The sequence below is a fragment of the Amblyomma maculatum genome, chromosome 1, assembly GCF_055883805.1.
Source record: "Amblyomma maculatum isolate TAMU_Amacu chromosome 1, ASM5588380v1, whole genome shotgun sequence".
Lineage (NCBI taxonomy): Eukaryota > Metazoa > Arthropoda > Arachnida > Ixodida > Ixodidae > Amblyomma > Amblyomma maculatum.
The window spans coordinates 440,775,742-440,903,416 of NC_139344.1; the positions used below are offsets into that span (position 1 = coordinate 440,775,742).

At 46.5% G+C, this 127,675-nt stretch overlaps 2 protein-coding genes across 4 annotated transcripts; both read left to right on the plus strand.

Annotated features, from left to right (window-relative positions):
• The first annotated feature begins 26,407 nt into the window (after positions 1 to 26,407).
• Positions 26,408 to 31,071, plus strand: LOC146209562 (galactosylgalactosylxylosylprotein 3-beta-glucuronosyltransferase S-like). The gene is made up of 5 exons (XM_084580484.1): positions 26,408 to 26,414; positions 26,633 to 26,868; positions 28,237 to 28,440; positions 29,020 to 29,313; positions 30,893 to 31,071. Exons 1-5 carry the CDS (start codon positions 26,408 to 26,410, stop codon positions 31,013 to 31,015), a joined length of 864 nt encoding a protein of 287 aa, XP_084436610.1. The 3' UTR covers positions 31,016 to 31,071.
• A 4,996-nt stretch (positions 31,072 to 36,067) lies between these two features.
• LOC146209563 (galactosylgalactosylxylosylprotein 3-beta-glucuronosyltransferase S-like) lies at positions 36,068 to 119,239 on the plus strand. 3 transcript variants are annotated; one of them, XM_084601542.1, is made up of 7 exons: positions 36,068 to 36,829; positions 81,342 to 81,431; positions 84,536 to 84,729; positions 90,927 to 91,150; positions 93,297 to 93,500; positions 99,066 to 99,359; positions 119,095 to 119,239. In XM_084601542.1, the coding sequence occupies exons 3-7, from the start codon at positions 84,603 to 84,605 to the stop codon at positions 119,215 to 119,217; spliced, it is 972 nt and encodes a 323-aa protein (XP_084457668.1). In that variant the 5' UTR covers positions 36,068 to 36,829; positions 81,342 to 81,431; positions 84,536 to 84,602; the 3' UTR covers positions 119,218 to 119,239. The 3 variants fall into 3 exon arrangements, with proteins under 3 accessions (XP_084457668.1, XP_084457676.1, XP_084457685.1); XM_084601550.1 differs by lacking the exon at positions 84,536 to 84,729 and having other exon boundaries at positions 36,070 to 36,845; XM_084601559.1 differs by lacking the exon at positions 84,536 to 84,729 and having other exon boundaries at positions 36,070 to 36,829.
• The last annotated feature ends 8,436 nt before the right edge of the window (positions 119,240 to 127,675 follow it).

Genomic DNA, 127,675 nt, shown 5'->3' on the forward strand with positions numbered 1-127,675 from the left:
TGATTTATAGGACGGGAAAGGCGCGGTAACTGTCTCACTTGTTTTCTGTGGACACCTCAACCGCGCCGTAAGGGAAGGGAGGAAGGTGGGAGAGAAAGTTGAAAAAGAGAAAGAGTAGCCCTAGTGGAGGGCGACGGAGTAATTTCTACTTTCTGGGGATCTTTAACGTGTGGTGACATCGCACAGCACACGCACGCCTCTTCATTTCGCCTCCATCGAAACGCAGCCGCCGAGGTCGGGTTCGAACCCGGGTACTCCGGCACAGTAGTCGGGCGTCTTGACACCAAGCAAGTGGGCGTGTTTCTACAAGAATTCATTTTCTATACTACAGGAATACACGTTCTCTCATCCTCGACATATCAAACAAAAAACTAAAGAGTAAAAAAAAGTTGAAGGAGAGAAGAAAAGGAGCGCAAAGCGAGCCGATTCTGCACTGAAAAAGTAACCTTTGTACAACGAGAACAAAATGAAGCTGCATACACTTAATCACACAGTAAAATATACCATGAAAAAGAATGAAAAACAACATTGAAGAATACTGAACAAAATAGTATGAATAAGAACTAAACAAAAGCATTCAAGCTTGTTGTTCAAAATACATTTGTAGTGCCTGCTAAAAAATATCAGCTGCGAAAATTTTCGAGGGGAGATCATTGCACTTAATTGCACGAGGAACGAATTTGTTAAACAAGTCAGTTCGAGCACGAAAGGGAGCAAGTTGTGAGCAAGACACTGTCGATATGCGTGTGGCAGGTAAGGTTGAACGTATGTTCCTTTATTAAATTTAAGCGGCTTGCCCTATATGGTGAAATAGTGAAAGTATGGTGAAAGCGACTAAAATAAATTTTAGTCGCATTGTAGGCCTTCGCAATTCTAAGCCATGTGCAAGGGATGCATAGCCCTTAACATCCAAAAACTGAGCACGGTTTGAAAGTTACACTCTTATCCAATTGATGATAAATGTCATAAATTTTTAGCTTAGCTTAGAGAGGTACAAAATTCTCTGCATGTCATACAATCCACCGACCAATTTGCGCTAAACAATTCGCGCTAATTTATAGCATCCTTAAACGGGTTAACAGGGTGTCGGCATGTAGAAGACGGCAGATGAAATGCCTGGCGTTCTGCCGCACTGTGAAATCTCTGACTGGGTGCCCAATCTAAGAAAAACAGCATTACAAACCGCCTGTAATATTATAAACACGTTTCCGCGGGAAACAAAGTTATTGTTACCGGGGTGGGCTGAATATTTTAAAAATAGGCAGTGAATGCATGAAAGCCAGGCAGAGTGAGAGTAAGGCTTGTCCCTGTACCAGTCATCGCGCTTCCACCGCATACTTCCTCATGCGAGACGCCGCAGCGTAATTGGCGTAAAGGTGGGGACACATGTAAGAAAGAATTAGAGGGTCTCTTAGTTGTTTCTTATAAGAGGAGAACGAAGAAAGCCTACCCTTCCTCTCCTACCATTTGCCTCTCATTGTTTGCCTTTTATCTGCTTTCGTTGCAGGGCTAAATATAATTATAATTGGTTTACAGGAAAGGAAAAGCGTAGCATCTGTCACACTTTCTCTGACAAGTGTGCATTTGGACGGTACACCATCACTCCCGTTCAACACCTTCTTGACTTTTACAAGGCCTGCTTACATCCTCCTCTCCCCAGCCGTCTACGCCACGCTAGTTGTCCTTTTCTCCCCACATCGTTGGCGTTTGGACGGTACACGCTCGCTGCTGTCGCGTGGCGTTCCTTGGCCCGTTCAAGCGTGGGATTGGAGATGGCAGGAACGCTAAACAAAATGAGACTTCTGATTGGTCGCTTTGATTTTGGTGGCTGATGATGTCACTTCTTTGTCGACCAATCAGGAGCGCCGCTCGCCCGGACAGCTTTTTTCGACGACAGTATGAGCCAATAAAGGCTCATACGAAGAGTCGGACACGACTGAATGACAACTGAACTGAACTGAAGGAGCAGCATATGGGGAGGTAATATTGAAGCGATGATAAAACACGTACACAGTTCTACGCCACGACTACCGCTCTGGCTCCGATAAGGAAGTTCGAGGCACACTTCTTAACTCTGCCTTGGGAATGGCGTATGCATGTCATGCACTCATTGTTTTCATTCCTCTTGCGCGAAAACGCATATACTTCTCGTTTCGATAAAATGCCGCCATAGTCTCCACTGTAGACGATACGCTGGTTCAAAAAGCATCTCCTGCTGATGCCTCCAAGTAACAGTTGCTAATTGTTGTTAATATTGTATGCGTGGTTATGACGATGTTATGAGCATGGATGGCAGGGCTGTAGTCGGTGGCCACCCGTGAAGGCCATCTGGCCAATAAAGGACGAGATGACGCGCCGGGCCGAGAACCCAAAAATGAACTGCACGAGCACGGCGGACGGACAGACCAACCGACTGGACAGTATACAATCGGCTGGACGCAGCAGCGAGGCGGCATTCCAACAAACTTTACCGCCGGCAGTGGGCATCGCTCTGCAGGAACATGGAGGAGGACTGTAGCTCGCGGTGGCTCTTTACCATCCTGCGACGCATCACAACGCCACAAGCGAACCCGCAGCCGCTGGCCGCTCTCGCCATCTCTAGCGGCCTTAGCTACGAGGAGCTAGCTGAGCGGTTTGCGGACCGCTTTGCGCCTCAAAGCCCCGCGAACGCAGGCAGCCAAACTTCACCTGTGAGTCCCGGAGACAGAGCCAGCGCTCCTACCCCTGGTGACTCTTGTGATGCCCTCTTCACAGTGACGGAGCTCAACAATGCGCTACAGCGCTGCCACCGTCGCTCGGCGCCAGGGCCGGATGGGGTGACCTACCAGATGCTGCGCAACCTGGACGTAGATCAACGGCTGGTTCTCCTGCAGCAGATCAACCTAGTGTGGGAACGCGGGACCCTCCCGGAGGACTGGCGCACGGCAGTCGTCTGCCCCATCCTCAAGCCAGGACGCCCACCAACCCAGCTCGCGGGATACCGTCCAGTGGCGCTAACATCTGCGGCTGGTAAGCACATGGAACACATGGCTTTACATCGCCTTAACGAGCAGGCTGCGGCGGCGGATTTGTTTGATGAGCGGCAGACGGGCTTTCGCGGAATGCGGTGCACTGCGGATTCCATCTCCGATGTTGTCAGCGCGCTCGAGCACGCGAAGGCAGTGAGGCAGGTTGCGTTGCTTCCACTGCTGGACGTGTCGGGCGCGTTTGATAACGTCTGCCGCTCTCCCATTCTCGCGACGCTTGAGAGGGAGGGCTGGCGTGAGCGGACGCTTGCTACAATACGTTCGGAGCTTTTTCCAGGCGCGCTTCATGCGCGTTCGCGTGGGGGGTGCTCTCTCGGCGCCTCGCCCGGTCGGGCTAGGCGTGCCGCAGGGCTCTGTCCTGTCACCTTTTCTGTTCAATGTGGCGATGTCGGTGGTGCCGGGCTGCCTGCCTGCAGGCTGCCGGCATCATATGTACATCTCCATATACGCAGATGACATTGCTCTTTGGTGCCTGGGACCGCCGGGCGAGACAGCACGGGTGCACGCGTGCCTGCAGGCAGCTCTGACGGCGGTGAGCGACTGTTTGCGCGGCTAGGTCTCTCGCTCAGCGCGGACAAATCCGTCGCAATGGCCTGTGTTCCGAGCTCGCGCAAACGACCACCGCCGCTCACACTGGACGGGACCCTCTTGCCGTGGCGACGTTCGGTGCGGTACCTGGGGTTGGACATAGACCAACGCCTTTCCTTCCGACCCGCGGCGATCAAGGCCTGCCTGCAGATGAAGAGAACCACCGCCACCGTACACAGGCTCACTGCTCGAGGCCAGGGCATCTCCCAGCAAGCAGCGTTACGACTGTACAACTCCGCGGCTCTGGGGGCAATACTCTACGCGCTACCGCTCGTCACACTGCGCAAACCATGCTGGAAGAAGCTAGAGGTCGAGCATCGCAAGGCGCTCCGCATTTGCCTCGGCCTTCCTCAGAACTCTCAATGCGCAGCTACTTTGGCCGAAGCAGGTTCGTGGCCTTTACAACTTCAGGCCACGCGGCGGGCGCTCCGACACATCGATCGCCTACAGCGCGCAAAGGACGGCGGCCCGCTATTACATCGGTTGCGACATCATCGCCACTCGCGCATGAGAGCGGCGCTGCTCGAGTACGAGCCGCTCACCAATGCAACGCCCCCCCTACGACCTCTTCTCGCCCTGGCCCGCTGCTACGGAGGTTCAGCGATAGATTGTCGGAATCGCGGGGAAACGCACCACACCGCACTGTGCAGTGCAGCAGCTGACCAGAGCCGTCATCTACGAGGAACTCCAACACCACCTCCTCGTTTACACCGACGGCTCCGTGGCCAGAGACAGTTGCTCGCTAGCAGCGGCGGCTACCATCCCCGCCCTACAACTGCACAGACAGCTGCACCTGTCATACCTGGGTTCTTCCACCACGGCGGAGCTGCTGGGCCTACGCCTAGGCCTGGATCTACTGCTTGAACTGACTCCGCCGCCACCCAGGTGTGCCGTGCTATGTGACTCCCGCGCTGCCCTCAGCCGCCTTCGAACCACCGGCCGGGGAACTCCGCTGCTGTGTCAGATTCGCGCACGTCTCAAGCGCTTGGCGGAGCGTGGCTGCGCTATACGGGCACAGTAGATCCCCGGGCACTGCGGCATAGAGGGCAACGAACGTGCCGACGAGCTCGCGACCGCAGCACATGAACTCCCTCCTAGCGACGAGGAACTCGCTTTGGAAGATGTGCGTGCGGTAATCGACGATCACCTCCGGACGCAGCACCCCGACCCACGCATCGCAAGAGGTGAGCGCATTCACAGTGTCAGCGGCCGCTCGCTGACTCGGCTGCAACGCGCAATGATCCTCCGTGCACGCATTGGATGTGTGTGGCCTGGGGAACGACGGATGCGCCACGGACTTGCCACTAGTGACGTGTGTGACCGCTGTGGCGCGGTAGAAACTCTCGAACATCTTCTACTGCGCTGCACCGCGCTAGCCGAACCACGACGTGAGTTGCTGGCGGCTTACAGAGCGCAGGGGGTAATCCCGGAAAGCGTAGCTGTGCTCCTGTGGCCGCCGGGCTGTGCGCGCGTCCGCGAGCGAGCTCACGGGAGCTTGTGTGAGTACATCGAACAGGCGGGCTTGATTACCCGCCTATTTCACCTCGCCAGATAGTGCGCGCTGGGACTGAACGCTCCACGTGTGCTATTTCCCACAATAACGGCCGATCGCCCACGACAGCCGTCAGTGTTTTGTACAATTGGCTAGTGCGCGCGTTGGACGGAGAGCTATTGCGGAGGCCCGCCCGATGGGCCGAGTGCTCAGTAATTTAAGACATTTGCGGGTGGGCCTCAAGCAAACTACTGTATACTGTACCATAGTGTATATATTTCTTTTATTTTTACCTACCCTTTTCTTTTTCCCTATCACTCACCTCTTTGATTTCCTCTACCTTCTCCTTGCTATCCCTTTATTTCTGCCGCCCCAGTTCAGGTGCTTCAGATATAAGATAGCAGATACCGGGGCTGGCAAACATCTTTTCTTTCCTTTTGTACATACAATAAATAACCACTACAACAACAACATTTATATCCACGCGCACCACTTGCTTGGCAGCCATGCGTGGCCAGCACAACACAAAACAATCAACGCCGCGTAGGGGCGCTGCACACAAGACAACATTGTGACAGTATGCTCATTTAGTTTTTCGTACAACGTGTACCTTAAGAAGCCCAGAGGCTTCTTAAGGTACACGTTGCTTCTTAAGGCGCACAGGTATCTTCCTTTATGGATCCTTTTTCGTTTCATTCAGTTTCACTGGAACCGTAGTAATGTTAGTCTCACGTGGCTGGTTCGAATAAGGAACCAAACATCATCGTATTTGCTCTCCTTGTATCGGCGAGCCTGCAAAATCAAGTATGAAGTTTACGTCGACACCGCACTCCGTCCTCTACATCATTGCCACTGGTGAGGCAGACAGACCTACCATTCCCTGTGTGACTTAACATTTAATATTATTTCTCCTTTGGGAGGGGTGGCCCTATTTGCAGTCGCCAGTGTTCATAAATTGTAGAAATGCACTCCGCATATATTTGTATTCGATTCTAGCAGCTCCTTGCTTGCTCTTTACTCGAATTCTTTTGGTTGTCTTCTAAAAGCTGAAGAGTACAATTGATTACTCCGCTTTACTCTGTTTAATGGTATGTGAGTTTGACTGATGACGAATAAATAAAAACTGAACGAATGTGTTGCCAAAACGGACAGCGCACAGATAGATAGATAAAGTGCACCTGTACAGTCTATATGTCTGCGTGCTGTCTGTTTTGGCACTACATTCCTTCAACGGAATATACACCAACTATCCCTCCAGCAGTTTATATTAATTTTCCTGCAGGGGTCTTTGTCATCTCTGCAAATAATTTCGCACAGATAGACTGAGTTTCTGTTCAATTTATTTGCTTCTATATATGTGCTGTTAACTAGGCGGTATGAGATCGTCATGCAAACGCTAAGCTGTTGCAATAAGTAAATGTTCTTCAATGGTCATGCAGGATCGCTGAGAAACTTTCATTATTTAGATAGTTTATGGGCTTTGTACACTGGCCTCAAATTGAACTTGCTGTTCTACCCAGGAATCATTTCAGCCGAACGAAGTTCAACCAAAAAGCATTTATAAAGACAGAATTTCCATCACACTGCTTTTCACTCTTGTTGATGGGTATGGGCTTGGACATTTGGATTGTGCAGTGTTTGGTGTCAGGTTGGGAACAGCGTTTCTTTATCCGAGTGAATTATGTATACATAGTCTGCGTGTGCAGCCCTTTTTGAACCCAACTGTTTGTTATTGAAGTACAATGTAGAAGAAAAGTTTTTTGAAAGGGCAGAGGTAGCACGTCGGGCTAACGACCTAATGAGCTCAAGCGTTTTCGTTTTTAGTCAATAGTTTCATCAGAGGTACTGTGGGATGGTAGTGGTATGATGTTCCGACCGTGTAGAGCAACGAAAAGAATTATGTAGTGACACCATACCTCTACGGCTCTGTGGTCATTGTGTAGCTATAATTACTGGCGTACTTATGTAGTTGTGACTTAGATATCATCGACCAATCCTGACTCAGTGTTACAAGATCACGATTTCTCCGAACGTACGCTTCGACGCTCTCGAGTTGAAAGGGAGGTAATGTCGTGGAGCAGGTGGCTGCGCAGCATGAGCTATCCAGCTGTTTGGTTTGGTTTGGTTTGTGGGGTTTAACGTCCCAAAGCTACTCAGGCTATGAGAGACGCCGTAGTGGAGGACGTCGGAAATTTCGACCGCCTGGGGTTCTTTAAGGTGCACTGATATCGAACAGCACGCGGGCGCCTTGCTTTTCGCCTCCAGCTGTGGCTCCCCTAGTGTTAAAGAGAGCGAAGCTGTCGCATCTTTAGGTGTGTATCCCCGAGTGCTACGGAGAGCGAAGCTCTTGCATGCCTCCGCGCTTAAGAGAGTGAAAGTGGTCGTCGCCGAAAATACACTCCAGCCGTGCGTGAGGCAGTGAGGAAAGTAAAGAAGCTGAAAAACGTTGTGTTTATGGCATGTATTTAGCACAGCATGGCGCGCTTGCTGTCTCCTGTCTGATATGCAAGCAAAAAAGGAAAAAAAAATACACAGGCGGAGAAAATCAGATTTTGTTAGATAGTTATGCGTTAAAAGTTAGTTTATGGATTTGAACACCCGAAAGCAACAAGGGAAGCTTAGCACCGTCTGTTTTATTTTTTTTCGTCAGCTTTCGAAATTGCTAAAGGCTGCGTGTTTCCTGAAATCTTTAATGTTTGTGGTCGATACCACTTGCGCGTTAAGACAACAGAAGTTGCCATCGTGCAAAAGGATCTTCGTAATAATAGACGCGCTTATGAAGTTGCCTACAGTTTCCAAGGCTGCCCTGTACCCGAGTTAGCAGCCATGAAACTGCCATTAACGCGTTAGCATATCTAGTTATGCCGGTGTTCACCTGCAACCGACATGCTGGTTCTATGGAGATATGGAGACTATTTATACATTCTTTTTGTTTGCGGCATTCGCACGTGTGAACTCCCAGGGTGATGTTTCCACAAATAAAACAGCCTTCGTGATAAGAAAACATGATGAAATACGCAGCTGAATAGAAGACCCCATTGCACAAAAAATACATATAAACACTCACACGTTGACAAGGACGATGCTACATTGACAAAAAATATTGTTGCTACCCAAATAACATATTACACATCCACACAGGGGATTAGCCAAGAATTGGGTTGCAGAGAATGTTTATAATCTCTACTTACATGTCTAAAAAAGAAAATGATTGGAGCGGTAGAGAAAAAGAAACGAAAAGAATAAATACAGGAAATAAAAAAAGAAAGTCATAACGAACACGGGAGACTGACATTGAGATTAGTAGAGCAAGTGATGTTAGAAATATTTGGCAAGAGAAACGATTTGATTCCAGTAAAAAATTCTTGATTGCAGCAAAAAAAAAGCAAAATACCTGTCACTGTGACCAAGGATAGTGACACCAGATGATAATAATATCAGTCTACTTGAGCTGAGGTCAAGCTCTTGCAATGAGTTTTCCATCAACCGTTTTCTCAGCGCAGTGAAGCGGTGGCACAATAATAAAACACGGATCTAATGATTCCTGTTAATCGTACAATTCGCAGGCTGGAGAAAGTGTTAAACCAGACTTGTGAAGATAGACATTTAGAGGTGGAATTAGGCTGCGCAGTCTTAGAGAAATCTCAAGCTGCCGTGAATGGCATAATGTCCTATCCCAAGAATATTTGAGGGGATATAGGTCATCATCACATCTTAAAAGATGTCCAGTTTGCATGTTTAATAAAATGATTCTCCGAAACCTCTCTGTGGTGATTTATGCTATCGCCGGAAGGATAGGTAACACAGAGCCATTGAGGGCCACTTTTGCCAAGCCATCCGCAAATTTATTTAAAGTCACATTGCAGTGACCAGGTTTCTATACCATGTGTACAGGTCTCTAATGTCGAGGAGTCACGTAGAGGAAGATTTTTACGATTGCGGTATCCACTGACGAAGAGAGGGACGCGCACAAGGATATGGAGCCGGTAATGACAGCCACTGCAGAAAAATAAGTCTAGCTCTCGTAGAGCAAGTACCACCAACAGAAACTCCACTTGAAAAATCGGGGTGAAGTCAGGAAGACGCACAGAAAAAGACCAGTCTAGATACGGACAGTACATACCCACACTTTTTTTTTACACTGAGATGCGTTAGTTGCTATTGTTAAACGAGTAGGAGGGCTTCCTAAATTGCCATCTATAAAGGATAATAAATAAAGAATAATAAATGATAAATGATGATAAATATTATAAGATGGGGGTTTATTAGGGGTAATGGGACGCGCTCTAGAAGCCAGTCAGGAACAGTACACGTACGAGCAAGTCCAGAGCACATAGCGATGCCACTGGCGACAGCGTACGGAAGTATCTTCGCACGCGCATCTTCCTCTTTACAAGGGTTCCCGGTGAGAAAAGGAGCCAAGAAGTCTGCTGCTTCATTCTGGAAAATACCGCAGTGGCCGCAGACCCTGAAGAAGCGTATTTCACCCATCCCGGTATGAAATACTTTAGTGAGCGGCTCAAAAGAGCATCCCATGCTGACTCCAGTAAAAATAAAACAGGAAGAGGTCGAGTCTGATAGAAAAATTATTTTGGCTGATTGCAGGGAATGTTTCATAGTGCGAGCCCAATTGCCATAAACTTCGCTAAAACACCGGTGTGTAATCCGCGACACGCACCAAAAAACTCCAGGAAAGAGACTGAAAAAATTCCAATCGCTGCTTTCTGCGCAGTCACAGATGCATCTGTGGCGATTACAATGTGATCAGGGAGCTTTTCAAGGTGATCAGATAGGAGACAAGATATTAGACTAAGGTGTGTGCTTCACATTAAATGAAAATATAGAATCAAAATTGATATCCACAATGGACGTTAATCAACCAGAAAGAGTTATAGAACCGTGGTCCACATCGATTTTTGCTCTGCGTGAAAACAACCTGGGGCATGCAGAACCTTGGCCACTGATGAATGATAAAGAGGGCCGGGTTTGACACAAAAATAGGTATAGCCACACCTGGAGTAGCTCCAAATGACCGCAAGAATGTTCTGACAGTTAGAAGGCGGAAACAGGAGTTAAGGTCCGGAATGCGGGCCTCCCAGTGCAGAACAGTGGTAGAGACTGACTGGGGAAGCCTTAGGCAGAGGCGCAGCGCACATCGCTCTAAAAGCAACAAAGAATGCAGCTTATATTTTGGACAACCAGAAAAACGAATGCAGCCAAATTACAGAATCGGCCTCAAATAGGCCTTGTACTGAAGTAGAAGAGTATCTCGACGCATCGCAAGCTTCCTGTTACTTATCCGTATGAGCCTACTAAGCGCACGCTCACCTTTCCGAACATTAGACTTGAGGTAAGGCCTCCAATTCATACTAGCATCATACGTAATGCCTAGTTTAACGAAATATATAAGAGAGTTTTGGTTTAAAAAACTAGCACACTTTTCTTTTGGACACATTTAAAACCAACTTAATTTTGTCCAACCAGACCTCAAGTGTATTAGGTAAGCCCTTAGTGAACGATAAAGGGCATGAATATCTTTTGCAGAGGCGAAGAATGCTATGTCATCTGCATATAAATATACAGTGACATCAAGATGAACTGGAATATCGCACATCAATATATTAAAACGATGTGGCAAAAGCACAGAGCCCTGGGGCACCCCTCTTGTCTGTGCATTTGTTTCGAAGATTAATGAGCCATCATTGCAAAAAATTCTTGTCCTTTCAAACATTTACTGATCCACGCATAAATGTAGAACGGGGGACGTAATAATGATAACTTGTTTAGCAGAATGGAATGTTCAATGCTGTTATAGGCATTGGCAATATCGAGCATCACTAACGTTGATACCTTTGCTGTACATAGCAAGGCGAATTCTGCTTTCTAAATCTACATGTGCAGACCATACTGAGCATCCATGGCGGAAGCCAATCTGGGCAGAATGCAAATCATTGTCCTCTGAAATATGCTTTGAGAGGCGGCGATGCACAATTATTTCTATTAATTTTACCAGATTTGAAGTCATAACAATCGGCCGAATGTTTTCAACATGAAATCCTTTCCCAGGGTCTTTTAACAGTAATATAATTTTCGCCACTTTCCGCACGTGCGGCAGCCATGTAGATTCTAAAGGTTCGTTGACCATATCCAGGAGATCCTGAGTGAACTCGTTTGCAAAGTTTTTGAGCATACCGACCGTAACCCCGTCCCAAACTGGAGCCGAGGATGGCATGGAAAAAAGCACAGATAGAAGTTCTGACCTTTCAACTTCAACAAAGTCTGAGTAGGGAATGGGAGCATGCAAAGTAACTCTGCACTGCTCCTGGAAACGTAATGCTAGCCCTTGCACAATTTGTTCCAACTCAGTTTTGCCTACACTACTGAACTAAATAACTGAGAAACGTGTGAGTTTGTATTTTGCTCCATGAAACGATACAAAGCATTCCTGTGCTTTGGGTTTGTCAAATACGTATTTAACTTTTGGCTGTGCTCATCCTTTGTCTGCGCTACGGCTGTTTTAAATCACACCGAACAAAATTCCTAGTTTATCCAATTTACTGGGCTCTGGTTATAAAAAAGGCTTCTCCATACTGATTTTCCAAGGCGGAAGGCTGTCACACGCATCGTTACACCAAGGGGATGGCGACTTATTGCTTACTGCAGATCGCAAAGGGAACTACTGGGAATTTACAGTAGCGTTCAGAATGGTGGAAAATACCTACTGTGCTCCGTCGGTCCTACATGAACTAAGGTTAGATGTGAGGGAGGAGCGTAGCGATGCTGCATAAGTGGCGTTGTTTATCTCGTGTTGGGCTCATCATGATTGCAAATGTTATTGGAAAGTGGTCACTAGATATAACACAGTCTACTGTTGACCACCTCCCTATACCTATCCCTCCTGCTGCCAGGGATAAATCGATGACAGATCGCGAATTTTGGCGCATGATGGTTGTAGCCACCGAATTGTAGCAGCGCACGCCATTAACCGACGTTCACATCCTTAACAACTGTGCACATGAGTGAGAGTACTTACCCAAAGAGTATGGCGCGAGTTGAAATCTCCTGCAATGACGACCCTATTAGAATTTGCCAGTAATCTGTCAAAACAGTCCGTGCTACGTACGCCTATGAGGCAGCAGACGTTAGCGACTGTGACATGGACACTGCGGCATAATTATATCTACAGCCAAGAGCTCACAGCCGAGACTCATAATTGTTTTGCTCATTTTTGCCCGGTGACATAATTTTGAAGATATCAAAGTCAATAAGCCACCGCCAATACAGTTTACTCGATCGGCGCGGAAAACACGAAATTTGTTTAGGTACATGACTTTACGGGGGAGAGCCAAGTTTCTTACAACAGCACTATGTCTGGCTTATGTGTTGAAAGGAAGAGATGTAAATCTGGAAGTGAAGATACAATAGAGCGACAATCCCACTGAAGAACTTTTACACATTCTATAATTTCTTTCCTAAAATGGAGGCCGCAACAGTCTGTTTTAGAAAATCGGATTGCGGTAAAACTTTGAAAGGCCGTTTTTTATTTTGGTCTGGGGAATGGAGGACTTAGAGGGCGAGGTAGAAACATGGCGCTTCTGAGTAGGGCATGTCATTTCAATATCATTAGAGCAAAACATTTGCGAGAACTGCTTACAGGGACACTGTCGATAGGCTGCACTTGAGCCGGCACTAGAGATGAAGAAGCTGCCTTTAAACTTTCAGCACAGGTTTGAAGTGAAATAGACACTGAAGTCAACATAGGCTGAGGTGGGCAAGATGACTGGCTAGCAACAATACCAGACAAAACTTCAGTAAAGCGGCTAAACATACGGTCAACCACAACAGAAAGGGCTTTTTCAACCGTTGTCACAATTGCGGTAGACAACGCGGCCTCAAAGTCAGGAGTAGAAGAGCGCACAAAGTTGGCATGGATGTGCCTTTTACGATCAAGGAGAGCATAAGCATCTGCTCGAGAGCAGCAATTCTGTAGAATTAATTCTAGTAATGCTTGCTCCTGAGAAAGTTTCTCACAACTGGCGTCGTCAGCGGAGTGCTCGTTACTATATAGGCAAGAACTGAGCTTTGCAGCGGTGCAGCTATCAGAAAAGTGGCCTTCCCCACAAACCCTGCATCTTGTCGCAGACTTTGCACGCTCTTTCACTGTGTCCATATCGACAATAGTTGGTACATTGAAGGGAGAGAGGACGTAGCAGGTCAATGCGATAAACAATTGGCCAAATTTTCAACTCAGGTGGACATATGAGACCGGCAAAGGTGTTATAACAGACTCTGTAGCAGCACAAACCCTGGCCACGGCGCGAGAGCAGCGATACACAGAACGAACACCAGCTCCTGCGTCCTGAAATTCCTCCAAAATTTTTTGAGCAGTAGATGCAGGATTCACTCCCCGCACAATACCTTTAGTACATGTCAGCTGTTCTGGAATGAAGGCTTTGACAGGAATCGAGGTAAAAGTACTGCAGCGTAGCAGATCTGACAGACAATAAATGTTTGCAGATTTGCAAACAATACCTCATCTCCCGAAAGGTCGCACCTCAAAGATATTAAGATAGTGGTCCGTCAGACTCTTGAGAAGCTGCTGGATAGGTTCTGGATTTTTTATTTTCCGCGTTCCATCGCCTATCGGTGCGAGTGTGACAGGAATCACATTTACACCGTTTTTAGCAAATAAATCCAGAGGCAAGCTTTCAATCGGCAGGCTGGCGAACCAATATGCCGAGCCCCCTCCCGAGGAGGTGAAAGACATGCCTGTGCACAACTTTACATTACCAAATCTTGTAAAGCTAGTCTGAAACCTTACCAAAAACCCACCGAAATTGGAAAGGCCTCACTACAAAGAAATAGCAGGCACGGAACACCTTGACTGAGCCACAGGGTAGGATTTCTTCTCCAAGTCAGCACTGCGAAAAACACCGTTGTTTTTGTTGTTGTTGTGCCCTTACCAAACCTGCTTTTTTGCACAGAAAGAGATTGGTGAGCTTCATTTCACGCAGTCAATGAAAGGACAAAATTTATATAAGTGAAAGGTCGCCTTCACGCTTGACGCCTTCATGGATATATATTAAAAAAAAAACTGTTCCTGCGCCGAAGGATTCGAGTAAAATTTACCTTGGAAAAAGCATACGTAGCAAAACTAAGATTTTCTGTGCAGAAGGCAATTTTCGTTAAATGTTCGTTTGCAAGGTTATATATATTCTGCGTTCGAATGTTTTGATTTTTTTTTTAAATACCCAGTTTCGCGAAAGTAAGTTTTGCTCAGACGTTTCGACGGTCGAAGGAGCATTTTTGTTTTTAAATATTCTTTTTGCAGATGAATTTTACTCATTATTTACTCGTAAATCTTAGTTTACATTTTTACATTTTTATGATGCCGTTTTCACTGGCGACAGCGTACGAAAGCTTTTTCTTCACTTCGCACGTACATCTTTCTCTGTGCAATATTTTGCATTATTCAGGAAAATGTCCCCAAAGACCACTTCAACAGAAGACCCTCCGTTTTTCATGGGTACAGTGCTCAAGAAGGGTAACATTTAAAGGGCCTAACAAATTTTGAACTCGAATTACCAGCGGAGTGTTAAATGTAGGTCAATGGACACCGAAAAAGGAGGTCAGTTGGCAACACAAAACAGACATAGAACGATGAAAAGCACATTCATATATAATTATGTATGTCTGAACAATTAGATATAGTAACCTACTTACAAACGTGGAATTCGGGCTTCAAGGTAAAGCACGTTGTTGGCCACGAATTTGGGAAGCCCAAGACACAAACGGAGCACTTCCCGCTCCAAGAGAACAAGCAGGCGAATTTTATGAATTGGCGAACCAGAAAAGAACAGTGACCCAAACACGAAAATTGAACGGAAGTACATTGCATAAACCATCAAAAGTGCATCTCTTCGCATTCCAGACCTGGGACGACACAGGACACGAAGAATGAGAAGGAACTACCGCAGACGATTGAGAAACGTGGGGCTATCATTTTCCAAAATAGTGTCTGGGTGTCAGTGGATGCATTCCTGGAGTTGCTAGGAACCTATCTCAAGTCAACCTGTGCTGCCCATGAACGATTATTGTGTATTGAAAAGAGTGGAGTTTGTTAGGGTTCATGAGTCGCACCTGCCATATGTGATGTGTACCTTGCGGCTTGTGATAAAAGGATTCAAGAATTAACTGACAAGCGTTTTGTAAGAAGCGTGCGTTACATCGATGACGTTTTGGTGCTGTGTGAAGGAAATGAAGCAGAAAAATGCAGAGACATAACTGGGTGCTTTTCAAAAAAGTCGCCTTGATCTCAGGTTCACCTGGCAACTCTCAAAAGCTGGTGCCGTACGACTCCGAAATTCGAGCATCGAATTCCTAGCTAAACATCTACGTTGAAGATATCAGCCTCGAGCTAAGAAGCAATTCTTACTGTATGCAAATAAACATTCAAAGACAGTGAAAAGAGGCATAGCGAAGGCGGCTTTGATGTCTGCTCTTACAAAATAATGCCATCACCGTATGAGGCAGAGTTTCTTACGCCAAAGTGAGAGGATTCTGGAAGCAGGATGTTCGATAGAGTTTCTATGCAGCATAGCAGAAAGTCTGATGTTGCAAAACAAGCATAAAAGTTTAGGTAATGGACAAGTTACGCATAGGAAAAAAATATTTGGTACCCTATGTTCATGGTTTTACCCAACACTTGATGAAGATTGGTGAAAAATACGGCATTCAAAATAACCCAAACCCGTATCCACGTTGCACGTTCGGTATTGGAGACTGTATCAGATCAGGCTGACTAACTATCTCTAATTCAAATTGACCTTGCGAAAACGTTTGATACGCCCATCACGACTTCGTTTCACGATTTTGCATTATACGTAAATATTGGTGACACCTTGCTCGAAGGCATAAGGCTATGTTATAAGGAGTCCTAGACATAGCTAATATCATCCAAGAGGTAACCGAACCTACTGAAATCATCTGTTCGCCGAAAGTCTCCACAATCCTCTTTGTTGCTTGTCATTTATCTTGAAAACCTTTGTCTCAGCATCACCAACAGTGCTGCTGCTATTCGAGATTTCTCCCTAGCTCAACGTGAAATTGAGAGTTTGCCCATGCTGATGACGTCATCCCCTTTTCTTCTCACAAAGAGTGTACTCGGAGGTTTGAATTTGACTAAATTGTATTGCGGGATACCAGGTGCGGCTCTAAATTTAGAAAAATCCAAAAGATTTTCCATGGGTCAATGGGGTACGAGGTAAAGTCTTTTTGGGGGCATAAGCTCGAATTGTGGCCCCCTACACCACCTTGGGGTTCTTCTGTGCAGATTGGAAACAGTGTATCACATTGGTAATAAGAAATATTGGATATCAGTCGAAAATTCAGGCTTGAATGGTCGGGAACTTCCGGTGTTTGCTCGTGCGCAAGTCTGCAAAATATTATTGCTAGCAAAGCTCTGCTTAAAGAGGGTTCTACACTGTGCGAAAAATAAGGTGCAGGTAATACACATATTACCGACCGTCATATGATGCTTTTAGTGGGAACCCATATATCGTGACAATCTGTTCTTTTCTATTGGGTCTGGAGAAACAGGCCTTGTTCACTTGTTCGTGCATCAACTACTTTCTAGTTTTTTCTTTCTTTTTCAAATTGGCAAGTCACCCCTTTTAGTATCAGTGCGTATTAGGCGTCTTAGTGCTCTCTTGTTTTATCTATTCGCACCGACTAGATATGAGCGTGAAAGGACTCTATGGGGATTTCTTTCACATCTTTAATTCGTTCACTGCGCGCTTTTCTTTGGATACCTGTATAGTCTATCCGGAAGGCAGATAGCTGAGGTCTTTACCTAGTCTTTATATTTCATACCTTTGTATCAGCAACCTTACCAACTGTTCCTTGGGATTAGTGTCTTAAATATGTTAAAAACATGTGCATTCAGTGTGCTGAAAAAAAAAAAAACATTTTTTTTTTAAAATTACGAGTATCATCGCTCCCTGCTAAGGCAACGCTCCCTGTTTATGTCTTCATGCCAAGCAGATGTTTGTGCCATGGCCAGTGAATTCCAGCCTGTGTAACTCGACGTAGAGCACTGACAATTGTTTATTGAGTGTTGCGATGATATATTTTTTGGGGGCACATTGAAGTGGGAGCTTAAGAAGGACATTGAAATCATACCTTATATTATACGCATTTCGCTTAGTCGTGAAAACTGTGAAGTGCCTTGTGATTTGTTTATGTTGAGTGGTCTATCTAGTTTGTGAAAGAGAAGTATGATGGGACGTTATACCAAGTCTGCCCGATCATAGTGAGCTCTTGTGCAGGGATTATATGCTGCCTTGGATGAATCTTCTAGATGACTACCGGATTTTTAGGATAGTGTGTGCCTCTGGGAATTAGACATTTGTGAGGGTGGGAAATTTATGGGTTATAGCGGGCTTGCAATATGTTGTCAAGTGATTTGTGGCATAAGCTGTTTGAGTTTTTCTTCCTCGGAAGTTTTCCTATGCAGTAAAGATAAAAGCTGCGGTGATAGCACAGTGCCTTCGTGCATTGCCAGGGATGGTGGTATGTTTGTTCTGGTGAGGGCTTTAAACCCAGCTGTGGTAATGTTATTTTTCAAAATTTGCTTTTCGTTTTGCCTATATCAGAGGTTACGCCCAGTCGGAAAAGCTACAGAAGATTTCTTGTTGTCACAGCAGAATTTCTATGCAGTTTTTTGTTTTTGACAGTTAACCTGTTGTGACAGCAGAAATGTATGTAATAACGGCAGACGTTTCTTTAAATGCAACAGAAAAGTACTACAGAAGTACGGACTACAGAAAGGCGCGACTGAAGTGACTACAGAACTACAAGAAAGTACCATACAAGCACTGAAAATTATGACGTATACGACAGCTACAGATTATTATGTCTTAGTTAGACACAGATCTGTAGTTTTCTTTTTGAGTGGGCGTGGTACGTATCAGTTCAGTCGTTGAGTCGTGTCAGACTTTTCATGACCCTAAACACCATACCACGCCAAGCTGTCCGGTCTCCCACTACCTTTCTACTATCACACAGATTCAGCTGCAGTGCCTCGGCGATGCCATCTAACCATTGTGTTCGCTATGTACGTCTAGTTATTCGTTATGTGCATCGTGCAATGCTATATATGGTGGTCACATATATCAATGCGCAAGTAGCGCTAAACTTGCAAATTATTGCACCAGAGCTATAGAACCTTCTAAAATAAGAATGCGCCACTAGGCAGAAAATTTCATCACGGCCTTATTTACAGACACTGAAGTAAGAAAGCGGATGCAAAAAAAGCATAATGCGATGAAAAATACTGTTCTAATACTGCGAAATATTTGTCTAAGGGTTTTTCACGCAAAAAGCGTCTCATTGTGCAGTTTCATACCGTATCTGCATAGGCGCGAGCAGACGAGGTGCAGACGACGCTAAGCAGAGGAAGACGCTTAACACATTCTCGCCATTGACTGAAGACTGCTTCTATACTTCTAGGTAGTTATGGGGTGGAGTATAGTTAGCTTAACAAAACTGCTTTGACAAGCATACACATTTACGTAGAGAGTGCGCTCACGAGGCTTTAAATTTGTCCTTTTTTCGTTCAAGCGGGACAGGATCATACCCATGCAGTAAACCGTTCCTCCCGATGATCGAAATAATTCCCAATGTCCTCGGCATAGGAAGTATACACGACATATGGTACGCATGAAGTCTACAATGAGAACGCCTCCGAAAAAAAAAAAGAAAAGTCCGACGACCACTATGAACGTCGGATAAATAATTTAGAAATCACTATAAGCTATACGAATAGACGGTGGCAGCTATAAGAAACATTGCTGAGAGATACAGATGTCATTTTGTTTAGCATGTCAGCTGGAATCCTTAGTTGAACAATTTTTTTGTGAATCGCTCACTGGAAAGCTTTATTATAGTAGGCGCTTGCATGCAGCTTATGTAACATTGTCTTGTTAGAGCTGTTAAGGCCGCTTATTATCACTCGTGCAACGCGAAAAATGGATCTTATGCTTTCTGACCTCATTGCGCAAATTTGTGGGCAGCACTCAGACTACCCACAACTTTCTCCTCGCATTTTGCGCCGCAGACATCCCAAGGTGGCTGTTCCAGTATCCTGTTCGATTGATCATCGGCGCATGCGTGGTGACTGCTGTGATCATCGCATTGTTACATTACAGTAAGTGCATGCTTGTACCCAGATTCCTGTGATAAGCTATAAGAGCTAGAGATTACTGGACGAAAGTGCAGTATCATATTCGACGCGAGAGTTTGCAAAAGTTCTGCTATTGATTGAAACATGAACTAAGAGTCCAGATAGCACCAAAACTACACTAATATCCACAGAAAATTAATCCTTTCTTTTTTGCTCGAAAGCTTCGCATAGCAAAAATAGCTAACTATAGCTTTGCGCCCTATTGAATTCAGGAAGGTTGTTCTTATGCTTGGAGAAGACTCATGCTTAATCCATGAGATGTTGCTAAGCAAAAAAAAAAAAAAAGCTCATGGGATGAATTCGATGAAAGTCAGCAATTTCTAAAGTTTTGGCACTTGCTGGCTTTCTCATTTGTCTCATTTTCTGGTTTCAGCCTGTCTGTGCTGCACAGCGCAAAGCGACGGAGGCTTTCGTTCTAGTGCCTTAGTAGCGTCGAACACTGGCAAGACACTTTGTTTTATGTGCGATGTTCCTTTATTAAAAATTATAATCACGCATGTTTCGACGATTACACCGATGACGATGTCGTTTTGGTATCCCAGACCAAATGTTTACTTTCTCCCCGTTGAACAGATTACCTCCAGCGTTTTTGGCCTTCTTCTGCGTCAGCATTGTCACGATCGACGCAATGAAATCGTTTACTGCGAAATTTCAGGAAATCTTGTAAACATTAGTTCCTAACCATATCTTTTGACTCTGATCCTTATTGCCTAGCCGTCACTCGTAAGTTGTGTGCAAGTTGCTTTTTGTTGCTAGCATCTATTCAATACTGTGTAAAAAGATTACTTTCCGTCCTCTCTTATGTGCAGCATTTAAAAGTGTCAGCCATTTTACATGATTACACATTCACCGCAGGGCTTGAGAATAAAATAAAATAAGGACTACTGAACAGTTTTCCCTTTCAATTATTTTCAGAAAAATGGTCTGCGATAAGTACTCCAAAACGATCCCTGGGGTATACAATTGAAGCGTGGGATGTCTGTACTAAATACTAAGAATTGGCGTGTTGTCAAGGTAAAAATAATGGCGCGTCGTTTCACTTACTTGGCTTGAGCTTAGTTTGTTGTTTTAATTTTGGGTTTTGTGGATACAGGCAAAATGCTGAATATGCAAGGGAACGTACGCGAGTGTTATTGTAGTAAAAATCAAGAAGGAAAACAGACTTGGGAAGGTAATGAAATGGGAAGGTGACACGGTATAGACGATTTTAGTTTCGATGCCTGGGCGCAGCCATCTTAGCTTGATGGTGGCGCCCCGTATGAGCCAAACTGGGAAAGTCCGCTCCGGCTCCTCCTGACGCTATCTTGGGCTGTGCTGTGCGTGTTGATGCTGCGGTGCGGCAGTGTAAAAATGCTGTTTCGCGGTGCTCGTGAAAGCTGTCTGACACCTTGGTGCTATTTTGTTCCTTGTTTGAGCCCGCCAGCAAACCGTATACCACCCGTTTGGCATGGCAGCAGCTGTTAGAAACAGCGCTAGCGGCAGGGGCGACTGCGAAGGACTGCGCTTTGCTTCCGCCGTGAGGATGTATCTGTTGTACCTTTTACGATACATGTATTTTTAATCATATTTTATAATCGCAATGGTAACTGTACACAAACACACGGCAAATGAACCGTACGGGCAGCTACCGAACGCCGAATACAGATACTACGAAAGATGCTTTCCATACATCGTCGCATTGATTTAACGTGAAGTGCGACCCATTTCAATATACGATCCAGCTGCCCTGCTTCAACAATGTATACTTTCAAGTTAAACCACGGTTAAAGAACAGCATATAAAAGAAGAAGTTTCTAAACTACCATTCGTTGATGTTTTTATGCAGCCTTGGCGTTCGTCCTGCGGCGCAACAACATCGTATATCCCCGTCCCGTACGGCGTAGCATCGTTTGCACGACGTATTGTTGAGCAAAATGTTGAAAAACGTGCGCTCTCAGCTGCATCAAGAACGAAGACGACAAATTCGCAGCACATACAGGATGGATGGATGGAATATAGGAGCGTCCCCTTTGAAACGGGGTGGTAGCAGTAGCTATCATGCTCATTTTTCTCCCTATATCTTAATTATTGATTTAGAATGGTTAACTAAACCATCATTCTATTTATTAATTTTTTTTTCCTACAATACTAACATTATGTCACTTCTCTGCTCTTAAGCCACCAATCTTCCAGTCGTTTTTTGCTAGTTTCCACCGCCGGTTTATTCACCCGGCCACTGGTATCTCTAAACCCCAGAGATTCAGGAACAGTGACTGCGCCTCACATTTGAGCCTCATACATATAGTGTGGGTACCAGGACACAGCAATGTGACAGCCAATGAGGTTGCAGACAGACTAGCCAAAGATTCTTTGAACGGCCCTGTATTGCCTATCCTCCCGGCAACAGCGTACATAACAGCAGCACGATTTCGGCGGCGTGCCTTATTAAGCACGCAGTCTCGATCTATTTTATCCTCGGATGACTACCTGCACCTCAGGTATTCCTGGAATAGGAAATCATGTCAATCAAGGCAGACTGAGGTCTCTCTAACCAGGCTACGCTGTCGTATTCCGCCCCTAAATTTCTATATGCACAGGTCCGGTTTGGCGCTTTCTCCTGCCTGCACATTTTGCGGGGGAACCGGAAACAATAGATCATTTCTTGATATTTTGCCGCCGCTTTACCATGATGAGAAAACGGTATTTAGAGAAGCCATTACAACAGCTGGGTCTTAATTTGAGCAGCCAAATTTTATTATCGTTCGGTGCCACCATGCTTGGGTACAGCCACAGGTATGTTTTCAACGCCATTCAAAACTTCTTTTTTTTTGTCGATATTTATTGCCTCAGGGCATCAGTAGGTTATGAGATGAAGGATGAATAAATGATGAAATGAATGGAAAAAGGTTGGCTGATTTTATGAAGTCCAGAAGTGAGCGATGATGCGGTCCCTGCGTCCAAGTGACGTATGAGGCAGGATTGGTTGCTGAAAGGCCAGCTATTCTCAGGTGCCGGATTCGTGTTGGCTTGAGTGCTGGGCAGTCCCACAGCAAGTGGTGGATGTCGGCCTCGACATCTTCGTTGTTACAGGTCGGGCATCCTGGGCGAGGGTATAAGTGTTGGAAGTATGACCACGTCCTAGTTACAGCTGGTGTAAGGGCAACACCGAACCGGATCCTCCTAAGCGCAACCTCCTCTGCACGGGTGAGACCGCGGGGAAGGGATATCGCACACGGAGGGATAAGTGCACGTGTGCGGCGCCGGAGGTGCTCCTTTCTTGACAAAAGGAGGGTAGCGTCGTTGACTTCGAGAAGCCGTGGGATTGATGCGTCTTGGTTCACGAGGCGGGTTGCAAAATCAGCTTGACTTTGGGAAGGCAGCAGATCCCGTGGGACCCACTCAATGCGTATTGATTGTGGGATGCGCGCTGCAAGCTGGTGGATGTCCTGGCAAATTTTAGGGCAGCGGCTGACACGTCGGAGCAGACGTACTGCTTGAAGTGCGTCAGTGCGCATGACAATGTGGGCTGTAGGGAGCATGGTTATAGAAGTCACGGAGCAGAGTGCCTCCTGAACTGCCACAAGCTCAGCGCAGAAAGATGTAAGTGGTTCCGAAAGCTGAAACGTAGTTGTCTGATTCAGGCTAGGTCTCCGTGGACAGTGGATTGCCGTTTTGGCTTCACAGCCTTGCAGGCTTCCATCTACGTAAACTACTATGGAATCTTGAGGCAGGTTAGTATCTTGCTCTTCAAATCTCTGGCGTAGCAACGATGCAGAGTTGGCAGACGTCGGTCTGCGAATGTCAGTTGGCTTGTTGTCTCCTAACTGTATAAATTTCCAGGGAGGGAGAACTGGCGCAGGTGGCTGAAGAATATTGTGTGACGTTGCATACGGCCTCAGTGCTTGCGTGGATTGTGACAAAGTGGTCTTGAGTCTGCGAGCATCTCGGCGCTGCTGCACCAGTTCATCGATGGTGTTGAGCTGCGCATTCTCCTGTAACGCTACGACCGGTGCGATTCGTGGAAGGCATGTTATGGTCCTCATAGCTTCTCCATTTACGGTTTCAAGGCGATCCCATTGTGCCCTTGTAAGATGCTGGAACTGGGCCTGATAAACAATACGGGGCTGCAGAACCGCCCTCACTAACTGGCGTGCAACAGACGAGCCAGCGCCTCCCGTTTTAGGGGCAATTCTTCTTATTAAACTTATAGTTTGAAGTGCTTGCATTTTTGCCTGAGAGAGCCAAGCAGTCGCTGATCCTGATTGGTGAATTGTTAAGCCCAGAATTTTCAGGCTCGAACTTTCTTGTATTGGGGTGCCTGATAGAGAGAGACGAATTGGATTTGAGGCAAGTTTACGGCGTCCCCAGCGGTTGGCGACTGACGTGTATGAAGTTTTACACACAGAAAGTTGAAGGCCAATGGAGGATGCGTAATCACAGGTTACGTCTATGCCGACTGAAGGGCGGCCTTAATAGAAACAAAACGTCTACCTGGCTAATATGCTTTGAAGTTTTAATCTGTACATATAAATCTTACTATTCTCCTACTGCGTGCATTAGTATTTACTCTTTTATATTTTGGTTTATCATGTTTACATTTCCTTTTCTATTCCCTAGCATTTATTTTTTTTCCGTTGTAGTTATACATCTCCAAACCTAATATCTCTGCACCCTAACTCTTTTCCAAACCCCTGTGTGGGTATGTGCCATCACATTAGAGGAGAACAACAACAACAACGACTGCGCCTGCATCAACTTCCGGATGGATACCATTACATTCGAGTATAATATGGTCAATTGTTTCACTGGTGTTACCACATATAGCACATTGTTAAATTTCTTTTTGTAGCTGCGTGCTCTAAAGCACAATGATTTAGCTTCAAAAAGTAGGGCACTGCCTCTTGAGTTATCAAAGAAAACTTCCTTCCTGATCTGCATTTTCCACTTTCTCCATGGATTTTATCCAATTTTTACTTTCTGTGTTTTTCACCTGTTGCTTAATGCTCTTTATTTCACCGTCCTTGTGACTAGCATACTTACTAGTTAGTTTCCTTACGAAAGCGCTTACGAAAACGGCACCGTTCACTGGCGAGGAGGACTACGGTACTCTCGCCGAGCGATACTCCCTAGTCGTCGCTAGGCCTAAATTGCTTCGCATCGAAGGCACATCCGACGGCACTTTGTAATGGCTCAGCGCTAGAGTAAATGGTCACTCATGGAACTGCCTTGCTGCCGATCCCATTGTATCCGTAAAAGAAAGATGTAAATTTCGATGACGCCTTAGCAGCGGAGCCAGCGTGCAGACGATGAGCCGCGTGCCGCACCAGCGGCAATGTGTTGCGTAACTTGTTTGTATTGCAGTTATCAATAACACAGTATGGGTCACAAATCCCTAAGAAAGAGCTTTTGTTTTTTGCTTTCGGCTTGTTGTTGAAGTAAAGAACAGATTTTAGCACGCTCTTCTTGCGCTGGCGGAAGAGATCCACCGTATCGTTGGCGCGGAGGGCTTGCGGGAGGCACGGCCTGCCCGGCGTTCATGTTTACTACGGCGGAGGAAGTGAAATGGGCATCATGTTTGTGAGTCCGTCATTGGTACTAAGTCTATCTGGCTTACACAAAACGTTCATAGGCGGTTTAAATCAGGATAGACTGGAAAACGGTGAAGCAAAAACATATCACAGCCGCACTCGGACTGTCGATGCATGCTTCCCGCATACGCTCTCGGCAATCATATTGCGATTGCCTTGATTGTGCAGTTCACGATCACGCATTGCTTGTCCCGATGAGATTACCACTATAAGGGGCGCTAGTAACGGTATTTAAGTCTCTCAAACGACAATATACCAAGGTGCAAGGCCGCTCTGCTGTGTATGAAGCGTGCGAATGCACAGCCCACTCGGTACTGGCAACAAAGGGCCGGCGCAAGGAATCCGGTTAGAGAGTACTTTCTTCCTCTCCTGCTTGATCTCGCTAAAACGATCAATAACCTGTGGTTTATAAGAATTCAACATAGGATTTTAACTTAAGACAAGCATAGCCGGTGGTAACAGAACGTTACGTTAGCGGATGAGTAGGAAGTTTGCAGTATCAGATGGATGCGACAGCCACAGGACTGGGTTGCTGTAAAGGATATGAGTGGCATTTGCTTTGCGGTGGGCATAATCTGGCTGGTGAAGATAAGTTTTGCAGTTATAAAATAAATGCTTCTACAAGTCCATCATGGGCCAAAACGGATTAAAGTATCTGTTTATTGCGTTTATCCGCTGCTGTGACGCAGTGGTTAGGCGAAAAGCAAGGAGCCCGTGTACATTGTGATGTAAGTGTACAAGAACCCCAGGTAGTCTAACTATCCGGAGCCCTTCACTGCGGCGTCTCTGATTGACGGAGTAGCTTTGGGCGGCTGCGTTTCAATGAAGGCGAAACGAAGAGGCGTTCGTGTGCTGTGTGATGCCAGCGCACGTAAATATTCCCAGGTGGTCGAAAGTGCTCCGTAGCCCTCCACTACGGCTCCTCTTTCTTTTTTTTCCACTCCACTCCCACCTTCCTCCCTTCCCTTACGGCGCAGCTCACGTGTCCACAGAAACAAGTGTGACAGATACTGTGCCTTTCCCCTCTTGTGAAGCGATTATTATTATTATTATTATTATTATTATTATTATTATTATTATTATTATTATTATTATTATTATTATTATTATTATTATTATTATTATTATTATTATTATTATTATTATTAATCTTTACTGCGTTAACCTGCTTGGAACCGAAAATGAAAACAATGATATAGAATAAAAGGGGGGATTATTCTTGCCATAGTTGTTCACGCCTCTTTTAGAAACTCACGTGTCAGCATGATATCGTTGCTAAGCTCTGAATTGTTTCACAGTGGCACCATAATAGAAACGACTGACAATAAATTATTCACCAGACGATTTGGAATTTATATTTTTTTTGGGCTAGTAAACCAAACTCCGTTTGTTTTCGATTCTTTCATGCCTCGCAAAATAACCAGAAAAGCGTTTTTCCATAGACGGCTCAGGGTAAGACGGAGTGCTTTTACCTTACCTAAATAAGTTCCAAATGCGAGGTCAGTGCCCTAATACGACAGCCGCGCTAACGGTCTTAGTGTGTGAATAATTCAGCCGAGGAAACACTGTGTCCCTAGCGAGCGAAGATTGCGCAACCGTTTCTACTGTGTTTAACAATGATAACGTAAATACGTATGCCGGAAAAGTGTGCTATTTAACTTAGAAGAGCTGTAATTTCCAGGATCTCCTGCAAGTCTCCAGTCTTTATTGGACGTAGGACAGTCCCATGACATCCGCGCCAGTGGAGCTGTGAGGACAGGAGGCCCAACGCTGTACGTGGTGACGCCCACCTATCGCAGGTCCACTCAGGCCGCCGATCTGGTGAGGGTGTCACAGGCTCTCTTGTTGGCCCAGGTGCGCATCTTCTGGATCATCGTCGAAAACGCCGATAAGCCTTCGAAACTGGTGCGACTCTTCTCAGCGCAGATACGAGGGACACGGCTAAGCGTCAGAGTAAATGTAATATTTCAGGGAATTTACCGTCCGAAAAAAAAAAAAAAAAACTCCTCCTGTTGCTCCAGCCTCCTGCGGGATGAATAAGGCGTGACAGTGAAACGCATTTGAATTCTTATAAAGATACCGTTTACCAGCCACGCGCCCTTCCTCACCTTGCAAGCTCTGAGTGGCGTTAAGCGGACCAAAAGATTCCGAAAAACAAATGGCAGAGTGGGGAAATTCAGTGCTGCGACATTAGTGGCTCTGAAGGTGGAAGTATACTCCTGGTACTTCTACGCGCTTTCAGAGTTTGTTTTCGGTGTTCTAATCGAGATATACAGAAAAAAAAATTGGTGGGTCACTAGCCCTTTCTCTTCCTCTTTTTTTTTTACTTTTTTTATGAGAGGAAAAATACAGGGGTGAAAAGAAGAGCCATTTAAGTTCCACCTTTCTGGGCACGAGGCGACAGCGATGATAGGTCCTTTTGTGGCTTTTTTCGCGGATCCTTGTTCATGTAAACACGCGCTTTGCTAAGCGTATATTACTTATCATTAAAGCTCCGCAGCTCTCATTACGGACATACTAATTGTCACACTGCCGTAATGCACAAGGTTATATGAGAGAGCACGCAACGATGATATATAAAAGCTCCGCTTTAATCAAGCCATACGTGCGCCTGCGTGCCATTGGAGCAGCGTGTCCAACTCGGTGTACAAGAGTCGTGGAAGACAGCATTTCGATCATACCCTCCAATCTCAAATACCTAATTTGCGACGCGTACAGTACGGCGACATCATCTGGTCTCGTAACGTCGCACAACGCGATGCCAAGTGACATCGCATTTGTCTGGTCACTGCAAATGATAGAATCGCACGCCACTGGCAGATGACGTGCGATGGCATGTCCTCTGCCAGTGACCAGCGCCATGCCGGCGATTTCTCGCTCATAACACTGACAATAGCAATGACGACGACGCTGATTAATGAGAATGAGGCCTTTTGATATATAGCATCAAAGTAGAATGCCTAGAAACCGATATTTAAGCTGACATGCTTGCTTTTATATTTTAATATCTTTGAATATTCGTCCAAAATATTGTGAATTGTACGAACACAAGTTCTATTGAGGAAACAACGTCTTCCACCGTTGAAGTCCTAGTAACTTATTATTCCTCATGACTAAGGAAATAAGACTGCTGCATAAAGGGCACTAATCGCTGCTTCGCTTATCATGTTCTAGTGGCATTTATATCATACATTTCACTGACCCAGTACGCTAGTCCTTAGCAAGCCAGGAATGCGCACGTGCGGTGGGTCATGGATGTTCGCCCTGGCTGACGACCTGCAGTAATCATGCCACTGAATAGTCGACGAATGCTGCTCGCAGGTGCATGACACACTGCACCGTTCTGCCTTGCCTGGCGTCCAACTCGTGGCGAGAACTCCAGTCGAGTATCGGAATCCCGAGAAAGGCAGAGGAGTGCGTCAGCGGCTGAAGGCACTAGCCTGGCTGCGTGCCAACGCCACACTGCCCGGGGTGCTGTACTTCGCTGACGACGATAATGCGTATGACCACAGGATATTCTCCCAGGTGAGCCTATCATTCCAGTAAAGTCATTTTCTGTTCGTTTTATTCTTCTTGTGTCCCGGCTCAACCATGCTGTATAGAGGGGGCCTTCCTAGAATATCTGAGGCTATGACCGGCAGCCGCGATTATACAATAACTTGGAGAGCTAAATAATGCCTACTTGAGTTTTCTGAGTAATTTTGAGCAATGTATACAAGATGGAAAATTTTGAGAATCATGTTTCCAATGCGCAAAAACACGGTCAAAATACTTAGGCCATACGGCCAGTGACATTCCAGGACAATACAGGATTATTAGTTGACAATTTTATCCAGCGCTTTAAAGCTTGATCTTTCATCCGCTGTCGCAAAAAACTCACGATCGTGCTTTATTACAAGAGCGTTCCTAGCTGCACCTGTTATTTCGCCTATGCATTATTTATCGGTAGAAACTTAATTCATGATGTAACAGGAGGAAATCACCTACTTCGAGCTGCCTACGCTTAGTGACACTTTGTGTTTCGTTTTGAGAGCTAGAAAGAGTTCACCCTTCTGAGTGTTCGGGTGCTGTAACGCACTCACTGACCCTACATATATGATGCAGATGATGCAGGTTTGCCGTGTGGGCGTATTTCCGGTGGGACTGATCAAAGGCTTTGGCCTCAGTGCACCCGTAGTGTCATCCCAGGGCCGAGTGGTTGGCTTCCATGACGTTTATCAGCCGGCCCATCGCCGCTTTCCCATGGACATGGCCGGATTCGCCGTTAACCTACGGCTTGTGCTGTCGGCCCAGGACCCCCAAATGCCCCATAAGGCGGGCATGCTGGAGACAGAATTTCTCAGCAGCCTTGGCGTCGAGCTGGATGACCTCGAACCACTCGCCGAAAACTGCACTGAGGTAATAAGATCCTTGCGCTCCACACTGATTTTACTAAATGGTCGATGCCCTCGCCTGCACGCAGCGACATCATTATATTCCCGAGTCCAATGTTGATGCCTACCTGTCTGCAAAGAAAGCGTGATACGCATGCTGAGCATTACTATTCTGAGCTTTCGCGCGACCACAGCTGTAAACTTCATAACTTGGAAGCAGCAATAAGACATTGCAAGAAAGCAAACAAACAAACAAACAAACAAACGACGGCGCTAATTTGAAGTGTTCAACACTTGAAACGATAATATTGACTAAATGCAGATGGCTCTTCTGCGATGACTTGTGGAAGGGATACTGTTTTGAGTATCTTTCGTGTATCTTCCTCGCATTCATCAAAGGTTTTGCGCTACTTTCATCTACCATATGCAGAACCAACTAGCCCGGCAACACGAATTTTGAGGACTATTGAATTCTTCGGCCAAAAGCTTGTGGCGCTCCTGATGTCCTCATTCGATTTGTCCTGAAATCGAAGAATTTCAACAGAGGCCAGTCGAAGCTACAACAAGAACGAAGACAGCGGAAAGTGCAAAATTACAGATGCGCCCATGCGCACTGTCGTGTTGCAGCACACTTTGACGCAATTGCTTTGCCACAGGCGCTTCGCCCCTGCAGCATTTTCTGCCCGGAAGTAGTTGGTGACTGATACTCAATTACCAAAATATTTATTGAATTATCCGAAATGTTACTGTTTGAAAAATTGCTGTGGCTTAGCTTCTATTATATTATACCTAGTGTGTCGCGAACGCTTGTACGCACGGTTGCACGCAGTAAAGCTCTTAATATCGCAGTTTATCTTCTGTTTGTCGCCCATTTAGCTAAGACATATACAAAGATTACGCCGCATTTCAGAATCCGTCGACGTGGCTTCCCATAGTAGCCGTTGATGTTGGCCGCAGTATACGCGCGCACTTTCCAATTCAAGACAAACACCTCATCCTGTTTTTATAAATGGCCGTCTAATGACGTCATCTATAGCTACTGCATATGCGTGACGCGCGCAGTCAGCCTCTGAAGTCGGCGGCGGCGAAACTCTGAGGTCGCGCGCACGTCGAATCTGTACCTACTACGCATGCGCAGCGAGGCTTTAGAATCGTCGGCGGCTGATCGGCGCACTGTTTGTTCGGAGCAGTCAGGCTGCGGAGAAGGCGGCGGCAGCGGCAGGGCTGCAACTCTGACGTCACGTACGGCGTGCCCGTGGCTCAGCGCATCGAGGCTGCGGTGTAACTTTGGCGTCACGCTTCGGTGCACTTATGCTTGGCGCATGCGCAGCAGCGGCTCCGGCTCCGCACGGTGACCTTGGCTTTACATGGCACAGTGAAGCTTTCGCATCAAGAAGTAATCAGTTATTTACAAATTAACTCAAAAATGGAGTTACGAGTAATGAATTACGCACAACTCTGTCTTTTATGTGCAATTGGTGTAGTGCACAGCTCGGCCCCGCGAATGAATTTCAGTCCGAAACTTCCTCAATGCTTAAGCTGAGAAGAAGTGACTAGCGGATGTCCAATAAGGATAACCTTTATTTTTTCCTTTTTCTTCGCAGGTTCTCGTGTGGCACACGAAGACGGTCAGAGGCACGTTTCCTAAAAAAATATTGATTCGCGACGAGAAAAACTTGCTGAACACAAATATTCCACTGTTGTACAACAATATTTTAGGCGAATAAAAAAATTGTACAAGATTAAACGTCTTGCAAGTAAACAACTACTGAGTCGATTGACATGACTGATAGCCGTTGTGTGCAGATAAATATTGCGCCAGTAATAAAAAGTAGTAATAAAAAAGAACACTTTTTTTGCTATATAAAGAAGCGCTGATAGTTGCTTTGTTTTCAATAAGAGTGTTAGAAGCTGGCATTTTTAAATTCAAGCCAACTTCATTTTGTCGTCATTGACCTTTTAAAGCTGGTATTCATTCGTGTTTCTACTACCAACAAACTATGTTCAATGCAAAACAGGAAATTTTTCAAAGATCAGTGACTAAGTAACTCCATCCAGTAAGGAAAAAAGAAAATACAGGATGTCTTTAAGGAACTCCCACAACTCAAACCCTTGTTGCAAGCGATGGCTTCGAGCGACAAGGTCTATGAAATCAGTTCAGCAAAGCCGAGCTCTGTCGAGATTTTGATAATATTCGAGCGGTAGCAATGTGCACTCTCTGACTTTGACCGATCGAGAAGGTGTTCTTTTCAGAGTGTATTATCGCTTAGGTATTACGTTCTGCCCTGGATGCATACCGTACGTACACTGTAAACACCCGCCCTCCCAGTCGCCAAGAAATGCTACAAACTAACCATAGAGTTTCAGGCAGTGACGGCGATATTTGTGTAGAGGAAGATGGCGTCTTTATATTTGAAGATGTCGAAGCAACCATCTTGATTTCAGCGCTATATGTATATATATATATATATATATATATATATATATATATATATATATATATATATATATATATATATATCATGGGCAGCGGCATCACTTTATAAATATGTAATATGTAAATGTCAAATCAGCCAGAATTCAAACCCGTATATCTGACGCTTGATATTTCGAACCATATTGTGAAATAAGGCAATTTCAAAACAGGGCTGAACATCGATGTGGACAACTTTGTGTTTCTTTATACAACCTTGTATCCTTAGGTTTGAAATGAAAACATTTATTCACTGATTTTACGTAAATTTATGTCGATTAGCGGTTCATATTAGGTACGTAATATCCGCTTTGGCCTAAAATTCATCCGCACCAACCTCAGCAACGTATATTTGATGGTATTTTATTTATTTAAAATCTGTAAATGTTGGAGTTTGAGTTGAAGTTGGCGTTATTTTCTCTCTTTCAAAAAAGAAAGGGGAAGCCAAGGCGAAAGGCGACAAGCCTAACTGGGCCTTGACTCCCAAATACAGACAATAGCACAAACCTTGTGTGTATATAACACATAAAATAAGCATAATGCAACATTTCGATACAATATATTAAAGGTATCAACAGATCCAGTATTCATTTGTATATTCAAGTCAACAGACCATGCACTCAAAAACATACATTGCATAGCAGGAATTATTTACACAAAAGAAAGCCGCATATGAGACAAACCACATCGACTACGATCTATGAAACTATACAGGATATTCATTTGAACCCTTTGGTTTGGTTTGGTTTGTGGGGTTTAACGTCCCATTGAGACTCAGGCTATGAGAGACGCCGTAGTGGAGGACTCCGGAAATTTCGACTACCTGGGGTTCTTTAACGTGCTCTGACATCGCACAGCACACGTTAACCAGCAGATCAACAATATTGTTGACCCACTATAGGCAGCCACAAAACGCCTCTCCCTAAAATTTAGAACGTGTTCATCTAAATTTAGCCTTTTTATGTAGTAGTCTCCGAAATAAAGTTGTATCAGTCGTTAATAGATGGCTCGTAATGACCGTGTTCAACCTATAAGTGCCGTCGTTGTCTTCTACGCGCGCGCGACACGTTGGCAGAGTTCTGGCCTCAGCAGCAGCCGATATTAGAAGTTAAGGATGGCGGCAATTTTATTTCTTTGTATAGGTGTCTCTAAATGTGGCCCATAATAGTATAACCTATTTCGCAACAGAAGCGTCTGTGCAGGACATAATACGTAGTCTACAAAATTGTTGAGCTGCCAGAATAAGGTAAAAATTTACCGTCAATGATGTGCAGTCGGCTGTGCAGTCGGCTGTGCAGTCGGCTGTTTGTTTTAGAGCGCAGCTCTTCGCCGTCCGTTCCTGGGTTTCGCGTCGGCGTCGGCGTCGGCCTCGTAACCATCTCCGCCCCCCTCCCCCTCTTCCTGCGAGTCTCCGGTTGTCAAAGCGCCGGCTCGAACTTAATTCCTTTCTTCGCTCCTCCTCCAATGCAACCCCTGTGCGGTGGCAATCAGAGAGCCAGATCGGTGGCGGCGGATCTGTATATGTGCACCGCCCGAGCCGAAATTGCCGCTGCCGTTCGCCACTGCGAAATTATCTGCCAGTTCTTTCTGAGCCATGAGCGAGACGAAAAAATTCTGTGATAGCGCATACATGTGTTGCTCGATTTCTTTGCCTCAATCTATCGAAAAGGTGAAACAGCTTATTTGCTGCGCTCAAATTTCGCATTAGGAAGTAACGTAATCGTCGGTAATTTTTTTTTTTATATTCACAATTGGTTTGAACGTGATACAGGACGCGTAAAGGTACACAGAAAACTGTTTAGAACTAGCTCTGTGTTACCGTTTGTATGTGAGCTGCTCAAAGTCACTTTTTTTTTTTTGTAGGGATAGGTTATGGCGGGAATATGAGTACTCGCGTTCATATAAAGGTGAAATGAGCACCGCGGAACGTTAGCTTTTCATCACCTCATGCTTTTGTTTTCTTTTGCCGACAAGTAACGTACTTATCTTCTTGTAGCCATGGAAACAACGCTGTTTTATGGAAGTCGCCGTCAACACAGCAGGCTAGATGGCGCTGTGCTCTCTGCCATAAAGGTGTGCCAGGCTTCAAGTGCACCAAATGTGACTTCTTTTTGTTCCTGAAAAGCGGCAACCAACTGTTTTCTTCAATTCCACCTCAAGCAGGACATGTCTGACGCATGTCAGTTTGTCACCTTTGTACTCCCTATCTTGGCAGATGAACAAAATTGTTGACGTTCTGTATTTTTTGAAATACTTGTTGAAACGCATTCCCACTTTTTTGGATGTACATTTTGACTAATAGAAACGGATACAAACCAAGGAAAAAAATTATAGCATCGCTCTATCTGATCTTGCCAGTTAAAGGGTTAATATTGTTTACATTCTTTTTTAATATCTTAGGCGCTAATGAATATTCCACTATTTGCGTTTTTTTGTTGATAAGACATGACACCTGAAAAGTTAATTTCTGTTTTCCATAGTTGGCCCGAGTAATAGGTACAAGTTTTCTTCGTGTTCTCAGATAGTATATTGCCGCAAGTCTATTAGGTAGAATAGCATGCATCCTACTATGGCGAATTCGCTGTAGGAGACGAAAATAGTAAATCTGATGAGTGGGTAAAATGGCATATTTTTGAAACACGGGGTCTGTGTGCAAATCTCGCGGTATATCGTAATAGCCTTCAGTAGCTCTAAAGGCTTCTTTATGGAGACCAAGACACTTAATAATATTTGTAGAAGTAGTGGTTCCCGATATGAGAATACAGGGTGTCAGTTTGAAATAAAAAAGGGCGAAATAAATTTAAACCTTTTGCCAAACGGGTGCCAAATTACTAATTTTGTAAAGGCATCCTACCATTCTGCTTGAATATTTTACTAAATTTATAATGTGCGTATTCCATCAAAGGTTTTCATTGAATCAAACGCCTATAAACTTGTGATTCGTAACTTACTTTATAACACTGCTGTTATATTTATTTACTATACTACATTGAAGAATGATGTTGATTGGCCTATATATGTAAGTAGTTTTATTAAGATTCAAACTGAGTGTTTTTGTCATCAACCCAATTCCTAAGTTGTTTAAGTAATCATTGGCCGTAATTTCTAGTTCAGACAGGGACAGTCAGTAAAAACATTTTGGTATCATCAGCGTACATGATCAAATCAGGTGAGTTAGGAATACTTGTGATATCATTTATATACACTATGAATAACAGGGGTCCCAGATTTGATCATTGGGGAACACACTGCCGTGTAACCATGTTAGTAGAGAATATGGATGAAGGAAACAACTTAGGAGGGGCCCTTGCCATTCCCAATGCATCGGAGAAAGTGAGGCCAAAGTGAGGTTAAAATTTAGGGTTAGCCAAGTCGGGCCATTAGTAACGGCGACGCTGTTGCTATGAAAACTCGGGCCACTAGCAACAGTATTGCTAAGGGCCCTAGGAACGTGAGCGTCGGGGAGAAAGAAAATGCGGTGGGTAAAGCAGAAGGACAGACGTTGCAGCGTCCGGTCGCGGCGCGGCCGAGCCGGCTTCAAAAAAAAAAATAATAACGTCAGGGCCTCTCCAAAGTTCTTTCCTTCCTCCATGGTAGAGCAGTACTTATCAACTCATACAAACTTCGAAATACCTACCGTGTAAAATGGTCATCACGCATGTTGCTGATTTTGTTTTCTCCCCAGAAAGTCGGTACTGAAATGGAGTTTTGGGCACACTGGTACCGAGGGAAGCTCCAAAGCGCAGCTGCCAGTGAGGTGTCTCATAGCGAAGTGCCAGATAAAAATAAAAAATAACTACTGAAATACAACGTTAAAATAACGTCACAGTCCATGAAAAACAGCCCCGAATAGTATTCGACCAAGTGAAGATACGTTTACGCAGTGCCAGAAATTCTAACATGACGCGCATCACTAATATCCCTTGAAAATATTTTTTTTTTGTAGTGGATGGCGGCGCCTCAGATTACAGAGAGGTGGCAAAAGTTGCCCCTATAGTTTCAAATCTCAGTCAACTACACTGAATACAGAAGCACTGAGGATGTCAATTAAATAATACTTTGTTGGTGGCACTGCCATTGAATTGTCCCGGAGGAGCGTCATGTCCCGAATCCATGCACTCCGATTTTCTATTTCGACGCCTCCGCCCCTCCTCATCAGCACGATAGAGAGGACAGAGATCGCTTGACGCTGCGGACAATACTGGAGCGGAAACATGGTTATCGCAACAACGGAAAGCAGACAGGAACTCGACGCCAATTACGACCGGCACAGTTGCCCACCGCTGCGTGTCACTGCTGCGTACGCAGAGATACAAAAAACGAGCAGACACGGGTGCATATGAACGCCTTCAACGTGTTCTGGCTTTGCTGCGTGTCGCGTCTGTTACGCCTGGAAGTCGAGATGTCAATGGACATGGTTTTTCTCCTCAAGGAAAGATTGCAGGTTTTTGCCAGCTCAGTTCATTGTTTTCTACGCTGTTCTGCGTCCAGCTAAGAGCTACCGATCGCGCTACAGATGCATGCCCAGAATGCCCTTGACTGTCGCGGAGACGGCAGAATAGTTGGGCGTACATTTCAGGAAGTGCGGACTCGTCATTTGCTGTCTTCTCGCGATTTCCAGTGGTTTATCGCTGATCTGCCTGAAAACAGTTTTGGCTTTGAACTCTTGACGGAGTGAGCATACAACGCTGTAGTGCTGCCGCTGCACAGTTACTGCACAGAGAGTGCAATCTCTTCCTAAATTGAATCTTCAGTACGTGGGGCCCTTCGCGGCGTGCGAACCATGGGGTCCATAGCAGTGCACGGAGTGAAGCCAATGTTTTCGTGTATTTGCTGACCTGCTAACACAAAGAAGGGATAATAGTTAACTCCAGTGCTTTAGACAGAGTGGTTACCGTGCACGAAAACACCAGCGTGCGGTGTGGATACGTGCAGTGAATTGTGAAGTGTCAATCTGTGGAGGCACCTGCAGAAGAAGGGAAGGAAGAAGAGCGACACAGTAAACAACAGGCGAGAAAAAGAAGACCTTGGCGGACCGCTACGCATCTTCGAGGCGACTGCAGGGACGGTAAGAATGGTTAATTGTAAGTTGGAAGCTTTGAAACTCCCGATTTCTGTTCCATAAAGCGAGTTGACGCTTTTTGGTAAAGTTGGCTTACCCCCGAACATATGACGTTCGAGACTGCAATACGCAATATTCTATATTCTTACTCTGCGAGAACTTGAGTGACGAGCAGAGGTGACTAAAATAAATGTTTCCGCCACGGTGGCGTAGTGGTTAGGGCAATCGACTAAGATGCTGGAGAGATCGGTTCACTACCGGTCACGGCAGCCTCGTTTCAGTGGAAGCGAGACGCAAGGCGTCCGCGTACTGTGCGATGTCAGTACATCTTGAAGAGGCTCTGGTGGCCGTAATTTCCAGAACATTCCACTACGGCGTTCCTATACCTCAAACGCGCTATGGCACGTTACATTCTGCAAATAACGCGAAACACATATGGTTGTGAAATAACTGAAACTCGTGATTACTATGTCCAGTAGTGGATGCTCTTACCTGTGAATTGTGGACACGCGTGTCAGAGGACGCCTTTACTCAGCTTGAAACAGGGGCTCAAGAACACACTTAATAAAGCGCAAAACCATCTTCGCACTTCTGCGAACGCCTGCCTGGCCACATAAGCCTTGTGCACAAGCGACCACGTGTGGACGCATATTCACGCGCTTTCCTTGTACGCCTCTAGCCTGATGAGTGAATAATCGTGGTCATCCGGCTTAGTTACAGGGAAAAAAGGCAAATGTGCTGATGAGCCCCGCAATAATGCCAGAATGGAGGCAACCGCCATGGAGCTCGCCATATCCTCCTGTTTAGAAAATGATCCATGTAGGTTAATCCCGGTGTAAGTGAGCTAGGGCGTGCCGGTGGGCAGCTTCATTCCCTCCCGTGTGTTCAGTGTGTCCCGGAAACTATATTATTGATGCCTGATTAGGAGGGTGTTTTGCTAATATTGTCAGGCATGATTGATGGATTAGCCCATTGGTAACATTCCTGCACGAATTTTGCTGCCACGCTGCGGCGCAGGCTACAGGGCTGCCGGAATAGGCAGCTCCACCCACAACTCCGAGAATTCCCATGCACTCAATAAAGTTCTCAATCAATCAAGCAATCAATCAATCGATTGATCAATCAATCAATCAATCAATCAATCAATCAATCAATCAATCAATCAATGTAGGTTACAATCCGTGCCGTCTTCTGCATTCTAGCTTTTTCACGTGACCCTAAAAAATGATTTCTCGAAGTTTCGAGCACCAGACTTCATCAGATTACCTCCGCATGTGTCTTTCTCAAACGAGAGCAGCGGTATAGCGACACGTTTACTGAAGTCTGGCACTAATTATGCTGCTTCACGTCTATCGTACGTTAAAGCTCCTTAAAAGGGCTAGTACAACTTTAGTGTTGTTTATTGTAATGTTGAACTGGGAACTGCAGAAATGACGAGTGGAGCAAACATCCCTCACAAAAAGAGCGTTTTGTTGTTCTTTATTAAGTTATTCATTCAGTTTTCAGTATAATATCATTCAGTTACTGGGTAAAAGAGGAAATTTATAGAGTAATATAACAAGGCCAGATAATTGTAATCATCATCATCGGCGTCAAAAGTATCAATACACTAATTGCGGGGCGAATGTCGCTCATATCTGCAAATAATCCGGCCCCGTACCAGCTGCATTCACATAATCCCAGATAACGTCCCAATCTGATCCATTCACCTGACCATCGGCTTTTACTGCCATAGAGTTGTAGTTGTATTCCCTTGGAACCCATCTTGAAACAAGCGACCATCGGTAATCTTGCGTTTGCATTGCATGTCTTGACCATGCCCATTTCGGCGTCTTGCTTTAGAATAGTTTGTCGTTAAATCGTCTTTTCTGGCCCAATCTACGCCCTTCCTGTCTTTAACGCTACAGCTATCGTTTTGCGGTTCCAAACCTCCTCGAGGTGTCCCAGAAAGAAATTTAACTTTTTTTTCTTAGTCTTCCAATTTCGGTGCCTTAGGCAGTACCGGTATGAAACAGCTCCTAAATGCTTTCTGTCGTAGCCGAGTGTTATTGCACACACGTTAGCAAACAGCCCACAACCATTTATTCTGGCGCAGTCGGCCGGTGAGAAAGGAACGATACATAGCGTACACAGACAGTCGTTCTCCCAAAGTCTCACTGAGCCGTTTACCCCACCGCGCGCAAATCTCCCAACACGACCACTGGCCACCTGGTGCCGCCCTGGTCGGTGGCCGATAGTCCACGATACTTTCCACTTTAGGGACATTGGCAAAGTGTCTTTCATGTTCGGAGAGGACCTGCAAATGTGCTCCATGCTAGTATTATTTTTCCAAACCAGTTTTTTCCCTTCCGTGACCCGCATATGCAAAGTAGACGTTTTCTCTTAGCACTTCCAGCACCTCAATGCCTATTGCGATCTGCCATTTCCTTCTTAGGTTGGTGAGGGTTCCTTTAGCATTCTGCATAGTCATGTATAGGCTAACTTTTCTTTGATTTTATTGGTTGTTATTCACACTTTGTAATTCGTTTGCTGAGATAAGAAATAGAACTGGCCTCAGCGAATTGAAGATTACTGGGGTATTCTCCAAAAACATTACCCCTGTTCCCAATCCAGGTATTTATATACTTACTGTAAGCAACCCGTAAATATATTTCCTTTTAAGCCATTATAGATATTTTTTAATGCGCCCACAGATGGGCTGTCTATGCACCTGGTGGTATATACCATAGGTGAATGGCTTGAAAACTTAACACACGAAAATGAAAATAACGCGTTAGGTAGTGTGTCACAGGGAACGACGGAACCTTTACCGTTTTGGCTAAGCTGAGCTAACATTTCATTCACCATGTTCTGGTATGTCGAAGCGTGGTATTTGCTGAAAAAAAATAGCAAAAATCATTCACGTACCAGAAAACATTTAAAATCTTGTGCCATCTAAGGCTGCTGTCAGTGACTATTCAATGAACAAAAAAATATTGGTTAGCAAAAGAGTTGCACGTAAAGATATGCATGGTACCACGGCACTGCAGATAATGACTTTAGGGAAAGGAAAAGTAGGGCTAAGGCAAAACTCCAAAAGAGTCATAAAACCATTTAGAGACATGCCTGAAGAGTTTTGGGACGACACATTTCTGCGTTCTTCTACACATGGCCTTACCGATGCGAATAAATTCGCGTATGGCATGCTGTCTTCGACATCGATAAGAAAAGGCGAATCCAAATGACCAGTAATGCTCCAGATACTCTGTGACAGCTTTTGTGACACAATAAATGTGCAACGGCTCCTGTTTATTATTCCATTTTCATGATTTCACGACTGTTGCTTTGGTTTGTGGGGTTCAACGTCCCAAAGCGACTCAGGCTATGAGAGATGCCGTAGCAGAGGACTCCAGAAATTTCGACCACAGGGGTTCTTTAACGTGCACTGACATCGCGCAGTACACGGGTACTGTGAACTAAAATATTCTACTTCCCTGTAACACGGGTGCCCAGCTTTTCGGCTCAATCGAAAAGTGTTCGCCGAGACCGGGATTTTATGATTGCTATGCAGTTTTTCCTTAGCACTTTGCCTTCATTTGATTTCACAAAGATCATTACCAACAGCGCTGTGGCATATGCATTGGTTTATGCGCAGCACATTGTACTAACCAACATTTTTTTAAGACATATTGACCAGCAATTGAGGGCTGCCCTATAGGTGGCAGCAAGGTATTAAACGTTTTTGAGGTATGGGGGTGATTTTTTTAGTACCCTTCAGTAAAGACCACGCTCTGACGCATGGTGAAATGGTAAATTATTACTTTTTACTCGTGAAATGCCTTTTGGGGACTTCCTGAAAGTTTTGGACATTCATATTATCGTCACAAGGAGTCACGCTTCTATTGCGTCTCTCAAACATCCACTTGCATTATAAATGAAACTGCCGAACAGCGTCTTTGCTAGTACGAGGGAAAATATCTGGGAGGAGGAATATGGGGGGGGGGGGGGGGGGAGAGAGCATCAAGTGATAACATTAACGGCTACCGTCCGCGGCACCCATTGTATATCATCCCTCGAATACATGTAGGGGCCGTCACAAAGTTAGGTGGCTGGAAGAGGTTAGGAAGTTTTCGGAGATAAAATAGAAGCCGCTGGTACAGGAGCGGGCCAATGGAAGGATACGGGAGAGGTATTTGTCCTGCAGTGGGTATAGTCAGGCCAGGGAATGGCGTGCACTGCACGACAGGCCTAACTACAACTGTATAATTTATGTTTTTAATATTTCACAAATATTCTTTAGCATGCAGTTGCAAGGTGCCAAATATGTGAAAGGCAATCCCAGATGCTTGTAAAGCGCCGATGAATAAAGCTGTACGGACAAGCCTGCGTGGCTTAAACGTAGCATGCCCGACTGTCGTAACGCAAGGATCCTGTAAGGTTCAGTTACCCTCACGCTACCTATTGAATTCACCTCCAGCTCCTACCAAATCGGCCTTGTCAAGTGGTCGCGTGAAGTCCGAAGTCTGTGGTTAATTCAATGCACAGTGAGCTCAGTTCAAGGAAAATGTTTTTGTGGTCGAATTGCCGCAATGCTTGTCGTGCTGCTTACCCATGGAAATCTTCGAGGTTTAGAGTGTTTTTTTAATGTGTTTTCTATTTTCCGATGCGCGTGTTCCTACGAATATAGTGCTCTGGCAAGTACTCTGTTCTGGCATTAATAGCAGAAATCGTCCAAGTTCTCCATCTGACCAATTTTAGCGCTGCCAGGAACTGCGAGAAAAATCAAGTCGCTAAACGTAGTGCTTGGTGGTGCAGTCGTAGGGCGCTGAAATACTGTATCCAAAAATGTGGCATCAGATCCTAGCCGCGGTGGTCGCTTTTTGATGTAGGCGAAAAGCAATGCGTCCATGTGCTGTGCGATGTTAGTGCACGTTAAAGATCACCAGGTGGTCGATATTTCTGGAGCTCTCCACTACCGCGTCCCTCGTAGCCTGAGTCGCTTTGGAACTTTAAGCCCAACAAACGACAAACCACTAGCCTTAGTGCAAACGACAACCATAGTAGCACGCCCTTCGTTTGTATCTTTAAGGCGTTCCTGTCATCTGCAATCCCACACTTGAACCCGCGCCTAGCAACATCACGCGAAAGAAGCGTTGTTGTGCCATCCAAACTTGAACTTGCCGGAGTGGCAGATACTGCACCTGTCCTATCTTGTGAATCAATTATATGTAGCACCGCAGCAAATGCCGATAACAGGCAAACGATGAGAGACAAATGATAGGAGGGGAAGGACAGGCTTTTGCCATTCTCCCCTTAAGAGACATCTAAGAGACCCTCTAATGTTTTTGGCTGGTTAACTCCAGAACAGCGATATAACGCCTGTTTCTACGCACCATTTTCAAAAAGTTTCATGAAATAGGGCTTTGGCAAAGCCAATATCGGACCCCGCTTCGGCGGCTCAATGGCTGGTGCGCTGGAGGGCTGAGCCAAGGATGCGGGATAAAACTCCAGCTTTGGCGGCCGATTTTCCACGCTGCCGAATAGGAAACTGCCTGTTTATAATGTTCGATATCTGTGCAGTGGTCGAAAATTTCCAAACTTTCATGTACGGCATCACTCGTAGCCTGAGTCGCTTTGAGACGCCAAAACACTTTATACCGGTTCTTTGATTTTGGAGGTTAAAAATTTTGATAGGAAGGGAACTTGCTTCTTATTTGTTTTTGTCTTGGGGCTGTATCGGGAGAAAAGGTAGACACCTTGCAAAAGCAGAATACTTAAATTAGTTTCTTATTTACCTCTTGTAATTGTAGTTTTGGGAGCGTGCGCTATTTCTATTATTAGAGCTCGTTGCATAAATATTATAGCCGAGAAAGTAATCCAATAAATATTTGTAGTTTGGTATACGAGGCGCACAAACTTCAGCCTAATAGGCGACTTAGCAGTCTAGCTCAATGACAAAGCGCGTCTTTTATGCATTGTTCTTGTTCGTCGCGACGAGGGAAGACTGCAAGCGAAATGACTGCGTCCATCGGGTAACGACGCGGCGGCAATCCTCGAGGCCGCGTGTGAAGCGAACTGATGATGAGCTCACCGCGTGACTATTTGGACCTCAAGCAGCGCGGGTCTCGAGAGGAGCGACCGCTTTTGGGGAGCTAACTCTACTACTCTGGGTGCAAACACGAGGACCACTTCGGTATCCCCAGATGACCTTCAAACTCAGCCAAGGTCAAACTTAGACAGCCTGCTAGTGAGAAGTCTCGCTTATTTTTGTGAGCTGGGGTGAATACTGGTATGTGAGCACCGCATTGCTTTACACACGGTCATATTTAAGCATAATAAATCAGTAAACTGTGATTAAACATTTAACTTTACATTAGATAATCAAGCCATATTCCATCGGTTAGCTCATGTCGAGTTTAATTTCATTCGAGTAACTGAAAATCTTGTTTAATTATCGCTAATTATTGATTTGTGAATAAAAATTTACTTTATAGAATTTAAATATATACTACAGTATCAAGTTATAGGCCGGTACAGCCAAGCAGAGCAAGGACGAATGAGAGCTCAGTAGAACCTATCCATTAGGGGTATAGAGTAATAGCGGAGCACGCGTGCCAAGAGTCATTACCGCACCCCTCATCTATTCATCGCAGGCCTTCGCGTGTGCGCATTGTTGTCCCGCTATTACCCTGTTCCCCTAAGCGGTTGGGTCCCCCTGTTATAAAACGCTCTATTGATGGCTACAGATCTCAGTGCTCTGAACCTGGCTTCACATAGGCGAAGCAGCGCCGTGTGGCGTTACTAGACATGAAAAAAAAAAAAAAGATCGTCATAGGAGCGCAGCACATGGTGACAGGTGTTGACGCGCTGAAGCATGAAGACCCTGGAGGGGGGACGGAGAACTGGTTTCGTGGACTACACGCATCGCATGGGGTTGCTAGTGTAGGAGAGATGAGGTTGTCAGCGCGATCGCACAATCCCTCTTCCAGACCAATCATCTGCAGATGGTTTTGTGTGAGCGGTGGACAGTGATCCGCTTAAAAGCAAAGCTCGAAGGATTAGGCCTCGCAAATGCTTCGTCTCCGAAGAGGCATAGCCAGGGTGTAGACGACGAGCACAACACCGGAAGAATGGAGCCAGATGTGCGAGGAGTTCTTTTCGCTCTTGACGCGTGTGAGGAGTATCCTTAAATATTTGGATTATGCTGTGATTTGTGTCAAGTTAGTGGCAGCGCAGTCTTCGCAGATTGCTGGGTATACTGTCTGCGCATGCAGCCCTAACTGAACAAAGCGGTGTGTTAGAAAAATACCATGCATAAGTGAAAATATTTCTCAGAACTCAGCGGCTAGCATGTCGGGTTAAGGACCACAGAAGCAGGGGTTCCGGTCCATGCTCAGCCGTTTTTGTTTTCAGCGGAATCGTTTCATCGGAGGCAATACATGGCAATGGTGGTTGACAACCCGACTGTGGAAAGCAATGAGGAAATGTGTAGTTATGTTAGCACTGCCGTAATGTCCGGTATAACTCCTGTACTTAAGTAGCAGTTACACAGACATCATCGACTAGTTATGAGCTATTGTTACAACGCGTGCGACTTCTTTGTTCGTCCGCCTTAATGATGAAGTGTTAAAAAGGAGATGAAACTCCTTGCGGACGAAGGTGTAGCTGAGAGGAGCAGGTCGCTGCGTAATACGCGCTCGTGCTGTAGACAGGGAAGCTCTCGCCAGCCATCGCGCTCAAGAGGGTGAAAGGTGTCGCCGAGCATAAACGCAAGCAACGTGGAAAGAAAAGAAGTTGAGAAACTTTGCCTATCTTACGGCACGTGTTCAACACAGCATGGCGCGCTTGCTATGGCTGTTGTAGCTTACCCAAGGAAAATCGTAAAAACAGCACAGCGCGTTGAAAAAAGGATTTGGAAAAGATTTGTGTGTTAACTTAGTCTACGGAGGTTAACGCCCCAAAGGTATACAGGCGAAACTTAGCATTGCCTGCTTTTTCTTTTTCGTTTTATTGCTTGTAGAGACTGCTTAAGTCGGCGTGTTTTCTGAAATCTTCTATTTTCCGTCGAAGGACTCGCGCGTTTTTATTTTATAATGTTTGCATGTTTTGATAGAAGTCGCCATTCTGTAAACTAACTTTAATATAATGAACGAGTTATTGAAATTGCTCGAGTTTTGCAAACTGCCGTTAACGCGTTAGCATATGTCTGGTTATACCACTGATAACTTTCCAGCCCTATTGAGGTCCTTTGAAGATATGAATACTTTTTATGCGTTCGTTCTCTTGGTGTTATGTGCAATTTTAGGGTGGTATTTTTAAAAGGAAAACTGCCTTCGCAGCAGTAAAATATTTTAATTCAAGTTTGACAGACATCTTAATCCTCTCTTAGGCTAGCCTGCATCAGTTAAGTTTGAGGACGTCGTTTCTTCTTCATTTAAAAAGGTTGTGACGAAAGACTCACTTCGTGACAAGGTGCGCTCACTGCCTTGCTTCACGAGGCAGTCCATAAGATGACGCTTGGTCATGGCTATTTGCAAGGAAGCAGCAGTGCAGCTTTTGAAATTACGCATGATTCCCCAGCTCTGATGGCTGAGGCATTCAGGCTTTTAAGATTATAAACTTCCGAGTAGCCTTTTTGTGGCTGATTAACTGCACAGCTTAACGAAGTCGTCAGATCACTTACACGGTCACTCCGTTGGCAATTACCGTATATACTCGAATCCATACCGGCCTGACTCTAAGCCGACACCCGAAGTCCTGGAAAAAGAAAGCTTCTCCTCGAATTCATGCCGACCGAAAAAAAATCAAGCTGAAAACAAAAGTTAAAATACAAAAGGGAAACATTTATTTTGTGAGAACCCTCGCCTGCTCACTTATCACCGTTGTCACTGGTCTCCTCGTCCTTGTAAATTCCTTATAAAGTGCAGTACGTTCTGTTCGATCAAGTTGATTCGAAAAGCTTGATTTTCCTAATCAGTGTGCGACGCAGCACTCTAGCATGTCTTCCCAGGCTGCAGTAATCTGGCTGACAATACTAGCGATGCGGGCTTGATGCTGACAGTTGCGTTTAGTTTCCGTGTTTCAGAGAGTCAGTCTAAAACACCTAACAGAAAATTCTTACCAGGCTTGTTAATGCAGGCGAAAGAGGCTGTACCCTAGTAGCACACTTTGTTGCCTCAATGTGGCCGCAATGTTTGCTTTCAACATTGCCTTAACGTGGCTAGTGTCCTCTTTTTGCCACGTTGCTGCAACATACATAAGACAACATTGAAGCAACATTGCACCAATGTTACAACAATCTTTAGTCAATGTTTAAGCCACTTCTGAAGACGATATTAATGCAACATGGCTGCAACATTTTCTTAATATTGGTACAACTTTTTATTTGCACACATGCAACATTCCCATGACAACGTTAGTGCAATATTGCTGCAAAGCTATTATAATGTTTCAGAAACTTTCAGGCAACATTCCGCCGCATTGTTGGCCACTAGCTATCGATGCTTGCTGTTCAATAAATTTTTTGTGAAAGGCTAAACCATGTGCAGTGGTATCGTCGTACCACAATGGTTATGGTAGCTTAAGGTTGCAAGAATGAGCAACTGAACAGTACTCGTTGCCACACGGCAGTGCGGTGCAGAGGAGTACGAATACCTAAAAGGCTGCACTTGACAACACAGCTTTTCCCCAGTTTTCAAGCCGCTTGCTCTGAATGAGACCTTAAATGTAATATTCATCAGCTCTGTACCAGTGCTCATTTAGACGCTATAAGCTGCTGTGACCTGAAAATGGCACTGAAAGTGGTTATTCTGGCAATTAGAATGATTTATATATATGCATTTGCATTACAAATAACCATCATTTGTTTTTTAGCGCTATTTTATTTGTCAAGAATTTATTCAATTAGCCTAACAGGAAGCTTGATTCCAGTATACTCATTAGCTTGACATACAGAAGCTAGTTTCACAAATGTAAGACATTTACTTCAAGACAATCGTTTTATGCAGAAACTTTCAACAATCATACATAGCACACAGCCGATTTGGCTACTCAAGAACAGGAAGCACAAATAATGTCAACAGTTACTAAGCACATCAGCATAGCTTTAAAATGTGCATGTCCCTCAACTTGAGTTTTACAAACATGACACTTTAGTAAATTATTAATTGCAGAAACTTGAAACAAAATATAAAACAGCAGTACTGCCTATTCAGAAAAAGGAAGCAGATATATAACATACTGAACATTTACACAGGCACACTGGCATAGATTGAAAAATGTGCCACATGGGCCTACATTTCACAGACAAGATTTATTTTATTTAATTACTTTACTCAGTAACTTGCAACAAAGCTACAAAACAACACACAGGCCATTCGGGAACAAGAACCAGAGATAATGTTTTGAACAGTTACTGAGCACAATAGCATAGCATGAAAATGCACCCACCACCCCTCCAACTTGCATTTACAAATATAAAACACTTCAGTAAACTATTTACGCAAACACTATAGCACAGTGTAGCACTATTTTGTGCAGAAACTTGACACAAATACATATACAAAGTAGGAGTACAACCTAGTTCAGTATTCAGAAACAAGCAGACATATTATGAACAGTAGAGACATTACGACTAGTTTAATCCTTCCTTCTTTGGACATGCGCCATTGCACTGGAAAACTACAAACAAGTATTGTCAGCATTTTACTGAACAATTTAGCATGTCTAAAAATGCTTGTGCCCTGGTAGCCTCCAGCTGGTCACGATGAGGGTCTCTTCCAAATCATGATGTTGTCACAAGTGAAGCTGCATCCCTAAAAAAAAAAAAAATCGAATTGCTAAGTTAAGCATCTTGGTGGGCACATCTCAAAATTTACAAAATTTACAAAAATTACAAAATTTCTACGCTGCTCTATGAACACTGACATGGACAGCTGTCACGACCATTATCAGGACTGACATCTGCAGAACAGTTTTCTAGTTTGTCGTTAACAGCCTCTGCTATTCTTCGTCGTTGCCGGATCGACACTTCACTTAGCGAACACTTTACTCTCTTCATGATCTGCTGTCACAACCATTATCAAGACTGACATCTGCCGAACAGTTTTCTAGTCGTCGTTAACCACCTCTGCTATTCTTCGGCGTCGTTGCCGGATCGACACTTCGCTTAGCGAACACTTCACTCTCTTCATGATACAATGAATGTAGCACTTTACCAAACTATCACGAAGGGCATGGGTAACACATGCATATATGCACTACTGGCTTTGTGCCAGGCAACACGTGTCACAGCTCAACAACGTAGGTTAGAAATCACTCACCACTGATGTTATCTTCTGTGCAGGCCTCCGTCATTTCAGCTGAATTCTTATGAAGCCGCAATGCAACACAGCAGCAAGAACACGGCGGCCACAAGAAAACTACGCTAAAATAAGGGAAACACACGTGAGCCATTGAGGAAGGAAAATGCTCCATGCACGTGAAGAATTTGCCGCGATCGCCGCTTACACGCGGTTTGGCAGGAATGGCTCTCGGCGCGGCCGCGATTTCGACTTGATTTGGATTCGCAACGATCTCCATGACCATTAGGCTGCGGGGCATTAGTGAAAACAGAGCTGAATTTCTTCAGCAGTTATAATTTTAGTCCGCATGTTTAATTGAAAGATAATGCAATCTCAGCAGTCTAAATATATTGCATATAAATATATATATATATATTTCTATCTCAGTGTAACAAAGTTCAGCACACTTCTACTGTTCATCGCATGCACATGACATGCAAGATTACACTCAATATAAAAAATAAATAAACATTGTCATGCGGGGAAGTGACAAGGTCAATGGAGTGACCTAATACCGGCTTTTCTGTTTGGGCTGCAGAAATAGTCTGAAAGAACGACAGTTAGCCAATAAAATAAATGTTATAGCAATGTCATCGTATGTGGTTCAACATTTATACATCATTTGACAATATTGCTGCAATGTGGAAAGACCACTTTAGAGCAACATTGCCAGCATGTTACTTGTTAACATTGCAGCAACGTTATCGAATGTTGAAAGTTTTCTCATTATGTTGGATAAATGTAGTCCAATGTTATCGCAACATTGTACAACATTGACAATGTTGCTGCAATGTTACAGAAACATATTGTGCTACTAGGGTAGTTGGCCTTTTGTTGTGTTGCGACTGCAGAAAGAAGGAAAAGGAAATGCACGGGCCTGCTACTGGCTCTGTAGCTGAGCCACCTCCACTACCTCGTGCGAACAAAAAGAAAAATAGAGAAGAAATAAATAGAAGAGGGAGAGACAAACGCGCGTCTCCGCAGCGGTCGTCCACCACTGAGGCAGTGGCGGGTTCAATGATGGCCTACAACAGATACAAATACGGTGGTGGGCTAGTCCTCGCCGCAGTAGAGTGGCGGGTACTTAACAGTCCTAGCCCCGTAGGGTCAGGAGCAGCCAACCCTCCGTCGCCTCCTTTTGTAGTTGGCCTGTCTATAAATGTGAAGTCCGTTAAAGGAAACATGCAAATTTTTGAAAATAACTTGTTTTTTTTTCTTCAAAACAAAAAGAAGTAAAATATGACATCAAAACTTCTTTAGTGCAATTTCAAGCTTTTATGAACGCTTTATTTCAGTTTCAGTTTGTTTGTTGCCTTAAAATGCTATTTCGGATGTCACGACGAACGAGGATAAATCAACTGTCATCAACCTTTTTCAGGTCTTTCATGCAGCTTAATGCCCTAAAGCGGCTCAGCTATGAGTGACGCCGCAGTGTAAATGACTGCGGCGTCACTCAAAATGTAATGTAAATGAAAGTGAGTGAGTGAGTGAGTGAGTGAACTTTATTAATTGCTCGGAGATCTTTTTCTTCGCCTCTTCAACCGAGGCTGACGAGCGGTTGGCGCCCCCAGTCCAGGGCACCACTGGCTTTCGCCAGTTTGCGAGCTCTTGTGACCAGGTAGAGCTGAGCCTCCGGGTCAGAGCTGGCCAGCAAAGCCTCCCACTGTCTTTCATTTGGGTTTTCAATTTTTTGCAGTTGATGTGAGCTGCATTCCCATGTTATGTGGTACAGGGTAGGGGTCTTCCCGCACCACGGGCACTCGTCTCTGAATGTCGTGGGATGCATCATGTGTTATATGTGTAAATTAATGAAGGTGCCCGTCTGTAGCCGCCTCAGATCTATGGCCTCCTCGTTGCTGAGCTTTTTATGTGGCTCCGGATATACTTTCCGCAAGCCTCTGTAGTGTTGTAGTATTGTGGTGTAGTCAGGGTCAAGCGGAATCAGGTCCTCTGTCCCGAGACTGTTGGGCGCACGGTAGGTTGCATGTCCTTGTGCTACCCTGTCTGCGTACAAATTCCCCGTGATCCCTACATGCCCCGGAATCCACACTAGTGTTTGAGTGTATTGTTTTGTTGGCTCGCTTGTGGAAGAAAGGATTTAGTGCGCTACCTTAGATAATTTACCTCGTTGAAAATTTCTGCATGCGGATTGAGAGTCTGACAGTATCGTCAGACTTTCTCCCGTTTCTCTTCCTTGCCTAATGCCAGTGCGATAGCCACTTCCTCTGCCTCCGTGACTGTACAGTTTTGGATCGAGGCGCTAACTACCTCCCGGCCTTCGCAGTCTGTGACCGTGGCTATCGCCCTCTTTGCGTTGATTTCGTATAAGGCTGCGTCGGTGAACCTTGACGTGTCTTGTTGGCCGAATGTTTTTTCATAATACTCTGCCCTTGCCTGCCTTCTTCCCGGGTGTAGGCGGGGGTCCATGTTTCTTGGTATGGGCCGAACTTGGTACCAATTTCTGACTTCCCGCGATACCTCTCTTGTCTTGTTATAAGCCTGTAGGTGTGTGCTATATCCCAGTCTTTCCAACACCCGTCTTCCCGTCCTCGTTCGTAGAAGTCTGTTTAGCTGTGACTTGATTTGGGCTTCTGCTAATTCTTGTATTGTATTGTGCAGACCCAGAGCTGCTAGTTTGTGGTTCGGTGTGTTCTTGGGGAGCTTGAGTGCGGTCTTGATAGCCATTTTGATGATGGCGTCCGCTCTGTCTTCCTCTCCTTTGGTCATATTGAAGTAGGGTAGAGCATACGCTACTCTGCTAATAACGAGGCTCCGGACAAGTTTGAGTGTGTCGGGCTCCTTCATCCCCATCTTTTTGCTGGTCACCCGTGCTATCATTCGGGCGACCTGCTGGGTCGAGGTCTTGAGCAGATTAAGTGTGTGTTGACACCTTTGATTCAATTGGAGCGACATCCCCAGGATCCTCACGGTTGTCTTTTCGGGTACTGTCTCCCCTTGCAGCCGGATCTCGAGCTTGTGGCCTTGATCTGTGGGAGCAGAGCGGTTGCCCTTCCCTCGCCAGAATCTGATCAGTTCTGATTTTCTTGATGAGCACTCCAAGCCCCTTTGCTTTAGATATTCTTCGATGACAGATGCTGCTTCTTGCAATTTCGCTTCCTTCTCCCCGAGTGATCCTGTGGTCGTCCAGATGGTGACGTCATCAGCATACATAGCGTGCTGTATGCCCTCCACCTTCTCGAGGCGCCTGGCCAGGCCAATCATTGCCACGTTGAACAGCGTGGGCGAAATGACTGCTCCTTGAGGTGTCCCTTTGTTGGGCGGGGAGAAGGTCTCTGTTTCTATATTACCAATCTTGATTTCGGCCGTCCGGTTACTCAGAAAGCCCCTAACGTACTCGTAGACTCTGGTTCCACAATTCGTGTCTGCCAGACCATCTAAGATCGCCTTGTGACTAACATTATCAAATGCACCTTTAATGTCCACTGCCAAAACTACGTGTTCTGCCGAGTGTGGGATACCTGTCAAGACCTCTTCTTTGATCTGCAGGAGAACGTCCTGGGCTGATAGCTTTTCTCTGAAGCCAAACATGGTGTCCGGCATCTGAGCGCTATCCTCTAAGTAATTTTTCAGTCTATTATTGACAACCCTCTCGAAAATCTTTCCCAGGCACGAAGTTAAAGAAATGGGCCGCAAATTCTCTATTGCCAATTTTTTCCCGGGTTTCTGGATCATGATGACCACCGAGTGTTTCCACTGCGCTGGCACCGTTCCTGCTTCCCAATGCTTGTTCATGAACTGCGCCAGTGCCTTGATATTGATGTTGCTCATGTTCCGAATTATGCCATTAGTGATCTTGTCGTCACCAGCCGCTGTGTTTCGAGTGGCACTTGCTATTGCCGTCCGGACTTCTTCCTCCGTGATCGGCTCGTCCAATTTCGGATTTGGGTCTCCTTTGTAATCTTCTGCGTATGGATATGGATCCTCTAGGTCTACTCCGTAGCATTTGTCGTGGACGGCCTTGATCACATCTTCCTTCGTGCCTGGGAATGTGTGTAGCAACCGCTCCAGCGACTTCTGCCCCTCTCGCTTGGTTTTGGTGGGGTCCATGATGGCTTTTAGAATTCGCCATGTCTTGGAAGTGCTGAGTGTCCCCTGCAGAGAGTCGCAGAATTTGCCCCAGTTGGCTCTCGTCAGTTGTTCAGCGTACTCCGCCGCCTTCTTTGTGATCTCCACGATTTTCATCCTAAGCTTTCGATTGTGCCTCTGTTTCTTCCATCTTCTTAACAGTCCCCTCCTCGCTTCCCGCAGGTGGAGTAGATGGGCGTCTATTTCTGGTGTCTCATTTGTGCGTGTCAGTTCTTGCGTAAATCTCTCCTTGTTTTTCCGCAGCGCCCCGCACCAGCTATCAAGATCCTCAATCTCGCCTTGGTCCTCCTCCTACGCTTCTCTGAACTTGTGCCAGTTGGTAATCCTGGCTGCGCCAACCTGACGCCTGAATTTGTAGGTGTGGACGGTCGTGCTCACTATATAGTGATCACTGCCCAAATCGTTAAGCGTGTTTATCCACTCAACATCGCCACAGTTCTTGACCATCGTAAGGTCCGGGGTAGTGTCCTTGCTCACACTGTTGCCCGTTCTCGTGGGCACTCCCGGGTCCGTTACCAGTGTTAATTCATGTCTGTCTATTAGCTCTCTAATAAGACAGCCTCTCTTGTCCTGTCGCGTGTATCCCCAGGCCAGGTCTTTTGCATTAAAGTCGCCTAATATAATTAGCTGATTTCCTCTTACCAAGTTTAATGTTTCTCCGAGAAGCCTGTCGAAGTCGATCTTTCGTTGGGAGGGGGGGCTGTATACATTTAGGATAAAAGTGCCCTGTTTTTTGTCACTCTTTTGGACCACCTCCACAAGGATATGGGGTGTTTCAATCCCTTTAAATTGGTCATGCCGAATTGTTGTAATGGTCTTCTCCACCATTGTCGCCACCTTCCAGCTCTCGTCATCGGCAGCAAAGACCTCGTACCCGCTAATTGAAGGGGAACTGCCAACCTCCTGTAGGGCTATCACAGCCGGTGGTTCCGCTTGTGAGGCCAGCAGCTGTGACAGCATCCCTTTCTTGCGTCTGATGCTTCTACAATTCCACTGCCAAATCTCTAGGCGGTCTTGCTTCGCCTTCTGGTGTCTAGTCATGATCGGTCTCAGATTGAAAGCTGGTCAGTCCGGGCCTGTGATATGGCTTCTCAGCCCTTTCTCTTACTGTGGTGGCTGTTGTTTGCTTCCTAATCAGTTTGGTCATCTCGATTTGCATCGCCTGAAACTTTTGCTCTATATAGCCTGTGACTTGTTCCATGGCTTTCTTTGTGATTTGCTCAATGATGTGTGGGAGCAGCTGTGCTAGCTTTTCCTCTACTATTCTTCCTACGTTTTCAGCAGTCAAAGGGGGTGTCTGATTTACCGATGGTGTGGATTTTTCGAACTTGTTTTGTGTAATGTTCATTTGGTTCTGCATCTGATCTAATCGTTGCTTAATCATTGCGTTCTCCTTTCTTATTCCTTTTAGCTCAGCTAGAATTTCTGTTCTTTCCTCATCTAGCTGTTTTTGGGAGGGCAATGCTGGCCAGCTCACCTGATCAAGGTCTTTTTTCTTCTCTTCTTTCTTCTTCTCCCAGGCGCCTGGCTTGCTTTTCTTCGCTGGCTTCTTGGGTTCCGCGTTGGCCTCCGACCTGGACTGGGACCTGGACCGCTCACGCGATGTTTCCTCCTCCCCGTCCGAACTGAACCACCTCTGATGCTTCTTCATGATGCCACTCGTTTCTGGGCGGCTCTGACGTGACTTTGGATGTCCCTTTGTCTTCTTTGTGATCTCCTTGAGCTTGCTTCGGCAGCCGGTGGCTCCAGTCTCATGTGCTCCTCCACAGAGAGCGCATTGGGGTTCGCACTCGTGACTTTCCTCCGGATCTTGCTTGTTGCATCTTCTGCATGCCCTGATAGACGGGTTCGGGCATACGTCTGTTCGGTGTCCTGGCTTTCGGCAGGTGTAGCAAAATTGCTTCGTTGGCTTGTACGGATCACACGGGATCTCTCTCCTCCATACTAGTACACCCACTTCGGCACGATTGGCCCCTCAAAGACAATGAGGGCCGACTTGGACTTGCCCATTGCTCTGGCCGCGATAATTTTCACGCCCTGGGTCCTGACGAACAGGCTCTCCATTAATTCCTTCTCCGTTGCCCCGGGGTTGATGCCGTGGGCCACCCCTTTGAGGTACTCTTCCGGTGTAGTCATAAAAGCGTTGACCGGATGGTCTTTTCTCTCGAAATTCAAGCTTCGGATGCTCATCATGCGCTCCGCCATCTGTATGTCTGGGGTGCTGGTGACGATGATGTTTGATCCCGGTCGGAGGCGGACCAAGAAGTCTTTCAGACGAAAATTCTGTGGATCTCCGCAGGCTTGCGCTATAGCCTTGGCTGCTTGGGGTGTTGTCAAGTCCTTCACCACCAGACCCTGATGGGGTCTGAAGATCACCTTAGTGTCATTCATCGGCAGTGGCTTCGCGCGCCTGAGTCGCCACTCCGCCTCTCCGCCTTTAAAACGGTTCGAATTTCGCGCTCCCTCCTCCGCGCCGGGCCGGCGTCCTCTCGGAACAGGCGCGTCAGCTACGTCATGACGTTGGCTGGAATCTTGCACGGTGGCGCTGCCTCCGCGGCCTCCCCGGCTGCTCTCCGCGCCGCTCGCCATCTTGGATTCATGTACCGCCTCAGCGGCCATCTTGGCTGGTGGCGCCGTCGTCGCCGTCTCGCCCACTTGAGTGTTTGCTGTCGTATTCTCGGTAATCTTGGCCTGACGCTCCCGTTGTTTCGCTTTTTTCTGCCATAGTCTCGAAACTACGGTTGTCCACTCGCCTTGAAAGGTGTTGTCCGTGGTATTCGTATAGGTGGTCTCGATGGTGTTGGCAGCCGGCGTTCCGCCTGTTTCCCCGTCGGGTGGAGGCAGGTTCGGGCACGGTGTGGTGTCCATCGATAGATCTTGGCCTTGGGTGCCGTCCATTCTCGAGCGAAATGTTGGCCCGGGTGGACCTCCTTTGTCTAGATCCTCGCCCCCGCGGTGGCTGCCGCCAGCCGCAGGGCGCTCTCGGTCCCACTCGCTCCTCCGCTGCCGCGCTAAGCCTAACGCCGGCGTAGTCGATGGAAGTGCCGCAATAATCGAAAAATCGGTGGTCCGCTCACCAAAAAGTTGGTACTGTCAGACTCCTGTCATCTTCCGATCTTCGATTGATAATTTGAAGGTGGTCCGATGGAAGTCGGCACCGCAATAGGCTCTTTTGTCGGGAGCCGAAGTGGACGCGTCCGCCCTGTCCGGCGTCAGTGCTTCCTCCTGTAAATGACTAAACAGCTTCCTTTGTACGAGTATGCCCGGTACATGGGCGCCTTCTATCTTCTTCCACAGAAACCCAGCTACTGCTGCTATGTTCGAACCCGGCTGCCCCGACTCAGTATTTGAGCGCACTAGACCCTGAGTGATCGCGACAGAGTTATCGCCGTCTGCTTACGTCCCTGCTACGAGGATATGGCTGAATGAATACGGATCACACGAATATTCTAGTCTGAACACGTCTTTTAATTTGACCACAGGAGCTGAACTGACCACCGCGCTAAGCACACAGAATAAAACCACAAAAACGTATTATGCCCATGCTAGCTGCTCCCCCCGAATGTAGTTCTACTTAACGGGCCAGATTGGTCGTTGTAAATGTGCCCTTCGGAAAGACAATAGAGTAAATATATGCCAGATGAAATTGAGCTGGCATGTAATGAAATTTGAATAAAACCAGGCAAAAGATTCACCTTATACGGCTGCGTAGTCTTGCCACTTGTTCCCTGACAGACAAAACAGAGGAGCTTGCTAATAGTGCATGCGAGTCAGCATGGTATATATTTTCCTCAATACTGAGATAAATCCACTCACGGTTTAACGTGTGGAAGCATTTTCTATGTTTCAAATGGATATTGGTGTGAAAACTTGAACAGTATGCGAGACTTGTAACGTTGAGCATAGCCTTCCTAATGCGACGTGTCTCACAAGAAATTGTTTTTCGCGTAGGTTATTTTGGCTGAAAATCAAAGAAAAGGTAGCAGCGGATAACGTGATAACTTCCTTCGCAGAACAATAGATAATGCTACATAAATCATACCTTGACGGGAACAACGTAGCTAGCCATTGTTCCAGGCGATCTAAAATTTTGCACTAACATTTCATTCCTAAACAAAAAAAAAAATAGATGCTCGCTTTGCAGTCTTTAGAAACCGTTTGACTTAAGCGAACGGAAGACAATGCATATTAGGATAAGTGCCTGGACAGCTCTTGATTGATTTCATTGAAGTAGGGCTCACCGTAGCTTTAAAACGCTCATTATAATTAGCCGCGACACCTGGTATAAATCGTCACATCTTGACCAGCCTAAGAGTTTCGTATTTCGTGTAGCAAAAAAAAAAGAACTTGGTTTAGAAATTAATGCGTCATGCCTCGCACAAAAATGTTCGTCTCTGATCGCTTTCCTTTCTTGTGAACCAAGTATTATTATTATTATTATTATTATTATTATTATTATTATTATTATTATTATTATTATTATTATTATTATTATTATTATTATTATTATTATTATTATTATTATTATTATTATTATTATTACTACTACTACTACTACTATTGAAATATGTTTCTGCTCGAGCACTTAAGACATGCTTGCGATATTACGTAAAGGTGGCTGGCAAAAGAATGTAAACTAATATAGCAGTATTATTTAAATCATTTTTGCTTCCTATAACGATCGGTCTAGCTAAGGGCAGCCTGGAAACAGGCATGAAGTGATATTGCATGCAACCATATTGAACTAAGAATGCCAGAAACACAGCTATATTTCTTGCAAATGTGTTTTATAGCTGTCATAAAGTAGTTGCTTTATATTAGACAGCCTGTTATAGGAACAGTTCAACGGAACGTTTACGTGAGGGGAAGATGTGAATATGACCAGCGAGGGCAGTTCTGCCATGTTAGTAGCTGTTACGCTAACTGTAACGGGTTTTTCATGTTAATTAGCGAGAAAACATGTATTGCGGGCAGAGGGAGGCAGGAAGTGTTTACTTATAATGGCCATGCTCTTTAGAATTTTACTCATTTTTGCAAAAAACACGCCTGACTGCATGTAAGTAGCTGATATGTCAAGGTGGCGGATTTCAGAACACGTCCAATACGCCTTAAGCTTGAACTAATATAAGCGGCATTTTAATGCATTTGCCGAGTCTCTGCCATTTTCGGGTATGCGGTCAGGCGCTCTGGGAGCTGTGAAATATGCAAACAAGTTCAGGAAAGAGTGCCTGCAGGACCATAAGTTTTTAGACTGGGTACTGAAAATTCTTAATGCAGATAAAGGCCGTTTGTTAGATTGTCATCGCTAATTAATTCGTGAGTGTTCCACGTGCAAAAAAAAATGGTACTGTCATTGAATTGCGATAAAGGAAGCCCGCTTTCGTTAGCTGAAATACTCGCAGGAGCACAGCTGCCCTCTGGGACAAAGTGACGATGATGATAAGCACATTATTTACTCCAAAAAATAGGGGAACCAGCCGGAAGGCCAGCTACTCTGCTTAGAGGAATTCAGAAGGAATCCTTTGGGACTCTGCAACCTCCAATGCTTCCGAGAAAAATTTGCTCTACGGGCTGGCTGATTTTGCTTCCCCATGCTGATGCTACAGCGGTCGAACGCGTGGGTTGACCCCGAATGTTCAGTTAAATGAACATTATCGAATGTGAACAGGGATACTATAATATGGTCAGAAATGACGAATCACGCCATAACTATTCTAGCTGCACTCCTAAGGCATAGTAAATGCTGCTAGAAGTAAGAACTGCTGCCAAATGTAATCCGAAGGATCGGCGCAATATAAAGGTGTAGCTGGCAGCAGTGCTTGTATCCTACTTCGAGTCAGTGATAGGTGAGGGCAATCGCCTGTGAGTTCTCGGTAAAGCAAGGTAAAGCAGACAACGACTTTACGCCGGTGAATACGCCTGCAGTCAACATATGAATTTATTGCCAGGAAAAATTTTGTGCGTTTACAATTCAGTGGGAAATTCCTGATAATGAAACTATTTGCCGTCCGAAGTTTCTACTCGTAAGACAAAAGGGAACTTGCTATTATATTCATAACACTCTGTACATTGTTTACAGCCTTTCTTATGCAATAATGAATTTAGCGGTTTTTAACAGGCTCTTGGGCTTCCAGCTGCGGCCTTGCTATTTTGGAGCAAAGCTGTCATTCTCGCATGCAGTGCTGAAGGCCAAATAATGCTTGAAAATGAACTCTACGGCACGGTTCAGGTGTTCACGAAGGGAATGTGACATGTACTACGCCTTTCCTTCAGAGGTTATTATTAATAATAATTAATGGTGGATGGGAACAGAAAGGCGCAGTATCTGTCACACTTATTCCGTGGACACATAAACCGCATCCTAAGAAAAAGCCTAAGGGTAGGGACGAAGGCGAGAGTGAAAGCGGAAAGACAGAAAAAGGTGCCATAGTGGAGGTCTCCGGACTATACTTTCACCATTTGTTGTTGTTGTGGCTGTAGGAAGAAAGAAAAGAAAATGCACGGGCCTGCTACTGGCTCTGTAACTGAGCCACCTCCGCTGCCTCGTGCAGATAGAAGAGAATATAGGTAAGAAAGAAAAGGAAGAAGGACAGAAAGACGCGCGCCGCAACAACAGCCGTCGTCCACCACCAGCGGTGGCGTGTGCAATGACGGCCTAGAACAGATAAAAATTCGGTGCCAGGCTAGCCCCCGCCGCAAGCGGCGGTGACCCACCTCTACCAGCCCCATCAGGGGAGGTCTATATACTTTCACCATTTGCACAGCACACGGATGCCTCTCCGTTTCGCCTCCATCGAAACGTAGCCGCCGGGGATTTTAATTTTAAGTAAGGCTTGGAAATCACCTGTACATCCCCGTTTAGGTGTTCATCGAGAACGCGTGACAGATACTGAGCCTTCCCTTTTATAAACCATTCCTTTAGATATCGTTTCCAACACAGGAGGTTATGGCCGATCTCACCTTGAGGAGGCCATCCTCACAAAAGCTAGGTGGAGGCCCTCAGTTCGGACCCCAGTTGCATCTCCCGCCGCTTGGCTCACCCGACTAATGCCCGCTTGGCCTGCAGGTCAGAAAGACTGAAAAAGACCGCCACCCAGCCCTCCAGGGTTGGGTTGGGGTGAGAGGGGGGGCTGGTAGTAGGGTAAGAGGGGTAGGCCCACACCATGTGGCAGATATCCGAAGACACCGCGCCACAGTGCGGGCAGCTGCCGAAAAAAGCAAGGTCAAAATGTTTTAGATATGACGGGCGCAACAATGTGCCGGTATAGAGGCGGAGATAGGAGCCACTCATCGGCCTTTGAGAGGCCTTTACATGGGCAGAAGAAAAGGCTGTGGCCAGATTGGTACAAATTTACGATATATTTGAATGCATAAGCCGGATTAGGATCAGCGTTCTGGTCGGAGGGGAAGGAGGACAAAACGTCCCGGATAGAGCGCGTAGGCGTCCGCGTTAGCAGCTTCGTTTCCAGCCAGCCCCTGGTGAGCAGGGGCACAAATAACATATCGATAAGCGGGGTCCCGAATGCAGGAGTTAAGTTGAAGAATTCGATAGGCTAAATAAGTGGTCCAGCCCTGTTCGACATTGCGACAGGCCCCTCACGAGTCGTAAATTGTATATCTAGAGTCGGAGTGGGAAGTAGCCAATGCTAAGGCGACATCCTCCGCCTTAGTGATGTTGCGGGCCCTGGAGCTAAGGTCGTTGACTGTTTTTGCACCATGGACGACTGCGGCTTTGTATCATCGACCACGGTGTGGGCCAGAGGCATCCAGATTATAAACGTCGGTTTTGAAACGTTACTGGCGTGCCAGAGCTTTCGACCGTGCCAGGCGGCGGCCATCAGGATCTTCGCATCATTTTGGCGAGGAACCGGGCGTTCGCGGAGGGCTACTCTTCACGACGCTGGAATGCTTGCCCGTTCTTCCATAACTGTGACGTGTTGGATGTGTAGGCGGGCAAGAGGGCGGCGACCCAATTGCGTCTGCGACAAACGAGTATAATTTGTGAGGTGCGCTTCCCTCGATTCCCTGAAGGTGCTCACCCTTCTCAGCGCATTGAGGATATCGAGGGCCCGCTAAATGATTTTGCGGAGAATGGCTTCGAGTGTATCCTCGTTGGAAGTGTGCACGAGCTGAAGTTTTGAGCCCGATCCCGGCCCGGGCCCAACTCTACAGGCCCGAGCCCGGCCGGGTCCAAATCGACTCGGATAGGGACGGAGCCCGGTCTAGCCCGGCCCGGCGCTTAGATTTAAGGCCCGAGACCGACCCGGCCTGCTATACTATAATTGCAGTTCAAGCGATAAAGAAAATAATTTCGGGGTGATACGTTTATCAAGATATTAAAATATTGAGTTTTCACATTTAAAATGCCAAATTTGTTGAATATATAAGGACACAGTACGTACGTGGAATAAACTTATTCCTCAAACACAATGAGTTATCCATTATTTTCAGACATTTACGGCGCTCTTGTATAATGAACTCGGCGGCGCTGAAGTTTCTTTCGGTGTTAAAGCTTGTGGCTGGAGTGAGTACCACGTTATTTGACAGGAAACCAAGTTTTCGGTAAGCAGCTTGTTTCGTTCTCCAAAAGTGCGCTAGCTAGGGGTTGATTTCGTGGCTGAGTACTTGGTAAGCTCACCTGGCTCACCTTGTGCTTTTGACGTAAAATTTTCGCAACAAAAGGAAACTTTCTCACCGCAGATGCTTTGAGCTATGCCTCGCTTCAGACGAGGCCATGTTGAGGCAGGAGTAGGTCACAATAGAGATGTCAGATAGGCGACAGCATGGCGCGAATCTTGAAATAGATACTTAAACGTCAGCGCCAGAATTACCAAAGTGGAATCGGAACTCTGAAATAAATATCCCACTAGCGCCCTCTGCTCGCTCACTGATGGCTACGAAGGATCCGTTCGCGGCGAAGAGGCGGGGAGGAAAGTCGGATCGAGGCCGGGAAAGAAATCGGAAGCTGTAGTATGGGGAGGACGCGGGAAGATGCTGTGCATTCTATGCGCTTATCGCGCAGTTAGATTTTCAGGCCGTCGTGCTGTGGCCCATGCACACACTGCAACAAGAATAACCACGTCTAACTCGCACTATGGCCGTAATCACACTTTCGCAAATGTTGCATGTGTTCATGATCGTGGGCGTCCAACCCGGCCCGGCCCGCCCGAGAGAAATATAACTTGGCCCGAGCCCGAGCAAAAGGGCTGCTGAGCGGTCCGGGCCCGAACCCGTGCACGACTCTAATCCTCATCTTGCTTCCGCAGGTGGAGGAATGGAGTCAAATATAGGATTCGACTGGTTACAAAGGCTTTTTTCCAGCCGCAAGGTATCCTCAGCTCGTAACCCCCCGCGTTTATTGGAAGCTCGGCGGACCACGCGGCCCACCTTGTGGAGTTTAGTTAACGTGGTGTCTGGCTTGCGATGACGGTGAATGAAAAAATCCAGTAGTCGGACTTGAGTTTCTGAAATTGGACCTGACTAAAGGGAAACTTGAATTTTGGTAGTGCATTTAAGTGAGGGGCGGATGGGCACAAATTCATACTTTCGTGGGGATTATTGATGGCCGCAGCGCAGAGCATAGCACTCCACTGTAGTCGTCGCATGCTGCAGGTTGGCCTGAATGTCTCCAAGCGAGCCCTGCGTGGCCCACAGCTAGGGTGATGTCGACGGCGTACAGAGCATGCTGCACGCACGTGACAGCGCCCAGCTGGGCCGGCAGGCGCATCATGGCCAAATTGAATAGCAGGGGAGAAAGCACTGCGCCGTGCCGCGTTCTCTTGGTGCCTACTGGAAAGGTGCCGTGTTCGCGATCCTGAAAACTGTTGTAAGAGGGGCGGTGCGTGAGGAATTTGCGGATGCATTGGAAGGTACAATGGCCGCAGTTGGTTTCACTTAAACTACAGAATAATTTCGTCTAAGAATAATTTTTGTTTAAGGGAGTCAACAGTCTACCAGTCAGAGGTATATGTAGGGGATATTTTTTTTAATATTTTGTGGTGGGTATTGACCAGAGTTAGTAGTTAGGATTTCAGGGAGAAAAATATTAAATGTAAAGCGGAAGGAAAAACAACGAATTAAAAACGTCCTCGTCAGCGCGTTGTTTTTTCTTCTGCTTTGCATTTAATATCTTTCCTCCTAAAATCCTCACCACACACACACACACACACACACACACACACACACACACACACACACACACACACACACACACACACACACACACACACACACACACACACACACACACACACACACACACACACACACACACACACACACACACACACACACACACACACACACACACACACACACACACACACACACACACACACACACACACACACACACACACACACACACACACATATATATATATATATATATGAAGGAAAGAAGCCAACAGTCGGCGAGGCCAAGGAAAGCGTTGGGGATGGTACTTCATGTCTTTTTTTTATGTTTACTTGGATAATCACAGAAATTAGTAATGTAATCTGTTAAGGGGAAGGATAATTAGACACAAAGTAGAAGAAAAAACAACGTTCCGATGGTGGGATCCGAACCCACAACCTCCGAATAACGCGGCCGGTGCTCTTCCAACTGAGCTACATCGGCCGCTGTCCCCCCTGCTACTTGCTTGGGTATTTATGTTGTCTGTATACGAACCTTGAGAGTGTTCTCAAGGTTCGTATACAGACAACATAAATACCCAAGAGAGCAGCAGCGGGGACAGCGGCCGATGTAGCTCAGTTGGAAGAGCACCGGACGCGTTATTCGGAGGTCGTGGGTTCGGATCCCACCATTGGCACGTTGTTTTTTCTTCTACTTTGTGTCTAATTATCTTTCCCCTTAACAGATTACATTACTAATTGCTGTGATTATCCAAGTAAACATAAAAAAAAGGACATGAAGTACCATCCCCAACGCTTTCCTTGGCCTCGCCGACTGATGGCTTCTTTCATTCATGTATTATAACGAGCAACCTCATTTCCCCTTGATTGATCTGCTTATATATATATATATATATATATATATATATATATATATATATATATATATATATATATATATATATATTGTAACGCGTATTGAGTCAAACATTCAGGCAGGTGGTCTCGTCTGTTATTATACGGTGCTTGGCGACCGGAGTTCGGCCCACTTTGGAAGACGTTGCAAAGCAGTCTGCAAAAGCTGCCAAGACAGCCGAAAGCAGATCCTTCTGAGCCGGTGATAACTCGGTGTTTATTTTGACGGGTGGCAGAACATGGCGAGGTCCAGTGTCATCTTGAAGGGCTTCTTCCATGGTGCACAAATGTGGACACTCCGCGACGTCTTGGAGGAAGGAGATCACCGTGCCTTTGACGAGGTGCTGAAATTCGTTCGAAAAGTTGGTGAGCAGAACGGTAGTGCAGCCATCCCGTAGGTGAACGAGACCTCGGGCAACAATGAGACCCTTTTCCAGCAGGAGCGGAATATGACCCTCCGCCATGCCCTCAAAGTCATGAAACAGGTCATTCTGCACGCGCATTACGACACTGCACCGTGGTGGCACCGTGACATCATCCTCCACAATACGCAGACCATGGCTACAGGGATGGCGGGTGTCGAGGCGTGCCACTGCCCGTTTAGTCGAGGATGTGACTCGTGCCTCGTGTAGGTCGATCACAGCACCGTTTGCCTGCAGAAAGTCGAGCCCCAGAATCAAATCTCTCGAACATTCGCGCAAGACAACGAATTCCCCGACATAGACGAAACCGCGGATGCCAATTCGGGCTGTGCACCTTCCGGCCGGGCTAATGAGGTGACCTCCAGCCGTGCGAATGCTGGGGCCCAACCATGGCGTCACAACGTTGCTCAATTCCTGGGCGAGGGCGTGACTCATCACTGAATAGTCTTCACCGGTGTCAAGTAGAGCGATCATGTCAGTTCCGTCAAATGTTACTCACAAATCAGAAGTAGCGCGTCGGATGCTGTCGCTACTCTGCCCCTGTGAGAAGTCAGCGTATCGGTGTATCGGCGGCGGAGGATCTTCAATGTGTCCGACAGCAGCGGCCCTGCCTCCGGAGACCGCTGGAATAGTTTTCCCGGTGTGGACTTTGAGAACGCCGCTCAGTATTGCTGGCGTCTCTGCGAGGGCTTGGGGAACGGTACCGCAGCGGAGATGACGATCCTGAGTCATAGCGCCTGTATCTCCCAGGCCTCTGACTGGCCTACAGATGAGCTATTTCGAGCGGCCGTTCGCCGTTCCGTGGACAGGGCGCATCGGGTGCGAAGCCACGAAGTCTCACTCGGCGATACGGGCATGCACGGTAAAGGTGGCCGGCCTCCCCACAGTGGTAGCAGATTGGCCTGCGGTCCCGCGTACGCCACACGTCCGACTTGCGAGGGCGTGTGACAGGCACCACAGCTTGAGCCGATGCGTCATACGGTCTGATGTGGCTAACCACCGGTGTCGGGTCAATAGGACCACAGGCAGCTGCTTGACATGCAACGAACGCGTACGTTCGTTTGTCGTCGACTCGTGGAGGCATGGTAGCGACAGGATCGTAGGCAGCTGCCTGACGAACAACGGATGTGTGCGTGGGCATTTCATCGACGCGCTGCAGTACGTTGGTGACCGGGAATTCACGAGCAGCCTGGCGTACTTCATCTCTGATGACTTCGGTCAGTGATGTCACTGGCGCACTTTGAGGCAGACGGAAACGTTGGAGTTCCTCTGGAACAACCTACCGAATGAGGTCACGTAAGGCGTCCACACCTCCTCCATGGCACGACGAAAAAACATCTGGGGCCAGGCTGTTGACATCTCGGTTGTACTGCCGGGCCCGTTGTTAGAGCGTCGTTTCCATGGTCGTTGCTTCCGCGAGGAATTCAGCAACGGTACGGGGTGGACTGCAAACGAGGCCCGCAAACAGCTCCTGCTTAACTCCACGCATGAGGTGGCGAAGCTTCATCTCCTCTTTCATATTGGGGTCTGCGCGCTGGAAAAGACGGGTCATGTCTTCACAGAACATGCGTACACTTTCATTTGGCCGCTGGTTTCTGGACTGAAGTGCAGCTTCAGCTTTCTCGTGGCGGTCGGCGTTTGGGAAGGTGGTCAGAAGTTCATGGCAAAATGCTTGCCAGGTGGTAAGGGCGCGCTCGTGGTTTTCGAACCACGTACGCGCAGACTCTTCTAGGGCGAAGAAAACATTATTGAGCTTTCGCTCGTCACTCCAGCCGTTGTACCGAGCCACTCGCTCGAAGGTCGCCAGCCAATCCTCAGCGTCTTCGAAGACGTCGCCGTGAAAAGATGGTGGTGTTCGCGGCGGGTGGCAAAGGATCGGATCTGGGAGCCTGGGATCAGTGGCCATGTCGAGGTGGCTCGAGAGTTGCGGCTGCGTGATCCTCGTAGGGGTGGAAAGGGGCCCAACCTCAGGCGAGTGTCCGCGGAGGCGGCGACTGAGTCGCTGGTGGACCGGAGTCAGATCCGTCGTGAAGCGTGTAAACGTGGGAAAGCGTACCCAGCACCTTCACCAGACTGTAACGGGTATTGAGCCAAACGTTCAGGCAGCGCCCTGAGCCTAGAAGACTGCCAAAGTCCGAGAGCGGTCTGAGCGCGGTTCCAGGCAACCAACTTCGTCGTCTACGCCAACTAGCAAGCACTTCATCGTCTACGTAAACTAGCCACTGATTGTCTCCGCTTCGTCGTCGACTATAGTTTGTATCACTATATATATATATATATATACGTTTACCTTAGACTCGTAGACTGTTGCCTTTTTGAACGTTATTATAATGAGCCCCTCAATCCTTCATTTTTCTGCAGAATAATTTCGTGCGTTACATTGTCGATTGCCCTTTTAAGGTCACGGCCGAGTACAACCCTGTCCTGATGAGTCTACTCGAGGGGGTGAAGGACTTCCCTATGTAGTTGAAGCAGGACATCCTGTGCGGATCTGTGTACTCGGGCTACCGATTCCGCACTATTGTCTCCATATAAGTTTGCCCACACAAGAGATAATTGAGAGATAGGTCGGAGATTGTTCGTGTTAAGTGCTTTGCCAGCATTTGAGATGAATGTGACCATGGCAGGTTTCCAATCAATTGGGAGTGGCGTGTCCACTCGCCAAATTGCATTGATGTAGTCCAATAAAGTTAGATAAGCTGAGTCGGGGAGCTCGGCTAGTGATTTAACAGTGATTCTTTTCCGACCCGGTCCAGTGCTACGTTTCATTTTGGCAAGGGCCGCCTGTAGGTTATGAAGCTGGAACGGAACGTGATCCAGCTCAACGTACTCAGAGCCTACATCAGAGTACGCCTGCCCACTGGTGTCCGATATGGTGCACAAATATTGGCCCCTAAGGTTGTGAGAGAGTTGTGCAGTATTTCTAGAGAAGGTATGGATTGCATGCTAAAGATGATTTTGAGTCTCTCTACGGGTCCGAGTTCGATCAATGAGGGCTCGAAAGAGGCGCCATGTGTTTCAGCTGGACACTTGTCCCGCTGTAGTGTGGCACCTATGCAACCAGTTAGAGTCGCCGAACCGGGCCGCGTACTCGGCCGTTGGCTGGGTGAGCTCAGGAATTCAAGCTTTAAGCTTTTTGTTGGAGGAGGTAGTGACGAGCTTTCTGGAGGTGGAGGAGATGGTTGTCCACACCATCACCTTTGACAGCTGAATCTGAGCTTTGGTAGAGCAAAGGTATGAAGCCAATTGCTGAGGCCATCAGATGTAACCATTCTCTGTAACGGTTGTTGTGCTTTCGTCATTTTGCCCGAATTTCGTCCAATCTTGGAGAAGGGCTTGTATTGTGGGTTTAGAGAGGGGACGAGTTCGGATTGTAGTATTGATAATGCTGTGGTCACTGCTGAGGGTTTCCTTGGTGTTGACGCAGTCTGCATGTTAGATGTTAAAGTAAAGGCAAAGTAGGGACAGGTGTCCCTTGTAAACAGTAACCAGGTGGGATGAACGAGGTCAGTGTAAAGAGTGAGGCCCAGCGTGGACACAAGCTCCGCCAACCTACGTCATGATGATAACCCCAAAGCCTGTTGGGGGCGTTAAAGTCACCTATGATCAGAAGGGTGTCTCGACTCGCGACTCCCAGCGCCGGGCTGAAGAGCTCTGCAAAAAGATGTGTTGCAGTTTAGGAGAGCAGATTTCACATTTAGATTGCGAAGTGGTGTGTACTGCTTACGGAGAGGGAGTAGAGTCACCGTCACCTGAGAATATGCAATTTGCATGTCGAAGTCTACAATATTAGCTATTAGCAGTATAATTTCTGTGGACGAAATACAAGTCGAGGTGACCTGTCCTGCTGGAACGTTGTATAGTTTGTGAGCATGGCGTCCATCCCTGACCCAGTTTAGGATTCCAAAGAGAAAGTTGGACACATACTGCGCTTTTTCTTTTTATAAATCATACTGATAGAGGCAATTTCCCAGCCTGATTTTTGCCCCGCCGGGGTGGTGCAGTAGTAAGACGCCCGACTACTGTGCCGGAGTACCCGGGTTCGAACCCGACCTTGGCGGCTGCGTTTCGATGAAGGCGAAACGAAGTGGCGTCCGTGTGCTGTGCAATGTAAGCGCCCGTTAAAGATCCCCAGGTGGTCGAAATGACTCCGAAGCCCTCCACTACGGCTCCTCTTTATCTCTTTGCACTTTCACTCTCACCTCCCTTCCTTCCCTTACGGCCCGGTTGGGGTGTCCACAAAACCAAGTGAGACAGTTACTGCGCCTTTCCCTTCCTATAAATTAATCCCAGTCTGATTTGACTTTCAGCTCTACGCCTGGGAATGACTTCTAACGGAAAGGTTTATAAGAAGGAAAGACGCAGCATCTGTCTCATTTTCTCCGTGGACACCTCACCACCCCGTAAGGAAAGGGAGAAAGGCGAGAGAGAGACAGAAAGAGAGAAAGAGGTGCCGTAGTAGAGAGCTGACGAGGAGGAGGAGGAAAAACTTTATTTAGTCCTATATTATTTGGCCGTTTTTTGGACGTCTTCAGAGATGTCTGCTTGTTGTATCCACAAGAGTCTTCTCCGTCGACTTCGTCCACTTTTTACAATGGTCGGTTGCCCTCAGTCCAGGGCTCCGCTGGCTGCTGCCGCCCGTTGGGCTCGCTGTACCAGACCTTTCTGGTCTTCGCAGCGGTCGCTGGACAGCAGAGTCTCCCATTGCTCCGCACTCGGGTTTCGAATTTTGGGGACCACATCTATGTTTTGACATGCCCATGTGATGTGATATAGTGTTGGTTTTTCCTAGCACCACGGACATCTGTCAGCGTATATGGTAGGGTGCATTTTGTTTAGTATGTGTAGGTTTCGGTATGAACCCGTCTGTAATTGTCTCCATATGACAGTTTCCTCTCTGGTGAGAGAACTGTGCGGTGGGGGATATCGCATTCTTCTTCCTCTATAGTTTTCTAGTATGGCCGAGTATGCCTTGGGTGCTGACAAAAGTTCCGCGGACCCGTCGGATGCTCGGAAAGTAGTGTATGCTCGAGCTATCCTGTCAGCCTCTTGGTTTCCTGCCACCCCCATGTGCCCCGGTACCCATATAATTTTGTGTCTGGTCTTGTTTTCTTCGTGGTTTTTAAATCTGTCGCTCGCTTCGAGGAGTATACGAAGCGCGTGACGACCAATCCTACCATTCATGAAATTTCGACAGGCTGTTTGAGAGTCCGTGAGTATCGTTAGCGACCGCCCAGCTCTATAGCCCTCCGCCACCGCTAGAGAAATGGCTACTTCCTCGGCCTCTGCTGCTGTGCAGTGTCGGATAGAGGCGCTGGTCACTTCGCGTAGAGACGAATTGACCACCGTGGCCACTGCAATTTTGTTCTGTCCTCCTCTCGAGGACGCGTCTGCATACACAGTCGTGTCTTCAGGAGCGTATGTTTTTTTAATAAAATTGGCCCTTGCTTCTCTTCTACCTTGGTGGAGGTTAGGGTCCATGTTTCTCGGGATTGGAGCTACCTTGAGGGACTTGCGAAGTTCGTCGGGGATCGTTACCGTCCTCGCTATTTCTCGCATCTGCTCACAGTATCCGAGTCTCTGTAAAAGCGCTCTTCCAGTCGTTGTCTGCAGCAGCCTGAGTTTTTGCGACTCAAGCTGCGCCTCGCGTAGTTCTTCGAATGTGTTTTGCAATCCAAGCGCCATGAGCTTTTCTGTAGACGTGTTGCGCGGTAATCGGAGCGCCGTCTTATACGCTTTGCGTAGCAGGGCATCAGCTTGTTGTATTTCACTCTTGTTGAGGCACTGGTAGGGCAGGCTGTACATAATTCGGCTCACTACCAGGTTTCTAACTAGTTTTAGTGTGTCCTCTTCGCGCATGCCATGCCGCCTGTTGGTGATGCGGGTGATCATGCGTGTCACTTGCAGCGTTGTAGTTTTGAGCATGGTAAAAGTGTGACTACTGCGTTGGTTCGATTGAACCCACATACCTAATATTCTTATTTTTGTCTTTTCAGGGATGGGCATTCCTTCCAGGTAGATGTTGAGTTTCAGGCTCTCACTGGTTGGGACGGTCCGGTTTTGTTTGCCTCTCCACACTCGAAGCAGTTCCGATTTCTCGGTCGAGCATGCGAGTCCTCTTTCTCCGAGATATTTCTGTACACAGGAGGCCGCTTCCTGTAGATTTTCTTCCTTCTCCCCGAGGGAACCGGTGTTCGTCCAGACTGTTATGTCGTCTGCATACATGGCGTGCCTGATACCTTCGATCTTCTCTAGTTTTCGTGCTGGACCTATCATAGCTATATTGAAGAGGATAGGTGAGATGACTGATCCTTGTGGTGTTCCTTTGTTTGGCGCGTGAATTTTGTTCGATCGAAGGTCTCCCATGCGGATGGTGGCAGTTCTATCTGACAGGAAAGCCTTGACGTACCCGTGGATTCTGCGTCCGCTGTCCAGGTCGTCTAGGCCTCTAAGGATCGCTTCGTGACTGACGTTATCAAATGCTCCCTTGATGTCAAGGGCCATTATGACATTTTCACCTGTTCGGGGTACGTTGCGGAGCACATCTTCTTGTATTTGAAGCAGCACGTCCTGCGTCGAGAGTTTTGCTCTGAAGCCGAACATGGTATGGGGTACATGTTCATTATCTTCCATGAAATTTTGCAGTCTGAGCATCACCACCCGCTCGTAAAGCTTGCCGAGGCACGACGTGAGCAATATGGGCCTGAGATTTTCAATTTGGAGCTGTTTGCCAGGTTTAGGTACCATAATTACTTCGGCGTGTTTCCAGTCTTCGGGAACCGTCTCCGCCTCCCAGTGTTTGTTTAGAAAACTTACGAGCTCTTGTATGAGGTCGTCACTCAGGTTTCGGATCAGGGCATTGTCGATTCTGTCGGCTCCTGCTGCCGTGTTTCTGGTCGTATTCCTTATGGCCGCATAAACTTCTTCCACAGTTATTGGGCGGTCGAGTCTCTCGTTTTCGGCTCCGCGATAGTTTCCTTGGTATCGTGAGGGGTTGCGATCACCGAAACATTTTTTTCGTGCCTTCTCTAAAAGGTCGGTGTCCGAGCCCTTGAAGGAGTGGATGAATCTGTGGATGCTTTTATTGTTTTCTGATTTTGTTTTGGTCGGATCGATTAGTGCTCTTAGGAGATAACAGGTTGTGGCCGTACCTAAGGTTCCCTTAAGCGAGTCGCTGAATTGTTCCCAATTTTGTCTCGCGAGTTGCGCTGCGTATTCTTCAGCTTTTGCCGTAACTTCTGCTATCTTTAGTTTTAATTTCCTGTTGTGTTTTTGCTTCCGCCATCTTTTGGTGAGACAGCGTCTGGCTTCCCATAGTCGCAGAAGGTGCCCGTCTACTTCGGGCGTTGTTGTTGTTAGTCTTACACTTTTTGTGCATTTGTCTCGCGTTTCTGTCAACATGCCGCTCCAGTCTTCTAGTGATTGAATGCCGCCTTCAGATTTTTTGCAAGCCCCGCGGAACGCGTTCCAGTCCGTGAGTTTTGCTTGTCCGATCCGGCATCTTACCCTTTCCGATGCTATTCGCGTCCGGAGGATAAAATGATCGCTACCCAGGTTTTCCATCATGTTTTCCCACTGTGACTCCTTGCTCTTCCTTACGAACGTGAGGTCCGGGCAAGTGTCCGTGCTCACACTATTACCGATTCTCGTGGGGGTCGCGGGATCTGTGATTAGCTTACAGCCAAAATATTCGGCTACGTCCGCTAATGTTCTTCCCTTGATATCTTGTTTCCGGTATCCCCAACTCGTGTCCATGGCGTTGAAATCTCCCACGATAATGAGTGCATTTTCTTTGGCCAGCTTGTGAGCTCCGTGGAAGAGTTCGAAGAATTTGGCTTTTCTTTGTCTTGGCGGGATGTACACGTTTAGTACGAATGTGCTCCTTTCCTTTCGCTTTTTCGGAATGATTTCGACAAGCGCGTGCTCGATGTCCGTGTCGGCGATGGTATCGTGCCTGATTGCGGTGATGGCTTTGATGACTAGAACGGCTGCTTTACCTCCGTTTTGGCTCTCGTAAACATCGTACCCCTGTAAAGAGGGCCTGGTTCCAGTCTCTTGGAGCGCAATCACATCGGGGGGTGTAAGCTGTGTGTTTATGTATTGTTTTAGTAGGGCCTGTTTTTTGCGGTAGCCTCTGCAGTTCCATTGCCAAATTTCTAAGTTTTCTTGGTCTTGCTGACGTGTCTTGGTCATGTTTACGTGTTCGTGCTGTTGCCTTGTTCGACAGCGAACGCCGTTAACGCTGGACGGTTGTACGCTCTTTCCCTAATGTTTTCGTTATGTCTTTGTTTTCGAAAAGCACTTTTGATTTCTGAGATCTGCCCCTGAAATTGTGCTTGCATCTGTTGCATTTGAGATTGGATTTGCAGCATCATATCCTGCATCATCTGCTGCATCATCTGTTGCATTCGTGTTTCAAATTCTCCATTGTTGGATGCTTGTGGCTGTTTTGGAAAGGCTCTAGTGATTTCAAGCTCCCGCTGTTGTGCCTTTAGTGTTTTTGTTAGTTCCTCGACCTTGCGTTCGAGCTCATTTTGTTTGAGTCGAGCGAGTTCAAGCTCGCGTCTGAGTGCATCACTGCTCGCGTCTTTAGCTTCTTTGACAGGAATATTTTTGTTGTTTGTATTGTTTGTGTTACTATTTTCTACCGAGTGCGGATCAATGGTAGATGCCCAGCTTACCTTGCTGCCGCCTTTCTGGGAAAGCTTCGTTTTCTGCTTTTCTTGTTTGTTCCCCTCCTGTGAACCGGCCGGCGACAGAGGTGGGAAGTAATTGGACCTTGATCGGCTCCTCGAGGTCTCTCCTTCTGAGCTGAACCATCGCTTGCGTGGTCGCCCGCGTTGGCCACTGCGCCCTCTTTCCCCGCTGGGCTTTGGTCTTGCTTTTTTCAGTCTCTCGGGGCACTCTTTGGATCCGTTGCGATGTGCCTCACCGCATATTAGGCACTTGAGCTCGCACACATGGTCTTTCGTCGGATTTTTATCTCCGCACAGTCCGCACACAATAATGTCCGGTGTGGGGCACACGTCGGAGCGATGTCCTTGCTGGAAACAGACGTAGCACACTTGCCTCGTGCGGCGGTACTGGTAGCACGGTAGTTCACCTCCGTAGTATATTACGAATTTCGGCAAGATCGGGCCGTCGAACGTGATCACGGCGGTCTTGGATTTTCCAAGCATCCTTGCCTGGAGAATGGTTACTCCTTGAGTTCTGACTCGTAGGTGTGCTTTCAGCTCTTCGGGAGGCGTACCTGGGTCAACACCGTGAATTACGCCGCGAAAGACGTCCTCCGGAGCTGCCACGTAAGCGTTGACCTCGTACGACTTTCCGGCGAATTTAAGGCGGGTAATGCGCCGCACCAGGTGAGCCGTTTCTTCATGTGGGGTGCTAACGATAATGATATTTGATCCTGTGCGAAGCCTTACAAGTATGTCCTCGTCCTTGCATTGTTAGCCGCACGCCATGATAACGGCGCGCGCTACTTGGTGTGTGGTGAGTGATTTCACCATGAGTCCTTTCTTGGGTCGAAAAATTATTTTGATGTCATTTTTGGGGAGTGGCGGCAGTCTTCGCCTAGGCCTCCTCTGCTCCACCTCTCCGGTCTTGTTGCAGCCGGTCGCATTACCCAGTGATTTTCGATCATGAGGTTGGGCGTCCGGGCCGGTTCCCGTGCCTTTCCGTTGTCCTTGTCTCTGAAGTTTTTTTTTTCTGCCGCTTTGATTGAACAAGCTCCCAACTGGCATCGTTGTTGTACCCGACGCGCTCCGATGAGGAATCTGACGGCATTCCGTCTTCGCTTCCTGACTCGGCGTCTCCAAAGTCGTCTTCATCCATCCCTTGGAATTCGTCAAGGAGGGCATTTGGTGGTTGTGGCGACGCACTTGGGGCTTGGCTTGGCCCTGCCATATGGTCTCTCTTTGAAGAAGCGTCGGTGCTAGGCGCCGCCGTGGTCAATAAGCCTAGCGTCCCATGCTCTCCCGATGTCGTGCTGGGCGTCCCGTCAGGGTTAGCGGGCTGGCGCCCGCTTTGGAACTTTCAAGTCCGGTAAAGATCCGAAAAAATGGTCCTACCGCTTGAAATATGGCATCCAGGGGATCCAGCACTTGATGTCTTCCAGTTCCGAATGAAATCCGGTGGCGAAAAAGCGTTGGTCTGGTGAAATCGGTCAAAATTTGCGGAGCTGAAGTGACGCGTGTCCGCCTGCTTCAACCGCCATCGTAGAAAGATCTGAGAAAGAGCTGACGAGTAATTTCGACCACTTGGCTGACTACGTCACTGACAACGCGCAGCGCACGCAAGCCTCTCCTTTTCGCCTCCATTGAAACATAGGCGTGGTAAGACGCCCGACTACTGTGCCGGAGTTCCCGGGTTCGAACCCGACCTCGGCGGCTGCGTTTCGATGGAGGCGAAACGAAGTGGCGTCCGTGTGCTGTGCGATGTCAACGCACGTTAAAGATCCCCAGGTGGTCAAAATTACTGAGTAGCCCTTCACTACGGCTCCCCTTTCTTTCCACTTTCACTCCCACCTTCCTCCCTTCCCTTACGGCGCGGTTCAGGTGTCCACAGAGCAAGTGTGACAGATACTGCGCCTTTCCCTTCCTGTGAACCAACCAACCAACCAACCAAACATAGGCGCCGGTAGACAGGTTCGAACCAGGTGATTAGGTATTCGGAGTACCCGTGTAGATTATAACGTTTCCGATAAACGGGAATTCACATGAACGGTAAGTGCCGGACTCATGACTGTGCAGCTATACGAATAAGAAATGGCGATATGCGGAAACCGTGCTGAAAAAACATGTTGTTGTTGTAGTGGTTATTTATTGTATGTACAAAAGGAAAGAAAAGATGTTTGCCAGCCCCGGTATCTGCTATCTTATATCTGAAGCACCTGAACTGGGGCGGCGGAAATAAAGGGATAGCGAGGAGAAGGTAGAGGAAATCAAAGAGGTGAGTGATAGGGAGAAAGAAAAGAGTAGGTAAAAATAAAAGAAATATATACACTATGGTACAGTATACAGTAGTTTGCATGAGGCCCACCCGCAAACGTCTTAGGTCACTGAGTACTCGGCACGTCGGGCGGGCCTCCGCAATAGCTCCACGTCCAGGCAACTGTTCACTATGCACGCACTTGCACACTGTACAAAACACTGACGGCTGTCGTGGGCGATCAGCCGTTATTGTGGGAAGTAGCACACGTGGAGCGTTCAGTCCCAGCGCGCACTATCTGGCGAGGTGAAATAGGCGGGTCATCAAGCCCGCCTGTTCGATGTACTCACACAAGCTCACGTGAGCTCGCTCGCGGGCGCGCGCACAGCCCGGCGGCCACAGGAGCACAGCTACGCTGTCCGGGATTACCCCCTGCGCTCTGTAAGCCGCCAGCAACTCACGTCGTGGTTCGGCTAGCGCGGTGCAGCGCAGTAGAAGATGTTCGAGAGTTTCTACCTCGCCACAGCCGTCACACACGTCACTATTGGCAAGTCCGTGGCGCATCCGTCGTTCCCCAGGCCACACACATCCAATGCGTGCACGGAGGATCATTGCGTGTTGCAGCCGAGTCAGCGAGCGGCCGCTGACACTGTGAATGCGCTCACCTCTTGCGATGCGTGGGTCGGGGTGCTGCGTCCGGAGGTGATCGTCGATTACCGCACGCACATCCTCCAAAGCGAGTTGCTCGTCGCTAGGAGGGAGTTCATGTGCTGCGGTCGCGAGCTCGTCGGCACGTTCGTTGCCCTCTATGCCGCAGTGCCCGGGGATCCACTGTGCCCGTATAGCGCAGCCACGCTCCGCCAAGTGCTTGAGACGTGCGCGAATCTGGCACAGCAGCGGAGTTCCCCGGCCGGTGGTTCGAAGGCGGCTGAGGGCAGCGCGGGAGTCACATAGCACGGCACACCTGAGTGGCGGCGGAGTCAGTTCAAGCAGTAGATCCAGGCCTAGGCGTAGGCCCAGCAGCTCCGCCGTGGTGGAAGAACCCAGGTATGACAGGTGCAGCTGTCTGTGCAGTTGCAGGGCGGGGATGGTAGCCGCCGCTGCTAGCGAGCAACTGTCTCTGGCCACGGAGCCGTCGGTGTAAACGAGGAGGTGGCGTTGGAGTTCCTCGTAGATGACGGCTCTGGTCAGCTGCTGCACTGCACAGGGCGGTGTGGTGCGTTTCCCCGCGATTCCGACAATCTCTCGCTGAACCTCCGTAGCAGCGGGCCAGGGCGAGAAGAGGTCGTAGGGGGGCGTTGCATTGGTGAGCTGCTCGTACTCGAGCAGCGCCGCTCCCATGCGTGAGTGGCGATGATGTCGCAACCGATGTAATAGCGGGCCGCCGTCCTTTGCGCGCTGTAGGCGATTGATGTGTCGGAGCGCCCGCCGCGTGGCCTGAAGTTGTAAAGGCCACGCACCTGCCTCGGCCAAAGTAGCTGCGCATTGAGAGTTCTGAGGAAGGCCGAGGCAAATGCGGAGCGCCTTGCGATGCTCGACCTCTAGCTTCTTCCAGCATGGTTTGCGCAGTGTGACGAGCGGTAGCGCGTAGAGTATTGCCCCCAGAGCCGCGGAGTTGTACAGCCGTAACGCTGCTTGCTGGGAGATACCCTGGCCTCGAGCAGTGAGCCTGTGTACGGCGGCGGTGGTTCTCTTCATCTGCAGGCAGGCCTTGATCGCCGCGGGTCGGAAGGAAAGGCGCTGGTCTATGTCCAACCCCAGGTACCGCACCGAACGTCGCCACGGCAAGAGGGTCCCGTCCAGTGTGAGCGGCGGTGGTCGTTTGCGCGAGCTCGGAACACAGGCCATTGCGACGGATTTGTCCGCGCTGAGCGAGAGACCTAGGCCGCGCAAACAGTCGCTCACCGCTGTCAGAGCTGCCTGCAGGCACGCGCGCACCCGTGCTGCCTCGCCCGGCGGTCCCAGGCACCACAGAGCAATGTCATCTGCGTATATGGAGATGTACACATGATGCCGGCAGCCTGCAGGCAGGCAGCCCGGCACCACCGACATCGCCACATTGAACAGAAAAGGTGACAGGACAGAGCCCTGCGGCACGCCTAGCCCGACCGGGCGAGGCGCCGAGAGAGCACCCCCCACGCGAACGCGCATGGAGCGCGCCTGGAAAAAGCTCCGAATGTATTGTAGCAAGCGTCCGCCCACGCCAGCCCTCTCAAGCGTCGCGAGAATGGGAGCGCGGCAGACGTTATCAAACGCGCCCGACACGTCCAGCAGTAGAAGCAACGCAACCTGCCTCACTGCCTTCGCGTGCTCGAGCGCGCTGACAACATCGGAGATGGAATCCGCAGTGCACCGCATTCCGCGAAAGCCCGTCTGCCGCTCATCAAACAAATCCGCCGCCGCAGCCTGCTCGTTAAGGCGATGTAAAGCCATGTGTTCCATGAGCTTACCAGCCGCAGATGTTAGCGCCACTGGACGGTATCCCGCGAGCTGGGTTGGTGGGCGTCCTGGCTTGAGGATGGGGCAGACGACTGCCGTGCGCCAGTCCTCCGGGAGGGTCCCGCGTTCCCACACTAGGTTGATCTGCTGCAGGAGAACCAGCCGTTGATCTGCGTCCAGGTTGCGCAGCATTTGGTAGGTCACCCCATCCGGCCCTGGCGCCGAGCGACGGTGGCAGCGCTGTAGCGCATTGTTGAGCTCTGTCACTGTGAAGAGGGCATCACAAGGGTCACCAGGGGTAGGAGCGCTGGCTCTGTCTCCGGAACTCAGAGGTGAAGTTTGGCTGCCTGCGTTCACGGGGCTTTGCGGCGCAAAGCGGTCCGCAAACCGCTCAGCTAGCTCCTCGTAGCTAAGGCCGCTAGAGATGGCGAGAGCGGCCAGCGGCTGCGGGTTCGCTTGTGGCGTTGTGATGCGTCGCAGGGTGGTAAAGAGCCGCCGCGAGCTACAGTCCTCCTCCATCTTCCTGCAGAGCGATGCCCACTGCCGGCGGTAAAGTTTGTTGGAATGCCGCCTCGCTGCTGCGTCCAGCCGATTGTATGCTGTCCAGTCGGTTGGTCGGTCCGTCCGCCGTGCTCGTCGCTCAGCTTTGTCGCGTTTTTGTCTCAGGTCGAGCAGCTTGTTGTCGGGCGTTGGTTGCCCTGCCCGAACCTCTACGCGGCGAGTGGCTGCGAACGCGCTACGGACGAGACTGGAGAAGAAATCCGCGCCGGACGTAGCTGCGGCTTCTACTTCGCTGCGGAAGCGGTTCCAGTTGACAATGGAGTAAGTGCGCGTGGCGCGAGCTTCCTTGGCAGTGGGCTCAATGAGGATAGAGAAGTGATCAGAGCCCCAAAGTGATGGTGCGCGATTCCAGGTCGCCTCGATGCCGCTGGACGCGAACGCGACGTCTATGCAGGAGCCGGGTGTGCCGCGTCGCCGGAAGGTGGGCTCGCCGGTGTTCAGCGGTGTGAGTCCCAGCTGTGTTACCATGGCGTGTAGGTCGTCTCCTCGCGCGGTGTTTCGGGCACTTCCCCACGCACAATGATGGGCATTGAAATCTCCGAGGATGATTTGTCGGGTGGCACAACATGAAGAGACTGCACTGAAGCACTGGGCATTCCACTGCACAGCTGGACGCACGTAAACACTAGCCACAGACGTGTCCACACCACGTATGCGGACTGTAACAACAACACACTCCTGCACATCACTCGTCGCCGCCGCCGAGTCAACGAGGACATGTTGGACATCGCGCCGCACATAAACCGCGCACCGAGATTTCCCTGGTTTGTGCTGGGGATCACTGCACGGCACTGCAGCACATGTAACCTCCTCACAGGTTGTCGGGGAGTGGTATCCGACGTAGCCGGGCAGCCGCATTTGAGGGTCCCCCTCTTGTGCACGAACGTACGTCTCCTGCAGCGCTACAACCTCAGGAGACTCGTTAGACACTCGTAAGCGCAGCTCTGAATAGCGCGCGGCAAGAGAACGTACGTTCCACTGCAGGATGGAAGGAATTCGGGGAGGTGTCCGGCGACTAGCCATGATGTTGGACATCCTGTAAGGAGGCGCCTGCTGCTTCTAAGCAGACGCGCCTGTCGGGAGAGTCCTCCGGGATATACCGGGCGAGGACGCGAATTGCAGCCATCAGCTGCTCGATCTTTTTATCTCGCTCGTCCGGAGAGGTGGTGTGGATGTTGCCCGCACCGAAAATGGGTTGTGCGGTGCGAGCTGTGGTCTGGGAGCCCCCGGGGTGCTGCTGGCGTTGCTGCTGGCATGGCCGCTGCTGACGCCCCTGCTGCTGGCGCGGTCCCTGGTCCTGTCGGGGCTGCTGGGGCGGGCGCTGGTGCACGCCACGGGAGGCCATTTGCGCATAGCTGGGAGCACGCTGGTGCTGCTGGCCACCCGAAGGAGTAGTTCCCTCACAGACAACCGCGCGAACGGCCCGCCGGGAGAGGGGCACTTCTGACGTCGCGAGGATAGTGGCCACGTGCCTCTCTCTCTGCCACGCAGGGCAGACTGGATTCGTGGCAGCATGGCGGCCTCCACAGTTTGAGCACCGTGGCTTGGCTCTGGCACATTCCGCACTTGGATGTGGCCCGCCGCAACGGGCACAACGCTCCATGGCGAGACAGGCTTCGGTTGCGTGGGCCAGGCTAAAACACCGAGCACACTGTAGTGGGCGAGGACGACATGGTCGGACCGGCAAGACCCGGCCGTGGATGGATATATGTGGCGGCGGGGCAGTAGCGGCGAACCTGAGCCTCAGGGTGCTGCCGTCTAATGAGGCCGCTTTCACTGTCACAGCAGAGTCCACCGCTGCAAGGAGCTGTTCGGCCGTGCGGCGGGTGTCGACACCAAATACCAGCCCGCTGCACTCGTTGAGCGGGGCTGGTTCCTTGGCCCGCACGGGCAGGCCACGGATGACCGTTGTGGCCAAGAGGGCATTGGAATTGCCCTCGTCAGCCACGTCCACGGCCACTACGTTGCGACGCGTGTTCACGCGCACTGCTAGCACGCCAGGACGTGGATGAAGCTCCTCCGCCAGGTCCCAGCCTTGTTCTCTGGTGAACCCAGTACCCCGGACTGCAGGGCGGAAAAGCACCGTCTTGTGTGGCAGCGCGGTGGGGGCCACCACAGCCGACGCAGCACTACGGAGGGCCGCCTGACGGCGCCGCTGGGCCTTGGTTGTCTTGATTGTCCAAGGCACCAGGTTGGTGGGGTCCACTGCTGCCTGGACACACGCGCTAGGCAGCTGCCGTTCTGTGCTGGTCTCCGCCGTGGAGCAGGTGCTGGAGGTTGCCGGTCGCTCCTGCTGCACCAAAGGCATCGCTCCAGCAGGCAGGGTGCTGGATATGCCCATGACTGGAGCGGCTTCTACTGGGCCTGCAATTCCCTCCGGTGGGGTAAAGCGGGAGAAGGAGCCAGAATCAGGGGGCCGGTGGGCCTCCTTCTTGCCACCTGCTGCCTCTAGACTGTCAGTGTCGCTTCGTCTGGGTCTGGGCGAACGCCGCCTCTTGCGCAACACGGAAGTATCCATTGCGGAACCTGCGTCTTCGTCTTGGGACGCCATGTTGTGCACTGAAGTGGGAACTACAGTGTCTGGTTGTGCCTTTTCTGTTTCTGGTGCGCCGCGCGAGGCTTGATCGGGGGCGCATACACTTAGCCCGTGTCGCGTGACGATAGCAGACGGGATGTTGGACGAGCGCAAAGAGCGGAGTGCGTTCTTGGCGGCCTCCGCTGACTGGGTCGCCAGCATCTTCCGTTGGGCAGCGACAAGGAACTGCTGAAGCAGATCGGAGCACTCTTCAATCGCCGGGCGGCACGCGCTCAGGGCTCTCCTGGCTGTGGTGACCTCAGCCTTGCTTTTGCGAGCCCTGCCGCGAGACGCCCCGGAAGGCTCCATTGGCAGAGCTACAGGCTGGCTTTGAGCGAACGCTGCTCAGCTTTGCGCGAACTCCACGCCGCGCATCCGCAGTCGCTACCCTGCGTCTCCACGGCTGTTAGGTGTAGCACTTGTCACGCTTTACGAGGAGTCCAACAGGTTCAACGCCGAAAATAAAGTCACTCACACGCTCGCTGGAGGTTCCTGGCGATGCCAAGTGCAGAAGGGAGCCCGCTGATCATGAACATTTGATGATGCACAGCTCCAATCCGCCAAAACAGATTATTTCAACGGAGCTCATGCATCACACGTCCGCTCATCTCACGTCGTTCCACATTCTGAAAAAACATACGAATATCAGTTTTCGTTTTGCGCATGATATGGACTTATTTTTGAATTTTTGAACAGGTTTCTGTGCATCGCCTTGTGGAGCGTTTTAATAAAAATTAGGTTTGGTTTGTTTTATGGGGTTTAATGTCCCAAAGCTACTTAGGCTATAATAGACGCCGTAGTGGAGGACTCCGGAAATTTCGACCACCTGGGGTTCTTAAACGTGCACTGACATCGCACAGCACACGGGCGCCTTGCTTTTAGCCGTCACTGAAAAGCGGCCGCTGAGGCCGGGATTCGATCCCGCGTCCTTGGGAGCAGTAGTCGAGCGCCGTAACCACTGCGCCACCCCGGCGGGGCTAATAAGAATTAGAGCATTATAGTAGATACTAGCAAGGGTAGAGTTATTGTTGGCGCGTCTTGTTCCTAGCGCAGAGCAGAGAAATGGTTTTGCATTCTGATCTGATTGCTCAAAAGTTACGAGCAGCACTCTCACCAGCTACACCCTTTGCTTCGCAGACATGACAAGGTGGCTCTCCCGGTATCCTGTTCGGGTGGCCGTATGCGCATGCTTGGCAGCTGCTTCGCTCGTCGCAATGTTACATTACAGTAAGTGCATGCTTGTACCCAGATTTCTGTGATACGCTGTATGTGCTAGGGATTGCTGGTGAAAAGTTAAATATGATATGGCGGCGAGATTTTGCAAACATTCTGCTACTGACGCAAAGATGAACTAAGGGTCACGATAGGTCAAAAAAAGACACTAAGCTGCACTCAAAATTAATGCTGGTTCTTAAGCGCAAAAGCGTCGCCAGTAACACGAGTCAACCTAGCTTTGCACCCTGTTGAGTTCGGGAGGGCGGTCCTCATGCTTGGAAAAGGCGCATACTTAAACCAATATATTTTCTGAGAAGTGAACGTTATTCAGCAATTTCGGGGATAGTCAATGCTCTCAACAGGTAAGATATTTGCTGGTGTTCTCATTTAACTGAGTTTATTGTTTCAGCCTATCTGTACTACACAGCTAAGAGCGATGGATGTTTTCGTTCTAGTATACAAATTAGTCCCGGCGAATACTGGCAAGACACTTTGTTTTATGTTGGATGTTCCTTTATTAAAAGCTTCCTTCAGGAATGTATCGGTGATTACATTGTTAACCTTGCCGTCTTTGTATGGCAGACCAAGTGTTCATTTCCTGGGTTTTGAAAATTTATTCCCAGCAGTGTTCGGCCCGCGTTAGCAATTGACATCATATACGGAATGAAATCTCTGACTAATAAACTTCAGGGTATTTGGGATGATTTGCCTCTACAATGTGGCCCCCATACCCCATTTTAGATCATAATGATTCTATGAGGTGCTAGCCTCACACTGTTTTTCTCAAGAAAATTGGCAGATTTAACCACTCAGGAGTCGGTTTCAGTTTTTAGGACCTGCTGTTAGATGGCAAGGGTGTAAAAGTTCTCAATTTTAAAAACCGGACATAAGAGATGAGGAAAGCCAAACATTTTCACTGTATTGAACAAAGGTTCAAACAAAAGAAAATGATGCCTCCAATTTAGTGGCAGGTAGCAAGCAGCTTCAGAGCCAGAAGATAAGTTTTGCACTTCACATTCAAATGTACTGGAAGTTGCCTGGTGTTTTACCTTCACAAGAATTGCCATTTGCTAGCATGAGTGTTGATGGAGTATATTTTTTTATGCATTCATTTCAACAGGGGTGCAAAGACTGAACATGCTGAGAAATATTTCGGGATCCATGGAGTGATCAGAGCATGTCATGCCATTCGCTCACCACTAAAAGCGTTGTCTCGAGTATCGCAACTGATCGCAGTCTCCACATGAGCCGCTGTATTGACCTTGGATATCCGAAGTATGCAGCAAAATGATTACAACCAAAAGCGTCAAGTATAAAGCGGAAGCAGACAAGCAAGCCAGTTTTAAAGCGAAAGCCTTTCTTGGCGCATGCGTGGCTGGTGTCGACAGAAATTTTCGCAGGAAGTATCCTCCCGAAGTGATACTAAAGGAAAACAAATCTGTCTCGGCCGAACCCCCTGTCTCTTTGACACCCAGACGAGCGGAGAAACCCCTACTCCACACCGGGCTCATGATAAACTAATCGGGATTCTTGTCTAGCGTGAAGATGATAGCAGCGATAGCAGTGAAGATGCAGTTAATAATAATGGTGATAGCATCAATGATAATGACGCTGCATTTAGTGATAATGGTGGTAATAGCGATGATAATGACGTTGTATTTAGTTGATAATGATGATAGCAGTGATAGCGATGATGATGTTGATAATGATATGAGCGATCACAATGACGATGCAGTTAGTGGAAAGAGTCCTGTAAAGTGGCCTTTTCCCATGTCCGCTCTTAAGCAAATTAGCCGCAGTCTTGTGATATTTTACTGAATGGTTAAACCATCTATACTACCTTTCCAGAAGGAGATTGAGCAAGGGCTGCTTGAAAAAAAAAACACGAGTGCTGCAGTTCTGTAATCAAGAACCGGTGCTGGCTGGGAGCTTCAAAGCTTGAAAACCATTCAAAGTCACTGGCAAAGCACTCACCTGGCGGGCAACTTTTGGACTTTGAGTATCACAGAGTCATGACGAAAGAAAAAAAGCGCTGCTCAGTGGTTCGCATTTCTCAGCATACTGAACACCCGATGCTGGATCACCATGCATGAGGAGAGCATAACAGGCTTCCCGTTGGCAGTGTTACAGTTAATCCTGGGCACTACCATAAAAGTAGATGGTAACAGGCAGCGTAGCTAGTATATGTTTGCAGAGATACCTAACGTTGCTGGAGAGTCTGGCAATGGAAAGAACCTGCCCAATAGTTACATATAAAGCGGTAATCTTAAAAGCAGCATACAGGCTATTACGGAGCAGTTATACGGCAAGTCTGAAAAGTTCATTGTTACGAGAGTTCAGCTTACTTGCTTTCGCCTCAAGTTGTCTTGGCACCATTGCTGCTCAAAATTCTCACAATATATGATCCGAAATGTGTGACTAGATACGAAAATAAGCTTTTACTTATGTCGTGTTTCATTTTCAATGCATAAATGTTGCTCTGAGCACATCGTTTCTTTGCTCTTTTAGAATCCCGCTTGATGGTTTTGTGACTTCGCTAAAAACAGAGGTGATGAAATTTTTCCAGCGTCAGGAAGGATGGAAAAGTTTTTTTTTAGGCTTTGAAATCTTGTTCCTCTAAACTGAGCCTAGCGATGGAATGATAGGTGACCTGAAAATTCAATTTCAGAACTCGCTTCAAGTGTAGACGTGTTGTCAAATAGAAATGAGTGGTGCGTCGTTTTGTTTTATTTTCCGGGTAAGAGCTCAGTTTATAGGGTTTATTTGTGTTTTCTGGTGGCACTAAGTATGCCAAATGGGTAAGGGAACAAACGCTAGTTAATGATATTCTAGTAGAAATCAAGGAGAACAAATGGGCAACGGCAGATCATGTAATGTCAAGGCAAACATCAACAATTCTCCTTCTCCTCAAGTATATTGTCACGCTACTGACGACGATGAAGGATTGTGATGGTGTGGCAGAAGAGGAGATTTCTGGGTTCTAGTACAGAAGAGGAGATTTCTGGGTTCTAGTAGGCTTCATCTTGTCCCGCTACATCAGCGCAGTAAATAAACACCCCTTCTTATTACACCGTAACAACTTGGTGGAAGGTGCCCCGTACAATCCCTACCTACAGCGCTGCAAGATCAACTGGAGTTTCGACGTAGTCGCCGCATCGCTGGCCTGCCACGCTCACGACCATCATGGACCACACCGACTCAAACCGTGCAAGCCGCGACGCTGCAAGCCAGGCTGGCGGCATGCCTTCCCACTCCAGCCTTATTCCAGCCCAGCCTTACCGGGAACCACGACCTTTTGCCGGAGAAGAAGGTGAGGACGTTGAGAAGTGGCTACTTGATTACCAACGAGTTAGTCGGTACAACCGGTGGGACCCTCTTACCATGCTAACAAACGTAGTTTTGTTTCTCCCTGACGCGGCTATGACCTGGTTTGAGAATAACGAAGACAACTTGACGACTTGGGAACGGTTCGCCACCGAGTTAAAACTGCGTTTTGGCGACACTGTTCCCAGCAAAGAGCTGGCTGAGCGGACCCTTGCTCAAAGAGCTCAATTGCCCGATGAAACTTGTACAACTTACACAGAAGAGATCCTCAAGTTATGCAAATGTGTCAATTCCAACATGCCCGAAGAAGACAGAGTCGGTCACATTTGGAAGGGTATCGCTGCGGACGTGTACAACTTCTTAATCGCCAAAGACAACCTTGACACTGCTTCCGATCTCACTAGACACATCCGCGCGTTTCAAGCTTTTAAAACACGTCGTATTGCGTCAAAATTTGGACGGCTGGCCAACGTGTCTACCATGGCCATTCTTGATGACCATGCCCAACTAGATCTTCCGTCAACTATCCGGCAAATCGTGCGCGAAGTACTTCTACGGATCAACACGCTTCCCCTGCATGAATATGTTGAGGTTTCTGTCCAGAGGGTATCCAGACGGCCGGCTTCACCAACACAAGCGATTCAAGTGCAGCCTTTCTTCCAAGCTCCGGAAATTGGAGCTTCTATTGACTACCATTTTGCATTTTGCCAACCCGACGGCGTCGATGCTTGAAACCCCAAGCTATGACGTCACCTCAAGTGCACCTAGATCCTCTATTCGATCTACCAGGATTCCTGTGCAGTATGAGCACTCAGCCAGACCTACGACGCGCCCTGCTGTGCCTGGCTTTTATCCACAACAGCATTTTTTACCTTCCCCACCGATATGCTATCGCTGCGGCGCCGAAGGTCACATCGCCAGGTACCGCCGCAGTAGGTTCCCGCCACGCTATAACCGCCCGGTGCCTCCAGCAGTACCCAACAAACGAAAATACAGCCCCGTTTTCCAGGAATCCAATACTCCCCGTGGGTACTACCGCAACATCCAGAACGAGAATCTACGCGACCATTCCCCAGCATCTGATCGCAGTGTTACTACTCCACCCGCCTTCCGTGCGCGTCGTTCTTCATCACCGCGGCGGCGCTCCCTGTCGCCCCATCAGGAAAACTAACCAGCGCGACCAATGGGGGTGAGGCCGCTGGAAATGTGCTCTGTGCAAACATCCCTCCAACTGCAATGCTCAAAAGCAAAATTCGTGTGTTCATTGATGGTGTCTGTACATTAGCTTTGGTAGATACGGGTGCGACTGTGTCTATGATGAGTAATCAGTTTAGGCGCTTGTTGGGACGCAAAGTAATGTTTGGATATGACCCAAGTTTATCATATTCAAACATTACTTGTGTGTAATGTTTGAATATGACACGTTTTGTGGTGTGAGTGGAGAGGCGTTGCGGCCACTGGGTGTGTGTAGTGTGCAAGTGTCTGTGGGTGGTACAGTTTTTCAAGCCGAATTCGTGGTCTTACCCCAATGTACGCATGACATCTTTTTAGGAATGGACTTCTTGAAGTTTTGTGGCGCTACCGTGGACTGCCGAAGTCAAGAGGTTCATTTTGATGGCTCGCATCTGCCAACTCTTTTTGAAAGTGGCCGTAATGAAGAAACAGTTTTTAGTATTACCGAAAACACAGTAGTTCCACCCTTGTCTGCCATGTTCGTCCCCATGTCCGTTCCACTTCTTGAGCAGGTTTCATTCCAGGCCGTGGTGCACCCAGTTCACTCAGCATGCCTGAAGAAAAATGTTATTATCCCTCACTGTATGATCTCCGTGCATCACGGTAGTGCCTCGTTATGGACAATCAATCCATCGTCCGAGCCCGAAGTTTTACCAACGGGATTGAAGCTTGCCTCCTGTGGACCCGATGCGCCCCACGTCGTTGGTTTGGTCACAGATGCTACGAGTGCCACCGTACCTCTGCCTGCTGATGAAACGTCGATCTTCCGCATGATCAGCGCCGATCTCAGCTCACCTCAACGCCGTAATCTTGTGGATATTCTACTACCTTTTTCGTCTATGTTTGACGTTTCTCAAACAGATGGACCAACCTCTCGCCCTGCACATCGGACCCATCATAGCATCGACACTGGTTCGGCTCGTCCCATTCGTCAAACGCCATATCGCGTGTCCCCATCTGAGCGCAAAGTAATTCATGAGCAAGTGGAGGACATGCTACGGAAGAAGGTGATACAGGAATCATCTAGCCCCTGGGCTGCCCCTGTTATTTTTGTACGCAAGAAAGACGGTTCGTGGCGATTCTGCGTCGATTATCGGCGTCTAAATTCTGTTACGAAAAAGGACGTCTATCCTCTTCCTCGCATAGACGATGCCCTCGACTGCCTCTCTGGTGCGTTTTATTTTTCTTGTCTTGATCTCATATATGGCTACTGGCAAATTCCAATGGACCCTGCGGATAAGAAAAAAAAAACAGCCTTCGTAACGCCAGATGGCCTTTATGAGTTTAATGTTATGCCATTCGGGCAGTGTAATGCGCCAGCCGCATTTGAACGCTTTATGGACGCAGTTTTGCGCGGCTTAAAATGGGACATTTGTCTTTACTATCTGGACGATGTCGTCATATTTGGGAAATCCTTCCAAGAACACAATGACCGTCTAGTATGCGTCTTGAATTGTCTGCACAACGCCGCCCTAATTCTAAACTCGAAAAAGTGCCGCTTTGGAGAGCGCCAAGCGCTGGTGCTAGGACACCTTGTCAATGGTGATGGTGCAATGCCGGATCCCCAGAAAACCGCCGCTGTTGAGTCTTTTAAACCCCCGCAGACAGTGAAGGAGTTGCGCAGTTTTCTAGAGTTGTGTTCGTATTTTAGACGCTTTATACATCACTTTGCTGACGTTGCTTACCCATTGACTTGCCTTCTCAACAAAAACTCCACTTTTGACTGGACACCAGACTGCAACGCGTCATTCCGTCAACTGAAGTTTCCTTTAATATCGAAACCCATTCTACGTCACTTCGATCCTACTGCAATGACAGAAGTACACACGGACGCTAGTGGAATCGGTCTCGGTGAAGTCCTTGTCCAACCGCAAGATGAACGAGAGCATGTTATCGCGTACGCAAGTCGTACCCTGAGCAAGCCGGAGCGAAACTACCCAGTCACCGAACAGGAATGCCTGGCTGTAGTTTTCGCTGCGCAGCGTTTCTGTTCATATTTGTATGGACGTTCGTTTACTATCGTAACTGACCATCATTCACTCTGTTGGCTGCGGAACCTTCGAGACCCATGTGGCTGCCTCGCACACTGGGCCCTCCGGTTACAGGAATATGACTTTGCCGTGGTATACAAAAGCGACAGGCGTCATGCAGACGCAGATTGTCTTTCTAGGATGCCAATGGCCACGACTGGACATGAAAGCGACGATTTCGACAAATATATATCGACCCTCGAGCCAGCGTTCCCCGACACGTATGCTTTCAAAATGGAACAGCAAAATGATAGCAGTCTGCAGCCCCTCTTTGCCACCGCCCAAGCCAGCGTACCTACAAGCCGTTTTTGTGTGCATGATGGCCTCCTATAGAAAAAGAGTTATGCGCCTGTCGGCCAGCGATACCTACTCGTAGTTCCCAAGACGCTGTGCAAGGACGTATTGCGTGTTATGCATGATGATCCAACTTCTGGGCATTTGGGATCGGTTCGAACACTCCACCGTGCTCAAGAAAGATTTTACTGGCCCAGAATGTGCTCGACGATTGAACAATACATTGCCAGTTGCAAGCAATGTCAACGCCATAAACGTCCAATTGCAACTCCATCTGGCTTGCTGCACCCTGTGAAGACCCCGACAGCTCCATTTCATCAAGCAGGCATTGACTTCGTAGGTCCGTTTCCGAAGTGCGTGGATGGAAATCGCTGGATTGTAATCTGCGTGGACTACTTCACACGTTAATGTGAAACCGCCGCTCTTTCATCTACTACGGCGCATCAGGTGTCGCTTTTCTTGCTGCACTCAGTCATCTTACGATACGGGCCGCCACGAATTGTCGTCACTGATCGGGGCCAACAATTCACTGCTGATGTTGTTGAAGAGCTCATGCGTTTATGTGCCGTAACTTTCCGACACTCGACGCCATACCATCCCCAGACAAATGGCTTGACTGAGTGCGTCAACAGAATGCTTATCAACATGCTAGCCATGTATGTGGACGCAGGGCATAAGAACTGGGACATCATACTACCCTTGATCAGGTATGCGTTTAATACCGCCCCGCATGAGACGACTGGGTACAGTCCATTTTTCCTGCTCTATGCCAGACCGCCCCGCTACTCACTGGATACTATCCTGCCTTTCACAAGCCGTGAAGACCCCTGCCTGGCTGAGACCCTCTGTCTCGCCGAAGAAGCTCGGAGAATCGCCCGATTACGGTCTGGTGCTTCACAAGAACGTTCTAAAGTGCGATACGATGCCAGTCACCGGCGGGTCACGTACTCTGTAGGTGATTTAGTCTGGCTATTGCGTCCAATTCGGCGCCGTGGCCTACATCAAAAACTCTTGGCCCACTATGGCGGCCCATATGTTGTTGCCAAACGTATCAGTGATTTAACTTATGTAATAGCCCGCCTGACAGCATCGGGTCGCCGGTCTGCCAAAACTGAACTATGTCATGTTGCCCGCTTGAAGCCGTGTCAGCCTCGCATGACTTACGAACACGCCCAGTGGGCTTCGTCTAAGTAGGGGGGAAATGTCACGCTACTGACGACGATGAAGGATTGTGATGGTGTGGCATAAGAAGAGAAAGAAGCGTTGGTTTCTGGGCGCTAGTAGACTTCATCTTGTCCCGCTACATCAGCCTTGCAAATAAACACCCCTTCTTATTACACCGTAACAATATTTTAGAGCCATGAAAAAACTACAAGAATACATGGCTATCACGCAGTTTTAACTCTCATTCTAATATTGTTCTTTCTTTTCCTTCTTGCGATACACTTCCTTCTTGCGAACGGTAATATAAGGTATACTAGTAGCATTGTAGTATCGTAGTATTGTTAGAAAATATATGTCAAGTGTTCTGTTCGGTCCTGCATGAATATATATGTGCCCTTTTACTTCACAAAAGCTCCAAATTGTGGTTGTGTTGTGTTGCTGTATTGCACTATGCATTTACTGTACTTCTTGTGTTGTATTCAAAAAGCGTGGAAATGTTTTTTTTTCTGTTTTCTTTTTTAACATGTACGTGTTGGAACTGAAGAAAATTTATTTCTGCTGCTTCAGACGTCACCCGCAGGATTTATTTGTGTCACTCCCTGCAAATAAAGCTAATTTCATTTTCAGAACCGGTGGTCTCAAAGGGTGACACACTGAATTTCAATTTAAGGCAACCATACGACATGTTGTCAGAAAGCAGGGTGGATGAGAGTAAGAATACATTAGGAAATGGATTGATATGCAGCTTGCACGCCACTGGGTTAATTGAAGGAATCGAAGAGATGTATTTGCCCTGCAATGGGTACAATCTGGCTGGTGACGATGAACGATTTTGGGATTTGTGGAATATAAGCAAATATAAGGCTATCATATCTCAGATACGGGTTAAAGTATTTATTCGTTCATTGACTGGTTTGGAGCAGAAGAAAGAACCGTACTGCAGAAATAGTAGGATGATAATTAGCGCCGCAATTGTTCAATCATCTTTTAGGAACTCACGAGTCCGCGTGATGTCGTGGCTAAGGTCAGAATTATTTTGCAATTTAACCATAAGAGCAAATGAGTGACGCTCAATATTTACCGACACATTCCTAATTATATTGGCATAAGACCACTAAGAACAGCTCGGCTTGTCATTGGGTTTTTCACGGCTCACAAAATCAGAAAAGTGTTTTTTCTGACAGCTCTCTTGTTTGTTTGGATGTGTCTCAGCTATAATGTGTTGACGGTTAAGACGAAGTGCTTATCCTTTATCAAAATTTTGAGAGCGAGGTCGCGGCTCTAACACTACAGTCGCGCTAACGGTCTTGGTGCGTGATTAATCTAGCAGATAGAACGTAGTGTCTCCAGTGCCCGAAGATAATGCAAGCGTTTTTTATGTGTTTCAGAATGGTAACCGTAAAGATGTACACTGGTAACAAGTTTGCTATTGCACCAAGAAGAGCTGTTTTTTTTTTTTCAGGGTTTCCTGCACGTTTCCTGTCATCCCTGGGTGCAGGGAAATCCTTTGACGCCAGCGTCTGTGGAGCTGTGAGGAGAGGAGGCCCTACGCTGTACGTGGTGACGCCCACCTATCGAAGAGCCTCTCAGGCCGCCGACCTGGTGAGAGTGTCACAGGCGCTCTCGTTGGCCCAGACGCACATCTTCTGGATCGTCGTCGAGGACGCCGATAAGCCCTCGGAACTGGTGCGACTTATCTCAGCGCAGATACGAGAGACAGTACTGAGCGTCGGAGACCCTAGTAGTGCCGAAAAAGAACCCTCACATGAAAGGATACAGTGTGTTCCATCCATATTTTGGGTCATTAGAGGGTCACAGGGGCATTCCAGTGCTACTGTATTCTTTTAAATATCTCCTAACTAGCCCGATGTCCATCCTCTCCATGCAAGTTTGCTAGCAGGACGTCAGGGAAGCTCCACTGGTACAAGAAATCTGAGGTTCTCATCTTCGCTGGCCGCATCACGCGAGCACTGTGTTATCGAAGTAGCCTGGTCATGATTAAACTTGTACCCTCCAGGTATGCATGAACATCTTACTTGTCTAATATACCGGACATTAGGGCTTCAGTCAGTCCTTTTAAATTAAGGCTATTATTTGGGTTCAAAAAATCCGGTTTTCCAAAACGTTCGACACCACTGCCGCCATTTACGTAGCACTGTTCAAATCCCCATCTAAAAGTTCCGAAAAACTAGTTGCACAATGGCGGCATTCAGGGCTGCGCGGGGTTTATGCACCAGTCGGAAATGCAAGTACTGCTCTTGGTATTTTTAAAATATCATTCGATTTTTATCAAATTACTAAAAAGCGGGAGATATTTAGGCTCTGCTTTTCAGAGTATGGTGCGAAAAATTGAGTTCTTTCTTTTTCTTTCTTTCTTTATTTCAAAGTAGACAAGGGATTGCATCAGACACTGAGCAGTTATACACATCAGTTATATAGCCCCGCGGCGGTACTTGTGATTCCTTGTTGATTTGTATGCTCTTTCCTAAACGTATTATACTATGATTTAAGCTCTGTCTGTATAACCCACGCATATTAATAACAATACTGCCGTAATGTAATATTTCATACGAAAGAGCAGCCGACGTCGATACCACGCCCCGGTTTAAGCAAGCCATATACCTCCCCCTGCATGGCTTAAGGACTGCGTTTCTAACTAGAGATTCAAGAGTCCTGGAAGGCTGAATTCCGTTTTTGTCCTGCAATTTGTATTGTGAAACACGAGTTGGGAGCGCCTGGAAGTTACATACACAAGCCGTCGACAGGATGGGTGGCCATCTCACCGGCTATCTACCACCTACCAGAATGATGGCTGAGATTTTTCGTTCAACAATGCCGACGCCAGGTTTTGGAGGAAAGGGCTAATTGACGCAGCCGCGTTAAATGGTTCGGAGCACTTAAGCTGCGCCTTTATAAGTAGGGCGCAACAAAGTGGCCTTCTTTTGCAAATGGTGTAGGCATGCGTACACCTTTTGCGGATTTTTGTTCACGTACATATACATTGATACTGGCTATATCTACATTCATTTATTTGGCTCCTTATTATCCTACTCAAATCCACCGAACTATACTCAAGAACAGAGATGTAGGTTCCCGCTTTAACCAAGCCGTAAGAACCTGCCTGTGTGAATAAAGGGCAGCTAGTCCAAATCGGAATCTAAGAATCCTGCAGCCTGCAGGGCTGGACTCTGATCTCAACCTTCCATTTCAAAGTGAATACCGATTTAGCAACGCCGACAACTCGGCTAGAGGGACTCGGCCATGTCATTGGACCTCGTGACGTCACACAACGTGAGGAACATGGTTGGTTGACTACCACGTCACCTGCCGATGACCGCGTGACAGACCCATGCCCATGGCCTTTCCTTCACAAGGCTGACAAGAGTGACAACGAGGCATTTGGCATTATTGCTTTAACATCGAGTGCTCAGAAGTAGATATCTAGAGTGTACACGCACTTTATGTTTTTAAATATTTGATATCTGTCTCGAATATTTTTTTACTGAACTGCGAACATTAAGTGCTACTGAAAAAATATTTAACACTTTCCACCTTTGTCGTCCTAATTACTAATTCGGAATGCCTAAAGAAAAACACTGACCACAAATGTATCCTGGGTGCCTGCCGAACAAATAGAACTACTGCGTACATGGGGCCAATCGCTTCCGCGCTTAACATTTCCATGCGGTATTTACATCATAAATATCTCTGGTCCAGTACACTGATGTTCAGAAAGTCACAAGAACGCCCCTGGTTTGGGCCATGGCCATCCGCCCATGGTGACAACCTGCAGTATTCATGCCGCTGAATAGTCGACGAACGGTACTTGCAGGTACGTGGCATAACACGTCGCTCTGGCTTGCCTGGCGTCCAACTCGTGGCGAGAACTCCAGCTGAGTATCGGACTCCCAAGAAAGGCAGGGGTGTCTCCCAGCGTATGAAGGCACTTGCATGGCTTCGTGCGAATGCCACACTGCCCGGGGTTCTGTACTTCGCAGACGACGATAATACGTATGACCACAGGATATTCTCCCAGGTGAGCGTGCAGTTAAGCTTCAATCATCTTTGCTTTATTTTGTTTGTGTGTTTCGGTTTGTCGGCGCTGATGAGGCGTTTCTAGCATATTTGAGGTTATAATCGTAGCTTCGATTCTAAAAGGACATTGAGAGACGATGTCTATTGGAGTTTTGTGCATAGCCGGTGGCGACTGATAGGTGAGATGGCTTTGTACACGGTCGCACACTCTTAGGGTGAACACGTGGCTGCTTTCTTTGGAGCCACCGAGAGTCCGCCCTAGTTACGCTTCGAAGCCAAATGGCAGCCTATGCGAAGCACGGCCTCCAGGTCTCTCAAAGCGAGCCCCATTTCGCTTCGCAAAAAGTTGTGGGAAAAATCTAAACCTTACCGTGATAAAAAAGCAAAGGTATCACTAGCATTTGACAAATTTTATATCAATAGCCGTCTATATGTATGGGATGATGAAAGAGGCGACATAGTTCCGTTAGAAAAAAACGACGCCGTGAGCGGACCAGTCACCCGTCGCAAGGCACATTCAAAGACGTAACCATATTAAATGTAAATGCACGAAGCATCCTCAACAAAACTGATCATCTCGAAAACTTGCTTCTAGTATACGAAGCTGATATTGTAGGCATCACTGAAATTTGGCTGTCGACAGATATCTCGAACCGAGAAATCGCCCCTCCGAACTATTCCGTAATTCGTAATGATAGACAGACACGTGGTGGTGGTGTAGCATTACTAATAAAAAAGTACATTTCTTTCGTCGTATTGCCAAAGGTTGAGGATGCTGAGGCCATATTTTGTAAGGTGTCAACCAATGGCGGTCATATTTTTGTAGGATGTGTTTATCGAAGCTCTTCATCGGGACACGAGAGCATATGTTTTATTCATGAGTTCATGCAACGCCACATGCGCAGTAGAAATTCTCGTGTGATACTCATGGGTGATTTTAACCTTCCTGAAATGAATTGGACTAACATGAATCCCTTATCCCCTGCATCTCATGCGATAGTCGATTTAATGCTAAGTTTCAGCCTTCGCCAAACAGTGACATGTCCAACGCGAACACAGGATACATCGAAAAGTGTGCTTGATCTGATATTTCTCAGTGAAAACTTTCCCTTGGGCAAGACGCAGAATGACATCATCAAATGTATCTCCGACCATGACATTCTGATTTGTATTCTACCCCTGGGAATTACCGACATACCTCGAACCTCTTTAACAATAATAGCGAAGTTTAACAAAGCTGACGATGAAAGCATCCTTACCTATTTAGAACACGAACTTAACTCCTTTTCCTCATTTTCATTTAGCATAGATACTGATATCAACGCTGTTTGGTTCATGTTTAGAAAGATTGTAACTCACTGCATATCTCATTTTGTCCCCCTGTTAACAAAAAGGCCTGCAACAAAAAATCCCTGGATTACTCGTGAAGTCATTCAAGGAAAACGTCGTGTTAAGAGGCTTCGACAAAACGTTTAATCGAAAGGAACAACAGCTCTTAAAAAAACTAAACTAACAAACGTTATTTCAGACTTTAAACAAAAAGCAAAAAAAGCCAAACAACACTACTTCCAGGTTACACTTCCAGATTTCCTCCCCAATAACCCTCAACGGTTCTGGAAACATTTTGGCGGGGATAAAAGCTATGCCTCTCAACTACCAGTGGGGGAGAGGGTTAAAGTGGCAAATGCGCATAACGATTTTTTTCGCTGTGTTTACAGTCGATAACTGCTCTATACACATTACAGAAATATATGATGTTCCAAAAATTGATCATCTTGTCAGTACCGACGCCGGCATTTTTAATCTTCTTCTTAATTGGCCTGGATGATAAGAAAACAACCGGTCCCGATGAAATTCCAAACGCCTTTTTAAAACGATACGCTGAACCATGCAGCAAGTTTCTAAGTCTCAACTACCGTAAATCTCTTAGTACCTGCAAACTGCCAGATTACTGGAAAATAGCAAACGTATTACCAATTCATAAATCATGCAGTACTTCTTTAGTATCAAATTTTAGGCCAATATCACTGACTAGCACTGCGTGTAAATTGTTGGAACATATAATTTCTGAACACCTAGCTGAGTTCTTAGAACGCTTTAACTTATTATCCCGTCATCAGCATGGGCTTCGCCGCGGCCTATCTACCATTACTCAATTAACGGCAGTTGTTCACGACCTCGCTTTAAATTTTGATAACTGCAGCCAAACTGACATTCTATTACTCGATTTCGCTAAAGCGTTTGACTGCGTGCGTCATTCGAAACTAATCGCAAAGTTGCGAGGCTTCATTGCTGATAGCGAAATATTGGCTTGGATAGAGGACTTTTTGCATCAACGGTCACAATTCGTATTCTACCACCACATGCAATCCAGATCGGTAGCAGTCACATCCGGAGTTCCTCAGGTTCTGTTCTGGGACCCCTGTTATTTCTTATCTTTATTAACGATATTTTAGCCAATAATAATTGTAAGATAAAATTCTTTGCTGACGACTGCATAATATACAGAGAAATAAGAAGCCACGAAGATCATGTCATTCTTAACAGGTCATTAAAAAAAATTGCTGAATGGTGCGATAACTGGCAGATGTCAGTCAACACAAAGAAATCCGTAGCAATGGCAGTAACCAGGAAAAAAAACAACCTTCTAATTTCGTGTATAAAATTAATGACATTCCACTTACCTTTGTTAACAAGCACAAATATTTAGGTGTCACACAGACTTCAGATCTTAGATGGAACGAACACATTAGTAACATCACTGCTACAGCATTGCGCAAGTTATTTTTTCTTAGAAGATGTATTCGCCTAGCCCCTGCACAAACCAAACTTTAAGCTTATAAGACTTTTATTAGACCAGTACTAGAATATGCTAACACCGTTTGGTTTCCCCAGTTTCTCAATAACATTTCGAGGCTTGAAAGAATAGAGCGTGAAGCCCTAATATTCATTCATGACAAATACAAGCGAACAGATTCACCAACCGAACTGGCTGTAATATCCGGGCTCGAAACGCTATCAGCAAGAGCAAAGTTGGCGCGATTAAAAAATTTTATCAGCTACTACATAACGCCTTTAACATCCACTTATCTTAGTATGTTTCATTATCACATAAGCGAGAGTTAAGAAACCATCATGCGTTCACGCTAACCGAATTTTCATCTCACAGTGATGCATTTAAACATTCTTTCTTCCCGTTGGCAACAAGCGAATGGAATTGCCTGCACTCATATCTTACTAACGCTGATTCATTTTCAAGTTTTTGTTCCAAACTACAGGCCACGGTGTGAGCTGACATTATTCGGTTACAAATTTCGCTTTCTTTTTTCGTTCGCTTGTTTAACGCAGTCGACAGCCTGTTATCTCATTGTTTCGTTTTTGAACTTGTATGTGTTCTTTATTTGTGAGCTATTTTTTGCGAATTTGATAACACATTTTCAGTTTTTTGTGCTCTAAGAATTGCCTAATACTGTATTTTTGTAGAGCTGCTTTAATTCTTGTCATCATCATTTTGTTGATATTATGAATGTAATGCCCACCTGCTATGGTCTCAACTAGAGACTGGCAGTATTGCAAATAAATAAAATATATTCCCGTGTCAGACACAACGTCCTTGCTTAGAGAGCGTCCACATCTTCGCGTCTTGGCCCTAAGAGTGGATGATCCTGTACATGTAGCTTTCTCGACGGGCTGTGTGAGGTCAATAAACAGAACAGAATAGGACTGCTTCCATGAGAGGAGAGATCGTAATCGAACTTTGCGGGACCTTTGGATTCGTGTACGATAGGCTACCCCTAGGTCATGCAGGAAGTATTGTAGTCTTTGGTGACTGCGGCTTTTTGTAATATTTATGTCGGGTGGTTTCTGTCATAATATGACAGCTGATGACTGAATGCTAATGAGTACGTGCTATACATTGGAGGCAGAAATTAGGCTATTTAGGATTAAGTGAGCAGCGGTATGCACACTTACGAAGATTGGCTGAAGGGACCAAATGTGGTAGCATTTAATGTACGTTTCGCGCCATACCCTTAAGGGCGAAACCTAAGCGTACCCCAAATTTCGCTCTGCTTTTGCGTGAGTCTTCCTCATTTTCAGTCAGCTGCTTTTGCAGCACAACATCGGTGTTACTGAGCACATTGAAATACTCATGAGCCCTTCTGAGAACCGAGGCCTCTTCAATACCTCTTCTGCCAAGAACAATAGTTCTGCCGATTTTCGCCCGAACTTGAACAGTACTGGACCTATGGTAAACATGAATTTGATCAGTGGGGAATTGTGTCGCTCTTAGACCGCTTGAAAGAAAACAGTGCCACCGGGCCGGGCGGCTTACCCACGGTCCTGAGAAATTACCCCGTGGTGTGAGAATTGGTGAATGCATGTTAATTTACAGATCCCTGTACATGTGTTTCACTAAACGCAAAATTCCCCATAATTTCTCCTATAATATTATTAATAAACTGTTCTCAGTGTTGAAATTAAAATATCTTGTTGTATATTTAATTAGCGCAATGTCTTGGCCCCTTCACGTCGATTTTGTAACTGCACAAGCCTTCCGCCTTTTGGGCTTCCTGAAACGTAACGCTAAGTTTTCTCTTTTAAGGCAGAAGAACTGCTGTACTTTACAAATGTTAGAAGCATAACTTGCACAGTCCGGGACCCGAAATCCTGGCTTAACATCCAAAGCTAGAAAGAGTTCAGAATTTCGCCGTTCGTTTTGTTTTTAATCACCATGACGATGTTTATAGCGTAAGGAGCGCGAAAAAAGCTTTTTGTTAAGACACACTTCAAAAACATAAGTTCTGCATTTAAAATTATTTCATGGTACATTTCACTCGATAACTGGAATAGCGAGGACCAAATATATAGTCAACCCTGATTATGTGTCTTTAGGAATAGATCATTCACTTAAAGTTAAAGAATACAGATGCAGGACTGACCTTCTTAAAATGTCTTTCTCCAAACGATTTTGAAATGAAATATCCTGCCCGAAGAAATAGTGCCTACACTATCAAATTACTCATTTTCTTCTATGCTGGGACATTCTTATGTATAATAATACCGTGTTCTTTCTATCTGAGTGTTATTTTTTTTTTGTAACCACCTGCACGCGGCTGCATTTGTACACTTTTTCTTCTCCCCCCCCCCCCCCTGTAATGCCAGACAATGGCGCTGTGGGTATGATGATAAATAAATAAATAAAGAAACACGATATGATTCAAGATGAAGCAACTTTGTGAATCAAGTTTCCTGTGTGGACAAGATACAAAGAAAATGTTTAAGACACTGTCCAGGGGGGATTTCAGAACAGGACCAATTTATCAGGCGAAAATTTCTAAATAGGCTTTTAAGTTTGGCATTTCACGCCTGTTCGGGAATATTCAACATTTTGTTTTATGCCAAAAACGTTCCTAGCGTCTATTGTTACCTCAACCGTGTATTTTAACGCTTTAAACATAATTTGGGTTGCAGCAAGGGAGGGGGCGGGGGGGGGGGGGGCGAAGCCGCCTTTTTCTGCCATCAACGCGTACCGACGTTTTGTGTTGGTTGACCTCTTACGCTGCAGATGATGCGGGTTCGCCGCGTCGGTGTATTTCCGGTGGGACTGATAAAGGGCTTCGGCCTCAGTTCACCCGTGGTATCGCCGCAAGGCCAGGTGGTTGGCTTCGTTGACGCTTACCTCCCGGCCCTTCGCCGCTTTCCCATGGACATGGCCGGGTTCGCCGTCAACCTTCGGCTGGTGCTGTCGGCCCAGGATCCCCGTATGCCTCACAAGGAGGGCATGCTGGAAACAGAGTTTCTCAGCAGCCTTGGTGTGGAGCGTGCTGACCTCGAGCCACTAGCCGGTAACTGCACTGAGGTAATCACATTTCTGCGCTCCACACTGATAATTACCCCATGGACGATGCACTTGGCGTCACGCCGGGGCGTCTTAAGAGCTCATATGTCCACTCTATTTTATGACGCCTACGTGTTCACCAAGAACATGTTTGACATATGCCGTGAATTACTTCACAGGGCTTTCGTACAATCTCTGCTGTAAACTTCGTCTCATGGACGCAGCAATAAGACATTGCGAATAAACGGGGGTGATAATTATAAATGGACAACACCTGACACAATGATGATGACGAAATGAAGACGACTATTCTGTGATAACTTGAGGAGGTAAACTATGTTCTGCGTTGTACAATAGATCGGCCTATCATGGGATCCTAAATGTGGCATCAGATTGTAAACATATAATTTTACAGCTTGTTATACCTGGCCCAATCCGACTTGTTCAGTACTATACATGTTGAGTGCGAGCTGTAACAAAAGACGGCAGTGGCAGGGCGAGGCCCGAACAAAAAATGCGGAGGAGGAGGGGAGGAGGCAAACAGAAAAAGCTGCAAGACCTGCCAAAGGCTAGACGAAATGCAAGCATGCGCTTGAGCTTGGCGAGTGGTGTCGCCTCCTTCAGTTCGTCATCGGGCTCTCTAGGTTGCCGGTGTGTGACTTTGCAGTTGAAGTTGAATTTCATTTTGTACAGAGGAACTCAGTACTTAGACACATTCACTTAGGAGGCTCCGAAGTTAAAACAAAAACTATCTGGGGTCTCCTAGTGCAAATATTGGTGGTTATGATACAATATATGCAGGCAGGACAATAATTAGCAAAGTAGCGCAAAAAAATGCAAAAACACGTAAAAAAAGATGTAACACAGCAAGATAGAGAAATGTATAAGAAATGCGAATATCCATAAACACTGAATGTATAGAAGAGGTCGTTTTACAGAGTATAGTATGGAATTCGAAATCTGCACGTATGCAGAACGCGTGGTACAAAAAGCGCAGTAAAATTGAACAATGCAATAATAATACTAAAATTATCCATCATCAGTCGGCCAGGCCTGTAACTAAAATGATTAGGTCACGAGTATTGCTCAGGATGTAGGGCACGACAAAGAAAATATGACGCTAAGCATTATTTAATGTGAAGGGCCCAATCCAACGGGGAAATGATTTATCAAAGTTTATGAAATGACTGAAATCATGTACCATAGCTCTGATTTCATAAAGTATTTTCTTTCATAATATTGCAGAAGTTGAAACAGTAAAGTTTCCATAATTACCGTCTATCTTCGGAAGAATAAGGCTAAGGGTTTCTGAAAGCATAGTATTGTTGGTATTGGAGAGAGGAGCAACGATGAAGCCATTAATTGATATTTCTGGATGAATAACACGAAACATGACGCGTTCGTGCTTATGACTGAATAGCATCCGAACCAGGAGGTTCTATAGATTAATACACAGGGGAACGGAATGAGAGCGAAGTATCGGTTATTCATCGAAGAGCTTGGTTTTAAATTCACTGATAGTGGTCCAAATGCAATGCCACAAGACGAAATGAAATAAGACAGGTGCTTATGAATGAACGTATGACAGTTGCCAATATATCTGGTTGAAAGAAGTGTCGTGTTTTCATGATAATACGTATACCCAATGTAACTACTTTAGGCAAATATTGTGCATGATCGTGAAATTTAAGGTGACTGCCAAGAATCACACCGAGGAAGTTTGTGCGATGAGAAAAGCGGTATGGTATGACTGATAAGTGACAAATATATGCAGAATTAATTTCAGGTGTCTGAATTCGAGGTGAGGTGACGATTTGAGGTGACTGAAGTGTTAGCGATGGGGTTTGTTAGGATTGATACTCGGTAAGTTATTCAAACAAAAAGTAGGAATTAAGTCAGGTTAAGTTTTTGCCGAAGCCCAGAACTCGTTCTGTTAGACGTAAAAACTGCAGTATCATCCGCGTGATAACGTTGTTTAGGTAAATCTTACGGTTAATTGGATCAAATGCTTCGGTATGGTCATTGAATATGGTTCCAACAAATAGGTCGTGACTAATTGTTTAATTTTTACAGTGAATTTAATAAGTGCTGGTTAAGTCGAAAACCTGGTTTGAAATACACTATATGCGAAACTGTTTGCTGGTCTGGCAACACCGCGGCCGCAGCTTCCGGTCACCATCTTAGTTTGGTCGAGCGGTCGCGTCGTTGGCATACCGTCAGCTGTGCGTGCTTTCCTGGTACCGGGGAAATTTTCATGGATATCTCGATGGCGATTTCAAAAGCCACGTTTCAGACGCAGCATTTTTTGTACTACTGATCTTCGCCGATTGCAGGACCACCGACGTGCTTTCTACTGCGTCTCTGTTTTGCATGAACTTTCACGTTGGTGATGGTAGCAGTCGACACCTTGTATGCGTTCAAAAATGTAACTCTGTCCCGTTGTCATTTTAATGAATGCATTTAGACACTGGTTCAATCTTTACGCCGCTGCTTATTCTCAAGTGGGCCAGCATTCTGGTAAGGTATAGTGAGCGGTTATTTTACACTGCGTTCACACATGTTGGCTGGAACAAGTTTTGTGGCACTGCATACTTTCGTGCACGGAAGCCTCGTGCACTACTTCCCATTCGCGAACCTCGGTCAGCTGCGTAGTGCTAATGTCCCTTTAACACGACGTGCGATGCACATCGGCTTTTCATCAGTGAGTTAATATATTGTTCGTTCGTGCTGTTTAGCTTAATTCTACGGCTACGTGAGAATGTTTACAATATTGCATGATAATTCACAGTTGTTTCTCTAATTTAATGCTTAGTCGTGATACTGCAGTGACTTCCCCTACTATCATAAAAAGCGCGCGTGGCAAATGAGCATACGGCAGTTGCTGTTTTGGCTAAACCACGTGTGCAGGTGTGATGATTTGGCAGCTTCCTACTTTTGTCGACTGCCATCAGAGTTGCACGAAACGGGAAATAAGCTGTTGAGAAGCAAGCAGTCATCACTGGCGGCAAAATAATAAATTTTGGATGGCTTGAATCATTATGTCTTGCTTTAAAACGCGTTTCTTGAGTCCATAACTATGTAACCACTTTTGGAACGAACTTGAACCGAGTCAAGAGCGATTGCAAAAACCCTGAAAACATGAAACACCGCACATCAGTTTCTTTGCACTGAACACGCATCGAATTCTAGCGGGTATCCAAGGTAACTTTAGCCAAGAGTTTAAAAAAATCACCTGTGGTTTAACCTAGAGTTACAAGAGAGCTATCTGCATGGCTACGCTTAGGTTTGGCTTGAAAGTAAGGACTTGGCTTTTGCAAATAGTATTCTACTAAGACTCCAAGCTGGGCTTGTTGGTTAATAGTTACTAAAAAGATTTGCAGCGCTAAAAGACGACACAGAGAAAAAAGATGCACAGCGCCATCCTGTGCATCTTTTTTCTCTGTGTCGTCTTTTAGCGCTGCAAATATTTTTAGTTAGTAGTCTACTCTATGGTTTCAGCTTTATTTATGCTATAGGGGGACTTTTGACCACTAAAAGGCGATGAGGCGAAAGCGTCTTTTGCGCGGTGGTCCGAAATCCTCCCGTACGGCACCTCTTTCTCTCTCTCTTTACCATCACACCTTGATGATGACGCGATAGGGTAAGATACCAGCCAACATATAAAGCCCCGCTTTGACCGAGTCGTATGAACGTGCCTACGTGGCCTAGGGATAACGTGAATGCCGAGGTTTTGGCAGGCTGTTTGTGATATCACCTTCCCATATGAAAGGAGAGGCCCCGTTGACATCTCCTGCCAAACGTCATGTCATGAAGCCCAACGTCCAGTTAATGCTCGGCCATGTCAGCTTCCAGCTGGCATGGCCCACAACCTCTTCTTCTTATTCTTCTTCTAGTGGTTGCTAGTCAACCGCTCAAGGTCATTGCGACCATGGCCAAGGTGCGACCACGACGAAAGTGAGTTTACGGCGAAGAGGCGAAGCGGCTGGTGTAATGTAGCGGTCGCTGCAATAACACTATTCAAAACCGTGCTGCACGTTTTATTTCCCATGATTACAGCCGCCATACCAGCGTGACTAACATCAAGTTGTTCTTATCACTCACAAGTTTACAATCACGTCGGGATATCGCGCTTATCTGCTTGCTACATAAACTAATCTACAGTCACCATGCATCCACAGGGCCACTTACTAGACCGACTCGCACCTCCCACTGCCTGAATAATAATATAAGTTTTCAACGTCTATTCAGCCGAACACATGCATTTAACTTCTCTGCCTTGTCACGGGCTATAAAGGGATGGATTGGCCTTCCCGAACGCATCGCTAACCTATCTGACCCACTAAAATTCAAAAACGAATTGAGTACCTTTTTGCAGTCAGAATAACTTTTTTATATTGCGTTCACTGTGTGCAGGTTGATTTCGTTCAATGCCGCTAACTATTGTATAATGTCATAATCCTCGGTTTATTACTTCCAATGCATGCTCTAATACTTATTTGCAGTTCCAGTCCTGTATTACTGTTAACTTTTGTATTGTAAACTATGTAGCATTATTTCTTTTGATACACTGTAACTCCTCCCCCTCACACAATGTTCCATGTTTGGAACCTGTGAGGTATTTGTATAAATAAACACATTTCAGACAGGCTAGAAAAACCACTTGAATACAGCTGCCAGCTATGTGGCACACCACAGTATTTTTTTATTTTACAATTTACTAATTAGTAATTAGGATAATTTTTTCTTATTGACTAAGTATTGCGTTTAGACAATAAATGTGATTTGAAAAGTTGGAGAGCACCTTCTGAACCGCCTATTTCATATATTTCCTATAAAGAAAACCTCACGTGTACCGTTTTTCTAAGCTATAGAAACCCCGCGTAATACAAAAAGTACCACGTGACTAACGCACTCGTGAGCCACGATTGTGGTGTTCTCAGTCGGGGCTTGAGTGAATGAAATTAGCTCCGGTCGTAACTCGACAGCCTAGTTCCCGCGGTAGGGTGATGCTTGGCGATGGTTGCAGCCAGTGCGGTGAACTTGCTGCGAATTGCACCGTCACGTGCGCCGACTACCTGAAGCGGACGAAGAAACCACCACAGACATATCGACGTGCCACTGCAACGCGGTCGTGGAGCCAAGGCCGCTGCTGATTTTGTTCACTGAAACCAATCGTGGCGCACGAATGCGCAATCACGTGATATTTTTTGTATTTCGTGGGATTTCTTCACAGCTTGGAAAAACGATACACACGTGAGACTTGCTTTATCGGAAATAAATGGAATGGGGGTTTTATAAGGTGCCCGGCAGCTTTGCAAATTCATTTATTGTCAAAAGGCAATAGTTAATAAATTAGAAAAATAATGTTAATTACTATTTAGTTAATTGCAAAATAAAAAACTTCTCTCTGGTTCACCAGGCGAATCGCAGTTGCATACAAGTGGTTTCTCTGGCCTATCTCAAATTTTTCATTGACACCCTGCATAAGCATGAATCAGCACGTTGTTATGAGTGCAGCTAATAGCTCACCGCTTTTAGACCTGAAGAGTTTGTGGCTGGAGCGCAATGAGATTGTATGGGCCGATTTGTTAATAAATGAATGAATTTTTTTTCTTTGCGGTCAGACTGCAGGTTCAAGCAGCACCGGCGTACACCGGCAAATAAAGAAACAGAAAAGAGACTTTTCAGTGTATTTACATATCCGATCAGGCAAATATACTCTGCAGGAGAGTTAAAAACATGCAAGTTGGCTCCTATTACATTTACAGATAAGAAATCACATAAATGGTATCGTCCTTAATGCGAATGACCTGCAAATGTTTCTGAGAAATCAGAGTAGGAAGTAAACGTTGTGTATTGGACGGCGTGTACACGTGATAGCTCGCAATGCGTTTGGTGGACTTTCGCGCTCAGTAAGTAAATAAACGCATGGTTGATACGTGATTGGTGGCCACACACATCGTGGCATTCTGACAGGGTGCTTAGAGCAGCGCAGCATTGCATCCGGAACTTCTTTTTCACACAAAGCGTAGCTGTGCTTTCCCACCACAGGGCAGCGGTTTGTTTTTGTTGGCCGAGCCAACATGGCGGGAGTAGTTCTCATGGCGCTAAGAGATGGCGCTCCACATTTCACATATCGTCTATTGAAATTTACAGAGCATGGGCCCTATTATTGGCACGCATGGCCATTATTCAGCACTATATTGTTTTGTAATTGGTTCTTAGAATATTATGCGTTTCAAATTTGGGGCGCCAAATTTTGAGTTGTCGAAATAGCTTTGTACGGGGACGTCAAAATGACGTGACCTTACAAAAGGATTTTTGGCTGAGCAATCCATGCTGCCTGGATGGTAAATATAAGTAATTGAAGGTAAAAGAAGGTATATATGCTAGAGAGGAAAACACCGGTGCTTGTATTACGAATGGGCTGAAATGTACTGCTTGCTGTCAAGGGGCGCTTCATGAAACCTGATTGGCTGACAATGTGTAGAGAGAAATGCGTCATACATACACATTATACTTTGATGTCAATATGACGTAAAAGCTGTGCTGCCAGCCATTGCCGTAAATGGCTGAAGTTGGACGCCACATTTGGGACCACATTGAGGCGAGCGCATAAAGACGGGTGAATTCGACATGGAGGCTTTTAGCTCAACGCAATATGGTAAACAATTCGCGGGGGGGGGGGGGGGGGTTGAAGTAATTTAAGATAACTTTTCATTGCATGATCTCATAACGGTACTTTCAGCTGCGCAACCTTGAAGAGGATTAATAATGAAGGCGTAAACTTACAGCCGCATGAGGGGTCTAGCTGCCCTCCCGTTGAAAACGCTTTGCGCTCATAGGGAAACCATCGATCCGCGAGGTTGTTTCCAAGCACAGACATCTCGGTCTGACAACTCAAGATGTTGATCTGCGCCAGACTAGAGTATTTCAGAGAGCACCGCGATGCTTTATAATTATCAGTCTGGACGGTTCGTATGGCAACCTGAAAGGAAATATGGTGCGGTTGCTCTGCAAGTAACTTCGCGGCGACAGGCAGCGAGGGATCACCAAGGACTGCCTTAAACATCGGCCCTAAACACTTCCTTTTTGTCTAGCGGTATACACCCAAGCAAACATACTGACAGGTTCTATTTTCATAAAGAATGTATATGTCATGTACAGCCTTGTCCCCGTCCAGCTATAACACGGTCACCACTTTCAAAGCATCATTGCATCCGACCAGGCCACGCAGTATGAGTTAAGTGGCAGGCCATGTGAAGCAGCACGTCCAGTTCTTTTTTTTTTGTAGAAAAAAAAGCACTCCAGATCACGTTTGCCGATACGCTCTAACCATATGATGTTATTTCGCCTTTTGTGTTGATTGCTTTTTTTAATACAACCGGAAAATAATCTCCCTTTATTACTTTACAATTTACCTTTTCGACAGTAAGAGATACGTGCGCGTGGTGCCGCAGTATAGCTTCATGCCACGGTTTCCTTAGTCATCTTTCACTTTTTTTCCTTATTCGCCGTTTATCTCGCTCTGATGTAATTTAGTTCTTCTGTCTTTCTGTCTCTCTTTCTCAGCCATCTTTCACGTTTCAGAGGAGCCTTTCGCACGCCAGAGCAAAAAAAATTATCCAAGTGTAAGGCCAATCGTGCGCCTCTCACTTTGTCGTTTGTATGCGTATGTGGAACACACAACCTCTCTCTCTCTGCGCTGCTCAGCGCTTTACACAACTCAAGCCGACACAAGATGCTAGAGACTTGCTTACCTGACGGTTCAGTTCAGTTCATTTCAGTCGTTCAGTCATGTCCGACTCTTCGTGACCCTATGGACCATATCACGCCACATTTTCCGGTCTCTCACTATCTTCCTAACATCCCATAACTTCATCTGCAGCGCCTCGAGGATGCCATCTAACCATGGCGTTCGCTGCCTACCCCTTCTCCGGCAACCCTCAACCTTTCCCAACATCAAATCTTTCTCCAGCGACTCCTCTCTTCTCATCAGATGACCAAAGTAGCTGAGCTTTAACATTAGAATTTGACCCTCCAATGAGCAGTCAGGGCTTATGGTCGACAATATCGACTGATTTGATCTTCTGGCAGTCCGCCAGCACCACAGTTCAAACGCGTCAATTCTTCGGCGGTCAGCCTTTTTCACAGTCCAACTCTCGCGTCCATACATCACAACTGGAAAGACCATAGCACGAGTTATATGGATCTTGGTTGTGTCGTGACGCTGGGGCTATGTCGACCCGGCCTTCACTTGGTAGCGTGCAGAGACTCCGTGTTGAAGAAGGATTGAATCTTCGAAGTTGGTGAAATATGTACAAGCAGGTTTAATGGCACTTTGAGAAAACTTATTTACGAGATTATTTACAAGAAAGAGAAGGGTACATCAGCAAAATGGCAAGCGTTAGGAGTTCATAGCGAGAAGCGACTGGATGAGCCGGTTACCCAGGGCTCAGATTCTCTTTTCGTGCTCTGCAATGTCCTTAAAACCCCCTATGTCCAGCCCCCCTCTGAAGATGCTGACCAACCAGTTCCAGGGCACGCCCCTCAGATATCGGCATCCAATCGAACACATCACTGCACTGATGGTCTGAGGCACTGACTGGTCCGGCATTGATTCTTTGGGCGTGATCACTAGTTGGCGGGAAAAGCTTGGGAACGGCGAGGAGGTACATTTCTATTCTTCAGCAAAGATCCGGTAGGCTGGTTCCGGTAAGTGGATTTCCTTCTCAGAAACCCAAGTGCACGTGCGCGCCACATACTGCTCCCAGCATTGTCCCTTTCCAGCAATAGCAAATCTTTCCTGCATTCCCGGGAAATCCTCTAATGGCCGTAATCACCTTGCTCCTTTCTTGTCCTGTACGTCAGCGGACGTGTCACTCTGTCGTCTCCTTTGGACAGTAGGCATTCCTCACTGGACAATAGCGCTTCTCGACGAGAAGGGTGAACAATTGAACGAAAGCACTTCCAGCTATTTCCCGCAGGGGGACGTTTCTTGGTATTTTTCTAGACGTTCCCTTGACAGGGCCAATTTGGCATTTGCAGGGTCTTCACAAAGCAAAACAGGCTTACACAAAAGGATTCCTGGAAACAGGCTCACTTAGCGCCCTTGTACCAACAGCACACATCCACAGCACTTATCCATGCCCACAGGCGAACAATAGAGCGCGCAAGTGCGGATGATGCACGGTCGTTACAGCCTCCTCCCCCGCCAGAACGCCAGAAGAGTCTCGGAGGGCAGCAGTCGCAGCTGCTGCATGAAGGGACGACTTAATGGCCTGCACATGAACGCTTGAAGCTCGCTGTTGCTTGTCGCGTTGTCTTGATTGTCGTAGGCCAAATTGCTTGAGCTGTCTGAAACTCAACCACATGTCCAAGCAAGCACTGGGCTCCCGTCTGAAGAGACCAGGTTAAAAGAAAACTGCCATCGTTGTTCGAGAAAAGCCCACACTCAAGACGCTCAGGACCCACGTATTCCTAGAAAATTAAACGTGCTGCGTTACATAGTCACACATATACAAGCGCACGAAAAAAAAAAACTGATTATCAATTTGGATACATGGTGAGGAACACCTCGGACCGCTTAGAAACAGCGGCTAAGCGCGTCCGCATTCCCATTTAACTTCCCCTTTTTGTATCTTACTTCAAAATTGTACTGCTGTAAAATCAAGCTCCACCTAAGACGGCGACTGTTCTTCGATGTCGCAGTTTGCAGCCAAGCCAGGGGACAATGGTCCGTCTCTACGGTGAATTTGGCCCCTCCAAGATAGCACTGCAATTTTTGGATGGCCCATACAATGCAAGCGCACTCTTTCTCTGACGCGCAATAAGCCCTCTCTCTAGAACTCAGTCTTCTACTCAGGTAGAGCACGGGGTGCTCATTACCGTCGTCATCTCTCTGGCAGAGAACAGCACCTAGCCCTCGATCACTGGCATCACACTGGACCGTGAATTCTCGGTCATAGTCTGGAGCTCGCAATACCGGACGGCTAATCAGCACAGCCTTCAGATTTACGAAGGAGGCTTCCTTTTGTTCGTCCCAGACTACATTTGTCGGTTCTGTATTTCGGAGAGCGTCGGTCAGAGGGCTGGCCAAAGCTGAATAGTTAGGGATGTAGTGATTGTAGAATCCAGTCAGACCCAGGAATGCTCTAATTTCCGTCTTCGTGCTCGGCCGCGGGTAGTCTGCTACCGCTGAAATCTTAATCTCGCTGGATTTCCTGAAACCTTGACCTACATTGTGACCCAAGTAGTCCACGGTCGCCCTTGCCAGGCAACATTTCTCGGCCTTTACGGTTAGTCCAGCTTGACGCAAAAGGCTCAGTACAGCTCTTAGATGTACCATATGGTCCGCCCATGAGTCGGAAAAAACCGCAATGTCATCTAAATAAGGCACCGCGAATGTTTCACACCCCTTTAAAACCCTATCCATGAGCCGGGAAAAACAAAATGGAGCATTTTTGAGCCCGAAACTCATCATTGTTGGCTGGTAGCTGCCCGTCGGAGTGACGAAAGCCGCGTATCTGCTGGCGCGTTCAGTGAGCGGTACTTGCCAGTATCCTCGAGTAAGGTCCAGCGTAGTCACATATGCCGCTCTACTGACCTGTTCTACTCTCTCCTCAATATTCGGAATAGGATACACTTGATCCCTGGAGAGAGAATTTAGCTTTCGGTAGTCTACCACAGGCCTAGGGTCTTTACCTGGAGCTTCTACTAAGATCATAGGCGAAGCATAATCGCTTTCCGAGGGTTTTATTACTCCCAATTCCAGCATGCGAGTTACTTCCCTATCCAGAATTTCTCTTTGGCTTGGAGAGAATCGGTAGCACTTTGATCGCACTGGCACGTCTGAAGTCAGCTCAATATCGTGCTCAGTCAAATCAGTCCTGCCTGGCCTGTCCACGAAGCAGGCCTCAAACTCTGTTATTATCTCGCCCAGATCGGACAGCTGGGATTTCTTTAGTTCTCCTCTCTGCTCCGTCTTTTTGAGAAGCTCCTGAGCGTTGCTTCCTTTTCCGCTGAGGCAAATCAAGTTATCCCCCATCTCCTGTATCTTGGGACCATTGGCTTGCTCCATAGCTAAGTCCTCTGGGGTTCCACTTAAAAGTATCGTGAGATTACTAGACACTGGCGGCAAGAGGTTACACTCAAGAACGTCCTCATTCTGCGTCTAATCAAGCTCACTTTCAAGTTGACTTATCTGAGATGCCTCGCTCTCAAAGTTTTCTGACCCGCTATCTTCCGCATCGACCACTGTTTTAACTGCCGTTTCCTCCGCTGTGGATTTTTCTGGAATGAGCAGTGTAGCTAGTTCTCGCGCCTTTGAACGTGTTAAGGCCTGCACATCTCTGTCTGCGAAAATCAGAAGGCAAGCCTTGACCTTCTCGTAGTTGTCCGCGTCCTCCTTGCTTAGCCACGCGACAACCTCCGCTGCCTCGCAGGGCAGAACCGTCAATAATCTCTGAGACCACGTGTCTCGCTGGAAGGACAGTTTTTCGCAAGTTCGCTCAAAGTTAGCCAGATACAGACCGATATCCCCTGATATCACATATGGCTGCATGTACTTTGACACCTTGAAATCTGCCTCCTTGTTGAGAAGAGGTACCGCTAGCTGGGGACAATTGCCCGACCTGTTGCTCAACTCTACTTCTAATTTCCGGAGCTCAATTTCTAGCTCCAGCCTTTTTGCTTCTCTCTCAATTTCACGCTCCCGCCTCTTTTCCTCTTTTTCTCGCTCTTTCTGCTGTCTGAGCTGTTCCTCCTTTTTTGTTCGATGAGGTTCCATGCTTCACTGAGCTCCTCATCATCGGCTCCCAAATCAGTGATTGCCTTTAAAATCAAGGGTTTTCGGGCCAAACCACTTGTATCAATTCCCAATTCCTCACACAATAGCAACAGTTCCGGTTTCTGCAGCTTTTGTAGGTCCATGATCGCTCCGAGTGTCGGCTACTTCCAAAACAACAGTGCAAACTACCAAACCTAAAGGCGTTTCCACACTCTCTTTACCAGTTCTAAAATCTAACCCTGTTCTAGAACCTGGTCCACATCAGAAGAAAAGCCAAGCACTCACCCACACATGCGATCGATGTTCCGAGCTGCTCTCTTGTTGGCCGATTGTTGCTCCTGCTTGTTGCTTGAGATGCCACGTCCGATCACCAGATGTTGTGGCTTGCAGATTCTGATCCACCTCCAATCACCAGATGTTGTGGCTTGTAGATTCAGATCCCAACGCTGGTCACCAGTTGTCGTGACGCTGGGGCTATGTCGACCCGGCCTTCACTTGGTAGCGTGCAGAGACTCCGGGTTGAAGAAGGATTGAATCTTCGAAGTTGGTGAAATATGTACAAGCAGGTTTAATGGCACTTTGAGAAAACTTATTTACAAGATTATTTACAAGAAAAAGAAGGGTACATCAGCAAAATGGCAAGCGTTAAGAGTTCATAGCGAGAAGCGACTGGATGAGCCGTTTACCCAGGGCTCAGAGCCTCTTTTCGTGCTCTGCAATGTCCTTAAAACCCCCTATGTCCAGCCCCCCTCTGAAGATGCTGACCAACCAGTTCCAGGGCACGCCCCTCAGATATCGGCATCCAATCGAACACATCACTGCACTGATGGTCTGAGGCACTGACTGGTCCGGCATTGATTCGTTGGGCGTGATCACTAGTTGGCGGGAAAAGCTTGGGAACGGCGAGGAGGTACATTTCTATTCTTCAGCAAATATCCGGTAGGCTGGTTCCGGTAAGTGGATTTCCTTCTCAGAAACCCAAGTGCACGTGCGCGCCACATACTGCTCCCAGCATTGTCCCTTTCCAGCAAATCTTTCCTGCATTCCCGGGAAATCCTCTAATGGCCGTAATCACCTTGCTCCTTTCTTGTCCTGTACGTCAGCGGACGTGTCACTCTGTCATCTCCTTTGGACAGTAGACATTCCTTACTGGACAATAGCGCTTCTCGACGAGAAGGGTGAACAATTGAACGAAAGCACTTCCAGCTATTTCCCGCAGGGGGACATTTCTTGGTATTTTTCTAGACGTTCTCTTGACAGGGCCAATTTGGCATTTGCAGGGTCTCCACAAAGCAAAACAGGCTTACACAAAAGGATTCCTGGAAACAGGCTCACTTAGCGCCCTTGTACCAACAACACATATCCACAGCACTTATCCATGCCCACAGGCGAACAATAGAGCGCGCAAGTGCGGATGATGCACGGTCGTAACAGTTGGTAGACTAATGTCTCTGCTCTTTACTAGGCGGTCAAGGCTAACCATGGCTCTTTTTCCCAAAAGCAGGCGTCTCCTAATTTCATGGCTGCAGTCTCCTTCCGAGGTAATCTTGGAGCCCAAGAAGATAAAATATGTGACAGCTTCCACTTCTTGTGCATTGATGCTCCAGCACTTATAGGGCAAGACGCCATAATCTTTGTCTTTTTAATGTTCAGTTTAAGCCCAGACTTCTCACTCTCTTCTTGTACGCGCATCAGAAGTCTCTTGAGATCCACTTCACTTTCTGCCATTAAAGTGGTATCATCCGCATATCTAAGGTTGTTGATACGTTTTCCACCAATCTTCACTCCAGCTGAACACCCGTCCAGACTGGCCTTCCTCATGATGCACTCTGCATATAGTTGCCTGACGGTAGCCTATCATAACGTGGCTGTTCGAAAAGGATGCGCAGCACCGCCAGTAGCTAACAGTAATTTATAATTTGAGACTGTGGGCGTTGTCCTCGGACATGGACCGTGCCGGCAGTGCGGGCTGCTCTTCACCAGAGCTGAAACTACTTCGCTTATCTGTCGATTCGTTCTGTTTACGAAGAGGTCCTTAAGCGTTTTAGTTTAGAAGATTTAAAATCCGCTGATAAGAGAATGTGAGAGGTCATCGGCGCTTATGAAGAGAAATTCCACTTTCCGTTCTAATTCTGCGCCACGCACTGCGAATATTCCGTTGCCATTCTTGCTCTTCAGCTGTAACGCTCCTCGCGTCTCGTTAACTCACTCAGATTCTCCGTGCGTAGCTGCTGCCTAATGTCCGATCGTATGTCATGGCACACTGAGACCGCAACGCCCCAACATATTCCTCTCGCCCTCATTGCAACTTGAGTCGTCCAAATCGCGGATTTCACCGCAGCGGCTCGGTTTCTGGATCGTCGTCGTGTTTCATACTTGGCGCCAATATATAGCAGCAGACGACAGGGATTTGTTTCTCTCGCTTTTTCTCCTTTTTCTTCGCAATCCGCAACCCGATTGTGTGCTTACTTAGCCTGGTATCATCCTACTTCACATGTCACGCGTACTTAACAATTTGAACAAAATGGCGAATTGCCTAGAATAGGGCCCCTGTTTGTACTTAAGTATTTTCTTAAAGGGGCGTGCAGGAGCTTTTCTAATATTTTTGCTAAAACACTGGATGCTACCAATGCGACGACAGTCATTACTGTATTCACGATCGACGTTTTTTGAAAACAGAATAATTTGTTCAGTTTGAGAGAGTGAGGAAATACACCTGATTTAAACATTTTGTTGACAACATTGACAAATATCGAGAACAGCTCGTTCGATGTAGGTTTTGTGCGTGAACAGTGATCACCATCTAAACCTAGGGGCAGTCGTTTAAAGCGATGAAATTATTCGATGTATTTCGTTAGCAGAGATGGAGCGCAAGTAGAATAAATGTGGGCAACCTGACAAGGTCGGCGAAAATGAAGGTCTTTGCGTATCGTCGGTAATGGAGAAATAATCCCAAAAAGCACTGGCTAGGTCTAAAGGATCAATATGTGTGATCGTGTTGCTTGTTATATTTATTATATATGAATTTGATTATATTTGTTGCGGAACAGGTTCATTAGTTTCCAACTTTTTCGCTTGTCGCTACCATGTTTTATTTTACTCTGGCACTGTGCACGTTTTGCTGATTTTAGCACTGCAGAAGGTATGTTGAAATACCTTTTGAGCCGTGATCTTATAGAGTAATGTAAAGAGCTGAGATTCTAGTGGCTGTTTTTTTTTTGAAGGTTATATTTATTAGCTATAGATCGTACCAGTCCATTAGTGATAGATGGATTACTAAGGGAATGAAATCAGCTCGAGACGACGGAGTTCGCTGTGCAGTGAGAAACGCAACTAGTTATCTGCGCAGCAAACAGCTGAAACGCTTTTTGACACGCTTTTCTAATCCTGTTGCAGTTAGGTTGATGCCACGTATCATCGCTATAAACTAACGGGAATTAAAGACATTGTGCGCGCTTGGAAACGACACTGTTGCCGAGTACCAGCATACATATGAAAACAGGGTAATGATCAGTGATTGCAAAATCAACAAAGCCAGCAAATGGAATTATTATTATTATTATTATTATTATTATTATTATTATTATTATTATTATTATTATTATTATTATTATTATTATTATTATTGTTATTATTATTATTATTAGCTTTACGACGATATACTGCATCCCCCAGAACTGATGCTAAGTTGCAGTGGCCCATAATTTGGACAGCTGTTATCAAAACGCCTGAGGTCTTCGGACTGAGGGATCTGAATTTTTTTCTACCGTTTTGTCCTGTTGTTATACCGCTGTTGTGGTTACCGAAACCTGGCTGTCAAGCGATATTCCTTTCAATGATTTCTTTCCAAATAATTACTCGGTTTTTCGTAGCGACCGCCCTGAAACAGAACCCAAACAAAGAGGAGGTGGAGTGCTCATTGCTATTGACAGTGCTGTGATGTGTGTTCGACGTTCCGATCTGGAAACTGTTGAAGAATGTGTGTGGCGTGAGCTCACTTTAAATTGACATCAAAAACTTTTACTTGCAGCTTTCTATATTCCTCCGAATCTTCCTCCTCCAGCCTATGATGATGTGCTGCTCTCAATCGAACATGTTATAACCCGTCATAGCAAACACAAACTTCTTATTTTAGGCGATTTTAATACTTCAGTTATCAGCTGGAACCCATTTATTTCTTCTCACAACAATCATTACACATTAAGTAAGTGTAACACTTTACTTGATTTTAGAGCCTTTAACGCTTTGCAGCAACACAATTTCATTGAAAACTGCTGTGGTAATATTCTTGGCATCTGTCTATCGAATTTTGAAAGTGTTTGAGTCTCGAGTTCAGACATATCGCTGACTCGCTGTGACAAATTTCGCCCTCCACTTCTAGTTCCTACTGCTGTCTTTGCCTCATCTTCTACTAATTCAGATCGGGCGAGGAATTCGCCCCGTTTCGCGTATGCATGGGGTGATTATGTCAGTCTTTTGAATTTCTTCTTTTCCGTCGACTGGTCCCTTTTTAATGATATTAATAATTCAGACGGACAAGTCAGTCACTTCACTGAAATAATTCTTGATGGTATGCGTCGGTACATACCTCTGCATACTCCTACGCGTAGGAAGTTCCCTTCCTGGTTTTCAAGGAAACTAATAAAGGCGTTAAAACTCAAGGAACGTAAAGCGAAACGCCCTGGGTTTCACAGTTGGGCAGATGTGTTTCGCCGTGTGCGTTCTCTTTGCAAACGCTTATACAAGCGGGACTACGACTCCTATCTTGAGTCTTTAGAGAGGAGTGCCTGAAATCGTCCTAGTCAGTTCTGGGGTTATACGTTCGCAAGCGTTCCATTAAATAAGATTTGAATATCAGCTTAGTTGACTCTCAGGGGTCGGAAATTCGGGATGTTGGCGACAGTTTTGCCCAACATTTTTCCTCCATTTACAAACATCCACATTGTGATTCCGTTTGCCTCCAATCTGGTGCACTATCTAATTCCATTCTCTTTGACGAGGAGTTGCTAACTCAGAGTCTTAAGCATCTGAGACCATCTTTGTCTCCTGGACCTGATGGCATTCCAGCTGCCATAAAAAAAAACAGTTCTGACTGTCATATTTATTAACTGTTTAAAAATGCTGCCTTTCCTCGCATGTGAAAAATATCACTCGTGTTTCCTGTCTTGAAGAAACAAATCTGATGTTTCCAATTATCGTCCGATTTCTCTTCTATGTGCAACCTCTAAGCTTTTCGAATTAGCTTTGCACAATGTACTTTCCTTCCATCTCAAACATATCATAGTACCGAATCAGCATGGCTTCATGTCGGGTCGCTCTACTTCTACCAACCTAGTCACGTTCATGACGTATGCCTCTGCAGCAGTCCTTCAGAGAGGTGAGGTTGATACTGTGTACTGTTACTTACGTTGTTACTCACTCACTACTGCTTGAAAAGCTTCTACTGTCTGGCGTCGAAGTCTCACTCGTAGCCCTCCTACGCAACTATCTCCTTGATCGCTTCTGCTTTGTCAGTGTCAATGCACAGACTTCTTTCGTTTACCCTGCGAGTGGAGTTCCTCAAGGTTCAGTACTAGGCCCGCTTCTCTTCTCCGTTTTGATTAATGATGTTTCCTCGGCGATAAAGATCTCCTCGTTTCTTCTTTATGCTGATGATATAAAAATATTCAAGGTAATACATTCTTTTCAAGATTGCTTGTTGTTGCAATCGGACATATCTGCTTGTTCTGATTGGTGTGCGAAAAATCAACTTCCTCTCAATTCTTCCAAAACTAGGGTTGTCCCTTTTACTTGTAAAACACATCGCTTTCTCTACCATTATTCTGTGAATTCTATGCTGTTGGACAGGGTTGATGAAATTAATGACCTTGGTGAACTTTTTGACTGCACCCCCAGCTTCTCCTCTCATACTAAACGTATTGCTCAGCGGGCTATGCGCACACTCTTATTCGTTTGCAGACGTTCGAGAGAGTTCTGTACTCCAATCCGTTCTTAAAACTGTACCTGTCCATATGCTTGCCGCTCTTGGAGTACGCGTCGGTTTTTTGGAATGGCACTTGCAAATCGAACTTGGACAAGGTTGACAGAGTGCAAAAAGACTTTTACGGATATTTCGTTATCGCTTTCCTTGCACAACTTCCTCCTCTCGCTCCACCAGGAGCGCCCAACTGAATCTTCCTTTTCTTCACTGCCGTCGTATCAGAGTTGATATCATTTTTCTGTACAAACTCCTTCATGGCCATATTATGCGCCCTCAGCTCTTAGATTACATCGTACTGCGCGTTCCGCGAAAGAGCATGAGGGAATTAAGACCATTTCAAGTTTCTCCGTCTCTTCATTCCCATTCCCATCTGGACAGAATGCAGTGGTTATTTAACTCTTTTTGTTCTCACCTCGACAAATTCCAGAACTCGCTCTGTTCATTTATATTATATATTCGTAGCGTTGTATTCTAAATTGTACTTTATCACACATAACGCCCACCTTCTAGCCTAAAATATTGTATTTACTTCACTTTTTGCTTTTTCTCCTGTTCAATGCTGTCTGTATCTTGAACTGCTTTTTATCCGTTTCTTACTTATATTTCAACTTTAAACTTTATATTATAATCTTACTGTCCCGTGTTCAGTTCTATTTCTTTATTGTATTATTCTGTGTTTCTAGCCTGTGTTTTAAGTACCACGCACTTGTTGCGCCTGGAATGGTTGTTTATTTTATGTATATTTCTATATTACTATAATCAATGTCAGTTATTTGTTGTTGTTTTTTTCTCTCTATCTACCGTTCTTTTTTTTCTTTTGTGATGTGTTCAACGATTCTCTCACTGTGTATATATGTGATGCTTGCATTGATTGCTTTCTTTCCGTGATACATTTCGTCTCTGTTTCATTTCATGGGTTAATTATTTCTTCTTTTGCGTTCTCTCTGTGTGTGTAAACATGTTTGTGCATTTTCATTTTTGTTTCTTTTTTTTTATTTGTGCTGCAGCACGAAGACCACATGGTTGTTCCTGCGCATATTAAATAGAGATTGATTGATTGATATATATTATCACTATTATTGTTATTGTATTATGAGCATATGTGTGAAGGACTGCGGAAAACCGGTGTCAATCGTTCTGATAGTGCTTAGATAGGAACTGAGGTAAGTCGCTTACGCTAAAGTTCTGCGACCAAGCAGTCTTCACGCTGTTTCGTCGTCATGTGTTTGCAATGTATTCTTGCGCTTACCTGATTCACAGGCACACATTTAACTTTTGCGGCTTTAGTCCGGAACTACTTTATTTTTTCTTTAATGAGACCGCTCATATCTCAAGGTGTCTCGTTCACCCGCTACCCGCCTTCGCATGGCAAATGCATCTGCCACATTTGTGTAGTGTATAGAAAGGCTCATGAGATCAGTCAGCAAACGGTAACCTTGCGTAACCTGAAAGCCGAAGCCATCGGTATACGCTGGATGCCAGGTAACGTTTTTTGCCGCGGAGATGCTTTCTTATGGGACCTAGGGTGTACATGGCGATACCAAATATGAATCAGCGGTAAGTGGAACTTGATGTGATGAGCGTTAAGCTCGAAGCCGCCACTTTTTCGGCTTAGTTGGCTAGAACGCATCTCAAAACAGAGTTCCATAGTCAAGGGCTCAACAGTTCAGTGACCCACGAGTCTCAAAAAATCTTCGTGTGGGCCCACGAATCGCATGCTCGCGAATGTTCCTGAATTATTAGGGCTCAAGTGGAGATTTCTTCAATAATTTTTAGTTTCGCGTATAGTGTTGGTAAAATTTCTCGCGAATAACGTTCGGAATTTTTCGAAAAGGAACAACACGCTAACGCCATAGCTTAGAAATTCACGCTGAGTGCTGGCCGCCGTGTTCAGTCACTGAGAGCCAAATTTACTCCCGATTGTGTGAGTGGCTGAAGCGTAGCCGTTAGAACGTGTCGATAACCTCCATTTTCTTCATTCTTCGCAGATTCTCGTGTGGCACACGAAGACGGTCAACGGCAATTTTCCTTCTAAAACATCAATTCAGGGCAAGAAAGAATATCTGAACACCAATATTCCACTGTTGTACAAAAACGTTTTAGGCGAATAAATAAATTGGAATAGAAAAATGGCACTTTGCTTGGGCTTGCAAATGTCAGTTTGGACCGTTCCGAAAGATTGAGTCGAGTGTTATGTCTGTCGTAGTCGTATGCAGATAAATATTGCATTAGTATTTGAAAGGGAAAGAATAACAATTCTAATGCATAAACATGCCGGTTATTCATTTGCCTGTGAAGCTTTATCGCTTCGGACGCTTCGGTAACCTTAAACCAGTATCAGCGGCTACTAGTTTGACTAGTACAACTGAAACTACCACTACTGGTGCTGTTCTTCCAGGACTGCCACTTTTGGTAGCAGTACTACTAGAATACCAGATGAGATAAATAGTACTGACGTTTCTAGTAATTGCTAGTACTATCTATATAGTATATCTATATAGAGCGATAAAAAGAACAAAACAGGAGTGTTTAGTCCTGGGCCTCACTACACCCGGTTTAATTTTACTAGCGCTATCTAAAACAAAATGCTGACTAATTCGACTGCTACAAGCATACACTCTGCTTGTGCTTTCGAGGTGATGCTTCTTACTTAATTACTTATTAAAATAGGACATTAATCTCACTTTCTGAATCTATACAGCGTAGATATTGCGCAGCATGTAAGACTATAAAAAAGATTATAATTTCAACACTTACGTACACTGTGTGTAAAATAAAGTAGTTCCAAACGAGCGTTAAAAAGACGGACACGGCAGAGAAGACAGCACTACACAAGCACTTGTGTCGCGTTGTCTTCTCTGCCGTGTCCCTCATTTTCACTCGTTTACCACGTATACCTACCAACTTTCCAAACTTCTCACGTTAACGGAATGGTTGAAACTGAATTGAGAACCACCATCATAATTTAAAGGATGCAAACAAAGACCTAGGACACGGTAGTTCGAAGGTGACAATGTTTCCAACGTTCTCAACTTCTTGTCGGTCCCTAAGTGCACAAAGCAGCTTGCTGTGCTTAAAACAGCATCACCGGTCATATCAAGTTTTTCTGAACAGCGAGGTACACCAAGTATGCTGTCTCGTATAACCGGAACAATTTCATTGTGAGTGAATATTTAAGCCAGATTTACCGTAAAGCGTACAATGTTATTTCCTGTTGTTTATCACAGTGGCCCATTGTTATTTGTGAACGTTCACTACAGACGAAATTCCGATAATGGTGAAAGCACAGACGGAAGCTGTGCTAACGTACGTGTCCAGATAAAACAAAAGCTGAATCGCAGGTGGTCGGAATTTCCGGAGTCCTACACTATGGCGTCCTTCATAGCCTGAGTCACTTTGGGACGTTAAACCCCACAAACCAACCAACCAGCTGAATATTATTAGGTCATATTTTCCAAATCGGTGCGACTATCAAATATGCTTTCTTAGAGCGTTGGTCCAGCGGCCACTCTATCCGGGATGGGCAGTAGTACATTATTTCCTTAAACAACCTAATTTTTGTTATCGGTTCGTAGAGCGCAGAAATAACTTTCGCCGTGAAGCTATCTCTGCAAAGACAATTCCACATCAAACGTTCTTTCACATTCAATCCAAACATTTACAAGTATTTATTTATTATGCGCAGATATGGCTTCTTTGGGATTGCCAGCATGTCTGGAAGCTCAGAAATGAATTTTGTTTAACACTTTGCCAGTTGTCAGTTTCTTTCTAAACACTAGACAGAAGTGTCGGCATATTTAGACGCCGCAACGAATCATAGAGAGACAATATTGTCTTGCAAGAACTCTAACCTTTTGGCAGTTAAATACCTGAGCTCCGTAAATATGAAATATTTGAGGAATAACCTCAGAAACCGACTTCACGTCGGTTGCAAACAGTCTTGCTTGATATTGTTGTTTGAATTATTTTTTGTTTGTTTACCTTTTATTTATTTCTTAGGCCTTTAGGGAGGAGTGGGTGACATATAAAACAATGAGCAAACACAAAGCAAGAGCAGTCAGCAGTAATTCATTAAAAAATACAGTCCAAACAATGTGAGTAGCATCATATTACATATTGTTAGCTACAACAGCATACACAGTTATCGACAGGAATACACGTAGTGGAAAATGGGAGGTGGTTCCAATGATATGATGTACGAGGAATTAAACATATTAAGTCACGCCAACTTTACGCACCACATCTGAGTGAGGTGAAATATATAGGATAAATACAAGTAGCTTTTGGCGAATGGATACATTGCAAGCTATTTTGCAAAAAAGCACGGAAGCGTGTTATATTGCGTGGTCATTAAAGTGAAATAGGCCCTAGGTAGACATCGTAGTGGTTACGCTTGATACTCGCTGAGGAAGAGGATGGAACGCGCTTACTTTTTCAGTGTGATTTCGAGTAGGTTAATGAAACTTTATTATCAGAGTCCCCGATTGATTAAAGAAATTTTAACGTGGCAGGAAGCGTCCACAACACGTACAACTGATGCAAACACATACCACGCAAGACACAAGCGAAGGGAACAGCGGACGCAGAAGCACATACCACTTCGAAGAATTCGGACTTTGAGCACGCACCGGAGACACACACACAGACCTCGCCTACCTTATCTTCGTTCACTCGACTCGCAGCATGGCCCCCGGGCGCAGAAGCACCGTGGCGGTGCCAGTGTCGGGACGCTGCAGAATATAGGGCTTCAGTCGTGTGAAGTAGGCGATGTCGTAATGCTGGGAAGTACACTCGGGAAGGAAGCTTCAATCTCGTAGGTGACGGCTGTGGCTTGGCGCAAGACACGATACGGGCCCACATAGTGGAACAGAAGCTTTTCTGAGAGCCCAACACGACGAGAAGGCACCCAGAGCAACAGAAGGAACCTAGGTAAGGAGGAGGTGCCGAGATGGCAGTTGTTTTAAAGCGAGAACGGGCAACTTGGAAAGCATGATCGGCCCGGACAATGGCTTCACGGGAGTCTCTAGAAGGTGGAAGATGCGAAACACTGTACCAAACGGCAATGGAGGCCCGTAAAAGGGGTAAAACGGAGAGTAGCCGGCAGTGTCGGGAAGAGAGGAGTTATATGCAAATGTAACGTATTGGAAGGAGATGTCCTGCCAAGGTGATCAGAGGAGACGTACATGGCGAGCATGTCAGTAAGAGTGCGACTGAGCAACGTAGTGAAGCTGTTTCTTGTGGGTGGTAATCAGTGATCGACTTGTGTTTAGTTGAGCACGCGCGAAGAACGTCGTCCACAACTGCTGAAAGGAAGGTGCGGCCAAGGTCAGTGAGATATTGGCGGGGAGCGACATGATGAAGAAGGAGGTCGTGAAAAAGGAAGATAGGTATATCAGCGGCAGTACTGGTGGGGATCGACTGCGCGCGTTATCGCGTACTGGGTGGTATATTCTGTGGCTATTGCAATTCATTTTTTGCCTGAGGTGGAGTTAGAAAAGTGTTAAACTCTAATCTTGCACGGTTGAACGGCTCTGGAGGGATGTCACAGGGCTGAAGAAGTCCAACAGGAGATGCAGGCTTCTTGCTTGCGACGCTGGCACTCGTCGCAAGCACCAACATACCGGCGCACTGAGCAGTAGAGGCCAAGCCAGAAGCGACGACGGATGCCCTCGTACGTGCGTGTAACACCCAGATTGTCAGTAGTCGGGAGACCATGGAGTTTCTGGACAATGACAGCCCATGTGTTCTGGGACTGCTAGGAAGAGGTCAGTACCAGCAGGCTGAAGACTCCGACCATATAAAATACCGTCAACGAGAGCAAAGTGGTTCAATGAAGGGTCTGTTCGGGTGGACGTCAGGTGATCAATGAAGAGAAGCTGCACATCCTGACGCTGTACTTCGCTCATAGTTGTAAACAGGTTGAGAGAGAATAGGTTTATGGCGCATGCGCCTGGGGGAATATCAGCCTTAAAAACAGGGTAACGAGAGAGGCAGTCGGCATATTTGTACAACCGGCCAGAGATCACGGCGTAGTCGTATTCTTGTAGTCGCAGCGCCCAACGTCCGAGATGACCCGTAGGGTCCTTCAAAGAAGAAAGCCAACGCACTGCGTGATAATCTGTGGCAACTGTGAATGACCTGCCATATATAGATAAGGTTTAAAATTTCCAACATCCTACCTGAGGGCCAAGCACTCTCGGTCGGCAGTAGAGTAGCTCCTTTCTCAAGGGGACAGGAGACGGCTAGCACGGGTGATTACACGATCAGTCCAGATTGGTGCTGAGAAAGAACGGTCCCGATGCCATGACCACTGGCATCAGTAGAGACTTCGTAGGAACTGGCACAATATTTTTACTGTAAGTGTACGGGTCCCATATATGGAAGAAGGTTTGTTTGTGGGGCTGCGTGAAAGCTGTATCGGGCAAGATGACGAGCTAGCTGATGCTGATCCATTGGGCTTGACGCATTGCATTGGCTGACACTCTCAACCACAGTGAAAGTTGCGTCTAAAATAGCGGATCATGCAATTAGATTTGTTTTAATGTGTTCTATATGCGTGGGCTAGGTAAGGTTAGAAGTAATGTGAATTCCGGGTGCTTTGTAACAGCTTCTAATACCGCAGCATTAGGAGCATTTAGAAATAAATATTCATTAGCATGACAAATACGCATAAGTTTGCATTGTCGGCATTCAGTGTCGCATGCCAAGTTTTACACCAGGATGAGGGGTTCGGTTGTATGGTTTGGTTTATAGGGCTTAACGACGGCGAGCGACACAGGCTATGAGAAACACTGTAGTGAGCGGCTGCAGAAATTTCAACGTTCTAGTGTCCTTTAACGTCCAATGACAACGCACAGCATACGTATGCCTTGCATTTCACCATTCATTGTTATGTTTTATTACTGCTTTTCTGAGAAAAGGTTTCAGGAAACGGTGGCTACCATGGTATATTATGGCGCCTGGTGATTTAGAACCTCAATTTAATTAGGCAAGAGACGAGTTTTCTTGCACCCAAATTTCGAAGCCAGGCGGTAAGCGTTCATTGCTTGCACAAGTGATTTTACGAAATTATTGACGGAAATCTCATTCGGCGCTGGTCAGCATGAACACAACCGTCATTTTTTTATGGTAGGACCGATTTCGACTTCGTGCTTTGTGGTTTCCTCTGCAAAAGCCTATAGCACAGTGCCTAAATAGAGCAAGAACTTGCGCTTGGCAAGTGCACACGGCTTTTTCGAGGCATGAATACAGTGCACAAAAACTACAGTGCAAGAGCCATGGCAATAGCAAATGCAACAGCAAATGACGATAATGAAGAATCAGGTTTTACAATGCTAACAAAAAGCTCTCAGAAGCGTTACATTTTTTTCTTTCAAGGAATGCTTTCCTCAGCGGTGTACCGGTTAAGCTCAAAAAATCACTTTGACGATGTGGGATATTTGGAAACTGCTGTGGCCGAGAGAAGGCCTTCTCTGTTTAGGGAAGATTTTGAACTCGTAACGCGCCCTTCTGCACACGTGTTACAATTTGCAGGCAGCATTTCGAACGTTGTGATGCTTATTCATTTACTTATTCGATACTGCCAACTGCTTCTGGGCAGTCAGAGCTGGAATGGGCTCACTATTCTCGAATAGTAGAAACTTGCGTTTAACAGCGCAAAGACGCACAAAACGTGAGATCGAAATACAGTCACGAGGAAATGCACAGAATAAACAAAAAAGCAACAAAAAAAAAACTTCGAATGGCAGCGGTGGAGTAAAGGAGCCTCACAAAGATTATCTATGCATTTGCAACCACGTTACACAGCCTTTACCAAACTATTCAACACAGGGAATGTCATCAACTTCACACAGTAATACTTAGCACTTTGGTGTACTGTTCCGGGGAAGAATGAAAAGTCGTAGACATTAACGGTAACCTGCTGTATTACAAATGTTTTGCTGCACTAAACTATCGTATTTCTTGCTTCGGTTAATTCCATGCCAGTAGGACCTATTTCGTATGTGGTGTAGTTTACGGCGCATTTCTAAGGTTCGAAGCTATAGCCTGTGTTCTGACGTTTGGAACAGACCATCTTCTATTGTGACCATATGATGGCCACAAATGAATCGAAAGGCTGTCTTCTGCGCCCCTTCAATATGTTTCATACCTTTTGTAGTCTGAGGTCCCCATATAGTGTCAGTGAGATCTAGCAATGTTCTAACAAGAATCTTGAAGGTTGCAAGTTTTACTGCAAAAGTTCAGTGTTTCATGCGGTATTTCAATAATCGCAGATTTGTCGGTGAGGCTGAAGCAACAACGTTGGAAGCAACTTAGTTAACTTATACATTTCAGGTTAGCTTGGAGTCAATTATAACGTACAAGTATTTAAATGGATCAACGTGCTTGTGAGCCTCATCGTTAGTTTTGTAAGTGCACATTAAAAGTTTTTGTGACCATCATATGAGCACATTTTTAGGTATCAAGGTGCACATACCCGGATTGACGCCAGTTAGTAATTGAACAAACGTAATCACTTAAGGTAGTCGGATCTTCCTCAGATGTGATGTTCTGATAAACAATGCATATCCACAGAAAATCCGGCATAGTGCAGATGAACCTAAAGCCAAGTCATTTAGGCAAATTACAAAAGGAGAGGTTCGAGAAGTGCGCATTGCGGTGCTTCTACTAGTACGGAGACAGATAAAAATACATTTCCTATCTAGATGCACCGTTTCTTGAGCGAATATATAAAAATCAAGCCGGTTCAGAATTTTTTTCATTTTATAGTCTACTTTGTGACTGCAGTTTTAATACTTTGTGATAAAGTTCATGAAAATGGGTTTCGAAAGCCGAAGAAAACTACATGAATTAGCCACCCCCCATCCAAAGCGGGCACAATGTAGTGTGGAGCAGTTGCTTAAACGTACGGAGGCCACGTCTAAAACATTGTTCTGAACAAAGAGACTGTTATTTCCAAAAAACCGCTTGTTATAATAACATAAAGTGTACCATCGCCTTGATAGAGTTGTACAGGAGCGAAAGAAGCTTGTGATCAATTAAAGAAGCCTGATCTATACGGGCATGTAAATGGGGACGACATTATACGCTTTTCACTTATTAGTAATGATAGCTTGTTGTACACCTACGTTGAATATTATGGACAGATATTTCGAGAACCATCCGGCCTACCTGAATAAAATTTTACTTGTTTGTTATGCATCAGGACCAGCAGACTTTTCATTTTCTCAACAAGTTTAACAAGGGCGAAAATATAGCTCGTTCCTGAATGAAGAGTTTCAGTAGCTCCTATCTAGAGCGTAAGAATTCTGGACTGGGGTTTTTATCATATACATATACAAGTACAAAATATGCGTTAAAAGTTTCTTGAGTGCACTAGGTATCACTAGTTTCGGTATCGTTCTGTCTAAATTTGGTCATTGGATCTTTTTCTTGGGTTGTATGCATCCAAAACTTACTTGTACGTTTGTCAGAAAATTCTACTTCTTAACGCCAAGCAACAGTATTTAGATGACTTTATCCACGGTTCATTGCGCATTCGCTGCAGGACTGAACGGCAGGAGAGCATTGGGGCATGAGTTCCGCTTAATATGACGCTTTAGGTGCAGTGCGTGCTGAATAATCTAGGCACGGTGGCAAAGGGCTTTCTTGTACTTTATGGGAATGTATTTTCGAGCGCGTTTGTGCATTGAATGTCTGAAATGCATCCATAAATTGTGGACGCCGAGCACGTCCAGCTTAAGTTTTCTTTTCTTTCTTTTTGTGGCATTACAATATTTGTGGTTTAAAAAAGAAGCTTGTGGCTGCAACATTTTTGCACTGTATTTGCAGTTTCTCAAATGGTGGTATGGCACGTCACGATTGTAAAGCATCTATAGTGGCTGATGGGCTATAAATAGATTCGTATAGATGGTGGCGCCGGCATTCTAGGCAATAGTTAACAACGTTAACAAGATAATGGAAGTAAAAAACGATGCACATCACAGTCGGGATGAAATATAATAACGACAAAGAGCCATTCTGGGCCCGACGATGCTTCAGGCCTGCAACTTACCGGCCTTAGTTGTAGAGGTTGCTTTTCTGTGTGACTTGGATTGCTGGCAGGCAAGATAATGTGAGTTTGGTGATGAAGCATTACGCCGTTCTTTGTTCAGTGGGGTCTTCGCTGGATCTGAATGCCGCCGACCATTTCATCTTGAAACTTACTTCGTTTAAAACTATGCACGTCAAAGCTGGCCAGGAAGATTGATGGAAGCATCCCCTCATTTCCATCATCATAACAAGCAGACATGACGTCATCGATTTGGCCAAACATATACAGGCTACAAATAAATACAAGTTGTTCTACCTGGCACCCCGATTAAGGAACAAGTCCCAGTGAGTACGTCAGGTGTGAGATTATGAAGGTCGGAAGAGCGCTCGCTGAAAAGTCAGTAATGAATGCTGTGACACATCATTTCCATACGGCGTTCGAGGGCAACGCCGCAACGCAAGCCTACAACATTAATAGGGTCGTACTCCGGTAACGTGACTGCTGCCGTACGACACTTCAACGAGCCGAAGGAATAA

Bases quoted from the DNA above. Each gene is read 5' to 3' on its own strand.
- LOC146209562 (XM_084580484.1), top strand. The intron at 26,869-28,236 runs GTAAATGTAATA...TGCTGCTCGCAG, and splicing joins GGACACGGCTAAGCGTCAGA to GTGCATGACACACTGCACCG. The intron at 29,314-30,892 runs GTAATAAGATCC...TTTTCTTCGCAG, and splicing joins TCGCCGAAAACTGCACTGAG to GTTCTCGTGTGGCACACGAA.
- LOC146209563 (XM_084601542.1), top strand. From the start codon at position 84,603: ATGGACCACACCGACTCAAACCGTGCAAGCCGCGACGCTGCAAGCCAG. The intron at 84,730-90,926 runs GTGAGGACGTTG...TTTTTTTTTCAG, and splicing joins ACCTTTTGCCGGAGAAGAAG to GGTTTCCTGCACGTTTCCTG. The intron at 91,151-93,296 runs GTGCGACTTATC...CGGTACTTGCAG, and splicing joins CCGATAAGCCCTCGGAACTG to GTACGTGGCATAACACGTCG.